At 41.1% G+C, this 121,896-nt stretch overlaps 1 protein-coding gene across 1 annotated transcript; it reads left to right on the top strand.

The window, feature by feature from the left end:
* The first annotated feature begins 465 nt into the window (after positions 1–465).
* Positions 466–111,446, top strand: UPF2 (UPF2 regulator of nonsense mediated mRNA decay). Its single transcript, XM_065404731.1, has 21 exons — positions 466–546; positions 6,213–6,592; positions 8,135–8,914; positions 18,849–19,009; positions 22,188–22,385; positions 25,127–25,276; positions 36,309–36,412; positions 37,471–37,556; positions 48,119–48,227; positions 49,627–49,740; positions 51,298–51,414; positions 64,235–64,420; positions 66,441–66,644; positions 67,359–67,634; positions 70,569–70,752; positions 82,530–82,669; positions 83,989–84,093; positions 85,753–85,851; positions 88,034–88,201; positions 105,175–105,316; positions 111,322–111,446. Exons 2-21 carry the CDS (start codon positions 6,231–6,233, stop codon positions 111,444–111,446), a joined length of 3,810 nt encoding a protein of 1,269 aa, XP_065260803.1. The 5' UTR covers positions 466–546; positions 6,213–6,230.
* Positions 111,447–121,896: the final 10,450 nt, after the last annotated feature.

Here is a 121,896-nt window from a genome sequence, read left to right as displayed (position 1 = left end):
ATTATAGGATGCAATGTGATGTCATCCCACAAAACAAGTCATGTGTCACGTCATAACATGGTGACATCACTGCTTAGAGCCACAGGTGGGCTGGTGTCCCTGGGCTACGGAGGAGCAGTGTTCCCTACTCTGCAGGATGGAGGCCGGATCCCAACACCTGTCCCCCACCCCCACTGGCTACTTCCGCCTTCACAACCTCCTGCTCCTAGTAACCAGACTCAGAGCAGCACGGGCTGGCTCGCTGCCTGACGTAAGGACCCCACACCAGCCCGGGGCTGCCCCCCGCGCTGCCTGATACGTACCTGTCTGCAGCCGCCACTCGCCAACGAAGCTGTTGGGGGCGCGACGGAGCGGCTAGATCGGAGCTCTACTCGCTTCCTCCCCCTGCAGCCAGGAGAGGGCTGAGCCGCCCCTCCTCGGCGGAGTGTTTCCAGGCAGGCGGCGCGACGGGCAGCCCGGGGTCCTCTGCGGGCAAGGGGAGGGGGCAGAAGCTGGTGGTGGAGTAGGGGCTAGAGGAGTCCGAGCCGATGTTTACACCGGGCAGAGGTAACCGCCCCCGCCGGCCTGAGGGCGGGGGAGAGGGGCCGTGGCGGGATGGAGGGGCGGAGCAGGCTTTTGGGGTGGGGGGCTCCTAGGAGTGGGGCCGGGGCAGAGAGAGGGCGGCCTGCAGGGACATCCGGGACGGGGCAGGGCTGGAGGGGAGCGGGGCTACCTGGAGTAGAGCGGCTAGGGGGGTCGGGTGGGGTCTGGGGAGGGGGCCGCGGGTGGGGAGGGTCCTGGGGGCGGGGCGGGGAGAGGAGAGGAGGTCGGGCTTCAGCGTGGGGAGAGTTGAGTGCGGGGAAGGGCCTGGTGGGCGTGGAGAGGTCACAGGGCAGAGAGGGGCCGTGAGCGGGGGGGAGCTCGCTGGGGGCGGCGGGACGTGCGAGGGGAAGTTGTCTTCCGGGGTTTCCCTGAGGGAAGGGAGGGGAGGGGGGAAATGTTGGGGAAGGGCTGGGTGGGTGGAGTGTGGGGCCGAGGAGAGTAAGATGAGGCCAGGGAGCAAAAGGGCTTGGCGTGCTAAGGGGGTGAGGAGGTGGAGGGAGAGAAGTGGTGAGGTGCCAGGCGGGCAAGTGGGGGGGGGGGGCTTGGTATTTGAAGGGGTAGACAAAGGAGGGGGCGCTCAGTTGAACAATGATGTTCGGTGGGGATTGATTTGTGTGTGACATTTAGAGCAGGTGAGAGGGTTGGTTGTTTACTTTTGAGTGAAAAGATGTTTTATTTCCACCTAGTGACTGTTTTTTAGGCCTTTTCTTTTTCGTTCACCCTAGCAAAGGAGGCCCATCTGTAGAGTTAGGACAGCAAAAACTTTTTTTAATAAGGTAGGCAGAATAGAAAGTAAAACTCAGTCACGAACGTTAGATCAAACCCACCTCTTTCGTGCTTGTGTTTAATTATGAATTTTTCCCTCCCTCCATCTCTTTTGGTTTGTTTTGTGGGTTTGAGTTTAGGTTTGACTGGGTGATTGTGGCGTTTCACTGATGCAGATCATTTGGATTATTCTTGAAACTTGTTTAATTCTGACGATTTGTACAGCTGTTATGGAATATTTGTCATATTTGTCAGAGTTTGCAGTTTGCATTTTTAAGTATCTTATCAAAATGGGACTAATTTATATAAATAATTCCTCAATTTGCTTAGCCAGCATTTTATAGAATACCTGGACAAGAACTTGCAATGGGAACCTTCATATGACTAATATGTAACTTCCCATACCAGCACAGAGAGATTTGGGAAAAAACTTTTTTTTCTAATCAAACACCAAATCTAGTCTTTAGTATTTTACATTTATATATTGACTTTCATCCCTGGATTTCATAGTGCTTACAAACATAAGTTAATGAAGCATCAAAACACCACTAATATTGTATACCCATTTTGCAGATGGAGAAAAACTAAGTACAGAAGGGTGGGTGCTGAGCTTTCTCCTTTCAACTTTTAAGGTGGCTGCATTAATTATGCTATATATATATATATATATATATATATATATATATATAGTATAACTCTTTGGGATCCTTCAAGATTATATTGCTTTTTATAAGTATTTTCTGCTAAGCATTGTCTGTGTACTATTTTAAAAAAAGCTGGGGCTGGACTCCTGTGTATCTTATAAGTTCCCCAGATGTCCTAGAACTGACAGTCTTTGTACTCTGAACTATTGTGAGTACAACTATATCAAGTTTTCACATATCAGGCTTGTTATAAAGAAATAAAAATTCAGAAACAAATCAAGAAAATTCCCAAACAAAACTTAAGATTGTGTTAAGGAAGGAAACAAATTAATTAAAAACATTAGAAAGTTGTACAATATTTAACCAAACCGAACATTTGGAAATAATCACAGTACAAGACTATAAGTTCAAAACCCCTATATGTCACTACAGAGCACCGCAGTAAAGTTTTCAACACCTTCCTTAACTCTGACCTTTCTCTTTACCCGCATCTTTTTGTATCCAACTTTTAGTTATGAGCCACAGGTTTCTACTATATACTGGGTTATAAACTGTTAATGCTTGTTTCCCCAATACACACTCAAATGAGTGGTTGGATATCAGTTTCTTTATCATTTACATAGTATGGTCAAAACCTCACATTTTTCATATAGCCCTCGTGATCCATACTAGACCTTCATCGGCATGCATCCGACGAAGTGGGCATTCACCCACGAAAGCTTATGCTCCAATACATCTGTTAGTCTTAAAGGTGCCACAGGACTCTCTGTTGCTTTATACTAGACCTTGTCTTTGTTCACCACATTATGAATTGTATACCTTTCCTTATCCTGTTCATTTATCCAGTGTTGGCCAGCTATAGATTAGAGATCAAAATTCTCAGTATGAGCCTTAATATACAGGCCGCATACCTGCAAAGATGAGACATTCCTTTGCAAAAGACAGTCCCTAATTTCTCCCTGATCTTGATGTAAGCTAGCAGGGTGGGTGCAAATTATGACTGTTCAGCAAATGACCATGCTACTGTAATTTATATGTGCAACAGGGGATGCTTAATTTTTTTTTCAAGCAGCAGCTAGTGGGCGAGCAAAGGTAATGGTCACAGTGTTAGAGTATTAACAAATATCTAGGGTCTTTCCAGCATTTATTTTTTTGACCTAACAGACTTTTAATTTCTTGTCTTTCAGATGTTTGTTTTTAACTTTAACTCCAGGTTTACTAACTTTCAGCAATCTTTTTTGTGCTAAAATTACAACATAAATTGCCTAGGGAGGTTGTGGAATCTCCATCATTGGAGATTTTTAAGAGCAGATTAGACAAATACCTGTCAGGGGTGGTGTAGATAATACTTAGTCCTGCCATGAATGCAGGGGACTGGACTAGATGACCTCTCAAAGTCTCTTCCAGTCCTATGATTCTATGATTTTAATAAAGGTCATTTTAAATTTATAGACATGTTTCCTTTAACTTTTTTCCAACAAAGCTTTTTATTTAGTGGTGTCATCAGGAAGAACACAACTTTATCAAGTACAATTGTTAAAGAGAATCCAGTGGAATATTAAAATGGACTGAATCTCATTGGTGGGGACATTAAGCTGACTTTAATATGGAAGAGCATTCAATTTTAAACCCCTTCTCTCTCCCCCCCCCCCCCCCAAAAAAAAAAAACAACAAAAAACTTGAGTAGCTTTCTTGGATTGATATGGCCTCCATTATATGCCATTTGTAAGCTTGGACCGCTAAATGTTACTTTTGAACTTGGGGCAAAATGTTTAGAGGAGCTGATCTTGCAACTGGATGCATCTAGACCCCAAATACCTACATATAACCTATCTCCATGGATTCAGTTGCAGGATCTGGCCTTTAGTATGTTGCTTTTTAAATGTACTGACTTAACAAAAAATCTATTTTAAGTCAATTCTAATTAAACCAAAAAGTCAAAATACAGTGGGGATTGGATGGCTGAAGGGATCAATGATGGGCTCTGGTCCTATGGAGTCTTTCAGCAGTAGCTAGCCAATATTTTCAATACTTATCAGGTCATTAGGGAGTCAAAGTTGTTACTGTCTGCCATCAGCTATGTAGCTTGTGTGAAATTAATTGTCCTCTGTCCTGTTCCCAATGAAAACAAATCAATACCCTCTCCCTCCAAACCTTCGCAGTTGGCACTCATTGGAACTTCTGTCAGCAGAGAGGCCAAGTATTGAATGGGCCATCCATGGTAACTGACCTCTCTCACCATTATTGGTATGTCTTCACTGGAAAAAAATAGAAAGAGGAAAAAAAAGTGTGGTTTTTATCTCGGGTTGGCTAAGTTAGGTTAAATTAGCAGTGAGGACATAGCAACTTGACTTTTGCCTCAAGTTAGCGCCACAAGTGGGAGCGGGAAATGAACTCAAGCTGCTAACCCGAGTTAAAAGTAAGTTGGTATTCACTGCTATTTTAAATCATATTACCATAGTTAACTTGAGTTAAGAAAGCACTTTTTCTTGCAGTGAAGACATACACTGCATGTAAGGAGCACAACGTGGAAAACCTTAAACTGTTGCTATACTTGGTGAATTTTCTGTTGCTATCCTTGGTGAAATTTTTTTGTTCTGTAGATAGATTGGTTTAAAACAATTATTTATAAGAATCAGACCAACATTTTAGGAAATTTTTAATGGAAAACTCCCTATGTTCAATACAGTATTAAGACTAACTATAATTGGGGAAAAATATTGAAGAATTTTTCCATATAATTAGGAGAAAATGGGAAAAGTACTTAATTAGAAATAGGGATTTTCTTCAATGTGGTGTTTTATTTTTAAATGTATACCTTTCAAATATGTATCATTGAGAACAGGTAAAACCCATGGATTAAAGGGCACTGTTAGATAGCGAAGGCCCACAATGTGGGTGTTGGATGTGTAAAATAAAGTTTTTCAATATTGGAAAACATTTTTCTTACTTTTTTATTTCTGTTGACATGCAAATATCCCATTGTTCTGTTTTTTACCCAAACATTTTAAGAAAATGAGAAACAAATTAATCTGACTAGTCGGTTTTCGTTGTCCAGCATGACTGAAGTGTAGAAAATACATGAAAAGAAATAACAAAAAGAAATTTCTTTTCAATACTTTTCATTCTAACAATTTAAGTAGATATTAGTAACATAGCAAAAGATGTCTCTCCTCCCTTCCCCTAGAAGATTTCAAATTCAGCAATGTCACTTCAAAAGTTTTTAAAATTTGCTCTGGGGAAAAAAAGAATGCATTTTAAAAGCATAACTTACTAGAAATGAGGGTATTAAAAAACCCTTTCCCTTCAGCCCTGATTCTGCAAATGTTTACGTATGTGCTTAACTTTAAGCACATGAATAATCACAATGGGACTAAGGCTCAGACTTTTAAAGGCTCTCATTTTCAAAAGGCTTTTAGGGACTTAGGAGCCTAAATCCCATTGACTGTCTATAGGTTTTAGGCTCCTAAATGCCTTTTGAAAATGAGATTTAGGTTCCCGAATCGGTTAGGTATTGCAACACTAAGCACAGCAATTCCTGAATACCTGTAAAAATCTGGATCTAAAGCTAAGCACGTACATAAATATTTGCTGAATTGGGGCTGTAGTTTTCGTCAGTCCATAAACATCCCACTATAGCCGTTTCGATACTTCAGGATCCAAAAGTGCATAACAGCAGCCTTAAGCTGAACTGCATGAACAGTAAATTTTTGCAGCTCATGGTGGAGGGAAAAAAGATTTCTGGGAAAGCCTTTCTTTGAGGGTTTTTTTGTTTTTGTTTTTGTTTTTTAATTAAAGCTTGTAGGTAGTTGGCTCTGGTCAGGAAACTTTTTTTTTTTAAATTGGAGTGTTCGCTTTGCTGCAAAGATTAGGTTTTGTCCAGGCTGTGGTAGTTTTGAACAGTCATCTGACTGCACAGCTCAGGTTGAAGAGAACGCCATAATATATGCTGAAAGCAATTACAGGCATTTGGGTTTTGTGCAGTCCTCACATTTTCTCCTTAATCATGATCTTAGTACCATGGGAACAGTGTGGAAGTGTAGTTCTTTTGACTATCATCCTCCAAGTTGCTTGCTTAGCTTCACGCAATTTTCTAATTGAATTTCATCCCCATGCAGATTTACCTCAACTATTCTAAGTGAATGTCAGGATACAGTGAAAACTAGTTTGTTCATGTATTGAGAATACAGTAATAATGGTGATATTCCTGTACTTCTGCAGATTTGCCTGGGTAACATAATGCCAGCTGAGCGCAAAAAGTCAGCCAGTATGGAAGAAAAAGAATCTTCATTAAATAACAAAGAAAAAGACTTCAGTGAAAGGCGATCAGTGAGCAGTAGAGAGAAACCAAAGGAGGATGTGAAGGTTGGCCTGAAGAGAGAGCCTCTCAAGACACCTGAAGATAAAAAGAAAAAACTGGAGGAGGATAAACGGAAAAAAGAAGACAAGGAGCGAAAGAAAAAAGAAGAGGACAAGATAAAAGCTGAAGAAGAGCAGAAGAGGAAAGAGGATGAAGAAAAAAAGAAATTTGAAGAGGAAGAGAAAAAGAAACAAGAAGAGGAAGTAAAACGTCAGCAAGAGGAGGCAGCTGCACAATTGAAGTAAGACTTATGTTTTAAGTTTTAACTGTGCCTAACAGTATAGTCCTTACTCAGGCAAAATTCCCATTGAAGTCAGTGGGAGTTTTGCCAAAGTGAGGACTGCAGTATTGGGTCACTCTTTTAATTTTATGAATAAGAAGGTAAAAATTTATATAATTGTTTAGTAAATATAGATCAGGGGTTCTCAAACTGGGGGTTGGGACCCCTCAGGGGATCGTGAGGTTATTACATGGGGGGTTGTGAGCTGTCAATCTCCACCCCAAATCCCGCTTTGCCTCCAGCATTTTTAATGGTGTTAAATTAAAAACACTTTTTTATATATTTATAAGGGGGGTCGCACTCAGAGGCTTGCTATGTGAAAGGGGTCACCAGTAAAAAAGTTTGAGAGCCACTGATCTAGATAGTGTCAAGTGATATGCTCAGTGCTATTTGTGAGAAGCTAAAAGTATGCAGTAGTTGTATGTATATACTAACCACTATCACTTTGGCTTATACATTGGATTTCGGTAATGTCATCTGTCTGGAGATCTCATGAGGTGTATAAATGTGCCTGAATTAAGCATCACAAAGTCTCATTGAGGTTCAGAAGTGTTATCCCCATTTTACAGATGGGAAAACAGAGGCACAAAGAAGCCAAGTGACTTGCCCGTGATCACAATGAAATCCATCCAGGAATAGGTGCTGGGCAGCTTGACTCTCAGTCTGGTACTTCAGTCACAAGACCAACCTTACTATAAACTGTTGCTGTAAAGTTTTAAGCACTGGAAATGGGCTGTGATCTCTAAAGCTGTCCAATAGTCAGCAGTCATGAATAATTGGTAGGATACAGCAGGAAGTGGTGTTAATTTAGTTTTCTCTCCAAGTCAGTATCCATAGCCTGGTATTAAGAGACACTATGGAGTTGGAGGTAAACAAAACCAAGATTCTGACCATTTGTATTCATTAAAGATACCATGACACTTTTTTAAAGAGTAAGGGTTTCAATGTGTCTGTCTTGGTCAGACTCCAGGCTGGGCGAATACATTTTATCTACTTAAATTGCCCTTGCAATTTCAGTTGGATTTGGAATTCTTCTTATCTAGAACACGTGTGTAGTGTTACTGTGTTCTGTTAACAGCTGCTGTGTTCTGTCCCAAAGTTGATTGTATTTCTTTCTTGAGTAAAAGGATTGTAGTATTTATGCTTTGTTAATGCTTTGTGATAAAAAAAATTCTGTATAGAGCCTTGCTAATATGTTTATTTTAATAAACACATAAATGGCACTTTCTTTGAAAAGGTTTAATAGAAGAGTGCTATTTAGTGAAGCCTTGGAGTTACTAGGACTTCCTTATTATCTGTAAAATATATTACAGAACATACTTTATATGTACTAATGAATCAGGAAAAATTTAAACTGCACTACAATTGAGATCAATTAGCTTGTGGTGCATTATCCTTGTTTTGAAATGGTTCATTTACCTGTCAGTTTACAAAATTCAGTAATCTATAATAGAAATTAGTGAGGTCTTACCAGGTTATAACTATCGGGGTTTTTTTCTTTAGAGAGAAAGAGGAAGCACATCAACTCCATCAGGAAGCTTGGGAGCGCCATCAAGCAAGAAAGGAACTCCGCAGCAAAAACCAGAATGCACCAGATAACCGCCCTGAGGAGAATTTCTTTAGCAGGCTGGACTCGAGTCTGAAGAAGAACACTGCTTTTGTTAAGAAGCTAAAAACTATCACAGAACAACAGAGGGACTCCTTGTCTCATGATTTTAATAGCCTCAATTTAAGCAAGTACATTGCAGAAGCTGTAGCTTCTATTGTTGAAGCAAAGCTGAAAATATCAGATGTGAACTGTGCCGTGCACTTGTGTTCTCTGTTTCACCAGCGCTATGCTGATTTTGCTCCATCACTTCTTCAGGTTTGGAAAAAGCATTTTGAAGCAAGGAAAGAAGAGAAAACTCCCAACATTACCAAACTAAGAACTGACTTGCGTTTCATTGCAGAATTGACAATAGTTGGGATTTTCACTGATAAAGAAGGTCTGTCTTTAATCTATGAACAGCTAAAAAACATTATTAACGCTGATCGAGAGACCCACGCTCATGTTTCTGTGGTAATAAGCTTTTGCCGGCACTGTGGAGATGATATTGCTGGTTTGGTACCAAGGAAGGTTAAAAATGCTGCAGAGAAGTTTAACTTGAGTTTTCCTCCTAGTGAGATAATCAGCCCAGAGAAGCAACAGCCCTTCCAGAATTTGTTGAAGGAATACTTTACATCTTTGACCAAACACCTGAAAAGGGACCACAGAGAGCTACAAAATATTGAGAGACAAAACAGGTGACATTTAAATACTGTACTTCATAAATTGATATAACAGTGCAGCTCATAGAATGCTTTAAGATTTAAGTGTTGCCACCAAAGTAAAATTATGTGGGAAGATGCGCTTTCTTGCAGAAGGTTCTCTGAAATAACGTGCTGAAAGATTTCCCAACTAGAAAAATCTTTTAGAGCCTGGAATGTTAAGTAATGGGGCATTAGGTTTTAAATAATTTTTAGAGGGAGACTGTTAAGTAAGTTTCTCTTGCTTTAATTTTTTTTTAACTCCTCCACTGGTTTTGTAACACTCCTCTAACAGCTTGAGACTAACATTTCTTTCCCAGCTGGTTTTGTCCTTTTCCAGTTGGCACCAAGTGGTTTTTTTTTTTTTTTTCCCCCCTTCCCACCCACATATTTCTTATGGACCATATGCTGACATGGATTTGTTTTGTTTATTTTTTTTTGTGTACCAACATTGTACATGGTGTCAGCATAGTTCTAAGTATAGGGGGGAAATCATTTGTCGAAGAAGTGTACTTTCCAAATTTCTTATATATTAAAATATAAAATCAAAATTTGGGCCTAAACTACTCAACCATGCCCTGTTAAACCTTGACTCAGAACATTAAATGCTTCAGGACCTCAGCTAACTATAAATGTCTTAGGCTGGAAAGAAACTTCCACCATAGGCGTGTTGTTGAATAAATATGCACTTTTCTCTGAAGCATCTAGTACTGGTCATTGTTGAAGCCAGAATGCTCTCCTAGGTGGACTGATGGTCTGATAAGGGCACAGGACTGGACAGGACTTCCTGGGTCATCAAGTCCAGTCGTCTTATATGACAGGCATTCTCATCATATGATCTCATTTGTATGATATGGTAATTCCTGTATTCCTAGAATATTTCCAATACACATAAGCAAAAGCACATGAATTGTGCAGTTATGGGTGATGGGCCTGAACCAAAATTCTGGATCTGAAATATGTATCCCAAGTCAAACTGCATATGTCTATAATGTTGAGTACAAAAAAAACCCCTCTGATCTGAACACTCCCAAACTTTGGGGTTTGAAATCTAGACTCAAATTTGAGCTTTCCCGAAGTGTGGGATGATCAGTTTTGGTATTGAACTTGGCCTATTATAAAGATTTAGGTGTGAGATACAAACTCAAGCATCTGTTGTAGTCTAGTCTCATCCCTATCAGTTGTTAAGTGACTGTATTTTGCTATGTAAGAAGTTGGAATGTGTAGTGACTTTTACTATAGTCCAATTCCTTATACTACTTGCTTGTTCAGAGAGAGTCAAAACACAAGTATAATTTTTTTTGCAACTTAATGAGTGTATACCTTCATCATTTAAACTAACACGGTTACAATTAAGTCTGGGATAAAGACAAAGGTAGCAGAAACAGCAGGAACAAGTAGATGAACTTCATTGCTGGCTGATTTGATTACATTTATCCTTCTCCTCCTTTTTGGCTGTTCGTTTAAGCAGCAGCTGTTCTGTGTGTTGAGAGGACTGGCATGTCCAACTAACCATTTAAGTCCACTGACCTTCATCTTTTCTCAATTACCAAGCAGTTAAAAACAGTTGTAAAGTTCTTTAGTTTATAAAATTTTCCAGGCGTATTAGTTTACTAAACTAAAAAGAGTTTTTAAACACCTGACTGGGTGTTTCAGTTACAGAGCTACCAGTATAGAGCTGGACAGGAAACTGTTTTCCTGTCTTTGAAACTCTTTTGGGACAAAACCAAGATCTTTAGACGTTTTTGTGTGTGGAAAAACCACAGGAAAAAAAGAGAGAGGCCCCAGAATAGCCAACAGGTGGTGAGGGCACTCACCTGAGGTATGGTATGGAAGACCCAGGCTCAAGTCCTTTGTCTGAATCAGGCATATCAGGGTCTCCCGTCCCCAGGCAAATGCCCTGGATGTCAGCCTATTAGCTATTCTTAAGTCTGTCTCTCAACCATAAATTCCATCCTGGACCTGAGAAACCTTTTCTGACAAAAGATATAGAACTTAAGATACAAAGTTTTGTTTTGGTGCATACGTGATAAAACAGTATCATTTAGGGTCATGTGGAGATGGTTGCATTGGTTATATGGATTTAAAAATGTTAGCCTTCTGCCTTAACAATTGGAGTGAGTGAGAGATTCTTCTCAATTTCTCAAAAATTCCCTTTTCTGCTTAATTTAATGTGATTAATTGTTCTCTTTCTCCATAGACATACCAAATACTTGCATACATTGGTCTTTCGCCTCATGCCATCCAAATCTAATGAGAAGTTTGGGTATGCAATTGAATTTCATTTAGAGAGTGCTTCTATTCTAAAAAGTGACTATAAAAATGCTAGCTCCCTCCTTATTCAACAGATCTATTGAAAGACAATCTGCTTTACTGACAAAAATAAGTTTACTGTTTTTTATTCCCATTAGTACTGCAGAACCAACTTGAAGAGGGAGAGAGCTAGAATAGGTTCCTCCTTATATATCAACTGAATTGTTTACTTAGGGCATATATTCACTGCAGAGTTAATTTGAGTTAGCCTAGTTCAGCTGAGAGTAGCCATGCTGCAAAATAACACTCAAGCTACCCAGAATGCAGTATAGTGGTTGTGTTAGCAGCTGACGAGTTGTATTAACTTGAGCTGTTGCCTATCCACCCCTCTGGGCCCACCAACTCAAGTAAAAGCACCATCATGCTCGAATGAAGGGTTTTGGCATGAGGATGAGACTCAAATTAGTAGTGACGCTCAAGTTATAACTCAGGTTAATACTGCAGTGAAGGCAAACCCTATGTTCCGACCAGTTGCCCCTGTATAAATCAACTGAAAGCAGTAGTAGTGTGCACAGTAGTGTTGTTGATAGCAAAACCTGAAGATGAAGTGTAACTAAGGACATATTCTGGCTTGTAGAATCTTTGTTACTAGTGATGATGGATCAGCAAGAAAAAAACATGCTTGACTCTCAGATCCCAGGCTGAGTTCTCAAAGCTAACTGCTGGGCAAGGAGGAACTATACATTTTCTTGTAAATTAAGCATGTTAAGATACAGTAAACATGGAACTCTACAATTTCATCTTTAAACACTTCAGATTAGTACTGAGTTTCAAAGTGTTATTGCATCTATAAACCTAGTGAATAACAGTATAAACAACTTAGTAGTGAGCTCTGATCCACAAGTTCATTTATAGAGGAGGCCAATAAATTTAAAAATCTTTGTCAACTAATTGATTTTCTCCTTTCAGAATGCTTATTTTAGAAGATGGAAACTATCCCTAATTCATGCCTTTACTGGCAAGGAAATACTGTTCATTGTTGCTTAGGTGTAAATAGCACCTTTTAAATGCAGTAAAAACATTTTTCATTGAAAAACTATGAAACCAGCAAAACTTATGTCACTTGTGTGTAGTAATGTCGAGGGGATGGTTTGATGGGACTGCCTACAATGGCATGTGGCCCATCTGCAACTGCCAGTAGCAACAATCCCCAATGGCTGGAGATGGGACTCTACATGGGGAAAGAATTTGAGTCACTACAGAGAATTCTTTCCCAGGTATCTGCCCGGTGGGTCTTGGTCACATGCTCAGGGTATAACTGATGGCTATATTTGGAGTTGAGAAGGATTTTTGCCCAGATTAGATTGGCAGAGACCCTGTGTTTTTTTTGGTCTTCCTCTGCAGTGTGGGGCATGGGTCTCTTGCAGGTTTAAATTAGGGCTGTATAGCAATTTTAAAAAAATAATTGCAATTAATCACACTGTTAAATAATAGAATACTATTTATTTAAATATTTTTGGATGTTTTCTACATTTTCAGATATATTAATTTCAATTACAACACAGAACACAGTGTACAGTGCTCACTTTATATTTCTTTTATTACAAATATTTGTGCTATAAAAAAGAAATAGTATTTTTCAATTCACCTCATACAAGTACTGTAATACAATCTCTTCATCATGAAAGTTGAACTTAAAAATGTAGACTTATGTACAAAAAAAACCTGCATTCAAAAATAAAACAATGTAAAACTTTAGAGCCTACAAGTCCACTCAGTCCTACTTTTTGTTCAGCCAATCACTAAGACAAACAAGTTTGTTTACATGTATGGGAGATAATGCTGCTGGCTTCTTATTTACAATGTCACCTGAAAGTGAGAACAGGTGTTCACATGGCACTGTTGTAGCCAGTGTCTCAAGATATTTGTGTCAGATGCGTTAAAGATTCATATGTCCCTTCATGCTTCAACCACCATTCCAGGGGACATGCATCCATGCTGATGACGGGTTCTGCTCTATAACAATCCCAAATAGCGCGGACTGATGTATGTTCATTTTCATTATTTGAGTCAGATGCCACCAGCAAAAGGTTAGTTTTCTTTTTTGGTGGTTCGGGTTCTGTAGTTTCCACAATGGAGTGTTGCTCATTTAAAACTTCTGAAAGCATGCTCCCTACCTCATCCCTCTCAGATTTTGGAAGGCACTTCAGATTCTTAAATCTTGGGTCGAGTGCTGTAGCTATCTTTAGAAATCTCACATTGGTACCTTCTTTGCATTTTGTGAAATCTGTAGTGAAAACATTCTTAAAATGAACAACATGTGCTTGGTCATCATCTGAGACTGCTATAACGTGAAATATGTGGCAGAGCAGGGGACATACAATTCTCCCCCAAGGAGTTCAGTCACAGATTTAATTAACGCTTTTTTTTTTTTTTTTTAATGAGCTTCATCAACATGGAAGCATGTCCCTTGGAATGGTGGCAAAGCATGAAGGGGCATACGAATGTTTAGCATATCTGGCACGTAAATGCCTTGCAATGCCGGCTACAAAAGTGCCATGCCAAATGCCTGTTCTCACTTTCTGGTGACATTGTAAATAAGAAGATGACAGCATTATCTCCCATAAATGTAAACAAACTTGTTTGTCTTAGCAATTGGCTGAAAAAGAAGTAGGACTGAGTGGATTTGTAGGCTCTGAAGTTTTCATTGTTTTGTTTTTGAGTGCAGTTATGTAACAAAAAAATCCTACGTTTGTAAGTTGTACTTTCACGACAAAGACATTGCACTACATTTCTTGTATGAGGTGAATTGAAAAATACTATTTCTTTTGTTTATCTTTTACAGTGCAAATATTTGTAATAAAAATAACAATACACTTTGATTTCAATTACAACATAGAATACAATATATATGAAAATGTAGAAAAACATCCAAAATATTTAATAAATTTCAATTTGTATTCTATTTAACAGTGCGATTAAAACTGCGATTAATCGCTATTAATTTTTTTATAGCGATTTTTTTTTGAGTTAATCACGTGAGTTAACTGCGATTAATCGACACCCCTAATTATTATTATTTTATTTTGTTTTACCATTGAAACTTACCAGGATCAGTTGAACACTGAAGCCGTTTGGGCATGCCTGGAAATTGTATGACATTTTTAACAACTAGAGATTCTCTGCACCTTGAAGTCTTTAAACCATGATTTGAGGACTTCAATGGCTCAGACACAGGTTTGATACAGGAGTGGGTGGGTGAGATTCTGTGGCCTGAATTGTGCAGGAGGTCAGACTAGATGATCATAATGGTCCCTTCTGACCAGGGCCGGCTCCAGGCACCAGCGAAGAAAGCAGGTGCTTGGGGCAGCCAATGGAAAGGGGCGGCACATCCGGGTCTTCGGCGGCAGGTCCCTCAGTGCCTCTCCGAGCGAAAGACCCGCCGCCGAAGAATGAAGCGGCGCGATAGAGCTGCTGCCAAAGTGCCGCCGATCGCGGTTATATCTCTCTCTTTCCCACTCCCCACCCTTCGCCGCTTGGGGCGGCAAAAAAGCTGGCGCCGGCCCTGCTTCTGACCTTAAAGTCTATGATTCTATATTGATTGAGTACCATGCTCTTGTGGTCAGCTCCCTTCTTTTTCTTCCTTTTAGTAGTCAAAAATTGATGATAAACATAGTAATGCAGCCTGTTCCCAGGAAGGTGGAGTTGACATTATATTCCAAGTTACTGGCTTCTCTGTTTTGAATTGCAGCATCAGGTTCAGACCAATTTTCGGTCATTGGTAACAACTGGTCAGTCAGATGCCACTAACACCACCATTCAAGCTACTATAAAACCAGTCAGAGAGGACAACTAGCTGGGAAAATACTGTCATCTTTCATTTGAAAGTGCATATTGGGCCCATTTCGCAGTAGTCTTGGAGCCCCTTAGCTATGTCTACACTGTAATTAAAAATCCCTGACTGGCCTGTGCTAGCTGACTCAGGCTCGTGGGGCTCATACTAAGGCACTGTTTAATTGCTGTGTGGATGTTCAGGCTCAGACAGGAGCCCATGCTCTAGGACCCTGCAAGATGGGAAGGTCCCAGAGCTCGGGCTGCAGCGTGAGCCCAAAAGTCTACACCACAATTAAACAGCCCCTTGGTCAGAGCACCATGAGCCCGAGTCAGCTGGCACAGGCCCATGGGTGTCTAATTGCAGTGTAGACATACTCTTAAGCAACGTCTACACTACCACTTACTTCAGCATAATTTACAGCACTCGGGTGTGAATAAACCACCCCTCCGAGGGCCGTAAGTTACATCGACATAAGCACTGGTGTGAATAGCGCTATATCAGCGGGAGAATATCTCTTGCTGACATAGCTAATGCTTCTCATGGAGGTGGAGTTATTATGCTGATGGGAGAGCTCTCTCCTGAGAGTGTCTTCACCAGATGTGCTATGGCAGCTTCACCAGTGTAGTGCTTCTAGTGTAGACTAGCCCTAGGTGTGAGCTTACGCTTGTGTGTAATGGTCCCTGAATCAGCTGAATAGGCCTCAAGGAGAATACCCTTGGCAAAGGAGACCAGCAGGTTCTTTCTGGGTATTTGGGTGGCCCATTCAATGAGGCAATCTACTTCTCTGGTGGAGTGTCCTTGTTTGGTGAAGATGGTTTTAAGTGTGTAAAGGTGTGTATCCTGGACTTTCTTCCCAGAGTATATTCTGTGGTGTCTGAGTCCCTGGCTCTAGATACTAGATTTTTTGGTGTGTTTTTGGTGGTTCCTGGATCTGTGATAGTGTTTGTGATCCATGGGTTTCTTGTATGTAGTTGTCTATAGGGTTCCATTGTTGAAGCTGATCCTGGTGTCCGGGAAGTTGATGCTGGTGCGGTAGTGTTCTAAAGAGAGTTTGATGGATGGGTGGTAGCTGTTGAAGTTTTGATGGAAACCTTTGAGGAAGTTTAGGTCGTCTGTCGAAAGGTAGAAAATATCATTAGAGTATCTCAGGTATATCATTGGTTTTGTGGTGCATTTGTCCAGAAATTCTTCCTCAAGATGGCCAATGAAAAGTTTGGCCTATTCGGGAGCCATCCTAGTGCCCATGGTGTGGGCAAAGTGTTTGTTGTTGAATGTAAAATTGTTATAGGTGGGGGTGAAATGGATGAGTGTTTGGGGTAGATATGTGAGTGTTGTCCATTGTCTTCTAGATATTAAGAAAAACAGAGCCAGCATCAAATTGATGATTTCTGTTCTTTTGGTTTTAAAAAAGCCCAAGAGGATTACTATTGTTACTTCTTGTTTGAATAGTGTGGTGCATGATTTACCACTTGATGTCTTGTAATGCCAAAGTCATAAACTGGCTTAAACTCCACCCTTTGGTCTTTACAAGGCCTGTTCTGCATTGTTTGATGCTTCTGTTACTTTAATTTCCAAGGAATCAAAGGTAAAAGAGACACAGACATGCAGCTGTATATAATAGACCAGCCTTTAATATTGGTGGTGGTTCTTTGCCATAAGCTGGAATTGCCAGAGATTGTTGTTTTCTTCAGTATGCAAGTTTAATAAATTAACAAATATCGTTGACACTAATTTATTAAAATGTTGATTTAGAATAGATGAGAGCAGCCAAATAAACTAAAGAATACAATACAAAATCCTTCACAGAATACTTGCGAGTTTGGGGGGAGATTTTGTTCAAGCCTAGAATGTATTTCTGATTTATGACATGGCTTACATCCATGTTATGTGGCTCTAGCCAAATACTGAAATGTGCTTAGAATGCATATGAATCAAAAATTGCACAGGGCTTGATATCTTTTTTTCCTTAACTAATGACAAGGAAGTGCTCCTATAGACCAGTCATGGTTTTAAGATATGAAATTTTATAAATCAATATTGCTAGAAACAAATAGTACATTATGAAAATCTGATATTTTCATTTTTATGGGTATATGTAATATTTATTTCTAGACCTAGCTACCAGATATTTCACCTTAATATCATGCCATTGTGATTAATCTTGCTTTTTTCCACTTGAATTCAGTATGCTTTTAACAGCTGCTGTCTGAATCTAAAAAACAATCTTGCCTTTCAAACTGTATAAAAGATTAATCAGAAACTGGAGTTGACTAGAAACTGACTTGAAAAGGAATAATTTCCATTGAGTACCTGGAATGAAATCCTGGCCCTATTGAAGTTGACAGGAGTTTTGTTATTGACTTCAGTGGACTACAATAGGGCCACAACTTTGCCCCTAATGTCCCAAATACATCTGGTAACTTTCATCTTAGTTGCCATTTCTGAGGTCTCTTAACTTGGGACAGTATTTGCTGAGGGCATGTCTACACTACAAAGGTAAGTCATCTTAATGTAACTCAATATCCAGCCACCACAGTAATTAAGTTGGTTGTGTGTGTCCACACCAAGATCATTGTCTCCTGGAGGCCAGTTCAGTCAATTTACACAACCCATAGCCCGAGCCCTGCTGCCTGGGGGGACTTGGGCTTCGACTTCAGCCTTGGGCTTCAGCAAGGCTAATGCTGGCTCTGGGGTCACAACCCACAGTTTGAGAACCGGTGGTGCAGAGTAACCTGATCTATTTTTTGTGGCTCATTATGACAGTGGCCTACAAGCCACTGATATACCACATATTTCCCGAGGAACATTACTTATTGTTTAACTACCGTGCGACAATATTTTAAGAAAGCAAGTTTCATGTATGTTTTACATGCCTACCCAGAAGAATAGAGAGGATGTGTAGAAATAACGGAGTAGAAAATATAAATGTGCACAGCATTTGTGCACATGCCTCTATTTTAAATGTGATTAATAGGGGAAATTTTTGACCCATCAGTCTCTCTGCTCTTCCTTTCATAGGAAAGGTATGATGGTGTTTCTAGCAGAGGCTCATAGAACTTTTAACCTGAGTCAGTTGTAATTAAATAGGTGAGACAAGAAAGCAGTAACCTTTTTTTGCTCACCACATCACCCTAAAGTTCCCATGATAAGAAGAGTGCTATACTATTTAGGACCTGTAAATGTATTTGAAAAGAGGTTTTGATTAAAAACAGCATTTAAAATTTTTCCTTGATTAAAAACTGTCAGGTATAGTACTGCAAAAGAAACCAAAATGTACATTCAGAACTAATTCTTTTAGACTTTATTTCAAGGATGTCAGCTCATGTTACTGGGCTAACTTGGAAATAAACGTCTCCTTCTTAAAACTGGCATTTCTGAGCCCCCTGGTGATGACCATCCCCTTCTGATACCAGCACAATGGAAGCCTATTGTCATAGACTGCAAAGCAGTCTTTATCCTGCTTTAATACTAGTCAAACATTTTACTTAAAATATTGCACATTAAAACTCTTGCATTACAGAATATTTAAGGGGAAAAAAGCTTCAGTTCTTTCAGTCTCCATAATCGGATTATTCTTAATGGCATTAAAGTTAAAATGGCTGTGGTTGTAGTACTTTTAAGTTTATCGAATTTGGTATTAAGTTGAATTTTGATAGTAGTGTTAGCCAGATTGTTGTCTCTCATTGCTACTATCTCATTTAGTGTGTGTGTATAATTCTGTGCCAGAGGGAAGACTGATGATGTTCAGTGGAAAACTTTGTCAATGGTTCAGTATAGGTCAAATATATCTTTAATAAGCGGACAGTGTCTGATTGTATTTTTTTTTAAATGTGCTCTTTATAGGCGTATTCTGCACTCTAAAGGAGAGTTGAGTGAAGATCGACACAAGCAGTATGAAGAATTTGCAATGTCCTATCAGAAGCTGTTGGCAAATTCTCAGTCTCTGGCTGATCTGTTGGATGAAAATATGCCGGATCTTCCCCAAGACAAACCAACTCCAGAGGGTAGGACATCTTTTAGGGTTGATAGGTTATACGATACTGAAAGCTTTCCTTTATGGGAAAAAAACAAAACCCTCCCATTGATCTGTGTTTTCAGTGCAAGTTTCCTTTTAAATGTTAATAGCTTAGCCTCTCACATTTTAAATATATGGAATAGGGCAAAGCATTCCAGGGTACGCCAATAAAGCTTCATTTTAAATTTATTAACCTCCAGTGAATTATTGAGCCTAAATAGGCCATCATAAGACCAAAATAAATGGTGGAAACTGGTGGGCGCCCTATGCACCCAAGGGCATGGGAGGTTAAAGAAAAAGATTGGACTATTATAAGTGTTAATTAATTTTGGCAATCTCTGGTACCTCTGTTAGGATGACTTTATTAAGGTGGTAAGGTAATGGGTGCCATGTAAAGAAAATCATATTTGTACCTTTAATCCTCCCCATCACTTTAAGAAAGTATATTTCATTTATTTTTATAAGAATTACTTGGTCAGATAACTAGTCATTCACAGGCTTTATTTTACATTAGAGAGACCATTTGAATCTGAAGATTATATGAGCTGCATTTAAAATGAAATTTTGAATGGATTACTAGAGAAATATGCAAACAAATACTATGAAATTTCAGTTAAATTCTCTTATTTCCTTACTAGTTGTGTTTCCTTGTTTCTCAAATCGCACAGAAGGCACTTTGTTTTAATTACTTCTTAATGTAGTTTGAATCTGCTTTAGAAGAGTTATCTGTTAATTGCATCTCAGAGCTTAGCAATTCAATATAGTTTTAAAATATACTAATTGCCCTTTAAAGTATTTCAAAATACAGCTAGGAAAATGTTGCACGACCTGTTAGATAAGCCACTAGATGGCTACCTGTGACCTTTGAATATGACGGAAAAATTTAATGTGCCACACTAGTCTTGATGGCTGTCAAATTTTAGTATTTACGTATTCAGATTCTTGAAATCATGGACCTCAGGTTTGTCCAAAAATGCTCAAGCTTAAAAAAAAAATTGCTAAATCTGTTTTGAAGAAGAAATGTGATTATCCCAACAGTTTCCTTACCATGATTGCCAGACCCAGATTAAGCAGCGTGTAGTTGCACAGGGCCCCCAGTCTCAGGGGGCCCCGACCACCTGGCTGTTTTTTAACCCTCTTGACCAGTTTTTTTTCCCTTTTGCTGGTTGCAATGTGCTGGGGCTTTTTTCCACTTCTAAGTTACAAGTTGGGGAGGAAAACCCCAGCACAATGCAACTGGCAACCCTTGCTGCATGCATGCATGCGCTGCAGCACCACAGCTGCTTCCACTACAGCATTCAGGTAATGTGCCTACTGGTGCCACACCCAGGTCCCACTCCACATGCCAGGCCCTCAATGAGCCCATGTGGTGGCTCCTGCTCCTTTCACTGCCAGAAAGCAGGGCAAACCTGAGGTTCAACAGCAGGGAGGAGTAAGAAGCGGGGTGAGGCAGGGATTCCTGGGAGCTTGGGAGGAAGTGGTAGGGGGCTTCCCTGGGCTAAGGCTCCCGAGAGGAGGTAGGTGTAGGGGCATATGGGCTAGCAGGCTTGTGGAGGGGTGGGGGTGCCTGAGAGAGGAACAGGAAGATCAGGCTTCTGTGGGTGGGTGGGGGTGCACTGAATGGGGTAGAGGAGGGTCAGGATGCTGTGGGGAGGGGCAATGGCTAGTTTTTCTGCTTCTTGGAGGTGGCAACCCTATGGGCCTCAACCAGATTGGCCCAACTGTTCCCCCCCAACCATGAGTCAAAATTCAGTGAGTGGCTTTGTACCCTGGCACAGTGTTGTAGCGTTACTCATGTTTGGTGTCCTATGCAATTGGGCCCCTTGGAGCTCTCTTGGATTATCACTGCAATCGGGCACATAAGTGTAGGGGGGCTTTTGAGAGAGGTCTGGTTTCTCAGATCCCTTTTTGGAGTTCAGCTCACCTCTGGCTCCTTCTGCTTCCTTGCCGGTGTTGGTATTATGAGCCATCAGAGCCAGTGTGTCCTCTTCAGGTCCTGGTAGCTCGCCATTGACACCCAAGACCATCTTTCTTCCCAGGGGAAAAGAACTACCTTTCCTGCTCATTCAGCTACTGAAGCCCAGTCCAACAATCAGTGTCTGAGTCAGTCCCTTATCGGTTTTGATTCGAATCAAACTTGTGCCCAGAGCCAACTGAGACTCAGTACCCCTTTTCCTTAGGAGCTGGTAAAATTCTTCTCTTAGCCTGTCTGTTTTTCAAAAGGCAGCAAAGCAACTCTCACGCAGGAGGCTCGGGTATCCAATGCACTAATGTACTTGCTGTTTTCTGATTTGTATGGTCTCTGGCAAGTTCTGCTTTTGTCAAAAATGTCTTTCCCCTATAACTGGGGAGTCAGCTAGGCATGGTCAAGCTACTTTCTAAGCCACGTTTCATAAATACTTCCAAGCGCTTAATCTACTTAGGAAATGTTTCCCCAAGCCAAGAAAAATTAAAAAAAAAAAAAAAATTGCAATATATATTTAAATGAAATATTCCTAGATGTATTATTATTAACATGTCATATTAGTTCTTTAAGTCTTTTCCAAACTACTAGTAATAAAATGAGATGTTCTCATATTTATAAACTATATATCATGTGCTCTGTCTAGTTTAAGGAATGTGAGGAGGGTCCAATTTCCATAGTGCACAGGGCCCCAACATTTTTTAATCCATCCTTGCTATTACCCCTGGACTGCAATATTCCAGATTTTGCAAGCATTTACTTATATCCTGAAAATAAAACATTTGTGGCAGTTGGTGTATGAACACCCCCAAAATGATGTATCTAAACACTTTCTGATGCTAATATGGATGAATTCTACTATAACTCCATTTAGCAATCTCGTTTAATATAATTGTGATAACTTTTTGATTGCACAATGTAGTTTTGTAATTTTATTGTTTTGATTTCTTCTTGAATGAGACTAGTCTGGTTGTACTTTGTTAAGATGCTGGGGATATGTGTTTAATAACTTTCAATTTTAGAAGCCAAGGTAGTGGCAGTAACAGAGAAACATTTTTTTAATGTTTAACCCAAAAGTCTGTCTTTTTAAAATGAGATGATCTGAAACTTGTGTATGTAGCTTTAACCCTTCGCTTAAAAGAAAATCTTTCTTTTAGTATGATTATATTGATGAATTAGTCACTTGTGCATTCTGTGATTCCAGAACATGGGCCTGGCATTGACATTTTTACCCCTGGCAAACCTGGAGAATATGACCTGGAAGGGGGCATCTGGGAAGATGAAGATGCTCGAAATTTCTATGAGAACCTTATTGATCTAAAAGCTTTTGTGCCAGCCATTTTGTTTAAAGATAATGAAAAATGTTCTCAGAACAAGGACTCCGGCAAGGATGAATCTAGAGGTAAAACAATTTGGAAGAAAATGTTCTAGATCTTTTAAAAAAATTTTATTGTGTCAACAGCCATGCAAGTTTGGCAAAAGTAATAAGTCTTTAGTTGAAATACACCTCTACCCCGATATAACGCGACCCGATATAACACGGGTTTGCATATAGCGCAGTAACCCCGGGGCTCCGGCAGCGGAGCTCTGGTGGCGATTTAAAGGGCCCGGGGCTCTGGCCGCTGTGGAGAGCCCAGGCCCTATAAATCACCGCTGGAGCCCTGCCGCTGCTACCCCCAGGGCTCCAGCAGCGGGGCTTGGGTGGCGAATAAAGGGCCCAGGGCTCTAGCTGCTGCGGGGAGCCCCGGGCCCTATAAATCACCGCTGGAGCCCTGCCGCTGCTACCCCCAGGGCTCCAGCAGCAGGGCTTGGGTGGCGATTTAAAGGGCCCAGGGCTCTAGCTGCTGCGGGGAGCCCCGGGCCCTATAAATCACCGCTGGAGCCCTGCCGCCGCTACCCCAGGGCTCCGGCAGCGGAGCTCTGGTGGCGATTTAAAGGGCCCAGGGCTCTGGCCGCTGTGGAGAGCCCAGGCCCTTTAAATCACCGCTGGAGCCCTGCCGCTGCTACCCCGATATAATGGGGTTTCACCTATAATGTGGTAGGGATTTTTGGGCTCCCGAGGGCCGCGTTATATTGGGGTAGAGGTGTAATCATTATTTGTATAGCAGTCAGAACACTCCACCAGGATGGATGATCTTGAGCACAGAAATGATGCTAGCTAGATAATCTGAACACAAAGTTATCTTATGAAAATAATAATAAATAAAAATGAGTACTGATAGCATTTTTCACCCAAATATATCAGTGTGTTTTTGGTGGGTAAGTATTAATATTTGTATCTTTATATATGAAAGAAACAAGGCTCTGCCTTCACTGTAAAGAAAGGTATGGGTTTTTTTTACATTGAGATATTAACTTGTTAGCTATCTTGATGCAAATTTCTAGTGCAGACAAGGCAGGAGTAGTTTTTACCTTGATGTAGCTAATCAAGGTCAGCCCTATCCCACTCGCACCCCCAACACACCTGGGATTGTCTAGGATTAGCTGCATTGAGGTAAAAACTACCTGTGCCTTAACTATCTCAGTGCAAAAATCCTAGTAGAGACATCTTGATGTAAAAACATACACACACACACACACACACACACCCCTCCCCCGTAAAGGGAAAACTTAAGTCACAAAGGTTAATGCCTGTCAGGAATAGAACTCAAATCATTTGTCTCTGAGGGCTTGTCTACACAGCAAGTTACTGTTTGGCAAGCCATGGTGTGAATCTATAGTGTACCAGCTGGTGTACTGTAGATTCACATTCTGGCTTGACGAGCAGTAACTTGCTGTGTAGACAAACCCTCAGTCCTGTGTACTAACCACTAAACATATTGCGTGCCCCAGTGAATACTATTTCCATATAAAGCACATGCTGCTTTAAAGTTTTATCAAATATTTTGTTAGTTTATGAAAACTAATAGATAAGTTATATCAAACTTTTTAAAAAGAGGGCTATATGTTTATAAAATGCAAACTAATTTAATTTAGAGATTATAGATACAGTATGCAGAAGAATAGTAAAACCAGGAAGAATACTTCTGGTTATGTTTAGGTTGTAGTCTTAGGCATACTAGGGGGTAAGAACTCTAGCTATGATGAATTAAGATGGTCATCTAAGAAAACAAAAATATATTTTAGTGTCAGATTCTTATCATAAGTTCACAGATTTTAAAACAAGAAGAGGGTATTAGATCATCTAGTCCAACCTCCTTTATAACACAAGCCAAAAAATGCCTGCTGTACAATGTTTTCTGATGGGAGCAAAAAGGAGATACTTAAAAGTTCATTGTAAATTTTTTGAAACTTGCAGTGTTTTGGGGACTGAGACTTGGCCTTGCATATCTCACATTTCAGGCAGATTTGGTGGGGATGTTGTAACTGTAAAATCTCCATGGAAGATACCACTGTTTTCCCTAGGTAGTCTCGCCTCTTAAGTGTTTGCACTCTCATCTTGGACTGTGCAGAACAGCTTCACAATCCTATTGTTCTCAAGTTGTACCACTTCTGGCATGACGTGATGTCATGGGTGCCACACATTAAAACAGAATAAAACTTCACTTTATGCACGATGGGCCAGCCTTTCAAAGTTTATCAGCAAACTCACGTATTCAAGTTCTTGGGTCCTCCCAGTTGTTTGGATTTTTCTCCCTGATTTGGACATGCAAATCCTTGGACATTCCAATTTAAAACTTTGAACTTCCACTGGGGATTTCAACAGATGCCACTTTTGCAATTTTGGGTTTATTATTTAATCATGATATTAAACATAGGCATTCTACACATAACCTATAGTGTCCTAACAAATAACATATCCCAGCCCAATGAAGACACAGCAAGTACAATTGGGAACAAACCAAAACACTCAAAAGGGGTGAGCACCTTTTAACAGAAGCACATCACACAAGGAAGTGAGTTAGGAAGACTGTTCCAGGCATGCATGGCGACATGAAAAATGGCACAAAGTCCAGAGTTGACAAATAAGACTAATGTATTGGTCAGAAGAGAAGTGTGCTTCTTCTCCTTACACATGAATAAGGGTGTGTAAGAGGTCAGACTAGAGATGCAGGGATGCACCAACATGTCTTACAATATTTTTAAGCCATGTCTACTTGTGTTAACATTGCATGTAAAATATTTCTGCTTTCTTTTAAACAGATTCAAAAGATGCCAAGGATAATAAGGATGTTGCTGGTAGTGAGGATTTGGAGTTGGATATGGAGAATTTGGACATTAATGATGATAACTTGGAGTTAGACTGTGGAGATGAAACAGAAGATCTCACAAAAAAGCTTCTTGATGAGCAAGGTAAAAGCAGAGCTGATAAACATTTTTAGGGCTACTGTATTGTTTTCTAACTGGGTCCTAGTATTTCTTCAATTCCTTGTATTAATGTGGAGGGATGCCTTTAATTCTTTTGGGCAACATCTGTAGTAGCTAGAAGCAATTTTGAGCAAGGTCATTCCTTCCTCCATCCTATTATGCTCAGCAGGCACTTCTAACAAAACCGTCAATAAAGAGCGATAAGAAATAAAAGTGCTCTGCAGAAAGAAAAGAAAACTGGTCCAAAACTGCTAAAGGATAAAAATAGAAATAACTTCTCCTATTCAGTAAAGACACTAAGATGGTTTAGTAACCACTATTTTGAGGTTTGTGTGGTGAAGGTTAATAGATACCTCTATTACTACTTTGGCATTTGATTGAATTGTGAAAAAGATTAAATGTAAAGGCAGTTCTACTCAGAAAAGTGACGGTAATAAATGGCATGTGAGACTTCATGTTTGTGTATCAATTATCTTATCAAATGTGTTCAGTTTACAAGTAAAAAGATGTTTTACTTTTAAGCCCAATGTGGACTCTAAAAGTCAAACAGGATTCTTTCTTTCTTGTGCATCATCATCAGTAATACAGATTTTCCTTTCAGTAACAACTATTGCCTTCTCTGATAGACACTTAGTAAACAGTCCTGCTAATGATGCACAAGAAGGAATAGAAACCAGCACATCCTCTCTCATGTAACAATGTTAGCATAGATAGCAGAGGTGAAAACTGGAAAAATCTAAGTTGGTTGTGGTGTACTCCCACCTGTGAGTTATGAGCTTCCTACTGCTGCTGAACTTTGGGAACCTTCTGAAAAGCAGCGCCAAATGTCAGGAGCCAAGGGCCATGTACTTCTCAATTACTTCCTTTCTGCAATTAGCTGCAGGCGAAGGGACTTTCTTTGTGTGCATTGTGTCTCTTGATTTTCCCAGAGGTGGATGCGAATGATGCTCTTCATTTTGCCTGGGGATATTTCTTCCCCAGATTTCTGCTTTGTGTATAAGGTCTTCACATTTGAGCCTGCATCAATGGTCAGTAGAGACTCTGTTGCCTCAAACCAGAAGCCTTATGAATCCCACCCCAAAATATGTTAAGTCATCCTTCTGCCCCCATGAAGGAATAGACTGCATTTGACTTCAAAGCCAAACAAAGCGGGGATGACTTTGGCAGTGAAGAAATTTGTGTCGGTTCCTAAGTCTTAAGTGGGCTCTGAAGCCTCATCAGTTCAAAGATGTGAGCCTTTAGGAGCAAGAACTTAACCAATTCTGAGGGTAATTTCTGCTTCTTAAGTACTTGCCACAGGATCTCTTTTATCAGGACCAGGAGCTTCCCATGTACCAAAGAGACCTAGTAGGCATGCTGGCGGATGGGTGGTTTTACCAGCCAAGGAATGGAAATAAAGTTCCAAACCTCAGTCCTGACCACTTGTGATGGTTCAGGTGTGTTGACTCATATGATGTCATCAGCTCTTTTGGAGTCAGTACTTCTGGCTTGAATCTTTGGGCCTTTTGTCTGAGGCTTAAATCTGTGTTGCAGACCACCTTTTCAAGGGGGAGGGTCTTTTCAGCTATAAGATGGATGACCTGATGAAGAAGGTGAAGGACACTGAGTTCAGTGCTAGGTCATAGTGCATCCTCAATGGGTGCTGTTTTTCAGAAGGTTTTTGAAGCTCAGTGGTGCTGAGGGTGCCTCCACAATGCAAAAGTATGCAGAGGCAACACTACCAAAAAAGTAGAGTTATGGTAAGTAACGAGCTTTATAACTCCAGTCATCAGATATGATTCTGATACACAGAGGGAGCAGATCCATTGACTAAGAATGTGCCATCTTTACATAGTCACTTTTCATAGTAGACCTACTTCAACTATATTTTTTTAAAGTACTGCTAAAATACAGTAACTCCTCACTTAGTCATCCCGATTAACATTGTTTTGTTGTTACGTTGCTGATCAATTAGGGAACACGCTCGTTTAAAGTTGCGCAATGCTCCCTTATAACGTTGTTTGGCAGCCGCCTGCTTTGTCCACTGCTTGCAGGAAGAGCAGCCCGTTGCAGCTAGCTGGTGGGGGTTTGTAACCAGGGTGGGGGTTTGTAACCAGCAGCCCCCCTATCAGCTCCCCGCTTCCCTAAGTTCCCTGTGCGGCAGCCACCCAGCAGGCTATCAATTGCCGGCAGTTCAGCTGTCCCTCCCCCCACTGCCATGTGCTGCTCCTGCCCTCTGCCTTGGAGCTGCTCCCCAGAGCCTCCTGCTTGCTGTGCGGGGAGGAGGGAGGCTAATGTCAGGGTGTCCCCCTCCCCCCTGCTCCCCGCTAACCCCTTCTCCATAGAGCGTGGGGGGGTCATGACAGGGCTCAGGACGGAGGGAGCTTGCTGGCCGCAGATGCTGTCTCAACTTCCTGATCTGTTTAAAAAGGCAATGTACTTAGAGTGGTGTCAGTGTACTTAAAGGGGCAATGCGCATCTCTCTCTCTCTCTCACACTCACACATGGTGTGTGTCTTTCTGCCATGCTGTCTCCCCTCCCTCCATTCATGCTGCCATGTAGAGTGTAAGGCTACATTAACAACAATGTGTTAGCCCTTGGGGGCTCAGCCGAATGCTAGTTCATCATTTTGCAGTAAGACATTCTCTGGGAAATATCCCACCCTCTTCCACCCTCTAACTTCACCACCTCAACCAAGCTTCACAATCATCATTGCTGTGTACGGTATTCAGTTGTTTGTTTAAAACTTATACTGTGTGTGTGTGTGTGTGTGTGTGTGTGTGTGTGTGTATGTATGTATATATAAGTTTTTTGTCTGGTGAAAAAAATTTCCCTGGAACCTAACCCCGCGGCGCGCCCCCCTCCCCCCCCCCATTTACATTTATTCTTGCGGGGGAATCTGATTCGCTTAACTTCGTTTCGCTTAAAGTCGCATTTTTCAGGAACATAACTACAACGTTAAGCGAGGAGTTACTGTAGGGTAATTGCTATAAATTGCATGTCTCTGTGAGCATCAAGATGTTCTCCATGCCCCAGAGAGCTTTCTAAATAGGACAGTGCAAACAAATGCAACACATTAAGGAAGGGAGCAAGTATTAATGAGAAGGAAGAAAGGATCCTCCCTCCATCCAGTCTCTCATTTTGGCTACTGATATTTCTTCTCAACTTCTCCTTTCTATGCTACTGTCATCAACACGAATGACCTTCTTGTCACTCAGTGCCACAATTTGGGGGTAATTTTTTGATTGCCCAGCTCCTCTTGCTGCAGGCATCCAGGCTTAATACAAATCCTTCTGTTCCTTCCTCCAAGGTATCCAAGATCCATCCTTTTCTTTCCATCCCTGAAACTAAATCTCACCTTCATGTCCTCATTACATCCTGCTTTGCCTGCTGTAGCATCCTGCCCAACACCCATGTTTCTTTTAATCTATATAAAATGTTGCAGCTTAAGTCATCTTCCTTGCCTGTCATTTTGATCATCTCACTCCTCCTTTGGAATTCCCTTTCATGACTCCACATCCCCTACGTTACCACAGACAAGCTTATGGCCATCAATTCAAAACCCTGCATAAATCATCCCTTCCTTACTTATCCTCCTTGTTCTTGCTTTGTCTTGTCAACCATCCAGCTGTCAGCTTCTTGCATAAATATATCCATGTCGTCTTCTTCTATGTGGTGGTCAATTTTCCTTTATCTGCACTTCCTGTACACTCTTGGTATTTAAGTCCCCCTTGAAGACCCACTTTTGCCATTCTGCTCACAGCATCTGTTTGACATGTATAGTTTAAAAAAAAAAAAAAAAAAACTGTTTACCTCTTCCTCCAACCTATGTCTACTTGTCTGTCTGTCCATCCCTTAGATTGTGATATCTTTGGGGCAAGGACCGTTCCTCCATGTCTGTCTTGAAAGCACATTGTGGGCACAACATTAAACACATAAAGTGATTATTTCTGAGAGATGTATCTTTTTTAGGTGAGAGGAGTGTAGGGGTTTTTGCAGAAAATGAGATCAGAAATGCAGGCAGGTGATGTCTTGACATACTCTCAGCTCACTGACACCCCAAAAAATTGGGAAACAGTGCCAGGTTACCAGACTAACATTCACAATTGAACAATGACAGTGCACAGATCCTAGCCAGTATGGTAGGGAGAGTATGTCTCAAACATGTCACAAAATACGAATGGACCAGTAATTACGTTAGCTCAGCATGGAAAGTTAAGATCCAGAGTCAGTGGTGGGGCATGGAGGGAGAAGGGACTCTTTCAAAATAGAATGAAAATTATTACGGCATAACAAAATATCAAATGTAAAAATTCGTTTGCTTGAAGCATATGGAGGAATCTATTGAATGCATTGTGAGTGCACTGCAAACCCTACATATTGTACACAAATTTAGGGAAGTGTGTTACAAAAATCTAAACTGAGACACTTTTATAAATTTGGTGTTTAATTTCCATTTGATAAGTTGATTGTTTTTTGAGCTTGATTCCTCCATAACCAAAATCTAGTGACAGTTTGGCAAGATGGCCTTACCTGGGGAAGCTGAGTGTCTTTCTCTTAACCACCAAATGCATCATTTGGTGACATTTTTTTCTTACATTGTGGAAGATTGTAAGATAACTGTAATTGAGACAATATATTATTACCATTATTAATCATGTTTATTATGGTAGTGCTTAAGGACCAACCAAGAATGGAGTCCCATTGTGCTAGGCACTGTACGCACAGAGTAGTTGACAATCGCTGTCCTGAAGAGCTTACAAACTAAATAGATAAGACAGATACTGGGTGGGAAAAGGGTAGAACACGCAAGTAGAGTGAACAAAGTGAAGGCAGGAAACGTCATGTTAGTGCCACAAAATTTTGGGGTGGTTTAGTTAGGAGGGGATAAGTTTAAATGAAAAGAAAAGTGAAGGGAGAGGGAATGTTGAAGGGAAGGGGGAGGTGATGGGGACAGAGTAAAAGAGAACAGGGGAAGAGGGCCATGTGTGGAGTGAAGCTGAGATGAAGAGACTAAGGGAGTGGGAGGGAGAAGGTTGGAACAAACAGCCAGTCAGCATGGAGTAAAGAATGTCACGTCAAAACTGTAGCAAGTTCTCTGAATGTCAGAAGCTGCTTCTGTAGCTGGTTCTACTGTCTGGCGTCTCTGACTGATTTCTCTCTGCAATTTTTCCCTAAGACCACATAACATGGGGAGGGAAGGCTCTAGTTTCTCTGAAGTGGTCTCCCCTGCACAGTTATGGGTCTGGAGCATGCTAGAGGGAGGGATGGCTCCATCTGGCTCCCATTTTACCTACTCCTCCCCACCCAGTGCAGCAGTCCCTGCTTTGCCTGCTTCTGCAGCTGCTCCTACCAGCTGAAGTCTAGTTTAGTCTAGTCAGCTAGAGTTAAAGTCACAGACTTGTCATTACTAGAAAAAATTAATAAGGGGTGTCTCCTGTGCTTAGTGCGCATGTATAAGTCTCACACAACAAATGTGCTTTGAGATCTTCCAAATAAACCACATAATAACCGCAAAATTATGTAAGCAATCCAGTCCTCTGCCAGCTATTTGAAATTTGCTAGTGAATATTTTTCACTATTAAAGACACGGGTATGCTTACTGAAATGTTTAACATTTTACTCCTGTACACCCTAGTGCTAAAACTATTAAAAAGCTTGCCATAGTTTAAAGTGTCTGGCATGGTGTGCATCCACATGTTTTATAACTTAGTTTAACAGAACTGTTTGTCATTGGGACAGTTGCAAATACAATGCTGATTAAGGACAGTTTAACACATCTGTTCTATAAACAGGTTTCTCACCACTTGTTAATCAAATAGAAGCACTAAATTAGCTTTGAGATTGCTTTAGTTAAACCATATTTGTGAAACCATATTCATTATTGTCTTTCCATCACACTATGTGAAAGGGATCTTTGAAATAGCAGTCTGAGGGTAAAGGACAGGGGAAACATAGGTGATAAAATTGAGAGAAATCTCTTTTCTCACCGCTTAGTCTGCATTTCTAACACGCTCATTACTGCATTATATAAGTGCTGATACATAACAATGATTCACAGAGAAAGGATACTACCCAAGTGTGACCAAAATCCTGTCTTTCCCACGTTGAAGTTTTGCTCCCCATTTTTTATATCATTTAACTAATTAAGGGAAAGAAATTGAATCAATCATTTTAAAGCACAAGGAGAGATTTTTCTTGCATGTTTGCAAAGTGTTCCCAATGCTGGTGTAGAAAACTTGGTGTTTTTGGTTTTGCTTCTTTGTGATTGGTGCTATATAGTTCTGAAACTGCCTTTTCTGTTGTTGTGGTGACAGTAACTATTTTCCTAAATTGTGAGAGTCCCAAGTTCCTTTAGCTATGTACACAAGTGTCTTTGATAAGTAATACCGCCCTCCGCCCCACCCCCAATAAAAAAAATGTTAAAATGACCACCAGTTGGCTGGCCTGATATTCCAATTGCTGCCAATGCAGAAGAGTCATTTCAGTTTCTGAGCTTTCCAGTCCATTAGGGAGTGGTAACAACACAGTGGAATCCACAGATTTTCACCTTACCCATAACCAGTTACTAGGAAATTACTTGAACTAGTTTTTACATGTCACCAGGCAGTGGATAGAATTGACATCTTTTGAAGATGTCCTCTTGGATTCTAAATTAAATTCCAAAATAAATTAACTTTGTCAGTTTGACTTTACACAAAGAAGACTATTACTATGTAGCATGGTATGTGTGGAGTTTTACTGATGAATAAGAAGAAACAGTCCCCACCCCAAGAAGCTTAAAATTTCTGTTGAATGTAACTATAATAAGTAATAAAACCATGAGGACGGAAAGGGAGGATATGATACTCAGAAGGAAAGTTGAAACTGCTCATTGAAAAGTATTATTTATAAGGGATTTGGATCAACTTATTTTACTTCTGTCATGTTTATTTTGGGTACATTTTAATTTTGTTTTATTTTTAGTATGCTCAGGCAGGAGAGAGGGAGCAGATAGCACCGGAGCTGAAAATAGTGACGGAAAACAAGCTGAAAGAAGTGAGTTTTGAGGTGCTGCTTGAAGGAGAGGAGGGTGCTTGGCATGTGGAAGGAATGAAGCTGTGTGGAGGGAGACAAAGGGGAGTATTAAGAAGAGAGGACTGGACATAGCGAAGGGCACAAAGGTGTTGGGAGTAGAAGGAAGTTAGTGTCGATACATAGCTAGGGTTTAAAATAGGCTTCTAATACCAAGTAGTCTACAACAGAGAGAACGTTCAGAAAATGAGTTTGAATATTATGCCTGTTACTCAATATCCTATTTAGAGGACTGGGAAAGCTGTTCTAGAAATAAAAAGAAAAAAACAAGATGTCGAGAAATATTTGCTGTGAATTATCCTGAGGGGTTGGATGGCTCAGGAAGCTGGTAATTATGATCTGGAATCTTTCTTCACTAAGAAGACTGTACTTCAGTAAAGCAGTTAAAAACTTGTGTAATGTTAAGCATGTGCTTAAGTGCGTTGCTGAATCAGGACCCAAGACACCAACTTGAATCCAGTCCTGGTTAGTAGCATCTGAAAGCTCTCACCATGTAATGGCTGCTCAGTTTGAAATTAATTTGATGATTTTAATACAGTGGACAGGTGACCACCTCACAAAAAACACTTCCATAATTGTTACTAACTTGTTCCTTTGTCAGCTGTCTAAACAGAGAGGCCAAAGACCAAAAGGACCTAGAGGCTGAAACATTCTCTGCTCCCTGGTAGGGTGGAGCTTCTAGGGGAGATAGAAGCTACTAGCCCAGCTGCTGATAAGCAGCTGTGGAGCCAGGGGAAGCAGTACCAGGAGCTTCTATAGAATTAGCTGGTGGAATGTAGTCATTGTTATATACTAATGGAAGAGGGGTTAGCAGGAGAGGAACCCATGCTTCCTGAGACAGTAGGGAGGGAAGAGGCAAATGTAGCTTCTACAGCGATAACAGTAGGTATTATGAATAATTCATGACCAAAAGGCTCCAGTCTCTTTCCCATCTCTATCAGCCTATTCCCCTGAAAATTATAAGACCCCATCAACTTGACTTGTAGTAAATTAAAAATATTAAAAATATTTTCAGATACTACAACAGTATTGGTATCCCCTGCCAATTTTTGTGGCTTTTCTTATTTAAAACATTTTTCTCTTTGTTGCTGTGAAAGACTCCTGGAATAAAAGGGGGAAACTGAGTGACTATACAGGAGAAACAATGAAATAATGTACTGTCAAGTGTACAAAATAAAAGTATTTTTCTTTTCTCTCTTCCATTTACAGTAATTCTAATTGTTACTTGTAAAAATAATACATTAAAAAAAAATTGAATTGTGGAGTAGATGGAGTATGAAATGATAGTGGGACCTCCCGGAAGGGTTGTCTGAGAGGTAATTGGAGAGAGGAGTGGAGCAAAGAGGCGTGTTTTGTTTTTGTTTTTTAAGACCCATCACCATAGAGATGGGAGCTGAGATAATGAGAACAGATGTGATCCCCTACAGAGAGTATAGAGGCTGTTTGGAGAGAGAACCATGAGGAATGCTAACAGATAGAAGGTAGAGGGAAGGATGAGAAGCTACCAAAGAAAATGCTGGAGATGAGCCAGGAGAGCATAGCTAGAGAAGCCTAAATAGGAGAAAATGGAGAGGGGGACATTTTAAATCCATTTCCATAGACATTTCTCCAAAAATGAAATGCCTCTGGTTTGGGAGCTGTTACATGCAGTCTGGTGAAATAGATTTCTCAGGGCCTCAATGTTTGAAGTTAAATTAAGTATTTAGAACTTTATTGGGCCTCTTTTCTCATCTCTCCCCTCCTCCCCCCCCCCCCCCCCCCATGATCTCGCTCTCTCAATAGCTCCTCCAACCTGCCAGTTGCCTTCAAAAGGCAGGAAGTGCCAGTGGCCTACTATGTTATCTGGCATCTTCAGTGGAGGATGGAAGTCTAAGTTCTCCTCTGTCTTCAGGAGGCATCTCTGTCACTCTTGTGCTTGTGCAAGCCCAGTCTTCTCACCTTTTTTTTTTTTCTTTCCTGGCAACGGAAAGAGGTTTGGTTGCACAAATTCTTTTCTATTCCCTGTTTTCTAAGTTTCCCTGTGTTCTCTATTCCTCTGCATCCCACTCTCACGCATGTGTCTCCCACTCAGCCCAAAGATGGTTAGGGGAAGGATTACGCAGTCTTCTCCCCCCTCTATACTTAAGAACCACGCTGAGTGTACTTTCTGCCTGTTTCCTGGACTCTCTTCCCTGTGACAGTTGTGCTGCCCTGCTCAGCTCTCAAGCTCCAGTAGACAGGAGAAGCTTAGAAGAGACCATGTCTCGGGCATCCTTCCCATATGTTCCCCCCCCTCCACAGAGACTCCAAGGTCAAAAGGCCAGCTTTTTAACTGCTCTACCAGCTGCCCAGGATTATAACTAGGACAGGGAGCACGAAGGACGGGTTTTAAATATCAGACAGTTGGCAAGTATGGAGGAGAGGTATTTCAAGAGCATATGGCTTCCATTTGCACATCCAGCACCTCTGCCTCTCAGGACTTTGACACCTTCGTTTGTAGTCTGTCTTGCCAGTCTGTGGAGCTCATGGGACTTTCTCACCGGATGCTGTTGGTTCCACCAGACCTTCTGCCCTGTGTGAATCATTTGAGCGATTGCCTGCATGGATTCCACTTCCGGTGCACATGTACCTGAGAGCAGTTTCTTTTGGTCTATAGTGTCATTGGGGCTGCACCTGTCCTTTCGATGCGCTCACACTCCCCCCACCTGAAGGCATAAAGGGCAGAATGGGCCCAATCATCTCTCAGTTCCTTCTTTCCACACAGGGTCTCGAGATGGAACCCCTGCAGTGTCCACTTTTCTGTGCACTGTGCAACTTCCATACCCATATGGGAGATTCAGGCCCACAGGGCTAGTCTACCTTGCATAGTGTCCCTCAAAGACTCTTAGGCTGTACCCTCCATTTTACCAGAAATTGTCTGATTTTCATTTAAATCTGGTGATTCACTTTCCATTTCCCCCCCCCAGGTCCTAGTCAAACCAAAGGAAAGCCAACCTGCACACCCTTGATGTGTACTGTGTTCTCTCATACTACTTACATCAAACAAGGCTCTTCAGGAGCGCTCACAGGCTATTTGTAATATTGCAGATAGGAGCTCTTTTAGGCTGTTAGTAGCATTGTAGATAGGGTTAAATGTCAAGTAGTAGTTATTCAAAGATTGTCTAGGCAGGTACAAAATTTTATTAAATCATACTATGAGATAGCTAGATTAGATCCATCCATATAGGCGAGACACCAGTCCATCTTCTGTGGCTTCTTTGAGAACCATCGCAATTTCTGAAATTTGCAAGGCATCTATGTTGGGATTAGCAGAAGAAAGGACAGTTACTTGCCTTACAGTAACTGTGGTTCTTTGAGATGTCTTGTTCACATGGATTCCATGACCTGCCCCTTTATTATGGAGTCCTATACCATCTGGATTCTGTATTGTCAAAGGAACTGAGGAATCAGGTGGGCCCACTCCACCTTTTATGCCCTTATGTGGGGAGGTGCCAGGGGATTCAGGGTGCAGGTGCAGCCCCAACGGATGCTGCTGGCCAAAAGTATCTGATCTCATGTGCATGCACACCAGAAGTGAAATCCATGTGGACAACACACCTTGAAGAACCACAGTTATTGTAAGGTAAGTAACTGTTCTTTCATTGCCCACCTCTCCTCATTCAGATCTTCTTGTGGCCCACATCATATGGTTGAAAGAACCTTTCGTGTCTTGGTAAGAATATGTAGTTGCTGATGCACCCACTGGGTGTAATTTAGCAGGTAGAAAATACTTACTTATTCATAGTCCATGAATAGGAAGATATCCAGCCAATAGCCCTTTAGATTAGTTAATAGTTAACTTCCTTGTCTCTTCCCCCTCCCCCACATGTGTCTATAGGTGAGTATTGTAAGCACTGAACAGATCCCTGTATCACATTTAGAGAATTAAATACAATGGTGGTTTATTGTGCACCATAAAATGTGGTGTTTGTTTGCTTTCTACTAGAACAAGAGGATGAAGAAGCCAGTACTGGGTCTCACTTAAAACTGATAGTAGATGCTTTCCTTCAGCAACTCCCAAACTGTGTCAACAGAGACCTCATAGACAAGGTAAAGTCACATTATTATATTATCGTCCCATAATCCCACAATAGTAAGTCTTGCATGTTAATTTGATCAAAAGTATACTTCAGGTGTTTACCAGTGTAATAGAAAGAGAAACTGTAAGCAACATTATAGGCTTCAGGGAGACGTTTTTAATGTTTTTACACAAGAATTTTCAGACTCTTCTGCTTTTTTTCCAGGCAGCTGACTTGGCTATTTCTTTTGTATTTTATGTAGCCATATCAGATCATAAGGTCCTGTGTACACCAAATCAACTACCTCTGCTGCTTGGTTGGAAAGACCTTCACGCTTTGGAGTCTAGCATGTGTAGAGTCTCTTCCTGATCTTGAGAGAGTACTTCCTCCTCTCTCCCTCACACAGGCAGCAGTTGGGTAATGACTTGCCTACCCAGAGAGTTAGAATCCAGAATCAGACCTTACTCTGGGTAAGGGGATGGTGATACTTAAGGCCTGTCTACACAAATGTTAATTCAAATTAAGGTAGAATGTGAGTTTCAAGTGCAACAGCTAGTCCTGATTAATTTCATGTGTGGATGATCTTATTCAGGAATAAGAGTGCTTTATCCCAAAATGGCTTAATCCATGTAGGAAGTGGGTTAAATTAATTCAGAATAAGGCATTCTTATTCTGGAATCATATCATCCACATCTGGAGTTAATCAGTAATAGCTATTGTACCTGCCATATGTGGCTGTTGGTCCTACAGAAAAGGCAAACTCCCCAGCCTCTGTCCATAGCTAGTGAACCTTGCAACTGTTTCCCTGACAGTTGACTGATTCTTTCTCTCCCTCCCCATCAGCCCAAAGTTTCCATTTTCCATCTAGTAGTCCAAAGGTTTAATCTGTACTCTAGTATAGATTTTAACATTCATGTCTTCTGAATGTGTAAATTCTAGCTAGAAAATGAAGATTATATTATTATTTTTTAAGCAATTGCATGTAGCAAAAGCTTGATTTAAGTAACAGACACTATTAATACGTAGGTTTTACTGCTTTATGTGTAGAAATTCCGGTTTAAAGGTGAAACATTGACTTTTCTCTTATAGGCAGCAATGGATTTTTGCATGAGTATGAACACAAAAGCCAATAGAAGAAAGTTAGTACGAGCTCTCTTCATAGTTCCTAGACAAAGGTAGGAAAAGGGGGGGGAAATGTAGAGTAACACTTTATTTAACTTTGCTTTAGTGATTTAAACAGACAAGAATGTACAGTGCAACTACGAAGTCACGTGTCTACTACGTTTACCATTGATGCACACTTCTCTGGTGGTATTTGCTTATTGATTAAGGATAAACTTAAAATCAGCAAGCAAACTAAGATTGTTGGTACTGGAAAAATTTTCAGTATGGATACTATTGCAACTTACCTTTTCTGGTGATAATTACGGTTATAATAAATATTTTGGTGGCTCATGTTTTGTTCAAACAGTGACATCAAAAATAAAGTTTTTCCAGGAAAAAGAAGTTCACGTGTCACTCAGAACTTCAATACTAGTAGCTGAAAGTCCATCCTGTTGCACAGGTATGGCATTTGGGCCAAGTAATCCATTATCTATGCAATCTCCCTCATACAGCCAATGAAATTGTTGCATGCAGTTCAGCTGTAGAGTATGGGTGGTGATTGGTTGAGTTACCTTTCATAGTGATATCAGAGGTAACTCAACCTCTGTGGTCTAGGACTCTTGGCATATATAAGGCATAGCTGCCTTACTGTATACCACACATATATAATTTATAGAGTCAAAATGGCAAGAACTTAAAAACTGGACAGTAGCAGACTGCAAATCCCAGTGATGATTGAACCTGGTGATATTCTAATAAAAAGGAGTTCTCAGCCATGCTTCCAGCTGTTTCCATTGCTTCACATTGATTCAAAAGACATTCATTCTAGGCTTCAGAGTGATATAGAATGATAATCCTCGAATCTTATTCTATGGATTGTCCTGGGAAGCATTGCAGTAAGATACAGTGGTGATGTATAGTAGTTAGTTTCTATGTGACATCTTGCTAATGTTATGAATAATCTCAAGATAATAGCTTTATCTCATTGAGCTGTCATGGGAGTTTTGTTGTACTGAAACCCTTTGTGCCCTCTTTCTGCCTCTCCTTATGGTCAGCCAGCTTTTCCCATCCCTTTACTGACCACATCTGTTATCTGAGTGGCACTTTGATGGGAATTCTATTAATTAAGAGCTCCAACGTTTTTTTCTTGACCGCCTGTTTTAAGAGGTCAGAGACTTTAACTGCAAACAGCCTAAGACTCAAATGGCATGTTTTAAAAAAAATCATTTTTTAAGAAAATATATAGATAGAGAAAGCAACAGAGGGTCCTGTGGCACCTTTAAGACTAACAGAAGTATTGGGAGCATAAGCTTTCGTGGGTAAGAACCTCACTTCTTCAGATGCAAGACAGAGAATATATATAATTTTCTCTCAAGATAGAGAGAAAATTATATTAAACCAAACTAGTTGATCTGTGTAATGTAACTAGCCTTACTCTCTGCCAAAGCTCATCTAGATAGGTGCACCTTATGTGCTTGACATGAAGAAAAAATCGTACCTTTCTAGAGTGTGCATTGCCAACATCTCATCTCATCGCATCTTTTGGCAGGCAGCTGTTAATGTTGCAGCCTTTGATTTTCAGATTTCATGTGTCATCTCTCTGTACCTTCCTGGAGTCCCTCCCTTGTAATTTTCATGTTCCTTTGACCTGACCCATAAAGGTAGTACTTTGTGGAAGAGAACAGTCTCTTAAAGAATGTCTTGTTTATGGTCCTAGTCCATTCAGAATTGTATTAATTGCTATGAATAAACAAGCTTTGGTTCTTGGGTCTCCTGTACCATTTTTTCCATTTAAACAGCTGTATACAGTAAAAGCTGTGTTATCCAGCACTTTAACAACTGGAGAGCTCTATAAACTGGCATTTCGGATCTTCATTGAAAATCCGGTTTATAGTCCAGTTGGCACGGGGCTGGCAGGCTCCCTACCTGGCTCTGGAAGTGGCGGCATGTCCTTGCTGCTCCTAGGCAGAGGAACGGCCACAAGGGGTTCAGAGTGCAGGAGGGGGTGCAGGGTGGGGGCGTGGGAGGGAGTTTGGGGCGTGGCCTTTGAGAGGGAGTTTGGGTGCGGGAGGGGGCTTGGAGCAGGCGGTTGGGGTATGGGGGAGGGTGTGCCAGATCCAGGCGGTGCTCACCTCGGGTGGCTCTGCGCGCTGCTTCCACTCTGCCCCGAGCCCTGGCTCCGCAGCGCCTATTGGCCAGGAATCGCGGCCAGTGGGAGATGTGGGGGCGGCACCTGTGGGTGGAGGCAGCGTGCAGAGCTGCCTAGCCATGCCTTCACCTAGGAGCAGCAGGGACATGTCATCGCTTGCAAGGAGCCCTCCGAGGTGACCACTGCCTGGATCCGGCACCCCTTCCTGCACCCCAACCCCCTGCTCTGAGCTCCCTCCCGCACCCAAACTCCCTCCCAGAGTCTGTGCCCCGTACCTCCTCCCGTGCACCAGCCCTGAGCCCCTCCCACACCCAAACTCCCTCCCTCTTAGTTAACTGGAATTTTTGACTTACCAGCATCCCCATTCCCCCAACATGCTGGATAACAAAGCTTTTACTGTACATGGTGAAATAACTATCTTCCAGCCCATCTTTGCATCCTATTAGTGTGTACTATTCGAAAGACCTTCTGTTCTTGTGTAATGACCATGCTTTTGCATACTGATTATCCTGGTGTTAACCTGAATGTCTGCTTTGCATCTGAGATTAGAAGGATGTGCTCATATAATTCTTTAGTGGTGGAGCTGTCAAAAGATGACAGTTGTTAGAGCTCATTGCCCTATTTGTGTTAGTGGGATGTGTCCTCACCAGCAATAAGCTGACCCTTTGTCCTTACAAGTTATCGGGGTAACTTAAATAGATTATCAGAAAGGCAACAAATTGATTGAACATGTTTGCATGTGGACGCAAGGTGCATTTCAGCTGATTGACAGACATGTAACCTGCTGTTCTCTCTAATGTAGACCAAGCTTAAAAAGCCTGTCCTTTTTTATAACACTACATTATACTGTGCTTAAATCAGTTTTCCTCTTTACCTTTACTGTAATACCTGCCAAATTATACTGAATTTACAAGATGTAATATTTAATAAATTATCATTATGCATAACAAAATAAGTCCTTTTTACATGGATTTTAGGTCATTATTATCCAGTACTCTTTAGAGGCTCGTTGAAAAAAGAACAAAATAAACAGCTTTTAACAGCCACAGCTAATGATTAATTTGAGCAGTCTAATCTCTACAGCATGTTGGAAGGATGCAAGCATGGGAAATGGAACAAGTGTTACTGTACGTTTCCAGAACCTCACTTGAAAAATGGAAATGGTATAATACTTTTATTACTGCAGAAAAACTTGTGCTGATTTCAATGGGGCTGAAGTCCAAATGCCTTACTGGTTTTATTAGTTTAATGTGAATCCAAGTTTTGAACAAATGCTCTTCTTTAATGATCCCTGAGCAGGTTTCAAGATTATCAAAGGCTGATCCATATACAGTTCTCTTTCTGAGCATCTTTCATTTATTCTGAAGAGTGCATTCTTTGTTCTAACATAGAACAAACACAATTACTGAAGTAATTCCTAGAAGAATTTGAAATGTGAATCTATTTAACAGATCAGCGTTAATCTGCCAATTACTAATATTCGATAACAAGTGCAATCAGTGTTGAGTGAGAACTAATAGTTAGTTTGTTGGCTAAGATCTTGTACAGCTCCCCCTTTGCCTATTATGACTCCCTTAGTATCCACTCTCCCACATGAATCATAGAATAGTAGGGTTGGAAGAGACCTCAGGAGGTGATCTAGTCCAACCCCCTGCTCAAAGCAGGACCAACACCAACTAAATCATCCCAGCCAGAGCTTTGTCAAGCCGGGCCTTAAAAGTCTCTAAGGATGGAGATTCCACCACCTCCCTAGGTAACCCATTCCGGTGCTTCTTCACCCTTCTAGTGAAATAGCGTTTCCTAATATCCAACTGAGACCTCCCCCACTGCAACTTCAGACCATTACTTCTTGTTCTGTCATCTGCCACCACAGAACAGCCTAGCTCCATCCTCTTTGGAACCCCCCTTCAGGTAGTTGAAGGCTGCTATCAAATCCCTCCCTCATGCTTCTCTTCTGCAGACTAAATAAGCCCAGTTCCCTCAGCCTCTCCTCATAAGTCATGTGCCGTTGCCCTCCGCTGGACTCTCTCCAGTTTGTCCACATCCCTTCTGTAGTGGGGGGCCCAAAACTGGGGACAGTACTCCAGATGAGGCCTCACCAATGCCGAATAGAGGGGAATGATCACATCCCTCAATCTGCTGGCAATGCCCCTACTTATACAGCCCAAAATGCCGTTGGCCTTCTTGGCAACAAGGGCACACTGTTGACTCATATCCAGCTTCTCATCCAGTGTAATCCCCAGGTCCTTTTCTGTAGAACTGCTGCTTAGCCAGTCGGTCCCCAGCCTGTCAGTGCATGGGATTCTTCCTTCCTATGTGCAGGACTCTGCACTTGTCCTTATGAAATATGAAATTAATGGAGATAGGATAGGATATCTCCTAGAACTGGAAGGGACCTTGAAAGGTCATCGAGTCCAGCCCCCTGCCTTCACTAGCAGGACCAAGTACTGATTTTGCCCCCGATCTCTAAGTGGCCCCCTTAAGGATTGAACTCACAACCCTGGGTTTAGCAGGCCAGTGCTCAAACCACTGAGCTATCCCTCCCCCCCTTGTTGAACCTCATCAAATTTCTTTTGGCCCACTCCTCCAATTTGTCTAGGTCACTCTGGACCCTATCCCTATCCTCCAGTTATCTACCTCTCCCCCCAGTTTAGTGTCATCTGCAAACTTGCAGAGGGTGCAATTAATCCCATCATCCAGATCATTGATAAAGATGTTGAACAAAACTGGCCCCAGGACTGACCCCTGGGGCACTCTGCTTGATACCGGCTGCCAACTAGACATCAAGCCTTTGATCACTACCCGTTGAGCCCGACAATCTAGCCAGCTTTCTATCCACCTTATAGACCATTCATCCAATCCATACTTTAGCTTGCTGGCAAGAATATTGTGGGAAACTGTATCAAAAGCTTTGCTAAAGTCAAGATATATCACATCCACCGCTTTCCCCATATCCACAGAGCCAGTTATCTCATCATAGAAAGCAATCAGGTGAGTCAGGCATGATTTGCCCTTGGTGAATCCATGTTGAATGTTCCTACCCCTTCCTCTCTTCCAAGTACTTCAAAATGCCCTTCCCATGTTTTCTCCTGGAAATGTCCCTCTCCTGCTCTGTGGGTCCTCAACTGGACAGTGATCCAGCTGTAGATTTCTGGCTTAGGCTGCATTCTGTTCACTGCCCCCTGTTCCCTTACCTTTTTCCAGTGATGCCTAACTCTGGTTATGCTACTCAGCTGGAGAACCACTGATGTATGTTGGTTGCTCTGTTTGCTCTGAACCACAGGTGTCTAGTCACAGTAAGAGTATCTGCCATGGAGCTACAGATGGAACACTGGCTAGGGCTGCAGTAGGAAGAGCCGAGCTGGTAGATATGCTGTTTGCAGCCCTTTGGGTACCAGCTCCTCAAGAAACTCACTTTTTTCTTTTATTTTTAAACCAGACTTTTAATATCTTTGTAAGAATTCTAAATGCTGTATTATGTACAGCATATAGTGCCAAGAATATATAATTATACAATAAAATATTAACGTGCTTTACAAAAGTAGATAGCACATTCCCTACCCTAAAAACTTACAAATTGTTCATTAACGGACTCTTCTCTGAGGGATACCATGTTACCCAGTATGCTAGTTGCCTTTTTCTAATGCTGCTACAAACTATACTTACCATTTCCAGGAGTTTCCAACATCCCTCCATAATGTCAGTGGAGAAACAAAATGTCAGAAGGCATTATGTGTCTGTCCTTGATTTAAAAGGTCTGAAGAACAGCATCCTTCTAGAAAGTAGAATAAACAGTGTATTTCAAATATATTTAGTCTTCATGGATAATTATACTCATTTCAAGTCATATAGTCTGAATTATTACATTGATATCCAAAACAGTAAGGTTAGACAAAGGTTGTTTTTTTATTTTAAAATTGGTTTTTGTTTTGTTTTGTTTTTCTGTTCAAATAGGTATCAACTGTTAAACAACCACTTCCCCCATGAACTCTTTGCTACTGCATGCAAAACACTGCATTTGTGCACTTACCGATTAATGTGAACAGTATCCCGCACCCATCATCAACTTTTTACATAAATTATTATTCAGTATTGCTCTTTGTAGGCTTTCTGACTCTCTCGTTAGGATAGAGTGTTTTGGCACAAAAATAAAAAGGCAGTTTGTTTTTCAACTGAATGAAAACTGGTGTCAGAATAGCACTGCATTGCACTGTGTGTTGCTTATGAATGGGGCACATTTAAATTCTTTAGCTTAAGTTTGAGCCTCTGACCCCAACAGTACAAAATGTCTTAGTTAACCAAGATTTTGCTTGCTAGCATTCAAGTAGCTTTCATACTTGTAATTAAAAAGTGCCCATTTAAAACTAAATATCAATAGATTAATCCAGGGTAATTTTATTTTTTACAAAGCAGCTATACAGTAGTTAAAACACTATTACCCTTGATTTCAAGACAGTTATGGATAATTTATTGTTAGCTAACTGGATTGTTACATCTGTCCAGTAAAACAGTTAATTTTGGTTTATTTGCATATTGCAATCCTATTGGTATTCTCCAACTTGCATGGCCTTCTAGGTTTTAAATTCTGGTAGACTTTGAATTCTAGAACAAGAGATGATGAAAGTTTCTGTTATGGGTTCTGAGTTCTCCCATTGTCTAATATTTCTTAATGTGTTAGGGTTAAAATGACATCCTGGATTGTGAAAACTATTGCCCATATGATATTGAAATTTTGAGCATTAGTTACTTTAAGTCAAGAAATATTCGTTTTCTACTCTAAGGTGAAAGCTCTGCATGTTTTATTTAAATTTAAACTTCTAAAAAAACCTTATATTTACTTTCTTTCAACTCCTTGGCTTGCCATTATCAGTAACAAGGTCAGTTTTGTTGAACTGAATGTTAGCATATCCCTGTTCCTGAGGACTTTACATTTCAGGATAAATCTGTCTGAGGGCTCTGCTTAGGTTATTGAGCCTTTTTTGCTAAGGCAAGAAAACCCTTGTTGAGAAGCATGAAAAGTCAGTGGCATAATTTGTTGTGATCATTCCCACTGTCTTGATTGATGGCAGTAAGAGAGGAGTTGACATCACCAGTCAATATTTTTGTGACTGTTGATCAGTGTATGGGTAAGAGCACTGAACTATTTAGATCCTATGAATATATTTTAGTTAATTGAATTATGATTTGAAGTACGAGGTGGGCATTTTGTATCTTGTGTTACCTAAATTTACACATCCTTAAGCTGCCCCTCTGGCAAAATCCTATTTTCCAAGTACCCAACATCTTTGGTTTTTTACATTGCAATTTTGAAGACACCTGATTTGCAGCAGCCACATGTATAGCTTTAATTGAGCTAGGTCTTTACATTGTAAGATCAGTATTTTAAAACCCCCCCAGGGGACTAAGATATCCCAGAAATATTTCTCAAAAAGTACAAATACAGGCCAGCTTAATGTTCTAATGGCAGTGTAACACAGGGATCCAAAATCAGGATATGATTCAGTCTGGAGTACCTGCACCAAGAAGGTGGAGAGATGAAACAACACGGTGTGTCTGATTAGTGATTTTGTTTGACCTTGCTCAAAGCACTGGGGATAGACTTCACAGAATGCTTCGCCCATGAGGCCAGAGCTTAGTGAGTGAAAGAGGAAATAGAGGACCAGTTCAATATGCTTCCCCTTCCTCAAAACAGGGAAGATATTATGTGAGACAGGGAAAATGATCAGATGAAAACAATTTGAATTAGAGCATGGATTTACAAAATATAGGTACCAGTAGATGGTGCTATTGCACACTGTAAACTTGTATTTGTGTGTGTGAGAAATAGAATAGACAAGATCTCTTGCTGGTTGCCAGTTTCACAGTAATTGACCTCAGGCTTTTCTTTACTATATTTCACTTATTTGGAAATACACACTCTCTTAGTATTTTCCCCTATAAAGAAGCCTTTTGTGTTCTCCAATGGAACAGCAGTAATGTGCTCTAAGGCAGGGGTCCCTTAGGGGGCCGCGGGCAGGTTTCAGGGGGACCGCCAAGCATGGCCAACATTAGACTCTAGGGCCCAGTGCAGAAAGTCAAAGCCCTGCAGCAAGGGACTGCAGCCCAGGACTCTGAGCCCCACCACCCAGGGCTGAAGCTGAAGCCTGAGCAACTTAGCTTTGTGGTGCCCCTGTGTTGTGGGGCCCAGAGCAACTGACCTGCTTGCTACCCCTTAATGCTACCCCTGGCTTTTATATGCAGAAAAAACAGCTGTTGTGGCACAGCTGGGCCATGGAGTTTTTATTGCATGGGGGGGGGTGAGGGGGGGACTCAGAAAGAAAAAGGTTGGGACCCCCTGCTCTAAGGCTTAATTTTCCTCAAGTATGTTGGGTTTAAGGAGATAAAATTAATTAATAGCTCTTAACATTCAAGTACTTTAGATCTAAACAAAACTTCATGTTTTTCCTTTTAAGAAAGAGGAATTGAGCAGCTAGGAAAAACAATAACCTCAAATAAAACAGAAACCAGCAAAAGCATTTCTTTTTTGGAGTATTTCAGACTTCACATGGAGTTAATGGATAATGTTGATAATATGGTATTAATTAGCTGTGCCTAGTATCCTTGACTACCTATCCCAGTAAGCTTTTAAAATGTAAATAGTAGTTAGGTTATTGGTTAACAAGAGGGAGAATAAAAGCCATTAAGCACTTAACTTAAGTATTTGTAATGTTTCACTGGGGTTTCTATGCATCATTTAGAGTCAGCTTGGCTTTCTGAGGTGTAGAGTGCTGTGTAACTTACTGTGCAGTTGAGCAGAAAATTTAAATGGGCAAGCTCCTGTCTCCTCTATGTGGATGTTAAAGATTTCATAACTCTTAAAGATTTTCCTGGGAGACATTGTGCATTGTTTCTCCTCCGCCCCTCGTTGTGCGACGTGTGCTATGTACCCTTGTTTTCTGTCTGGCTGCTGCCCCCTAATCCAGAAATAGTTGAACTTTAGTGGTGACATGATTCCTGTAGGTGTTTAATTTGTAAAGTACTTCCTTTGGGGGAGAGATGCTACATAAATGTAAATTAGTTTTAAATTACATAATTACCTTATTTTTTAAGGCCTCAGTACTTCAGTGTTCTGAGCACTCTGGCCACAGTTTAGTAAAACATATAAGCATGTGCTTAAAAGTTTTGCAGGATCAGGGCCAAAGTGATCAGCACCTTGCAGATTGAGCCTTCCATGTGTGTTGATTTTAAAAACACTTAAACTACTTAACATCTTAAAATAACACATTTTAAAACTTAATCTAATGACAGTGTTTCTCTTCAGTTCTAGTAGTATAGGAGAACCAGCCTTCTTAAAGTGCAGTGCTGAAAAACGATCAGTTTTGTGTTCACGATCGCTCACCTCTCTTGTCTGTAAATGATTTTAAGGCAGCTTCTCTTCTTTACTGCTACTCTATAGCACTGGACTTGTTCTAGAGGTTCAGCTCCTAATATATCTTAAAATTGTTTGGCATAAGGGGAAGATATTTTTTTGTTTTTTGAAGTTGCTCTTCATAGTTTTGTGATTCCCAGATTCTCTGGTTTCCAAAGCTTACCTTTGCAAGTGGGACTATATGACTGAATAGATCATCTATTTTTTCAAAAGGGTTTACAGGAACTTGTTAAACTTTTAGAAACAGATCAAGTGCTGAGCTTAGTGTTTCAAAGTGAAAGGAACAAGGAGAAAAGAAAGATCAATCAAAATATAAACAGTACACTAAAACAATTAAAAAGTGAAAAGATGGGGAGAAAATAGTGACAGCAACACATGAGAATGGTAATGAGGGGATGTAGTCAAGGAAAACTTACAGGGAAATAAGGTAGAGTTTTTAACAATTTGTAAAATAAATGCTTATATACTGAGACTGAAAAAAGGTGAATTTCTGCTACATTATTTTAGCTTGTTTTTTCCCCACAGCTGGTTACAGTATATGCATGACGGCCTTCTCTGGAGCTTTCTTTTAATTAGTAGCACTGTTACAGCTGTTCGGATGTTAGTTTGCTTAACAGTATAGGATTTTTTGCCTCTTAATGCATATTTCTGGTTATCTATGGGAGTTGTCTGCATTCCTGCAGGAAATGTTATCATTTAGAACACTGACAGGCTTCTTAATTGCCTTCTGAATTTCTCTTGCATATAGAAATTCATGAAGGATTGCAGTACATATTACTATAGAAGCTCTGCTCAGCGTTCCATAGTTAAGGTTGAGTTGAGTTTTGCACTTAAAGCAGGAATATCTAAAGGAAATCAAATATTGTAAAAGGAAGTAGCAATATAACTAGTAAAAGTATAACCAATACACTGTATATGTAACTATACATATATGCCCATAGTCATGCATTGTCCTTTCCACACACAAATTGGTAGTTGTATGTATATCTGTGGGCATAAATACATTTTTATATAACTTGAATTAGATCTGTGCTTTGTCCTCTCATCTTATACATGTGTGTAACTTTTGTTTACAGGTTGGATTTGCTACCATTTTATGCAAGGCTGGTTGCCACATTGCATCCCTGTATGTCTGATGTAGCAGAGGATCTTTGTTCCATGCTGAAAGGGGATTTCAGATTTCATGTATGTTTGGTTTGTTTTACTGCATACAGATTAAGAAATCTGATATACCATCTTTTGAAAAAAAAAAAAAATGCTTGTTATAAGTTATATTATTTTCACTAAAGCAAATGCTGACTCAAACATAACAGAATAGTCAGGTAGCTCAGAAGTCTTATTTTCTAATCATATTGCTTTGTTATAGTATGTTGGATTCATTTGTACATTGAATAACCTTTTTGTCAGACTGCATGTCATTTATTTATACACGTTCATATAGTGTCTTCTTCAAGCTCCAATGTTAAACCACAATTAAACTTAGTTCAGATGGTAGCATGACTTAGAAATTACATAAAAGCTAGGGCAGAAGCTGCAAAAACTAGAAATAATGTTATAGAATAGAATTTATAGTTCACAGTTAAAATTGACATTGACCTGTATTAATAGCAGTTTGTTTGTTTACAAAAAGATGTCTGCTATATATTGTGTTTTCAGTCCTACTACATCCATCTTGGAAAATGTCAAGAAAGATAAATATTGGAATGTAAGAAGGTTAGAAATCTGAGAACATAGTTCTTCACAGTTATTTTTCAGTCTTGTTTCCTGCACTATATTTAAATTTGATTATAAAATTATGATGGACAACTGCTATTTTTTCAATGTTTCCCCCTGAACTTTATTATGGATCTCTCAAAATCTTTCTAGTGGCATCAGTTAACAGAACAAATACATGGATTATTTAAATGTATAGTAGTTTTTTAAAATTAACTTAAGTTAATTATTGTTTATGCTAAAGCCAAAGCATCAGTTTGAGTGTAGGGAGAATTCCATTATTTGCATTTTATTAAATAATATTTTGATTAGTGTCCATCAGTACATTTTAAAAATTTCTTTTAATGAAACGGTCATCACTTTGGTTAAGACAGTCCTGTTAACTCTCCCAATTTGGTTTGAAGACTCCTGATTTTGGCTGCTCCCTTCAGAACACTAACTATAGACTCCACCTATAGCATGCTACAGTGATATTGGGCAGGGTGATGTAGAGTGTCACACTAGCCACGTTTCTAAGGCTATCAGTATTTTGGGGGACCATGTTCTAGGCAGGAAGAAAGTTCAGAGATGGAGACACTGAAGAGCCAGAGCAGAGATGATGGGAGGCGGGAAGAGGGGGAAGTTGTAGTGTTAGCCAAATCAGGGGAATGGAGGAAGTTTGAGTGGAGTAGCCAAATTAGAGGGGGAAGGTGGAGAGCAAGAGATAGGTGAAGACATAGTCGGGGGGGAATCAGACTGGAAATTTCCAACTTTCTGAACTCTCAGCCTTAACAAGTATGCTAAATGAATGGAAATATATTAGAAATACATAAAAGGTACATATTTCTGAGACCCTAAAATTAAATGCATTTATATTTCCCTCTTTATTTAGGTGAGAAAAAAGGACCAGATCAATATTGAAACAAAAAATAAAACTGTGAGATTTATTGGAGAGCTTGCCAAGTTTAAGATGTTCTCCAAAAATGACACCCTGCATTGTTTAAAGGTTAGTGTTGGTGAGACATGTAGTTAGAAAAGTACAATACTTGTTTGTAATGCATAAGATCATCTTCCCACTCCCATCTTTCTATTGTTAAAGATTTTGTTGTTGTTGCATAAAATATTGGAACCTTGATTTTCTTGTTACTTTTGGTTTAAAAAAAAAAAAAAAAAAAGGTTTGTTTTACAGTCACTTTAAAACACTCCAGGGATGTTTCTAATCTCCCATAGTAAAAAATCTATTACAATATACTTCCCTATTGGGATATGAGAAAATGACTTGCTGCTAATTGTTTTTCTCAGAAGGTAGTTGTAAGCAATCCCTAATCATCCATCCAAACTTCCTTGCAGAGCTGGAAATGAGCTTTTTGTTATTACTTTGTTTCTTATTACTTCTCCAATAAAAAGGAAACTTTTCAGTGACTATAAAAGAGAGTCCTGTGGCACCTTTAAGACTAACAGAAGTATTGGGAGCATAAGCTTTCGTGGGTAAGAACCTCACTTCTTCAGATGCAAGTAATGGAAATCTCCAGAGGCAGGTATAACCTGGCAATAATGGCCATAATATTATACCTGCCTCTGGAGATTTCCATTACTTGCATCTGAAGAAGTGAGGTTCTTACCCACGAAAGCTTATGCTCCCAATACTTCTGTTAGTCTTAAAGGTGCCACAGGACCCTCTGTTGCTTTTTACAGATTCAGACTAACACGGCTACCCCTCTGATACTATAAAAGAGAGGCTGCTATGCCACCTCAGTAGGCAGGCATGTACCATTTATTGAGGAAGAAGTAAATCATCTCAGAACATTGAGCTCCAGCTGATTAGTCCCAGATGCCTATGTGGTATTAAGGTTAAGTCTGACTGTTTATCTTTTCTTCACAATTGATTTTAACTCAGATTTTTAAAATAAAATAAGATGTTTATAATAGGACATTGTAGATAAATATGTTTTCAAGTAGCTTGTGGTGGTGGTGGTAATTTTTAGATTTAGTTAGTTACTAAAACTGAATTTTAAAAATCAGATAAACTAATCATTTATGCAGTTTCTCTAGTAGCTGGTGAGTATCTGGATAGCACTATAAAATGCGAAGTCCTATTCTTTGTATCTGTTGCTCAGCTTGAACAATAAAACTAGATTAGTTAATTTCACTTTTGGTTAATCATGTGCTTGTACAATATTAAGTGTTGGTTTTCCAATCTAGCAGAGCAAATTTTAAAGCAGGTATGAATTATTTTTAAAAAGTGTGCATTCTTTTTTTTTTTTAAAGTTGTGAGTTTTCTATAGTAGGTTTTGTAAACATCCTATTTTTTAAATGTACAAATCCTATAGAACCTAAACCACCACTTTACACAATATTACTTTCTTATTAAAAGGAAGTTTCATAATGAAATGGCATGAGAACCGTGCCAGTATCTTAGCACTCAAATTGAGATGAAATATCATTTCCGTTTTTTAAAACAGTTTTAATAATAACTATCTAGTTAATAAAATCATATTTATTAGTGTTCTTATGAGTGGAAAAAGAGGTTCAAAATGTGGTGACTGTGTGTATATTTACACAGATGCTTCTGTCAGACTTTTCTCATCACCATATTGAAATGGCATGTACTCTGCTGGAAACGTGTGGAAGATTCCTATTTAGATCACCAGAGTCTCACTTAAGAACAAGCGTTCTTTTGGTAAGATAAACTATAGCCGTTTTGTGGTAGAAAATCATGTACTGAATTCAACTGTCATCATTCTCTTTTCTTTGTTTTGCAGTTTTGTCATACAACCTGGCAATAATGGCCATAACGACCGTAACATCAACTAATGCAAACTTTAATTCGATTTTATCCCCTACTAAAATAACAGTTTATAAATAGTGTTTTTCATATAAAACACCACAAAAATCTTTAGAATTAATTTATTGTGATCTAAAGCAAAAAGGAAAGTTTTCCCATATGATATTGCTTCCACAAGCTCCTACTTTTAGAACTGAGTGCTGAGCTGTTCAGACCTTGGACTCTTAGGCCTGGTCTACACTGGGGGGAGGCGATCGACCTAAGATACGCAACTTCAGCAACGAGAATAGCGTAGCTGAAGTCGACGTATCTTAGGTCGACTTATCTCGCATCCTCACAGTGCGGGGTCGACTGCCGCTGCTCCCCGATCGACTCCGCTTCTGCCTTTTGCCGCGGTGGAGTACAGGAGTTGATGGCAGAGCGATCGGGGATCGATCACTACCTGCCAATCCGGTAGGTAGTGTAGACGTACCTTAAGAAGCAGTTAGAATCTTACCAAAGTCACTTGACTGAAGATCTCTAGGATGCAGAGATTGTATCTACAAAGTGAGAAATGCAGGCTCCATTTCCATTCTGTTTTTTTTCCTGTGTGTTTGCTGTAGTTCTTTGTTGAACTGCTGTTGAAACATGTTTTCTTGGATAATTTTGGTTTTATGTATAGCTTAAAATTTAATTGCTGTTTAGAGCAATTCTAGGGCCCTACAAATTTCTATGCATCAGAGCAGAGACTAACTTTTAAAAGTAGAGTTTAAGTACTGTCGAGAAATCTTTACAGCCCAGCACATGCTGTTTTTAGGACAGCACTTTTCTTTCAGAGATACTGGAATGTGTTTGTAGCTTACTCTTGAAGCCATAGTGGAGATAGACAAGTTTCTCAAACTTTAACACTGTTACATTAGTCTGACTCCTTTGGCACACAACAGTTCCACTTTAGTGTCTGTATCTTTTATGATGATGTGCTGACACAAACACTTAGCACTGCCCAGTGTTACAGTGTAGACCTCAATGCCTTTTTGACCTATACAACCTGTTCAGTGCTGGCTGTGTTTTCATATTTCACGTGCAAGGATGGTGGCTTTCTGAATATCATGTTTATTGGAGAACTCCAGTTTACTTATAAATATCCTTGTGATTTACAGGAAAGACTTACAGAGAATTTAGTTTATTGGAAGAAAAGGGGATTACATTTTAGTTAAAAGTGACAATACAGAGTCATGGGGAGAAGTCAGAGGATGAGACTGGAGGAATTAGAGTGAGTGGCCTGGGGAGCCAGTAGCTAGGAGTTGAGAAGTAGTTTGGAATAAGTTAGTTCAGAGTTCATTAACAAGGAGAGCAACTTGTTAATTGGAGTGGAAGAAGGTTGTGGAAGTGATAGTCTTATTTAATAGAGTAACAAAATCTGAACTCTTAAATTTAAGAGAAAAGGATTAATGAAGATTGTGAAAGAGGGAATTGCAGTTGTTGAAATGGATATACTTAAAGCATGAAAAGAGATGTCACCAGAGACAGTGTTGATGTGAGGACAAACGCTGGCAATGACCTAGAAATAGAGAGAGATTAACTTTTTTCTTCCATGTTTCTGGTCTGTAATTTTGAGTTCTAAGATGATGCCAAGATTTCAGGTCTGGAGAACAATTTTAAGGTCTGGTTAAAGAGACCAAATAACTAAGTTGAACATGATATAAAGAAAGATTCAATGACAAAAATAATCAGTAGGAGGAAATAAGATTGAAGGCAGGAGCTGGGCAAGCAGATAGAGGGCAGATAGAGCGAGTTGCGAGTTTGCCTTTGTTTATATAGGAGGTTAGACTACATGTTATAATGATTCCTTCTAGCCTTCAGATCTATGCATCTGAGTTATGGGAGAAGTAGATGTATTTCAGTTTAATTTTAATACAAGTGAAAGGTTTAAACCAATGGGTAACATAACTGCATGTTTTCAGACTGAAACTTTTATCTACTATTCTAAACTACAACAGATTTGTTTGTTCAGCATTAACTTATCAAAAAGACTGTTAAATTGTCCAGTGAATAGGCTAACAAAACATATTACTATCTCTAAAGAAGTTTAGTACTCTAAAGGCACTGTCTTTTCAGGGTTTTCAGTCCAGGGTTTTAGCTCCTTAGACCAAGGGGATAGTTCTCGATTTCTCCTGCACCTCTTATCCCATCTACTATTTTGCAGAGGAAAGCAGGGCCTTCTCCTTTTCCTGGCTGTCCATCCACTCAGTCGCCAGAGTTTAGGGTCGCTGGTGACTTTCTCCATTGAGTGCCCAACAATGAGAACTGGAGTCAAAGTGCTGCTGCCTGTTGAGCCTTTCATGCAGTTGCAGCTTTGAATTTGATGCCCCTTGTTGTAGGGATGCAGAAGTGAAAGGAAGGGGGTGTGAGTGAGTGAGTGCGATGTTTTGGGTATCGCCCAAACAGATAAGGAGTTCTGTCACTGCCTTCCCCATAACCTTGGGTGCCTTTATGCTGTGCAGATTTGTTTCAGATCCCTGACATCAGTAGCCTGCCCACAAGTACAAGGTCTCACCCTGGCTTCCACCAGCTTAGTTTCCTTGCAGGGTGACATCAACAGTCCTTCCAGGCTTGAGTCTCCTCACGTCCATCCTCCGAGTTCTTAACTATCAGACACTCTGACTTTTCCCTTCTGGTGCATAACTCCTGAAGGTGTGCAGTCAGCCCTCCAGTTACCAGCTCACTTTCGCACCCACACTGCACACAGTTAACACACCACAGACCTGCTTGGTAAAAATAAACAAGTTTATTTAATAGAAAACACACAGATTCAAAGATGAAATAGTAAGGGAAGTTATATACAAGTTACACAGAAAATAAACATAAAGAAGTAACTTCAGATTTACACATCTATGTTAGATAAAATCCCTTTTCTAATACAAGTTACCTATTGCCTTTGAACAGTTTTTCCCAGCGTACCCTCTAGACATAGTTGGGATCCATCCTTCACAGAGAGCCTCCTGCTTTCAAGACTGTCCCTCAGGTTCTGGATGCCAAATCTCAGACACAAATTTGCTTTTAAAATGCTTTTTTTTTTTTTTTTTTTTTCCCCCCCCTTAGTCCATGGTGACTCATGTGTATTCAGTGTGTGGAAATCCTCTGTTAATTTGAGAGCTGGGATGTCTCAATGTCTTTCCATTAACTTTCATGGTCCACCATTGTCTCTTCCTGGCTGGACCAGGATCATTACTTGGAACTGGTTTTGTGTAAACAACTGGAGGTGCCTCTCCTTGCTGTGAGGTATAGTTGAAATTGTAGTACAGATTACGAACAGTTTTCTGTATGCATAAATACATAGATTCATAACCACAGTGTGTGTATATATATATATATCTCATAATGACCATCAAGTTCAGAACATTACAAACTTTTGTAAAAGACCTTACTTGATACACTTTTATAGTATAATAATACAGTGTTACTGGTTGGTTCAGCTGTTCATTTCTAGGGTTTAAAACTTCTGTTCTCCCTTTGGGGTGTCTGTAGCAGATTATCACAGTGGGTAAACATAATTGTCAGTTGGAGTAAGCAGGTATTTGCTATAACCTGTATGTGATTCCAGTTCAAGCCCTGATCCATTAATTTAAAAAATAATGTATTTGCATAGTATGATTACTTTTCTGTATCTTATGCTCAGCAGTAAAATGTGTCCACTTGCCCAATCTGGTATATGTGCTTGGAAAACAAAATGGGTCTTTTATCCTTTTAAAGACATTTCTCTTGCTGTGTTGCATCACTTGTAGTTAGTACAAGTTTACAAGTCAAGATAAATAAAATACACCTTTTGCCCAAGGTTCTTTCTTGATTGCTCACCTTTGGTCTTGTCTGTGCTACAAAAATTCCCCATTGTTAGCTGTTCCCACTGGTAACACATGCTGTATCAGTACTAAATGTGGTTTCACTGTAAGCATTGCCAAGGACAACCCATGTTCACCATTTCAGAAACCGTGGTTAAAATCTGCTCAGAATTGCAGGTGAGTAATTTTCCCTTGTTATACACAGGGGGGCCTTGATGTGGGAAGTTGCAGATGGCAGAGAAGCATTTGAAACATCTCATGAATTGGAAATATAGCAGATTAAGTAGATGTAGCCACTACAAGCTCTAGTACTGTCTTACAGTAAAAACAAAAATCCAATTTTTTACTTAAATAGTATTATACAAATTGGATTGTAGGCTTATGTTAGCAATAAAGGTGAACTGTGAAAAGGATTACTATCAGAGCAAATAATTTGGGGCCACCCCAAGGGAAAATCTAATCAGGTTTAAAGCCTTTCTTAGCAGTATCGAATATGGAGAATTGTGGCCTCTTGAGTTCTGATGGATATTTTTTAGCCTTAAGCTTTTCCTGCTGAGCATAAATTTTGTAATAAGGTCTCCAACTAGCTGTGTCTTACAATAAGCTACTATACATTATTTTACAGATTGAGATGAGTTTTCATAGAGGAGGAAACTTTAAAAATGAGAACATTTTATATCACGCTATATGCTTGGGCTGGTATTTTCTGTGTTTTTTCTGTATTAGGGAGGATTATTTGTATAAAGCTTTCTTCTTCTCAGCATGGTATCTCCTTCTGATGTGGAGTGCAATACAGAATTTGTTGCTATGGAAATAACTTATGATTTAGTATTTTGGGCTGTGAAGAAAACAAACTCTTTTTATTAAATGCACACACTTCTGGTAATGAATAACATGCTAAGAAAAATAAATCCACATGTTGTACCTTTCTGATCTTGTTTTTCAGTAAGAAATATTAGAAATTTGTCTCCTGATAATCATGGTTTTGAAGAAAAGGTCTTTAGTTATTGTACAGTCATAATACTTTATCTTCTATGTCCCCTTCTAGCCTTAGTGATATCCAGGTGTTATAAAAACACCTATAAATTAAGCTATATAGTGCCTCTGGGAGGTGGGTGAGTCATAGTTACCTATTTACAGATAGGGAAACTGTCTGGCACAGAGGGGGAATTTTACTTGCAGTAATTCAGGAAGTCTGTGACAGAGCCAGGATTAGAACACAGATCTTCTAACTCCTCCTGTACTTTAGCAACTAGACTTGCTTCCTTTCTAATTGTTATTTATACAGCACCAAAAGCATGTTAGGCACTTTATTATACACAGTCCTTGATCGAAGAAGTTTGTAACTTAATTTTAAATGTGATACAAAAAGTGAGTGCAACAAAGTGGGGTGGAGATGGTGAAGGAAAGAAGAAAGGAAAGATCATGGCTATAATATTATTACATGATTTCATAGGCTTATTATGATGCTGATCCAGCAAAGGACTTAAACGTATGCTTAATTTTAAGCACATGAATAGTCCCAGAGAGGTCAATGGGATTAATCACGTGTTCAGTGTTTAACATGTGCTTACATGCTTTTCTTGCCCTTTATTACTCCTGGTCAGGAGCGCTGTCAGCTTTTCTGCCGCCCTAGGCGGCGGAAAGTCCCGCCCCGAAATGCCGCCCCCCCACAGAGGCGGCGGAAGGTCCTGCCGCCAAAATACCGTCGCGGTCGCCGCCCCCCAAATTGTAGCGCCCTAGGCGACTGCCTAGGTCGCCTAATGGGTTGCACTGGCCCTGCTTCTGGGGAAATTCTGTGCCACTGCGCAATGCAGAATTTTGCAGAAATTAACGCGCACACAAAATTTCATTTCCCCCACTAAAATGGGCTGCAGTGCTGCTAGCCACCACTAGGGGCCACTGGACTCGGCAGAGCCCAGCTTGCACATAGAAGACACTGCTGGGGAGAGGGAGAGGGTTCCTGGCAGCTGCAGTTTCCAGCGTGCCCTGAGGGAAGGAGAGGGCGGCATGCAGGAAACTCTTTGCAAGCCTGGGACAGAGCATCAGGCTGTTTTTCCCTCTTGGATCCCTGGGCTCTGGGAGGGAAGGGGGACGGGCGTCTGGGCAAGGGGGGGCCCGCAGCTGGGCTCTGAGGAGGAGGGGGTTCGGGTGTATTGGCTGAGGTGGGGCCGCAGGTGGGCTCTGGGGGGGGACGGGTTGTGGGTGTCTGGTCCCCCGGCTGGGCTCTGGGGGAGAGAGGAGGGGACAGAGAAATAGGAACTAGGTTATCATAGTAGTTTCTTTAACTCTCTACACCCAGGGGAATTTTTGTGTGTGTCTTTATTGTTAGACATACTTGCTGACAGGTATTTTGAAATAAATTACCAAAATAATTGACACTGGCATGATTATATAGTGCTATTTTGACAAATAAAAATGTCAGAATTTTAAGATATTGTGTGCAGAATTTTTAATTTTTTGGTGCAGAATGCCCCCAGGAGTACTTTATGCACATCCTGTGATGGTACCACTGTTCTATTTTTTAAATTTAGTTGGCGCTTTAGGTTTTTCATTTTGAAGGCTCCTTTGTAACATTAATTCTTATTTTACTCCTCCATTGTAAGTAGGCATTGTCAGCATTTTACTCTTGGAAAAACAGACAGGGATGTCCACAGAGGAAGTGTCAGAGCTGAAATCAGAGTTCAGGAGTTCCTGGTTCCCAGATCTGTGCTCTTATCTTACTCCTCTCTAAAAATGGATCTATATCGTGCATATATGTAAAGAGACTTCTCAGCTGATATAAAATACTCCTATAGCTCTAGCACAGACACCAATATTCCTGTTCTTTGGTATCTGTCTTATTGTTGGTATGTTTTGAAATTAGGTAGTTTTTCCCATCGTCCCTTCTAAAATAACCCCCAAATCTATAACATCAGGACCCATTGAGAATTTCAAAAAATTATAGCTCAGTGAGCTAGTACTAAACCATTTTAAAAGGACTACAGGACTTGCTGTATTAATTCAAAAAGGAACAGTCTTTTTAGTCTTTGCAGTGCAGCAGTGAACTTTCTACTTCCATTGATACTGACGATGATGAGTATTTTTAAGTCGCCGACATGTTTGTTTTTCTGTACTGCTGCCTATCTTAGGTTTTGCTATGTAAAAAGAGAGAGATTGAAACAAAGGCATTTACAGAAAGGAATATATTTAATAAGTCTGAGAGCACCAAGGGGTCTGAAAACCACCTTCTTCTTCGAGTAGTGGGTGTTCGTGCTCCCTGCACCTCAGATCAGAGATTTTAGGTAGTAGGGTCTGTTTGGCCTGCATGTGCTTTCCCCATCTCACACCCTGCATTGGGGCTAGATAGTGCTGGGTGAGCAAACCACCCCCTCAGTTCCTTCTCAACCACCTCAGCCTGCGATGGAGCCTCAGCAGCATCCACATTGATAATATCTCAATTACATCTTACTTTCTGGTTCGAGTTAGTGTTAGTTCATAGAGTTTCCATTAGTTAGTGTTACTACTCCCCCTTTTTTTTTCTGAACCTCCTCCCCCCATACACAACCTCTTTTTTTCTCCCTCTTGTTATTAGAATAGCTAACTCACTGTCCTTAGTTATTTTTCCTTGTCTCTTCCCTTTGGGGAAGTGAAACCCGGACAGAGCATGCCTGGCTCTCCCAGGTTTAAATGTTGCCTCTCCTGCTGTGAAGCAATCCTGGTCAGTGATGGGCATTCCCACCACATTCACTGCTTCGGGGAGTCACACATGCCTCAGAGGTGTACTTTCTGCCAAAATTAAAATCAAGAGCCGGAAAGAACCTTGAGCTAAAACTCCGGCTACTAATGGTGGAAAGTTCACTCTGACCAGCCTCTGATCCTGGCCCAGGAACCCGCCATACAATGGTCCCTGATTAGGCTGAGTCTATTGACTTCCTTGGCTCAACACTCTCCGGCGGCTTCGAAGATTAAATCTTTGAATTCCTCTCAAAAAGTGGTCTACAAATCCCTTGGGTAGAGAATCTGCTACAAAGAGACAATCCCTGACAAGGGGCACCAACTGATCTCCGACTCGGCACCCACAAGGCTGCTGGGTCCTCAGGTACAGGTATGGCCAGCAAACCTAAAGACCCCAAAGGTTCAGGCTCCAGAAGATTGGTACCATTGAGTGAATGGAGTGGTAGAGAGAAAACTAGTTCCTCTAAATCGGTAACGACAGAGTACTGTAGGGCTCGGGTACCGAGTATTTCGGCTCTGCAAAAGACCAGATCAACACCTTCTAGTCATTCATCGGAGCACAGGAGACCTCCAGTACCATTGGCTCCTTCTATATTGGCTACTTCCGCTCATCTTACCTCAACGGTACTGCCCACCGTTCCGGTACAGCAGGAATTTTGATTTCCTTGGGACTTGCTGGTTTAAGAAACGCCTGAATAGCCCTTGCTTGTCACCGACAGGTTCTAAGTACCAATCACATCTCACTTTCCTGGCATGCGTGCTGTACTGATGGAGTCTCCCTCAGCATCCATAACTGCTCCACCTCTGCCAGAGGAGGAGGAGGAGGAGGAGGACAGTTTCTCTTCAGTCTCTGTTGAAGGCTCTCCATTCTATTACCAGGGACCAAACCAACCAGAGACCTCTGCAGAACCAGCTTACTGCAACTAGAGACACGGCCCACCTTGTTGGTATGGTTTATTTTGCATCCCTGCCCATCCTGGTTAATAGCCATTGATGGACCTATCCTCCATGAACTTATCTAGTTCTTTTTTTAACCCTGTTATAGTCTTGGGCTTCACAACATCCTCTCGCAAAGAGTTTCACAGGTTGACTCTGCGTTGTATGAAGAAATACTTCCTTTTGTTTGTTTTAAACCTGCTGCGTATGAATTTCATTTGGTGACCCCTAATTCTTGTGTAATAACACTTCCTTATTTACTTTCTCCACACCAGTCATGATTTTATAGACCTTTATCATATCGCCCCTTAGTTGTCTCTTTTCCAAGCTGAAAAGTCCCAGTCTCATTAATCTCTCCTCATACAGAAGCTGTTCCATACCCCTCATCATTTTTGTTGCCCTTTTCTGAACCCTTTCCAATTCCAATATATCTTTTTTGAGATGGGATGACCACATCTGCACACAGTAATCAAGATGTGAGCATACCATGGATTTATATAGAGGCAATATAATATTTTTTTGTCTTATTATCTATCCCTTTCCTTGCACATTGAGTGGATGTTTCCAGAGAACTATCCACAATGACTCCAAAATATTTCTTGAGTGGTAACAGCTAATTAGACCCCATCATTTTATATGTATAGTTGAGATTGTTTTCCAATGTGCATTACTTTGCATTTCTCAACATTGAATTTCGTCTGCCATTTTGTTGCCCAGTCACCCAGTTTAGTGAGATCCCTTTGTGACTCTTTGCAGTCTGATTTGGACTTAACTATCTTGAGTAGTTTTGTATCCTCTGCAAATTTTGCCACTTCACTGTTTCACCCTTTTTCCAAATCATTTATGAATATGTTGAACAGTACAGACCCCTGAGGACACCACTATTTACTTCTCTCCATTCTGAAAACTGACCATTTATTCCTACCATTTGTTTCCTATCTTTTAACCAGTTACTGATCCATGAGAGGATCTTCCCTCTTATCCCATAACCGCTTACTTTGCTTAAGAACCTTTGGTGAGGGACCTTGTCAAAGGCTTTCTGAAAGTCTAAGCTCAGTATATCCACTGGTTCACCCCGTCCACATGCTTGTTGACCCCCTCAAAGATTTCTAGTAGATTGGTGAGGCATGATTTCCTTTTACAACAACCATGTTAGCTCTTCCCCAACAAATTATGTTCATCTGTGTGTCTGATAATTCTGTTCTAAGTAGTTTCAACCAGTTTGCCTGGTACTGAAGTTAGGTTTACTGGCCTGTGCCAGGATTCCTCTGGAGCCTTTTTTTAAAATTAGCATCACATTAGCTATTCTCTAGTCTTCTGGCACAGAAGCTGATTTAAATGATAGGTTACATACCACAGTTAGTAGTTCTGCAATTTCACATTTGAGTTCCTTCAGAACTCTTGGGTGAATACCATCTGGCCCTGGAATTCATAGGAGCCTATCTAGATGCAGTAGAGGCTAAAGCTTTCCTTCCCTCACACAGGTTCAACACCTTAGTCAACTTAATCTCAATAGTCCAGGCCATCCCTGAGACTTCTGCCAGCAACGCCCTTGACTGGTGGAAAGACAGTCACAATCACCCCTAATTTTAATAATCACAACAGACGCATCCCTATTGGGATGAGGAGCCCACCTGGACACCCACACTATTCAAGCCAAATGGTCCCCACTCAAGTTCACACTACATATCAACTTACTAAAACTCAGAGCAGTCAGGAATGCCTGTACATATTTCCTACCACTGATCAGGGAAAGCATATAAAGATTGACAGACAACATCTCATGTATGTTTTACATAAACTGCCAGGGAGGAGCAAGATCCTTTGTACCGAAGCAGTGAAACTCTCGAATTGGTGCATTTGCCTCCAAATCAACATCTCAACAGCTTACCTCCCAGGCATACAAAACACTACAGTGGACACTCTCAGTAGGAATTTCTCCCAGGATCATGAATGGGAAGTAAATCCCTCCATTCTCCACAGCATATTTCTACATTGGGCAGTCCCAAAGATAGCCTTATTTGCCACAGCCAGAAACAAAACAGTTTGCTCCAGGGCCGGCCTGGGTCATCACTTTCTCAGAGATGCCTTTCTCCTACAGTGGAACACAGATCTCTTGTATGCCTTTCCACCGATTCCTCTAATATCCAAGGTCCTGCTCAAGATTTAAAAAAAAGAAAAAAGAGAGAGCCACAGTTATACTCAGAGTTCCCATGTGGCCAAGTCAGATGTGGTTTCCACACCTTATTCTACTGGCGATTTGCTCTTGAGCCTATTCATCATCTCCTCTCTCAGAACGCTGGCCAGGTCCATCAGCCCAATCTGCAGGTTCTCTGGCTCAAGGCATGGCTCCTCGATGGTTCAAAGGCTTGGAAATGACCTGCTCCAAGGATTGAAAGGTGGAGCTGTTACATAGAAGGAAGGAAGCTATTTGTCTCTCTCACAGTCAAAAGTGGAAGAGATTCCAACTCTGGTGTGACTTGAGGCACATGACTCCTATATTCTCTCCACTATCGCTTGTGCTGAAACTAAAAAAATCAGGATTCTCGCTAAGATCTGTAAAGGTGCATCTTGCAGCCATCACTGCCTTCCGTCATAAGATAGACTGTTCTGTTTTCGTTCATCTTACAACAAGAAGGTTTCTCAAGGGCACAGGTAACCTCTTCCCACAAATCAGATGACCTGTACTGACATGGGACCTCAACTTTGTCCTCAGGTGTCTAACCAGACCTCCCCTTTGAACCCATTACCACCACCTCACTTCTACACCTCGCTAGGAAAACTACATTTCTAGTAGCCATTACTTCTGCTCGAAGTGTGGGAGAGATAGGGGCTCTAATGAGTTATCCTCATCCCTTACAGTCTTTTTCAAAGACAAGGTTACACTATGACCACACCCAAGGTGTAAGGGTGTGGACTCACCTCTGCGGCACCTCCTGCTGGTCGTCCTCGGGAATTAGCTCATCCCAGTTCCGGAGCGCCCTCTGCAGGCCGGTGATCTGCTTTACCTCACTCTGGCCCCTGAGTCCCTCCCAGGACCCAGTGCCCCATTATCTGGGGTGCTGCCCCCTGGCAGTAACCCCACAGTTCTGGGTCTCCCCTTCCCAGGGGAACCCCCACCCACTATCCCCACTTCGTCTCAGTCTTGGCTACTGCCAGTCATCACTTAGCCCCCGTTCACTGGGGCAGACTGCAGTGTATCAGCCACTCATCACAGGCAAAGGTGTTTGGACCTGCTGCCTCTGCCTACCTGTGGGCTGCCCCCTGCAACCCAGTACCTAATAGGCCTTACTAGGCCTGCAGTCTGGGGCTTTCCTAGGCCAGAGCTCCCCAGCTCCCTTGGCCTTTCCCCCAGCCCTGCTCTACCTTAGGTACCCAGGTACGCTCCCTAGCAGCCAGGCCCTTTTCCCTCTAAAGGCAGAGAGAGAGTGCTGAGCTCCTGGCTCCCAGCCTTTTTGTCATAGTCATAGAGTTTTAAGGGACCACTGATCATCTAGTCTGACCTCCAGTATATCATAGGCCACCAACATCACCCAGGACCTGCACACTAAACCCAATAATGGAAATGAGTCCAAAGTAAATGAGGCCCACAGGAAACTAGACTTACGTGCGACTAGGAGGGACTGAGGTTCACCAGTGCTTGAGGGCCCTCCAATGGCAGGGAAATGATTGAATTAGAAATACTCAGATAGTCCTGGCATGTGACCCATGCCCACATGCTACATAGGAAGGTGAAAAACCCCCAAGATCATTGCCAGTCTGACCTAGGAGCAAATTCCTTTTTGACCCCATGTATGGCGATGAGCTAGACCCTGAGAGTGTGAGCAAGAACCAGCCAGCCAAGCACCTGAGAGTGCGAGAATGCTCGGTGCCACCTCAGAGCCCTAGCCCACCCAGTCCCATGTCCCATCTCCAGTTTTGGCCATCCCTGATGCTTCTGAGGCAGGAGATTTTTAAAACCTCCCAGAATACATCGCGGGGAAAATAATCTCTTCCTGACCTCTCCCAGTTGCCAGCCGAAACCCTGAAGCATGAGCTTTAGGAACATAAGACATAAACTGGAAATTAGCCCTAGGGCTGTTGAGTTCTGCCCCCAACCATCACAAGCAACATACTTGTAATTTATTTCTCTGCACTCTGCCTCCAGCCACCCATCAGTTACACTATGAAGACTTTTGGCGTGAGGGAAATTTAATAGCTTAATGAGAAACATTTTTCACATGATATGTTTTATTTGTTTCTAGGAACAAATGATGAGAAAGAAACAAGCAATGCATCTCGACGCACGGTATGTCACAATGGTGGAGAATGCATACTACTACTGTAATCCCCCTCCTGCTGAAAAAACTGTGAGGAAGAAACGCCCACCTCTGCAGGAGTATATTCGTAAGCTTCTTTACAAGGATCTCTCCAAGGTCACCACTGAGAAGGTGAATCCATGTGAAATCTTGATGTGGTAGATGGCAGTACTTGTGACATGACACAACTCTTCCTCTTAAATTATTTATTACAAGAACAATAATTATAGGTACTCATTTAGAACCTGAGAGTGAAAGGATGAGTCATTAGTTAACTAAAGAAGGCTTCTGCTTGACCCATGTAAACGATTGAGGTTGAAAAGATGGGAAGAGGTTTTGAATTATCCAGATCTGACATGTTTTGAAGGATCCAAGAAAGTTGGAACACAGCAAGTGTCTGAGGGCAGGGTTGAGATTAATGTTTAATACTCCCAGGAGAGGAGAAACTGCTTCTGGTTCAGGATTATATTAGAGACAGGCACACTGTTTGAGCTATTAAAATCAGAGGCCATGTGCATGCTAACAAGGCAAGATATTTTAAGGTGAGTCAATGGGGATGTCCAGGTAGAGCTCCAGCCATGATTTTAGTCTTCCAGGAAGAGAAGAGGAGTAGGTCTGAGAATATACAAGTCCCAGAAAAGAACACTGTGGTTTCTCAAGAAGTCACACTGGGTGGTGAGGCTCTCAAACTCTAAAGGTACACCAGTCTTATTCTAAGACGTATGCAGGGAGAGTCTACAGTATCTCTGGGGTATAACTTTGGATGTCTGTTAGACCAGTGGTTCTCAACCTTTCCAGACTACTGTACCCCTTTCAGGAGTCTGATTTAACTTGCGTACCCCCAAATTTCACCTCACTTAAAAACTGCTTACAAAATCAGACATAAAAATACAAGTGTCACAGCACACTGTTACTGAACGGTTGCTTACTTTCTCATTTTTACCATATCATTATAAAATCAGCTGGAATATACATATTGTACTTCCATTTCAGTGTATAGTATATAGAGCCATATAAATAAGTCATTGTCTGTCTGTATGAAATTTTAGTTTGTATGGATTTTGCTAGTGCTTTTTATGTAGCCTGTTGTAAAACTAGGCAAATATCTAAATGAGTTGATGTACCCCCTGGAAGACCTCTGCGTACCCCAAGGGGTACATGTACCCCTGGTTAAACATCCAGTGCTGAGTGAATACGGTAAGCATCTGGGAGAAGTGTTTCCATCCTGCACAGTGTTTGCATTAGGTCAGACCAAATGTATTCCAAACCTTTTTATAAGTGGTCTGGGTTTCTGTCTCCCTTTATGCTTTTAATAGTACAAGGCAAAATAAATAACACATGTATATAAATTAAGGATCAGATCCTTCGTTGGTGTAAATTGGTGGAGCTTCGTTAGCAGCAATGGAACTCCACCAGTTTATGCCAGTTGAGAATCTAACCCTAAAAGTTCAGGGTATATTAGACTCCTTGTTTTTATTCTGTAGTCTTCACTTTCCACATTAAAACAATTTCTATGCGTAGCTTAGATGTTAAGGTTCATGTTTGGTTTCAGATCAACTTTACTTAAGTTGTGACTCTGTTTACTTTGTTCAAGAGAAGTGTAGAATTTTGTTTTAATCTTAGGTTTTTTTCAGTGCCGTTCCAATATTATAGTTCTACTCTTCTGAGTCCCGTTACAAGTATCAGCTAATTTCCTTGGATTTTAGGAAAAAGGGGATAAAGTGCCAGCTTCACTGATGAAGTGGTGCTTCCTGCTATCTGAGCCTTTCAGAAGAAGATGGTCTTGGGGTTTGTAGTGAGGTGGTAGTTCTAGATCTTTCTACTCCCGGTAACATGATTTCTTACTGGCTTCCTGAATGATTGAGAGCGCCTCGATAAATGACAAGCTGGAGAGGACCACCAGTCTTCTCATGGAGTAGGGTTTAGATTAGGTACCCATGGCTTGGGATATATATCCATTAGATTTACTTCATTTGGGTAACACACGAATCCACTTCTGAATAGGTGGGGGTATTTCTTTAGAAAGAGGCCACAAATATTATTTGGGGGTGGCATTTGTAATGACTATAAGATAGAACAGGTTCCATTTACACATAAATCCACCCAGCTTTGCCTACTGAATTGTTAATTGTGTTTTACAAATCTTGTTTAGGTCCTGAGACAGATGCGCAAATTGCCTTGGCAGGATCCTGAAGTGAAAGATTATGTTATATGTTGTATGATCAACATCTGGAATGTGAAATACAATAGTATTCACTGTGTAGCTAACCTCTTAGCAGGGTTGGTACTTTACCAAGAGGATGTTGGAATTCATGTTGTGGATGGAGTGCTAGAGGATATTCGCCTAGGCATGGAGGTAAAATATATACATATATATTATAAGTTCATTCACTTGTTTAACAGAAACATTACAATAAAACCTTTCTAAATATAATTTAAAAATAGAAATAGAGATTATGGAAAATGTTTTTCATTGCTTGATTGATTACTTTTCTACCTACCTGCCAGCTGCTTTCTTTAAGGTCAATCATAAAGTCAGAATAAAAATGAGAGAGGGTTATTAGGGTAGTTACTTCATTCCCTTGCCATAGTAAGATTGTTCCCTATGCACTATTTATAATGCTTTTCTAGTCTAGTATTTAAATGTCTGAAGCCATGGATTTAAATATCATTTTCTTTGGAAGTCCATAATTTGATAGAGCTCACAGTTATCGAAAGCTTTTTCTAGATATGTTAAAAAAAAAAAAAAAAAAAAAAAGCCAAATTCCAGAAACATTCTTTTAAATAATACAGGACTGGGCTTCATTCAAACCTTTATGATATCTATTGATTGGCCAGGTTATATGGCTATCTGCAATACGTAGATAGAACATAGAGTTACTTTGGGCTCTATTGTAACAAATTATATCAAGGAGTGACAATATTATTTAAAGCAAAAATGTACTTTTTTTAGTTTACATTTCTGTAATGGAGACTGTAAGGCTCCTTATAGTAATTCCTATTGTGTCCACCTGTATAAAAGTAAATGTGTGTTTTGCACTAAACTAGTAAATGTTGGGTTTTGTTCAAGGTTAACCAGCCAAAGTTTAATCAGCGACGGATCAGCAGTGCCAAGTTCTTGGGAGAACTTTACAATTACCGAATGGTCGAGTCAGCTGTAATATTTCGAACTCTATATTCATTTACATCATTTGGTGTGAACCCTGACGGTACTGCTAGTCCACTGGACCCTCCAGAACATCTTTTTCGAATTCGACTGGTCTGCACCATCCTTGATACCTGTGGGCAATATTTTGACAGAGGTTCCAGCAAACGGAAGCTTGATTGCTTCCTTGTGTACTTTCAGGTATTAATAAACTTTGTGTTTAAAATTAACTTTGGGTGATGGGTGTATCTTCGCATGGTCCTAAAGATTTATCTATACAGTATCTAGAATCTGTACACTTCGATTTTTATCATTTGGGCTCCAGTTCAGCAAGGGATTTAAATGTGTTTAAATTTAAGCACATGAGCAGTCCTGTAGATTTCCCTGGGACTATTCACATGCTTAAGTTGAGCACATGCTTAAATACTCTGCTGAGTTGAGGCCTGACTGTGAACTCTACAAGCTCTGTAATGATTTTTTTAAATCCCTTCTGATGTTCATAGTTTTAATGAGAGATTTTTGAAATGGCATTAAAATGTCAAATGTAACTGGATGATGCCATGGTAACTCCATGGAATATTCTGAAACATTCATGGACTTTCGAGTGCTTGTGTTAATCTCTTTTAACTTAATTTAGAAGGACAAAAGAAAAATAGGGAATTTAAAAGATAACTGCAGTGGAGGAGTATTGGCATTAGGGCTGTCAACTGATTAAAAAAATTAATCATGATCTACATTTTCAAATATATTGATTTCAATTAAAACAGAATACAAAGTGCACAATGCTCACTTTATATTTATTTTTGATTACAAGTATTTGCACTGTAAAAATACAAAAGAAATAGTATTTTTCAATTCACCTAATACAAGTACTGTAGTGCAATCTCTTTATCATGAAAGTTGAACGTACAAATGTAGAATTATATACCAAAAAACTGCATTCAAAAATAAAACAATGTAAAATTTTAGAGCCTGCAAGTCCACTCAGTCCTACTTCTTGTTCAGCCAATCGTTCAGACAAAGAAGTTCGTTTACATTTGCAGGAGATAATGCTGCCTACTTCTTGTTTACAATGTCACCTGAAAGTGAGAACAGGCATTCTCATGGCACTGTTGTAGCCCGCGTCACAAGATATTTACGTGCCAGATGCGCTAAAGATTCATCTGTCCCTTCATGCTTCAACCACCATTCCAGAGGACATGCGTCCATGCTGATGACGGGTTCTGCTCGATAACAGTCCAAAGCAGTGCGGACGGACGCATGTTCATTTTCATCATCTGAGTCACATGCCACCAGCAGAAGGTTGACTTTCTTTTTTTGGTGGTTCGGGTTCTGTAGTTTCCGCGTTGGAGTGTTGCTCTTTTAAGACTTCTGAAAGCATGCTCCACACCTCCTCCTTCTCAGAGTTTGGAAGGCACTTCAGATTCTTAAACCTTGGGTCGAGTGATGTAGCTATCTTTAGAAATCTCACATTGATACCTTCTTTGCATTTTGTCAAATCTGTAGTGAATGTTCTTAAAATGAGCAACGTGTGCTGGGTCATCATCTGAGACTGCTATAACATGAAATATATGGGAGAATGCAGGTAAAGCAGAGCAGGGGACTTACAATTCTCCCCCAAGGAGTTGAGTCACAAATTTAATTAACGCATCATTTTTTTTAACGAGCGTCGTCAGCATGGAAGCATGTCCTCTGGAATGGTGGCCGAAGCACGAAGGGGCATACAAATGTTTAGCATATCTGGCATGTAAATACCTTGCAATGCCGGCTACAAAAGTGCCATGCAAATGCCTGTTCTCACTTTCTGGTGACATTGTAAGTAAGAAGAGGGCAGCATTATCTCCTGTAAATGTAAACAAACTAGTTTGTCTTAGCGATTGGCTAAACAAGAAGTAGGACTGAGTGGACTTGTAGGCTCTAAAGTTTTACATTGTTTTATTTTTGAGTGCAGTTATGTAACAAAAAAAGACTATATTTGTAAGTTGCACTTTCATGATAAAGAGATTGCACGACAGTACTTGTATGAGGGGAATTGAAAAATACTATTTCTTTGGTTTGTCATTTTTACAGTGAAAATATTTGTAATAAAAATAATATACTTTGATTTCAATTACAACACAGAATACAATATATATGAAAATGTACAAAACCATCCAAAATATTTAATAAATTTCAGTTGGTATTCTATTGTTTAACAGTGCGATTAAAACTGCGATTAATCGTGATTAATTTTTTTGTTTGTCACGTGAGTTAACTGCGATAAATCGACAGCCCTAATTAGCATATATAGTAATTCAGTTCCTTTGTGGTTAAACTAAAGAAGTGATTATTTAAAATATTATGGGGTTCCATGTTTCTGTCTCAGTAAATACATATCAAATTTGATCAGTCTAAAAATTAAAAAGATGTTTTTCCCTAATTGCTGTTAGTCCTGAAAATCTGAAAGTCAGACTGAGTTGTTTCTGGCTTGAACATCACCACCATTAATAAAGGTTCTGCTGATCATACTCTACGTTCAGATGCACCTGCGCAACCTCATTGTTCTCTCATTTTGCCCTTAAATACACTTTTGTATATATAAGGGTAGAATTTACTTTGCATCTTACAGATGAATATAGTGCTGGTTTGCTATAAAGATGTTCATACTTTCGATAGAAGCATCACCCACTGATACCTGAAGTTTTAACGTTCTCATGTTTGTGAAAAATGTCTTCCCTTTTAAAAAAGAATGATTTGTATGGCTGCATTTGTACAAGAATTAAAGAGGGATTTTGAAATGCACAAAGGGCAGGTAGGTGCCCATTTCCCATTGAAAAATCTGCCCCTAAAAAGGGTATTTTCATTCTGTTCCTATTTTTTGTAATATTTTCAGTTGCCATAGATGATTTATTTAGTTATGTAATTTAAAATCTGGATTGTCACTTTAAAATTCCGTATGGATTTTTTTATTTTAGGGATTTTCTTTGAATTGTTTCAAACTGTTTTAGCAGGATACATGCATTTAGTATGTTTTTAGTGACTTGTATGCATCTACATTTTCTTTAATGTTTTGGTAATGTCTTTTTTCTTGGTAAAATAGCTTCAGTCAACATGAAGTACAGTACATACAAAACATCCTCATGTTATATATTTCAGAGGTATGTTTGGTGGAAGAAGAATTTGGAAGTTTGGACAAAAGACCATCCATTTCCTATTGACATTGACTATATGATCAGTGATACGCTAGAACTGCTGAGACCAAAGATAAAACTCTGCAATTCTTTGGAAGAATCTGTCAGGCAGGTACAAGATTTGGAACGAGAATTCTTAATAAAACTAGGTAAGAAATAATACATCATCAAAGCCAGTTGTTCATGTCTTTTACGCTGTCATTATTATTATTATTACTACGACTACTATCACTATCCCTCAGTGATGGATCACTACAAAAACTAATTTCCCCCCTGCTGTTACTCACACCTTCTTGTCAACTGTTTGAAATGGGCCACCTTGATTACATTGAACTCATTAGCACTAGAAAAGTGATTTTCCTCCCTTATTGTCAACTTTGAGAATAGCCCACTTGCACCTTAATTGAAGTGGCTCGTTAGCACTGACCCCCCCCCCCCCCCCGACTTGGTAAGGCAACTCGCATCTTTTCATGTGCTGTGTATTTATACCTGCCTCTGTATTTTCCACTCCATGTATCTGATGAAGTGGGTTTTAGCCCACAAAAGCTTATGCCCAAATAAATTTGGTTAGTCTCTAAGGTGCCACAAGGACTCCTCGTTGTTTTTGCTGATACAGACTAAGAGCTACCACTCTGAAAACTATCCTTCGGGTGTTTTTTAACCTTTTTCTGCATTTCCTGACCTGTTCTGAATCTGGGTAACATATTAATTTGATGTATCTAAAGAAACACTAAACATGAAGGTGACTATGTTTTTTATTTATGATGACTGGTATAAAAGGAAAAGGAAAACCACCAACTCTAACTTTGTTAGTACACAAGAGCTTTTGGCTGCTTTGGTACAGTATTTAGTGCATCCAGCAGTCCTGGTGGCTGAGTAGCTCATCACACACAAGCATATCCATTGGTTCTATTACCTGGACTCCTTTAAGGTATATGGGACCATTACAGTCAAACACTGGACTTGTAGAACAAGTAGGGTGGCCTGATGTCCAGTTTTTGACTGGAAAGTCCGGTTGAAAAGGGGTCCTGACAATGTCTGGTTACTACGAGCGGGAGAGGCGCCAAGTCATCACCCGCTCCAGCCTCCTCCTCAGCCGGGGCCACCTCCTACCTTCGTTGGGTCCCAGCTCCGCAGGAAAATCCCTCCTGACCCGGGAGGTGGGGATGGGAGGGGAAGAGCAGCGAGTGATGCAGGGGAGGGGGCCTATGGGGAAGAGGCAGGGCAGGGGTGGGACCTCGGGGGAAGAGGCAGGACAGGGGAGATTCCGGCACTCCTGTTGGAGTGTCCGGTTTTTAAATATTACCAAGTCGGCAAACCTAAGGACAAGGCATTCAAATAAGCATGAAAATGTGTATTGTAATATCGAGTCATTGAAATGAACAATTGTGCCTACTAATGTGGTCTAGTGTATATTATGTGAAACTGGGGGTCATTTGAGTTCTGTTCCTCAGTCTTGACATGTGACCTTAGACAACTCCCTTGACCCCTTTCATTCAGTTTTCCTTCTGCATTACCTGCCTCATAGCAGTTGAAGCTTAAATTGATTGAAAACCATCTTGATAGTCTTCAAGGAAAGACAATGGAGAGTGTTAGTGTATTTGTTGTTTGTATCTCCATAGGCACACTCAAGAATGCATATAGAGGGGCAGCTGGGCTCCAGTGGACTAAGCATAAGGATGGGTGTCAAGATCTGTGTAACATCCCTGACTTTGCTACGCCACCTTCGGCATTTCACGAAATCTCTCTGACCCTCATTTACACCATTCCATAAAATGGAGATCAAATTATTTACTAAACCACCTATTGGAAGAGCTTTGAAATATACAGTTCTTTTCATCCATAGAAGTGTGATGTTAGCCTGTCTCCAGTGAATACTTAAATAGATGAGGAAAATGGTGCTTTGGGCATCTTTTTCAGCACTCTAGGAAGGGTAAACTTGACCATGTAGTATCTTTCTCTTTAAGGCTAGGCCTACAAAATGTCATGAGTGTTCCAATGTTTGCTATGTAGAGAGATTAACAGTGGTCTTTAACAATGATGTATTACAGAAATAAAGTAGAAGAAATACTATTGCTTGAACTTTTGGAATATTTAGCAAGTAGCAAGCAGATCTGGAGACAAACTAAGTCACTCTTTAAGAGACTTTAATGAGTCAAGGAGACTTTAGGAAGTGGTTGACAGAATGGCTTTCTGGAAGAAATTCCTTCCCTTCAGGATGCATAAAAGTTCTGCTGGATAAAAGTCATCAAGGAACTGCTACTGGTGGTCTGCATAAGAGGAAGAAATGACAGTTGTGTCATGTGGAGTTACAGTATTCTTTATTCACTGGATTGAAAAGGTTCAGTATAATCCTGTATTTTCCAAGACACATGTTGGCTTACTCTTATGTTAGGCATGGCAATAGCAGTTCTTGTCAAACTGGAATAGTCTGGAACTACAATAAAACAAGGGAACCTGTTTGCTATTCTGTTTACTGACCACAGCTCTATTTCTAGAAAGCTGACTGTCAGACATTTTGAATCTTTTATATTTTCCTTGGAATGCTCATAAATAGGCTCACAGTTTTCAGTGGAGGAAATTACTCGATGAGAATGTGACTCCCTTACTTATGCTAAATATAAACACTACTTCTGTTCTCTTTATGCTTCTATTAAACTGGATTCATAGACTGCTTTCTTTAAAGAGCATATGGAAACTAGTGCTGCATTTGTGAGTTACTAAAAGGTAAACCTGTTCTTGTTCCAACTACAGTGGTGTAAATTTATGAAACACTCCAAAGTTATCTGTGTTGAAATTAGTTAGCATCAGGAGCAAACACCAGGCCATGGGGACCCCACAGCTCAATTGACCAAACACTCCCTAATGTTTATATCTGGAAACACTAGGGCAGTGATGCATTAAAAAAAAAAAAATCTTTATGCAGTGCCATTGGCTGTTGATGTATTCAGTCGTTGAACGGATTTATTTTATAATTTTTAATTTCTAATTGGAAGCCCTGTTTTACTAGAGGCTTTTTTGTGGATTTTTTCACTTACAAGTGTTAATTTATAGGCAAAAACTTGATCCACGCTACTTCTAGTTAAATCAGTTCAGTTCTCAAAGTAATCCCTTAATTTAAGGGTCAATATATGGAGAAATTATGCATTGATTTTTATTTTTAAGAGGAATTTGCATTTGGTTCACTGTGCTATTCATTTAATTAAAATTCTTCAAATATAATTTAGTATTAATATCAGACTTTGACTTCCTTATATGTTATGATGATCAGAAAGAAAAAAACAAATTTGGAATGGAAACCATTTTAGGTGAAATTTTTTCCCTTCCTTATGGCATGATCTAAACTACTGCTTTTATGATCTCTAACTCCACCCCAAAGGCAAATTATGACTATATGCATTTTAATATATTCCTTTCAAAGATGCCCAGCAGTTTCTGCTGCAAGTCAAAGTAATTTCCACCCTCTGAACCATTTTTTGTAGACCAGTTGCATCCAGTACAGTAGTGGGATCTCCTCATTCCTGGAGCATGAATGAGCCAGTTTTGGGGAATGGCATTCCATTGTGTTTCATTGTGGCACCAGACAGGCAGATCACCGTTGTTATTTTTAAAGGTGCTATTGAATGAGCAACTATTGAGTTTCCAATATCTTTTTCTCCTAGTTAGATACACATATGGTAGGATAGTCACTAATCCTTTGCTGTTATGACTATACATAGAATAGGGTCCAGAAGATTCTTATCTGTATTTCTCTGTTCAGATCTTTGAAAGCTATTATGATAGGTGCAAATGTTTTCAGTGGAAAAGATTTTGTTGGAATAGTTTTAATGAGGGATCTGACCAAACTCCAAACCATAATCTATTCCTACATGATTTTAGTAATTTTGTCAGATTAGTATTTCTATGGATTTATTTCTGAGATTCGGGAAACATTCCGGATAATTAAAATGGGTATATGACCAAAAAAAAAATTTATACTATTTACTTGACACTGTTCTAGCCTGTGTTAATATTTTGTATTTTGACACATACGCCTATCTATCGCTAGATATGTGGCATAAATATAAGAATAAGACATCCTGAAGAACTTTACAAATTATTTACATGTACATACGAGAGGAGCCAATACACGGTTGGAAATGAACGTGTAACAATTTGGTGCAGCAGCTTGACATGTAGTGAGGAGGAATATAGTGTCCAGTTGAAATTACTGTGTAGGAAAGACACTCTGCTTGCCTAAATTTATGGTAACTGTCAAAATGGAAATTTAATCAAGACTAAAAGGTTAATAGTCCTACTCTAGCAAAAACGGCTTGTGATTTGTAGTGATCACAAGTGGCTAGGATTATTATTATATTTCTTGTTCGTATGATAGCAAGTCGAGCAAGCATAGTGCTCCTCAACATCTTTGCTTGGCATTTAATCAGTATGATAGAGGGAAGATTGCTGCTACCTGCTCTCACCATTATTAACAGTTGTTGTTTTTTTATGTGGTGGAGATGCTAGTTAAAAGGATTTCACTAGTCTGATGGGTTGGCTGCATGCTCTCTAAATAGGCTGGCATGGAAGCAAAAACTAGTAGTACTCTTTTCTCTCATCACCCTTTCTCCCATTCTAGTCACATTCCCTTTACCTCTGCCAATACCTTCGTTAGGCTCTAAGAAAAAAGAACAGGAGTACTTGTGGCACCTTAGAGACTAACAAATTTATTAGAGCATAAGCTTTCGTGGGCTACAACCCACTTCTTCGGATGCATATAGAGTGAAACATATATTGAGGAGATATATATACACACATACAGAGAGCATGAACAGGTGGGAGTTGTCTTACCAACTCTGAGAGGCCAATTAAGTAAGAGAAAAAAAACTTTTGAAGTGATAATCAAGATAGCTCAGTACAGACAGTTTGATAAGAAGCAAGTGTGAAAATACTTACAAGGGGAGATAGATTCAATGTTTGTAATGGCTCAGCCATTCCCAGTCTTTATTTAATCCTGAGTTGATTGTGTCTAGTTTGCATATCAATTCCAGCTCAGCAGTCTCTCGTTGGAGTCTGTTTTTGAAGTTTTTCTGTTTTAAGATAGCCACCCGCAGGTCTGTCATAGAATGGCCAGACAGGTTAAAGTGTTCTCCCACTGGTTTTTGAGTATTATGATTCCTGATGTCAGATTTGTGTCCATTAATTCTTTTGCGTAGAGACTGTCCGGTTTGGCCAATGTACATGGCAGAGGGGCATTGCTGGCACATGATGGCATATATCACATTGGTAGATGTGCAGGTGAACGAGCCCCTGATGGTATGGCTGATGTGATTAGGCCCTATGATGATGTCACTTGAATAGATATGTGGACAGAGTTGGCATCGGGCTTTGTTACAAGGATAGGTTCCTGGGTCAGTGTTTTTGTTCAGTGATGTGTGGTTGCTGGTGAGTATTTGCTTTAGGTTGGGGGGTTGTCTGTAAGCGAGGACAGGTCTGTCTCCCAAGATCTGTGAGAGTATAGGATCATCTTTCAGGATAGGTTGTAGATCTCTGATGATGCGCTGGAGAGGTTTTAGTTGGGGGCTGAAGGTGACAGCTAGTGGTGTTCTGTTATTTTCTTTGTTGGCCCTGTCTTGTAGGAGGTGACTTCTGGGTACTCGTCTAGCTCTGTCAATCTGTTTTTTCACTTCAGCAGGTGGGTATTGTAGTTTTAAGAATGCTTGATAGAGATCTTGTAGGTGCTTGTCTCTATCTGAGGGATTGGAGCAAATGCGGTTATATCTTAGAGCTTCTGAAGTGAAAAAACAGATTGACAGAGCTAGACGAGTACCCAGAAGTCACCTCCTACAAGACAGGGCCAACAAAGAAAATAACAGAACACCACTAGCTGTCACCTTCAGCCCCCAACTAAAACCTCTCCAGCGCATCATCAGAGATCTACAACCTATCCTGAAAGATGATCCTTTACTCTCACAGATCTTGGGAGACAGACCTGTCCTCGCTTACAGACAACCCCCCAACCTAAAGCAAATACTCACCAGCAACCACACATCACTGAACAAAAACACTGACCCAGGAACCTATCCTTGTAACAAAGCCCGATGCCAACTCTGTCCACATATCTATTCAAGTGACATCATCATAGGGCCTAATCACATCAGCCATACCATCAGGGGCTCGTTCACCTGCACATCTACCAATGTGATATATGCCATCATGTGCCAGCAATGCCCCTCTGCCATGTACATTGGCCAAACCGGACAGTCTCTACGCAAAAGAATTAATGGACACAAATCTGACATCAGGAATCATAATACTCAAAAACCAGTGGGAGAACACTTTAACCTGTCTGGCCATTGTATGACAGACCTGCGGGTGGCTATCTTAAAACAGAAAAACTTCAAAAACAGACTCCAACGAGAGACTGCTGAGCTGGAATTGATATGCAAACTAGACACAATCAACACAGGATTAAATAAAGACTGGGAATGGCTGAGCCATTACAAACATTGAATCTATCTCCCCTTGTAAGTATTTTCACACTTGCTTCTTATCAAACTGTCTGTACTGAGCTATCTTGATTATCACTTCAAAAGTTTTTTTTTCTCTTACTTAATTGGCCTCTCAGAGTTGGTAAGACAACTCCCACCTGTTCATGCTCTCTGTATGTGTGTATATATATCTCCTCAATATATGTTTCACTCTATATGCATCCGAAGAAGTGGCTTGTAGCCCACGAAAGCTTATGCTCTAATAAATTTGTTAGTCTCTAAGGTGCCACAAGTACTCCTGTTCTTTTTGCGGATACAGACTAACACGGCTGCTACTCTGAAACCTTTCGTTAGGCTCTGTATTCCCTACACAGTTCCCTTCTCTCTGAAGATTGCTTTTCTGGTGCTCACTCCTCAGTAGCAACTCTTGCTCTCCTTGATTTTTAACTCATCCAGTGTAAGTGGATGTTGGGGGGTGAAACTGGAACAGCTTTAAATATATTTCTTATCATTAAATTTCAGGTGCTGTTTAAAAGTGTTACAGTTCTTGATAGTAATCTGTCCATGGAAACCCAAGTTTGCATACTTGCTCCTTCAGCCAGTACAGTAACTCCTCGCTTAACGTTATAGTTACGTTCCCAAAAAATGCGACTTTAAGCAAAACGATGTTAAGCAAATCCAATTTCCCCATAAGAATTAATGTAAATGGGGGGGTTAGGTTCTAGGAAAAAAATTTTCACCAGACAAAAGACTATATTTTATTATATGTGTATGTATATACATAATATGTGCACAGTATAAGTTTTAAACAAACAGTTTTTAATATTGTACACAGCAATGATGATTGTGAAGCTTGGTTGAGGTGGTGGAGTCAGGGGGTGGGATATTTCCCAGGGAATGCCTTACTGCTAAATGATGAATTAGTACTCGGCTGAGCCCTCAGGGGTTAACACATGGTTAATTTAGCCTCACGCTCTACAAGGCAGCACAAATAGAGGGGAGGGAGACAGCATGGCAGACAGACACACACACACCCTGTAGAGTAACTCCTCACTTAAAGTCATCCTGGTTAACGTTGTTTCGTTGTTACATTGCTGATCAATTAGGGAACACGCTCGTTTAAAGTTGTGTAATGGTCCCTTATAACGTTGTTTGGCAGCTGCCTGCTTTGTCCACTGCTTGCAGGAAGAGCAGCCCGTTGGAGCTAGCTGGTGAGGGCTTGGAACCAGGGTGGACCAGCAGCCCCCCGTCAGCTTCCCGCTCCCCTAAGTTCCTTGTGCAGCAGCCACCCAGCAGGCTGCCAGTTGCTGGCAGTTCAGCTGTCCCTCTCCCCACTGCCATCTGCTGCTCCTGCCCTCTGCCTTGGAGCTGCTCCCGGGAGCCTCCTGCTTGCTGTGCAGGGGAGGGGGAAGAGGAGGGCTAATGTCAGGGTGTCCCCCTCCCCCCTACTCCTACCCCCCCGCTTGCCCCTTCTCCATATAGAGCAGGGTGGGGACAGGACAGGGCTCAGGACGGAGAGAGCTTGCTGGCCGCAGCTGCTGTCTCAACTTCCTGATTTTTTTTAAAGGCATTGTACTTAGTGCGGTCAGCATACTTAAAGGGGGCATTGCGCCTCTCTCTCCCCCCCCGCACACACACACACAAGGTGTGTCTCTGTCTGCCATGCTGTCTCCCATCCCTCCATTTGTGCTGCCTTGTAGAGTGTGAGGCTACGTTAACAACAATGTGTTAACCCTTGAGGGCTCAGCCGAATGCTAGTTCATCATTTAGCAGTAAGGCATTCCCTGGGAAATATCCCATCCAATTCCACCCTCTAACTTCACCACCTCAACCAAGCTTCACAATCATCATTGCTGTGTACAATATTAAATTGTTTGTTTAAAACTTATACTCTGTGTGTGTGTGTGTGTGTGTATGTATGTGTGTATGTATATATATGTGTGTGTGTGTGTGTGTGTATATATATGTGTGTGTGTGTGTGTGTGTATATATGTGTATATATATTAGTTTTTTGTCTGGTGAAAAAAATTTCCCTGGAAGCTAACCCCCCCACCCCCATTTACATTCATTCATAGCTCAGTGGTTTAAGCATTGGCCTGCTAAACCCAGGGTTGTGAGTTCAATCCTTGAGGGGGCCATTTAGGGATCTGGGGCAACAATTGGGGATTGGTCCTGCTTTGAGCAGGGGGTTGGACTAGATGACCTCCTGAGGTCCCTTCCAACCCTGATATTCCATGATCATTAGCGAGGAAGATTGATAGCTTGGAGCCTCTGAAATTGGGGGGAAGGGAGTGTGTATGCGTGAGCAGAACTTGAGTCAAACTCCACTAAGTACAAAACAATATCCTACCATTAATAGTATTACCGAGATTTGGCTAATTTAAAAGTCTTATTAAGGACATAGGTCCAGATTTTTCTAAAGTGACTTATGATATTGGGTGCCCTGTCTGAGACCCGTTAAAAGGCCCTGGCTGATTGTGGGTGCTCAGCACTTTCTGAAACTCAGGTCCTTTTAAAGTCTACAATTGGGTACCAAAAAAACCCACGGGGTTCCCAAAATCACTATTCATTTAGAAAATCTTAATAGATAAGAATTGTATACATCAGCATTGCCAAGTTTGAGCTAAGTACCTCACATGGCCCCCATTAAGGCTGTATCTGAGCACCTCGTCTAAGAATGGTTTGAAAGTAGCAGACATGTTAGTCTGTATCTGCACAAAAAAACAACAACAAACAAACCAGGAGTACTTGTGGCTGAAGAAGTGGGCTGTAGCCCACGAAAGCTTATGCTCAAATAAATTTGTTAGTCGTCTAAGAATGTGTTTTGTTTTTTAATTCAAGGGAGTACTGGATCCTCTTGTATGAAATATTGCATTGTTTAATATAAGCATTTGAGTAGAGATGTGCTGTGAAGCCCCAGTATTTTGTTGTCATGCTTCTGGTATAGATTTATATTATTAAACTGGTGTGTCTATAAAATTGCAAAAGTTACTGCATGACCTGTTTTAGGACACTTTAAAATAAATCTGTTATCAGTGAAGTGTCTAACAGCCAACCAGCAAATTGATGTTATACAATAAACTAGAGTAGGTTAAAATTTGTCTACTTTAAGTCATGGAACTGAAACAAGGAAAAGGCACTGCCCTTGTTTTCTAGCGATCTATAGATTTGAACGCTACACAGACTTTTCTGACAAAGCCTGGCCAGCATATTTTCAAAATGCTTCCTTGTCGCTTTTCATGACTTATAGCGCAAATCATGGATAGGGATTAAAGAAGCAATGTGAATAAGGCCAGGTCTACACTACCGCGGTAGTTCGACGGCTGGCGATCGAACTTCCGGGTTCGATTTATCGCGTCTGGTCTGGACGCGATAAATCGATCCCGGAAGTGCTCGCCGTCGACTACGGTACTCCAGCTTGGCGAGAGGAGTACCGCGGAGTCGACGGGGAGCCTGCCTGCCACGTGTGGACCGCGTCTGAACCGCGGTAAGTTCGAACTAAGGTATGTCGACTTCAGCTACGTTATTCACGTAGCTGAAGTTGCGTACCTTAGTTCGAATTTGGGGGTTAGTGTAGACCAGGCCTAAGATTTCTGCAGTGGATTCATGGACATAGCCAATACAGTTGTATTTGGGGTAGTCTGTACTGAGCTGATCATTGTTGGTTTGTGTTGAAGCCCCAATTTAATGCACTCATGATGGCCCATAGAACCAAAAATCTCTCTTGCTACAAAAATTTGTCCCCAGCTCAGGTTTCCACAGTTATGAAACTTGCTGGAGTAGATTGAAGTATTGCTTGCTGCAATAAGAAACAAAACTAGCTACTCAAAGTTCTAGGAGAATGGAAATGAGTTCTTTCTTTGCGCTCCAAAATAACTAACCTAACTACAGATCCTAAGTGTATGGGTCGTATAGTTTAAACTATGAATAAGGTACTGTGTACTGACTACATCAGTTTTGAAGGGTATCTTCGAAAAATCATTGGCTGAAATCTTCTGTGTTGGGCAAGACTAGCATCAATATCATTCTCTGCTAGCTCAAACCACAATCCCCATGAGTATAAAATGGCTTTGTGGATTAATGAAAAAATTTAAAGAATGTATGAAAGAGTACTGTGTGCTAGAAGCTTGTCCATTTTTGTAGTGGATAGCTTAGCTTTAGCAAGAGGTTTTTTTCAAAAATAAAAATAAATGACCTTGTTTTTCCATATTTCAGAGCCATATTAAATTCTCATATGACTTTTATGAATAGTTTAACTATTTCTAAGACTAAATTGTAAGCTGAAATATACCAACTGCATTTTCTGATCTGATAATGTGTAATGGGGTCCAATTCCATAAAGGAGAATTGAAATTATATCACAGAATATTTAGTGAAGTAATAGCAAGGTCTGGGATAATCCAAAATTATCCAAACCAAAATTAAAATACACTTGTAATTATTTAAAGGAGACAATATAGCTAAGAGAACAGACCAGGTTGAAGGATAATTTTATGAAGAAATCAGAGCATTAGTGAGTGGGTTGTCTAGTCAAAATAATACAAAACAAAAACCAGAAGACAAAGTAGACTTAACAGGGATGGAGACAATGAGTCTGTCAATGGCGAAGATGGTAAGATGAACTGGGACCCTTTGAAGGATCCCTCTCTAATGTAGGATAGGGACATTAGGTTACTGCTTTGCGAGGTGTGCAGGATTTGCACATACATACTCACTGCAGGATCTCAGGGCCTTAGTAGGGAAACAAAAATCAGTTTCAGTTTTACAAGAATCTATCATAAACAGGCTAAATGTTTTTTCCAGAGTTATGAACTGTACTGTGAGAGTTTCATTTTATAATAAATCACAGTAACAACAACAATTTTTACTGTGGTTTTGTTTGATGTAATGCTATGAGCTGAGAATTGAGAGTTCCTAACACAGGTTGTAGGAATTTTCACTATATGCTCTGAAGTGTTTCTTAAACAGTCTGTACAGTTCTTGATAAATCTCCAAGAATACTGAAAGTCTCACTGCAGAGATCCAATAACTTCTAGCATCTGGCATTTTATGTACAGCATCTAAGATGTTTGTGTCGTTTTAATGTAGCCTTAAAAATGTAGTACAGGGGAGTTGAAGAAATTTCAAAGATATTTTGAGATGTAACACTTGGTTACTTGATCGGTGCTCTGTGGAAATTCCTAAATATTCCCAGTAAAAATCCTTTCTTGAGTTGTTTTGAAACCATTTTCTCTTATGATTTTACTCAGAAAGAAATACCTTATACAATTATAAATACACATATCATTCAAGACTTAATCACTAGTACTGCATAATACTTTAGTCAGCATTTTCTAGGAGTGGGTTTCTCAAACTGTCATACATCAGTACAGTATTTTTATGTGATGCCACAGCAAAACATTGCTTCCTGTCTAACACATTCTATTTCTAATCCCTTCCTATTTTTCATTTCTCAGGCCTTGTGAATGACAAAGATTCAAAAGATTCTATGACGGAAGGAGAGAATCTGGAAGAAGAGGAAGAGGAGGAGGAAGGTGGAGCAGAGACAGAAGAACAGTCTGGAAATGAAAGTGAAGTAAATGAGCCAGAGGAAGAGGTGATCACATTCATTTACCTTATTTTGCACTGTCCTTACATAGAAGGAAATAATACTTAGCACTTGCAAATCATAAAGGCCTAAACCCTGTGGTGGGCCTGCACAAAGCCTCAAAGTCAGTGGATGCAGCATGGCTGTGCTGTGCACAGGGCCCTAGTTGCAGAGAGAATGTTTAGGTGGGACTCTACACCCTATGTGCTGTGGAGTCACCATTTCTGCTTGTGCTTCATGGAGGGAAGGATTCTACCTCCTAGCTGCTATGGAGAGTCCCTGTACAAAAATCCATTTGCTCAGATTATGCAAAAAGGGCCCTTAATGCCTGGCCCTTAGTAATCGCTCTCAACACCCCTGGGAAGGTAGGCAATAATATCCCCATTTTACATATGTGGAAAAGTGAACACAGAGCATTCAAGAGACTTGCCCAAAGAAATAGTAGCAGAGGGAGGGTTAGGACTCAATGCTGCCCTCAGTCCACAACCCTGTGCTCAGCCCAACAGAGTATGCCACCTCCCGGCATAGCTATTAATTTGTAAATATAAAGCTATTTTTGTGCCATCTCCTATACCAGTTTTTGGAGCAGATGCATTAACTATCATATAAAGGACCAAAACTAAAGGAAACAAGAGGCACCTTGTGCTGTTCATCATTTTTCCTATGTAATAGGGATAATAAGGCGCATTTGAATCACGTCAGTCTTCATTACTACTTCAGACTGCTTCAGTAATCTTTTGAATCAAATTGATATAGCCAATAAAAAAGCAAGTGTGCAATACACTAATATATGTGATCTTGAAAATTCTAACTTCTGTGGCTTATTGTAGCTCAAAAGTTGGTCTCTCTCACTAAGTTTTTCTCTTTTTTTGGTCTAATAAAAGATATTACCTCACCCACCTTGTCTGTCTAATATCCTGGGACCAGCACAGCTTCAACAACACTGCATAAAACAGCTTGTCAGTTTAATCTTTGATAAAAAATTAGTCTGCTTTCAGATCAGTTTCAGTGGGGAAAATATAACTTGTTCAATAAAGAACAAGTTTTGGAAACAAGATGAGGACCCGTGCATAGCGCAGATCAAGGGTTAGTGTGACAGTAAGATGAGTATTCAAAAACTGATCAGCAAATGTTGCTAGATGGCATGGCATTATCATTGGAAGCAGACTACATTGCATGTTGTGATCAAAGATCAATCAATCGATTATACAGCATTTCATGGCAGTGAGGAGGGCTGCAAACAGTGAATGCACTTAATGTTTCTCTCATTAAATTATGTTAAAATGTAGCATGTCATTAAAATTTAAACTTTAAATATACTATTTCAGGAGTGCTCAGACAACGATGATGAGGAGGGTGAGGAAGAAGAGGAAGAGAATACCGATTACCTCACAGACTCCAATAAGGAGAATGAAACTGATGAAGAGAACACAGTACGTGCCGCTGCTTTTGAATAATGAGACCGGTTTTACATGCTCAGTATTCTTGACTGAATATTTTTAGCAGATAATGCTCATTAGAGATTAGGGGACATACACTAAAAATATTCACAAATGTTCTTTCAAATAAAAACCAAGTTCACTTTGACATTTGCAACTCCTTAATGTTTGATTTTCACAGACATTCGTACAAACGCTTTTGCTTACAAGACTCTTTTAGGAAAGTGAAAGTGTCACAAGTAGTCATGAAAATGTTCATTCACATTGGAAGAGATTTCATAGCCATTGTGAAAACACTGAGTGGACTGCTAAAAAAGAGGGAAAGTTTTGACATGCTATTGAGGTAACGAATATTTCCAGCAAATTGACATGGTAAAGTAGATTAGATTCTCCTTTGAGTCACAGAATTATAATAAGGAGGCAGGACAAACAAACAAAAAGCAGCAGTGAAGAAATGATGGGGGGGTGTTGTTATCTCACCATCAAAAGCAACCACATCAAACCTGGTCATCCAGCTGTGTGCCTGGGAGTGTGGTCTAATAGTAAGATGGTGAATGATCACCCCAAATGTTACCACAGATGTGCTGTGGTAACATCTGAGAAAGTAGCATATTGAGGTATTTGCTGTGTTATATTCTGATTACCTCCATTCAGATCAAAAAGACACACCAAATGACAGTCACTTGGATCATGGAAACAAGCAGCACCATTGCCAGGGGCAGAAACAGGTGTGATGGAGAATGAGGGCCTATTTATACAGCCTTTGATGCCACGGTCTCTTGGGTGATGGCATTTGCTTAGTACTACTCAGCTATTCTGACGTTAATGAAATGGAGCCTTTAGCCCAGAGAGGGCACCCAAGGAGGTCATTCAGCTGTTGGAGAGTGGAAAGGAGGATGTTGTGCAAGAGATTCAGGAGAGACTGCTGAGGTTGTTGGTCTTGAAACATTCTGCTGCTGCCTCACTGGATGGTGGTGCAGAGGCAGAACCAATTGGCCCCCCACTGAGCTGAGTGTCTTATTTAATATTGTTAGGTCTACAGTTTTGTTCCACTTAAAAAGAATAAAAATTATCATAGACTAAAATGTGTTCTCAAGAACAATATGCCAAACAACCACAAAGCCTCTCTGTAGATAACTAACTAGGGTCTCATTGCATCAGTGTGCCCTTACATCAGCTGTCCCATGAATGGATGATGATTACTATTGATAGTAGTACCTGCTATATGTGTGTGCTTTACAAATATTTAAGGGCAGTCCCCTCTGAATAAGCATTCTAATTCTCCAATCTAAGAAATACAGCCAAATCAATCAGTTGCAGATGGGGAGAGAATATTATTTTGTATATATTGTAGGCATGATGTCTAAAATAAATACAAATCAATGTGCCAACTGTATTGCAACATATTGCAAATCATCACAGTTTTTAGGCAGTGATCAATGTTAGTAAACATTAGAGCAGTAAACACCAAAATTCCTAAACTGGGCAAATCCATTTTAACATTTTTTTTCCTTCAACAATTTTTTTTTAAACTAAAGCCATGACAAATTTTGTCAGAGATACAAGCAGAGTAATTTTCTTAGTAATTCAGATCCATCCTGAACTTCACTGCTGCTGAAATTAATGTAACAGAATATTTGTCTTCTATACCAGGAAGTAATGATTAAAGGAGGAGGACTTAAACATGTTCCTTGTGTAGAGGATGAGGACTTCATTCAAGCATTGGATAAAATGATGCTGGAGAATCTTCAGGTATTAGTCCTTGTTATTGTCTTGGATTAAATAAGTCCCTTTACTGCATAGTTGATTCTGAAATAAGTGGTTAACGTGGAGCTGCTTGCACCATGGGATGTGGTTGGGTTTTTTTCATACTCTGTTTTTGGCTGCCTTCCTCCAGTGCTAGGCTTTCTTAATTCTGCACAACTGCTATGAGGCTTTTTTGAGATACCAGGCCTTCTGCCCACCTTCTTAGGTAGGGGCCTTTTGAGGTGGGAAGAACAGTCATGAAAATCAGTCTTGGATGCTGAGGTGGTTTGGCTCAATCCTGTGCTTTCACGAAAGCCTCCCTTTCCCCCCTTAATCTTTACTCCCTCTCCTGTCATTACAAATATCCTGCAGCTCCGAATGCTAAATGGAGCTCTATTAATCCTGTGCTTTACTGACCAGCAGGTGTGCTTTTGAGATGCACCCATCCTGCCAGCTCCGGAAGGGAGAGAGAATCCAAGATTCAGTCTTGGGTCTGCTGTTTGATAATATCCTGATTATTAATTGTGACGCTTAGATAAAAAGGCAATATTAAATTGCTTCTGCTCTTCCAGTAGTACTGCCAGGCACCACAGAGATGAATTGGCCTTTGGATGGTGCCATCCTAATTGACTGAAAAGATATACAAAGAAATTCTCATGTCTTCTTGATGAGCCTAGTGATGTTGCTGGAGTGGCGGGAGTTATAGTTTTTACTTGTTTGTTTGAATGCTAGTGATATTTTGGGGAGGTATTTTATTATACAGACTAATTCAAACATGCTGCTAGGGAGTACGTTTTCACTCTTGTAATATTCAGTGGGACATAATTAATTCTTTGCTGATGGTGCATCTTCTAAAACAGGCAATGTAAGTGGCCTTTTAACAAGAGTCAGATCTGTTCACCCACTTTAGTAAAGTAGACTCAATACAAAAAATTTTTCCTGAACTTAATACAACCTTGTCAAATGCTGTAAAACTGCTAAATTATAGTATTTCTATCAGAACACTCAATTCCAGATGCTTTCAATATGGCTTGTGACTGGAGATGTGTTCTGAGTGCAAATAGATCCTTTTTCTTACTTATGTAGAAGTCATATCAAGAGGAAACGTTTTGAGCTGGTTATTTTTTAAAGCTCAGAAATGAGATATTTGTATTTCTGGAAGGTGACTATGCAGAAAATGTTTGCAGTCCCACATTGGCTATTTAATGTGGCATACTTAATTGATGTATCTGATCAATTAAATATGTTGAATCTGTTAGTAGAGGGATGCAATACAAACATTTTTAAAATTACAGATAAGGCAGTGGCCATTTTGAGAAAACAGAGCCTGGCCAGGGGAACAGAATAGAAAATAATGCCTTAACCTCATTTGAATTTCTTAGTGACTTCTGTGGAAGGATGGAAATTTCCGAGGACAGTGTGGAAGGAGCAGTTAGTGATCATATAGGAACTCTATAAAATGAGCTCAAGTACTGTTTCAAGAATCAGTGATTAAGGAATGGAAGTAGTATGACTGGAGGAGAATTGCTTTTAGTAAAGCAGCTGTAAATTGTTTTCTTCTGCCCAATAAATATATGGAGATGCTAATTGATTCTTTCAACTGACTGCTCAATAAAGATAAAGCCTATTACACAGATACTCTGCCATTTTTGGCTTTATGCATCACGTGATTATCCATACATAGGATGTTAAGCATTATAAATGTTGCTGCCATTTGAATTTACATAGCATATCAATGGCTAAAATAAAAACAAAACAGATGACATCTGGAGAATAATTTGCTACTCTGTTGCAAGCACTGTATCAATAATAGAGTAACTGGAATATTACAAAAAATCTGAATCCAGAATTACTGATCTTAATATTATATCCAATTTTAATTGAATTGTTTCTTTAATTTTAAAAATCATTCACAAATCCCTTTAAAATTGAGTATATTTTCTCATTGTCTTCTAAAATAGCATTCTGCAATGTTCTCAATTCTACGTAATGAATATAAGAGGGTAAGAAATGTAGGAACTCAGAGGAAACAAAATACATTTTAATGAGACTGTACGCATGTGTATAGCTCTGTTATTTTAGAAGGTAATTGACATTTTTTTATTAAAAATGAATTGTGAAAACAACAAAGCTTTCATATTTTTAGCATGTGATTGCCTCGAGCATTTTGCATCCCCTTTCTCTTTAGCAACGGAGTGGAGAATCTGTGAAAGTACATCAGCTGGATGTTGCTATTCCCCTGCATCTCAAGAGTCAGCTAAAGAAGGGTCCACCCTTGGGTGGTGGGGAAGGAGAATCTGAGTCGGGAGACACAATGCCATTTGTCATGTTAACTCGAAAAGGCAACAAGCAGCAGGTAAGGGGTTATTTGGATGTAAGTAAACGTTTTCCTTTGTCACAACACAAAGGGTGTGGTTTCTTCATCTTTATTTCTTAGAATGGGATGCAATCCTCTGTTCTGTTAATGGGAACTCCCTGGAATTCTAAATTCTTACTAGGAGTTGTGTAGAGGACCACTTTATACCATTATTTGTTTTTATATTAAGTTCTCTAATTAGACCAAAGAGAGATGCTGAGCAGTGTTTGTTATGTATACAAAGTACAGGCGCAGTTTAACTGGCAGCTAGGAATTTGAATCCATGCTGTTATAAGATGCCACTGGAACTTGGAAAGCCAGCATGATTAACATCAGCAATAAGAGTAATATACTCAAGGGAGTGTCACAGATCTAGTCGAGCTCCCACTCTTGCACCCTCAGCAGACTGCTGATGAGATCCATCTCATTAGACCCCAGGTGCTTTAAGCCTCCAGAATCTAAACATAAATCCAGGCACTGCCCCGGCTTGGCATTTCTGAGCATGCTTTCAGGGTTTAAATCCTCTGTCTAGCACCCCCTTCTGAGCGCTGAGACACTGCAGTTCAACTGCCTAATCACTGGGGACCAGTGCTGACCTTTTAAGCTTCCCAGGAGCTTAAACATGTCCTCCCAGAATTCCAGCCATGTGGGCACTTTTACCATTTTCTTCTTCAGGGGCATGTTGATCGTATAAGCCAAAAGACATGGCACAAGATTCTAAGACACCATTACTCTTTATTTAATAGTACAAGAAACACACAAATGTAGACAAAATAATAAACCCACCTATATGCACTTCTTTGAATAATGTCACTATGGCTGCTCCACTTGAGGTGCGCATGCATCTTATGCACCTTCGATCAGAGATTTTCTTCAGCAGTAGGTATGCACCCTAGGTATCCTCATGCCCCATACCAAGGATGTATAGGGCTATGGCAGACAAACCACACTCCATTTCTTCTCAACTTCCTTGGCGTCAGGCGGAGTATCTAGTGGTGCCCACTTGTGCAGCCACTTACCTCACTTGCTCTTGGTAGTTAGTTTACCTATATTAGTTTAGGTTTTTATAGGTTTTATATTGGTTTAGTTTTTTTTTTTTTCTATAAACTTAGGCTTTTAGCCTCTCCCCTTCCCCACACCCCCTTCAGGTGAGAACCCACCTTCTCTGAAGGAGCTTTCTTTTCCTTTTCCTTTGGGCGTACCTAAATCCCCAGGTTTCAAACATTGCCTCACTTGCTGGGAGTCCTTCCCCGTTAGTGATGGCCACTCGCACTGTATCCACTGTTTAGGGGGTACTCAAATGCAATCGAAGTGTAAGGTTTGCTCAGGATTCAAGAGATGTTTCAGGAAAGACAGGGAGATAAAGTTTTGTCTCCTCATGATGGAATGCTCTCTCCATCCTACATCATAATAGCGATCCTCTACCCTCTGACCCTCCGACCGCAGTTTTGAAGTGACCACAGTCCCCCACCAACCTCTGCACCTTTATTACCTTCCAGACCTGTGGGGGAGAGATCTGCAGTGCTGACAATGTGAAGTCTCCAGCCAAAAGGCTATCTAAATCTCCTCAAAAAGAACCTGGCCCTAAGAGACCTGCTGTACCAAAAACCTCCAAGTGAAGGTTCCAAGTGGTCTCAGTACCAGGGGTCCCTCTACTCTGAAATTCTCAAGTACCTCTAAAACCCACGGTACCCATCACCTGGTACCAAAACATACCTTGATATAACTGAAGCATGATTGAGGTGTCTGAGACTCTAAAAATTCTGCGCTGAGGAAGATGATACTATCTGAGACCTGTTACCAGATTTCCCCGTTACTTTGGGGTACGCTCATTTATTAGGGTTACTCTTTGGGGGGGGGGGTTCTGTAATTCTATTAATGTACTGCCTTTGTCACTTGTGTTTTCATATGGAGCTCTACTTCTCCCTTCTGCAAGTCCCCTCCCAATGGAGCTATCCTGCAGGACCGAGGTTCCCCAGGGCTGGGTTGCCCCAGCATCCCCCCCCCCCCCACACACACACACACTCGCTCTCTGAGTGGGCTGCCAAGCAGCACTTTCAAGCTGCAACCCTTATATGCCGCAGGTACCGCATTGGAATAGAGTATGCCTGAGCAGGCTGGGTTGAACACTTTCAGGCTGCCACCCTTCTATGCCCCCGGACTCCGCAGACTGGGTCAAGCAGCACATTCAGGCTGCCACCCTTATATGCCCCTCGACTCAGTAGTCTGGGTCAAGCAGCACTTCCAAGCTGTCACCCTCGTATATCACAGGTTAAGCACGTCCCTATCCCCACTTTCATGTTACAATTGTACTGGTAGTAACCCACTTGATGAGCAAACCCCACAGTATTTTTGGGCGCTACAGAGATCTTTAGCTTAGGTAAGAGAAGCGTTGCTGCAGAGTAAATGGGGAAGTTAAAAACACAAAAGAGTAAAGTTCAGAGAGAGAGAGGGAAGCAACTAGCTTAACCAGACAAGTTATTTATTGAATAATAGTGATAACTACACAAGAAGAGCCTAAACCAACATAACAGTTACATTATTAAAGGTTACAAAAGTCATATATAGAAAACAAGTCAAGGTTAGAAAGTTATACCTGAGGTAGAAAAGAAAACAGAGAAAGAGAGAGAGCTGCATCTCACCCATTCTCTGAAGCTTGAATTGTTCAGGGTTCCCAGGTGATGGTGGTAGCTCAGGATCCTGAGTGCTGGAGACAGGCAGAGCCCCCAGCATGATCAGACAGGAGAAGATGAAATCCCCAGTGGAACTAATGCAGAGTTTGGATCCATGCATCAGAACACTTACTGGAGTGTGGGTAGGTTTTTTTGTAGGGAAACCACAATGGTTCAAGGGAGAACACTAGATTTGTTTATGGGTAAACTGATGACTCAAGGGTTTTCTTTAGGCTAGATGCGGCAGGTAAACAAACTGGCCTGACCCGCCAGGGGGCTGACCCTGGCGAACCACGTGCCAGAGGTTGCCGACCCCTGGGCTAGACAATAGGGGCTGATCACTCCTAGCTATGCGTGTTTTTTCTTCCAGGGAGCTCACAATGCAGTTAGGCTGCTTTGGTATTTTGGATATCAATCAAAGATTCATTACTAGAATTGGTCTGATAACTGCTGAGTGGGTGTGGGCAGGCGTAGGTTCATTAACATCTGGAGCAGAGATTCCCAGTGATGCAGTGATTCCCTGCTTTTCTGGTCTCAGAGTTCAGTGCGGTTCTTGCCTTGGAATCTCTGTTCTCCATTCGGTATGCTAATGGAGATGCCTCCTTGTCCCATCTTTGATGCCAATGAGGCTAGGGGAGTTGCCTTCATTCTGTCACCTTGTCAGGAGGGGTTTAGGTGTGTCTCCCACTGCCCTTCACTGCTCTCTGCAAGTCTTTTCTCTGATCGGTTTTGGTTCAAGCAGAGGCTGGGGGTGGGGGGGAATGTGCTTTCATGAGTCAGACAGGCTGGATACTGCGCCCTGGTTCCCCAAGGACACAGAGCTGACTGGTATCAGACCTCTGCTGCTGCTTCAGTACCCAGATCAGTCGTTCAGCTGACATTAGTGCACTCTGCACCAGAGCCTCCTACATCTGAGACTCGTCTAGTTTCTGCACAGATTCACTCAGTACTGAAGCAGTTTTGATTCTCCAGAAGCTTATTAATCTCTGATGAACCTGAGTGCCCTCTTGTTGAGTTCAGCAAGACTTCCAGTATCACAACCAGAATTATCTCCAGTACATTATCTATCGTTCAATCAATCAACAATTGATACCAGTTATTATCAATAACAATTGCTAGTGTTTCCCTGGTACCCATGTGGACAGACAGACACTTCCTAGTACTCCACCATTGTCTGCCCCCATTCTGGACTATGCAGAAGACAGCTCTTCTGACTCACAAATTTCCATACAAGGCTCCTTTGATTATCAACCCAGGTCTGATTCCCATGAATCTGTCTCCTTGAGGAACACTTCAAAACACAGGCAGTCTCAAACTGTTCCTCATCTTTCTTGGTATCTCTGGCCTTCCCAAATGGCCATATTGAGATCCTTGAGCAGCCTACTGCCAGCAGTTCTCCAAGGCACTGAACTCTCGGAATCCCACAGACAGCACTCTCCTGTTTCCTCCTCCCCCCCCCTCCACCTACTATAGATGATTTCAAAGTTTCAGAACTTGATGAAGAGAGTGACTGATACTCTGCAAATACCATTAGAAGAAATCCAGGAGACCCAACATAGGTTGTTGGATATTCTTCATACACAAAATTCCACGAGTGGCTTTACCTACAAATGAGGCATTATTGGAGTTTCGAAGACAATTTGGCAAACCCTGGCCACTGCTCCTCTGATTCTGTAAGAGAGCAGATGGCAAATACTGTGTTCTGGCTAGGCGTTCAGAGTTTTTGTTTTCACACGCTGCCCCATCTCTTTGGTTGTAGATGTGGTGAATGAATGCAACAGGCAACATCGTTTGAAAACGGCCCTCATAACAAAGACTAAAAGTGCTTGGACATTTTTGGTCACAAGAGCTACTCCTCTGCTACTCTGAAATTCTGAAATTACCAGGGGATTCTTGCTAAATACAACCATGTCACCTGTAGCAAGTTCAATTATTTTATTGAACGTCTCCCACAGGAACAAAGGGAACATTTTCAATCCATCATTATGATCCATCATTATTAGCATCACATTAATTTCCACTTATTTAGCATTACTAAACTGTGGTAATTATATTGTGTGTGTGTGTGTGTGTGTGTGTGTGTGTATGTGTATACATTCCATACATTGTTAATCATGTTCTAGTATACTGTGCAGCAGTGGTTCCCTCTGATACCACTCAGCAGCAAAGTCCTAGAGAAAATCAATAGAGACAAGGCTCAGGTTATCATGATCATCCCGGTGTGGCCTTGCCAGCACTGGTTTGGGACACTATCAAGCCTGTCGGCGATCTCTCAGTGGCCCCTGTCGAACTGACTGGACCTGCTGTCACAGGATCATGGTCGACTCTTGCACCCCAACCTTGCGTCTCTCCACCTTACGGTTTGGATGTTGTGTGGCTGAACTCTGAGCAACAGGCCTGTTTGAAAGGGGTCCAGAAGGTCCTACTCGAGAGTAGAAAGCCCTTAACTAGACTGACTTACCTGGCAAAGTGGACAAGGTTCTCCTGCTGGGCGGCCAAACGGGGCATCTCCCCTTCACATTCTTCGGTGCAGTCGATTTTAAACTACCTGCTTCATTTGAGGAACCAGGGCCTGGCACACTCCTCTATCAGGGTGCATTTGGTGGCCATTTCTGCCTTTCATCCATCAATCCAGGGGCAGACTGTGTTCTCCCATGATATAACATGTCAGGACCTCAGGTTCCTCAGAGGTCTTGCGAGATTTTTTCCACAAGTTCGGTCCCAGGTCCCTCAGTGGGATCTCACCTTGCCTCTGTCCAGGCTCACGGGCCCGCCCTTTGAGCCTTTGGCCTCGTGCTCCCTGTCTCATCTATCGTGGAAGGTTGCTTTCCTGGTGGCGGTGACGTCGGTGAGGCGAGTCTCCGAGCTGAGAGCCCTGACCTCAGAACCGCCGTACACGGTCTTCTATAAGGACATGGTCCAGCTCCGGCCCCACCTGGCCTTCTTTCCCAAGGTAGTGTCTACTTTCCACATGAGCCAGAACATCTTCCTTCCAGTCTTCTGCCCTGAGTCCCATGAGACTGGTGAAGAGAGGCGCCTTCACGCTTTGGACATAAGAAGGGTCCTGGCTTTCTACGTAGATTGGACAAAGCCTTTCCGTAAGTCGATTTAGCTTTTCATCTCTGCAGCTGATAGAATGAAGGGCCTCCCGGTGTCCACGCAGAGGATTTCTAACTGGATCACCTCTTGCATTCCTCCCTGCTATGAGTTGGCAAGAGTCCCTCCACTGCCGATCATCAGAGCCCACTCGACCAGCATGCAAGCATCTTCGGCGGCCTTCCTGGCACACTTCCCAATCCAGGACATCTGTCTAGCCGTGACATGATCCTTGGTGCACATGTTCACGGCCCACTATGCCATCACTCAGCAGGCCAGAGGCGATGCTGGGTTCGGCAGAGCTGTGTTGCAATCTACATGTCTGTGAACTCCTACCCAACTCCAAGGGGTACTGCTTGGGAGTCACCTAACTTGAATGGACATGAGCAAGCACTTGAAGAAAAGATAGTTACCTTTTTCCGTAACTTGTTTTCTTCAAGATGTGTTGCTCATGTCCATTCCACAACCTGCCCTCCTTCCCCACTGTTGGAGTTTCCGGCAAGAAGGAACTGAGGGTGGGGGGAGCTGGTGGCGCCCTATATATTGCGGCATATGCGTGCCACTCCAGGGGGCGCCGGAGCTGGTCCCCTATGGATACTATTGAGGGAAAAAACTTCCGGCACCAGTGCATGTGGCAAGCACACGCACACCCTAAGCTGAATGGACATGAGCAACACATCTCGAAGAACACCAGTTACGGAAAAAGGTAACTGTCTTTTCTGAGTTGTCTTCCCATCAGCCGTTGTGCTGAACTATATCCAATAGCTGCTTTTGGTGTTGATCTATAATGCAGAAGAGCAAGGAACAGATCTTCCTGCTATAGGATTTTTCTTGGTTGTCTGTACAGCTCTCAGCCTATCCACTCTCTTGTGGGTAATGTGGGTTGCTAGTAATATGACCAAAAAACATATTTCATTTGGAATGACTTTAATTCTGTTGCTGTGAACTGTGGTCTGTTGTCTGTCACTAGTTGTTCTGGAATACCGAAGTGAGCAAAAGTGCACTTCAGTTTATTGATAACACTGTGACATGTTGTGTCTTTCAAGTACATTATTTCTATATACCTGGAACCGTAGTCCACAACAGATAATTATGCCCTCTGAATCTGCATAAATCTGCAGGTTGTCTATTCAAAAGGTCCCTCTGGTAGAGGTGTTTGTACCTTCTATGGGTCAGCATTTTCTTAAGTTGATTTGTACTGGATCTCCTTTCAAAAGTCCAATATCAAATCCTCCATCAAATTCCTCCATCTTTCTCAGTTGGCCCATCCTGACTGCCACACTGCAGCTGAGATGGTTGTTCGTCTTTTATCACATGTACTCGGCATGCATAGCTTTTGTCTTCGTAAGTTTTCTGTGGTAAACAGGCCCATTTAGTTCAGAACACTTTCAGGGCTAGTCAGAGCTCTGTTAGGTGACTTCAGCTCTGGGAGGGATTGATGGCAATTATAAGGCTTTGTCTACACCAGGGATCGGCAACCTTTGGCCCGCGGCCCACCAGGGTAAGCACCATGGCGGGCCGGGCCAGTTTGTTTACCTGCAGCGTCCGCAGGTTCGGCCGATCGCGGCTCCCACTGGCCGCGGTTCACCATCCCAGGCCAATGGGGGCTGCGGGAAGTGGCGCGGGGCGAGAGATGTGCTGGCCACCGCTTCCCGCAGCCCCCATTGGCCTGGGATGGTGAGCCGCGGCCAGTGGGAGCCGCGATCGGCCGAACCTGCGGACGCAGCAGGTAAACAAACCGGCTGCGTGCCAAAGATTGCCAATCCCTGGTCTACACTATGTACCTTTTAGCAGCACAGCTGTGCCACTACAGCCGTGCTGCTAAAAGGTGCACAGTATGTGTAGCTTTTGTTTGTCGGCAGGAGAGAGCTCTCCTGCTGACAAAAAAACGTCCACCTCCAACGAGCAGCAGCAACTTTGTCGGCAGGAGAGTGCCCCTGCCGACAAAGCACTGTTCACACCAGTGCTTTTTGTCGGTAAAACTTTTGTCGTTCAAGGGTGTGGTTTTTTTAACACCTCTGAACAACAAAAGCTTTGCCAACGAAGTTCCAGTGTAGACAAAGCCTCAGTCCCTTCTGAGATGACTGACTTTTAGTTCCTGTGTCAGTTTTAAAGACAGTCATGCCATGAATATTCAGTTTCATTCTCCAGTCAGGCTCTATGACCTCACAAGCGATAGATCCCAGAAACAATGGGTCTTAATTGTCTGTAATATGAGTCAACTCCCTGAATCCTTTGGTGTGGCAGAGAGCTGCAAAATCCATATTTCATGGATGTAATATTACAATATGAGCCTCTGGCTGGACATGCATCATCTCTTGGGATATGACTGTTTCCACACTTTGTGCATGTAGGCTGGAATTTGTTCCTCCTGATAGTTCTTACTCTCTTTGCTTCAAGAGTTTTATAATAATGACTTTTAACACTCAAGTGTCTATCAAGCTTCTAAGCTAGCTTCAGGTTTTTCAAGTTGCTCCTGCCCATCTGTTCAGTTTGACTGATTGTGACTGCTTTGTATCTGTATAGCTGTGGCTAGGGTTAAATCTCTCCAACTTTAGCTGCTGTGAAAGGTTTTTATCTGTTACCCCAATAACCAGACTGTCTCTGATACTGCATTCCCAAAATCGCAGTTTTCAGCCAGTGTATGCAGAACTCTTCTAAAACATTCACCTTTTTTTTTCCTGTTTTTTTTTTTTTTTTTAATTTTTTGATGAAAACATGCTCTTTCATAAACCATATTTCTCTGGGATAGAAAGTATCCATCAAACATATCCAGAACCCTTTCATAGTCATCTTTGTGACTGTCTTCAGGAAAGTCAAAGGATTTAAAAATATTCTCTGCTTTCTTCCCCATAGCATGAATTAGAGAAGATACAGGTATATCTCCAGTTTCTTTGTGGAGTTTGTTTGCAATTTGAAATCTTGTAAAATACTTCCAGTCTGTCTATTCTGAAGATTTGTCAAAGCTGAAATTCTCTGGGGCTTTGAAGAATGACATGAGATCCTTCAACCTTTGTTGTTGTTCTCCTTCTGATTCTTTTCTTAATTTATTCCGGACACCATGTATCAGAGATGGACTGGCTACACAGCTTGTTTATACGCACTCGATGTGTTTATCATAAGATCCTTTAATGCACTGCCAGATATGGCAGCGTTTAGCTTAAATAAGGTATTTTACACACAGCACCACCTATTGACTGAAAAATATGATACAGTTTAGTATTCATTACACATTCTACACAGACTGAGGTTTTCGTGGTTTGGGAAATATGGTCTTAGAGAAAAATACTTTAATTGAAACAATTGAGTCCCAGTTATTTAGGGGACAGAAAAGTGGTTCAGGCAAATACTGAGAAACATTTTAACTTGTATAGACTTGGAGACACATTGCAAATTACTGAATCTTATGATTTATTAAGTGAAGACACACAATAAAAGGAAAACGCATAATAAAATACACTATGTTCCTTAAAGTCCTGATCTGACTAATGTATAGGTGTTTTTGTAGAAATAAGGAGATATTTGTCGTATGAGACGTCACTTTTAGCATCTGTTAAAACTTTTCTGAGAGGTGAGAGAGGCAACAATTTTGTGTGTAGATTAACAAAATTGCATTTACCACTTCTTCCCCTTTGTTCCCCTTTACAGTAGTTTGGGACCTCTTTTCTTGAACAAGTTATGTTGCTTGGAATGGTAGTAATATATTTTTATAGTGCTATTAGAGGGGGGGAAACAGATACTTGTATATTAACATTACTTTTTTGTGTGTACATTCATGCAGGATCTTATCATGGTGTCTGTTTTATTTAAACAAACATTTAACTCCCAAATATATACATCATAGAATGTGTGCTATTGAGTATGAAAAGTGATAAATAAAATTCTATCTGTTAACTGGTAAAAGGTTTTATATACCAACTTCTGTGATCACAAGTCTAATTCCAAACTTGAGAATTCTGTTTTCATGTCAGTGGGTTGACTTGTGATTTACATTTTGAATTACTTTTAGTAAAGAATAAGAGTTATTTTTGTGTGCATGTACGTATCTGGGTTTCGTAGTAACAGTTTACTATTTTTTTTCCCTTTGGCATTCATAGAATCATAGAATATCAGGGTTGGAAGGGACCTCAGGAGGTCATCTAGTCCAACCCCCTGCTCAAACCAGGACCAATCCCCAACTAAATCATCCCAGCCAGGGCTTTCTCAAGCCAGGCCTTAAAAACCTCTAAGGAAGGAGATTCCACCACCTCCCTAGGTAACCCATTCAGGTGCTTCACCACCCTCCTAGTGAAAAAGTTTTTCCTAATATCCAACCTAAACCTCCCCCACTGCAACCTGAGACCATTACTCCTTGTTCTGTCATCTGCTACCACTGAGAACAGCCTAGCTCCATCCTCTTTGGAACCCCCTTTCGGGTAGTTGAAAACAGCTATCAAATCCCCCCCTCATTTCTTCTCTTCTGCAGACTAAATAATCCCAGTTCCCTCAGCCTCTCCTCATAAGTCATGTGCTCCAGTCCCCTAATCATTTTTGTTGCCCTCCGCTGGACTCTTTCCAATTTTTCCACATACTACTTGTAGTGTGGGACCCAAAACAGGACACAGTACTCCAGATGAGGCCTCACCAATGTCGAATAGAGGGGAATGATCACATCCCTCGATCTGCTGGCAATGCCCCTACTTATACAGCCCCAAATGCCGTTGACCTTCTTGGCAACAAGGGCACACTGTTGACTCATATCCAGCTTCTCATCCACTGTAACCCCTAGGTCCTTTTCTGCAGAACTGCTGCCTAGCCACTTGGTCCCTAGTCTGTATTAGTGCATGGGATTCTTCCGTCCTAAGTGCAGGACTCTGCACTTGTCCTTGTTGAACCTCATCAGATTTCTTTTGGCCCAATCCTCTAATTTGTCTAGGTCCCTCTGTATCCTGTCCCTACTCTCCAGTGTATCTACCACTCCTCCCAGTTTAGTGTCATCTTCAAACTTACGGAGGGTGCAATCCACGCCATCCTTCAGATCATTAATGAAGATATTGAAGAAAACTGGCCCCAAGACTGACCCTTGGGGCACTCCGCTTGATACCAGCTGCCAACTAGACATGGAGCCATTGATCACTACCTGTTGAGCCCGATGATTTAGCCAGCTTTCTCTCCAGCTTATAGTCCATTCATCCAGCCCATACTTCTTTAACTTGCTAGCAAGAATACTGTGGGAGACCATATCAAAAGTTTTGCTAAAGACAAGGAATAACACGTCCACTGCTTTCCCCTCATCCACGGAGACAGTTATCTTGTCATAGAAGGCAATTAGGTTAGTCAGGCATGACTTGCTCTTGGTGAATCCATGCTGACTGTTCCTGATCACTTTCCACTCTTTTAAGTGCTTCAGAATTGATTCCTTGAGGACCTGCTCCATTATTTTTCCAGGCACTGAGGTTTAACTGGGAATTTTGTAAAATATTAAGTTTTTTGGGAGCATCATAGTATGTGTGAGAGGAAAATGGTGCTGGCATTTTGTGGTTTGAAAAAGAAAGCTGATCTTGTTCTGAATCTTCCCTACCACCACCCTCAATATTTGCTTTTGGGAGTAGGCTCTTCCTGGCAAAACTCCTTTTGGTGGTTCTAGAAATGTAAAATGTGTTGCCTTATAGAATATTTTGGTCATTGAGTCAATGAAAGACTTCTTTGTCTCCAAATTTGTGTTCAGAAAAAACATACCCTAGTAGTCAGTTTTAAAAGAAAAATAAGAGGAGGAGAGGTGGAGTTGAAAAGAAAATAATTGTGTTCCTTCATACAGTACTAAGTGAATTTTAAACCTGTGTGAGTAGAATATACACTGATTTTTGAAGTGAGGGAAGTCTTTAATAGATATCAAAACTGCTATCAAAATATTACTGTATGTATTTTATGCCTTTTGACACAAGTAATGTATATTATATACATATTCTTTTAAAATAGGCTTTTTTAGTAGATTAATGCAGTTGGTCAGCCCTGACACAGACAAATGTGGCTGTCCAGTAAATTAGGTTCCCGCCTGCCAAACGTAACAATCAGCATTAGCCATTACAGAGTAAGTATAGAGTCCAATTCTAGCATAGAAACTGTTTACCCATTGTGTTTCCACCGAGGGAAACAATCTGGGGTTATGCAATTACATATGATTAATGAGGACAACAATTTGCTAAAAAAATTGTACGGTTTTTCCTTCAGTTTTATTTAAGATTATTTTAAGTAAATTGTAGTAGTAATGTCCCACCATCTCATCACCATGTGAGCCTAATCTCTGTCTTGCTGTAGATCTGGTTTGAACTCTGTTTATTTTATCTGAGCTGCAGAAGAGACTAGTCTTGGTAACTGGAATTTTATTTTTTCTATATAACAAAGCACTCTTTGACGATGATAGTACGTGTTGTTCCTCCTTCCAGTGGAGGGATTAATACTGGATTATTAAAATGCAGACCATCTCTAAATGCTGGGTCCAGATCCCAGTGTCCGGGAAAACTTAGCCATTAGTGTACCATAAGAGCAGAAGCGTAACAGTATGCAGCATGGCTGGGCTGGGAGGGTGCATGTTAGTCTTTTGGGGGAGATATGCGACCTAGAAGGAGGTGGCTGTCTGAAGGGCCTTGAAGTTTTGATGAATCAGGGCTCTGGTTGGTCAATGTGCCTGCCTACCTCTGAGTTTAACTTTTGTCTCATCAGTTGTTCATCACCACTTTACAGCCTTCCAGAACCCTTCTTGCTTCATTTCACCATCTAAATTTCATATTCCCTTCCCATTTATTCTGAGCATCCTGCCTCACAGAATCCTACTAGCCTGATTTAACTCAGAGAATGGGGCAAGAAGTAAAACCCAGATTTCCTGTGTATTAAGACTGTGCCTCCATTAGGCCCTTGCGTTAGTCAGTGATTTGTAGCCTTAGACACTGCCAATAAGTTGACTAGTTAACTATCTGGGTAGTACTCATTACTGATATCTGTGAATCTGTTTATTTCGTTTGAAGCTGACAAGGCTCAAGTCTATATTTATTTTTCCTCTGGGTGTCTATAAAGATTTCATCTTCTTTTCTGTTTTCCTTGGTTGCTTTTCTCTTATATCTGTTAACTTAAAAGGCTCTTAAAATTCGAACTTGTCATCCAGAATTCTTGGTAATCCCTACACTGTTTTCTTGTTTTATTCAAAAAACACTTTTTTTTGCCCCCCTCCCCCATCTAAATGAGCTTATAGTTGACAGTGTCACACACAGATGTTGCAGTTCTTTCCCAGGTCTCTGTAATAGCCAATCTTAACTGTTGCAACCAACAGTTGGTTGAGTTTTCCTCCATAAATTAACTGTTTTTCAAATGTAGCTGCCTGAGTATTCATTGGCAACAGAATGATTTCGCGCACACAACACTGACCTGCAGCCAGAACAGAGTTGCTGTGTGATAGGTACTATGAGATTTCACAGTAATTCTGTTTAGTGCATTAAATACATTGGATTTACTATAAGAATTTTGCTTTTACAGTGAATCTCCTTTTTGCATTGCAAGTTTTGTCAATGTAAGTGACAAGAAATCTTGCAGCTTGGCTGCCATTCATTTCCATTCCCATGAAAACACACCTCAGATTGGCAAAAGCAAGCAAAAGACTTTAAAATAATTCCTATTCAATTCCAATTGATTATCTTAACACATTTTTCTAACAGTCAATTATCCATTTTCCTTGGGGTGGACATGGGGATGCTTTTAGAAGGGCAAGTGACATTTTGCAAGGTGTGCTCACAGACTTTAGGATCAACAGGCTTTTCTGAAGGCTAGTGTTTCCACTTTGAATGAAAAAGTTTAAATATTATTTCTGTTTGGTTTTTAAAGTTTCCATAATATTTTTCCCTCTGGGCATAATGGCTGGGATTTTGAAAGAATCTTAGGGGAGTTATGACATCTGATTCCCTTAGGCTCCTTTGGAAATCACAGCCATTATACCTTGGGGGAGAGGAGCTTGGATACAAGGGACAAGGTTCATCTCTGGTTTACACCAGGTTCTGCAGGCATAAACCAGCATGCAAGGTCCCAAGTGGCAGAAAGTTCACTGGGGAAAAGATAGCAGCTGCATATGTTGATGTAATCTTCTCTCCAACAAGGGGGGCAGTACGGGGCCAGCAATGTTCATAAAATGGAAAGTGCAGACCATGAGGATACTTGCGCATTGATTTAGTGAGTCCCTCTGCTGGAAGGATTTTCTGTGTAATCTTGGTGGGATATACAAACTGTCCTTCCCCTGTGTAACAACCAAGGACTATTAGTGGTGGAAACTATTAGTGGTTTAATCCCTTTGAAGGGCAGAAAGTCTTGATGTCACTGGGAGGTGCAGCTTTCACCTTCCTGTGCCAACCACAGTGAATCTGAATCTAGCACGAGACCTATATGATTTTACCAGATACCCACACAGTGGAAACCTTTATTGCCAGTCAGATGCCACCTTTTCATAGTATTGATTTTATGTATTTTCACAGTACTGATATTCTGCTGAGAAATAAAACATTGAACAGTCCAGTTTGTACCAGGAGAATGTCCAAATGTGCCTTGGTTCCTATACAAATTGTGATTTATTAAATGTTTTCAATACATTTTTGCTCTTGCGATGTACATATGTACGTATATTGATTTAACAAATTGGATAATGGATTGAATACAATAGTGAATAACAAAACTTTACCTTTTGTCAGCTACCCAGAGAAAATGCAAAGATTTTATTTACAAGGATAAACTTACTGAGAGAGTTTACTTAATTACACTAAATATATCTGTTTCGCAGATGGAGAATTCTACTTGTATCTAATAGGCTTTAAAATTTAGCAGTCATGTAGATTCCAGTGTTGCATTTGTGTGTGTAAACACAGAATCATAGAATATCAGGGTTGGAAGGGACCTCAGGAGGTCATCTAGTCCACCTCCCTGCTCAAACCAGGACCAATCCCCAACTAAATCATCCCAGCCAGAGCTTTCTCAAGCTGGGCCTTAAAAACCTCTAAGGAAGGAGATTCCACCACCTCCCTAGGTAACCCATTCCAGTGCTTCACCACCCTCCTAGTGAAAAAGTTTTTCCTAATATCCAACCTAAACCTCCCCCACTGCAACTTGAGACCATTACTCCTTGTTCTGTCATCTGCTACCACTGAGAACAGCCTAGCTCCATCCTCTTTGGAACCCCCTTTTGGGTAGTTGAAAGCAGCTATCAAATCCCCCCTCATTCTTCTCTTCCTCAGACTAAATAATCCCAGTTCCCTCAGTGTCTCCTCATAAGTCATGTGCTCCAGTCCCCTAATCATTTTTGTTGCCCTCCGCTGGACTCTTTCCAATTTTTCCACATACTTCTTGTAGTGTGGGGCCCAAAACAGGACACAATACTTCAGATGAGGCCTCACCAATGCCGAATAGAGGGGAATGATCACATCCCTCAATCTGCTGGCAATGCTCCTACTTATACAGCCCAAAATGCTGTTGGCCTTCTTGGCAATAAGGGCACACTGTTGACTCATATCCAGCTTCTCATCCACTGTAACCCCTAGGTCCTTTTCTGCAGAACTGCTGCCTAGCCACTCGGTCCCTAGTCTGTAGCAGTGCATGGGATTCTTCCGTCCTAAGTGCAGGACTCTGCACTTGTCCTTGTTGAACCTCATCAGATTTCTTTTGGCCTAATCCTCTAATTTGTCTAGGTCCCTCTGTATCCTATCCCTACTATCCAGTGTATCTACCACTCCTCCCATTTTAGTGTCATCTTCAAACTTGCTGAGGGTGCAATCCACGCCATCCTCCAGATCATTAATGAAGATATTGAAGAAAAGCGGCCCCAGGACCAACCCTTGGGGCACTCTGCTTGATACCGGCTGCCAACTAGACATGGAGCCATTGATCACTACCTGTTGAGCCTGATGATCTAGCCAGCTTTCTATCCATCTTATAGTCCATTCATCCAATCCATACGTCTTTAACTTGCTGGCAAGAATACTGTGGGAGACCGTATCAAAAGCTTTGTTAAAGTCAAGGAATAACACGTCCACTGTTTTCCCCTCATCCACAGAGTAATTTATGTCATCATGGAAGGCAATTAGGTTAGTCAGGCATGACTTTCCTCTCCTCTATGTGCTTCAGAATTGATTCCTTGAGGACCTGCTCCATGATTTTTCCAGGGACTGAGGTGAGACTGACTGGCCTGTAGTTCCCCGGATCCTCCTCCTTCCCTTTTTTAAAGATGGACACTACATTAGCCTTTTTCCCGTCATCCGGGACCTCCCCCAATCGCCATGAGTTTTCAAAGATAATAGCCAATGGCTCTGCAAACACATCACCAACTCCTTTAGCACCCTGGGATGCAGTGCATCCCGCCCCATGGTCTTGTGCTCGTCCAGCTTTTCTAAATAGTCCTGAACCACTTCTTTCTCCACAGAGGGCTGGTCACCTCCTCCCCATACTGTGCTGCCCAGTGCAGTAGTCTGGGAGCTGACCTTGTTCGTGAACACGGAAGCAAAAAAAGCAGTGAGTACATTAGCTTTTTCCACATCCTCTCTCACTAGGTTGCCTCTCCCATTCAGTAAGGGGCCCACACTTTCCTTGACCACCTTCTTGTTGCTAACATACCTGTAGAAACCTTTCTTGTTACTCTTAACATTCCCTTGCTAGGTGCATCTCCAGTTGTGATTTGGCCTTCCTGATTTCTCTCCTGCGTGCCTGAGCAATATTTTTATACTCCTCCCTGGTCATTTGTCCAAGGTTCCACTTCTTGTAAGCTTCTTTTTTGTGTTTAAGATCAGCAAGGATTTCACTGTTAAGCCAAGGTGGTCGCCTGCCATATTTACTATTCTTTCTGCACATCGGGATGGTTTGTTCCTGCAACCTCAATAAGGATTCTTTAAAATACAGCCAGCTCTCCTGGACTCCTTTCCCCCTCGTGTTATTCTCGCAGGGGATCCTGCCCATCAGTTCCCTCAGGGAGTCAAAGTCTGCTTTTCTGAAGTCCAGGGTCCGTATTCTTCTGCTCTCCTTTCTAGATGAAAGTACGGAACATACTTTTCCCCCCAGAAACCTGTTCAATAATGTCTATTTTCAGGGTTGTTCAGAAATAATAAAATTCAACTTAAGACATTTCTTCTCATATAATCAGTCTCTTCTTCTTGTTCTTTGTAAAGTATGATATGTACTTGAAGAGATTATTTTTTCTTTCAGTTTAAGATCCTAAATGTGCCAATGTCTTCCCAACTTGCTGCCAACCACTGGAATCAACAACAAGCTGAGCAAGAGGAGAGAATGAGAATGAAAAAGCTCACTCTGGATATTAATGAACGGCAAGAACAAGAGGACTATCAGGGTATGAAATTATCTTTCAAAATAAAAGGGTTTTATTCCTAGAGAAATTAATCTATAAAAATTCAGTCCCAAGACATGTGTCCGTGCTGCAACCAACTCCACTCTGCTGTATGCCTCAGCATGCACAATGCTGGTTGTCAGAACCCCTAGGCATCCCAGTGGAATGTGAAACGAGTACATACAGGTTAGGTTAACATGGGGGGTGGGGGGAGAGGGTAATTATATTGCATTGAGTTTTGAGTTCTTTTTATACACCTTGAGATATAAAATTTACATTTAGGGAAATCATACCAAAAAAAGCAGTTTATCTGATGCTCTGTAGCCCAGCAACATGCTTCATTAGAGTTCCATGATGTCTGTACTGTCACCTGCAATGCAGTAGGAACAGGAACCAGTCAGGTGCAAAGAAAATGGATTGTGTGCAATTTGAGTGAAGGTGTGTTATTAGATATTACAGTATACATATCTAAATGACTGCCTTGGCCTGGCTAATAGCGGAGGTTGGTTCATACTGACATTGTTGAAGTTGCAGGAGAAATTATGAAATTTACATCATTTCAGCATTCTAAAGGAGGGTGTTTGAATATATTGACAGGATAAATATTTTATACTAATTATGTATCTTTTAAAAATCAATTCATATTTAATTCAAGTGTTTATTGAATAGACAAAATGAGGCCTACGAAGCAATAAGCAAATCAGATATAGCCCATATCCTAGTGAATTCAATGTGTTATGTCAGATTCCATTTTCCTTGGCATACTCTGATCATAACCAAGGCCAAACCTAATAAAGCGGATGATATTCTTAGTCCTTAAATCACTTCTTTCCATTTAATGCCTCCACAATTCTTCCTCTGTCATTAATAGAGGTGATTTCCATTTTAAAACTGAAACATAATATAATCTGTTAGTAATAAAGCAGTCACATTTCTGTATTTGATAAATAATAGTGAACTGTAGTTTTGTAAAATTGAAATTTTAAATTCAAAACAACCCTATTAATCCGATAAAAGCCATGGAATACAAAACATGTTTCAGAAGTCTGTGACATAAGAACCAAATTCAGTGAGCCTCTGTATCATATTTTTTCAGAAGCATAATAGCTGTGGAGCTCTGAAATTGTAAATAGAATACAGATTTTGTACAAACCATTTTAAACCTCCCAAACCGTTTAAAACTTCCTTTTGCCAGGTACCTCCTTGTTTCAAAGCCCAGGTTGAAAATGAAAAAAGGCTTTTCATATTTTGGCACCTTGAGTGCTGTGGTCACATTTTACACTACAACTCTTAACAAATTCTATATTGTGATGCTGTTTTTTTCCCATTATGTAGAGTTCCTAGTATTTTTTTAAGGTCAATACACACATGGTTTTGTCATGAGCAGTTTGTTGATTTGTATGGAGAATCTTTATAAATGTAATTCATTTTGGATAGGATTCTGTTGTGAGCTGTTAAGAATTGCACTTCTCATACAGTAAAACAATAAGGGACCTCAATTTTGAGGTGGATGAATGAAACTGGTTACTGGTGCCAGTTGTTAATAAAGAGTGATCATTTTTTTCATTTTCTCATGAATATTCCCATTTGGCATATTTAAGAAGGCAAGCAGCAATAATAGATTTACAATAGCAAGTGAATATGGCAAATGTCTCTGGTTCTTTTTTGTGTTGATTTTTCTACTACTGCTTTATACTAGGATTATGTTCATAACAAAGACAGATAAAAGGATGTCAGTTTTGTAGGCCCAAAATTTGACCTGTTTAATCTGTTTGCAAAGTCCATATTACTCAATCTTTTCTCTCATATTTTTATAAACTAATGCATTAGCTTACTATTCTTCATGAGTTAACCCTAGAATAACAATCTTGGGCGCGCGTGTGTGTGTGCGTGTGTGTGTGTGTGTGTAGTGGAAGGGAGTATAGCAGATTTCAATTTCAAGCTTCTAAAGGATTACTAGAATCAGTAAGGGGAGAGAAATTTTTAAATGTTACCCCCAAAATCTCAACGTTGTCTAAAGTCTATATGTACGTTTTTCTAATAGGAATAGGCTAGCTAATAACCCAAATCTGCTAAATAAATTAACAAATGAAGCCTGTTAAACTGCCTACTTTAATTAAAAAAAAAATCCATTTAGTTTTTAAAATGTCAAAGTAGTAATTTAGAATTGATGATTCTCTAATATAGATTAGAGTCTTTTTGTTTGTGTTCCTAGAATTCTCATCTGAAAAACAAGGTAGGGTAACACTCAAAATAGCTGGTGCCATGTGGTGAACCCATTAAAATTTGTCCTTATTCCCCACCTGCTCTCTCCCAGTACCCAGTCTGCCTTCATTATTTTTCCTTATCTCAGTGCTGGGTGTACTCCACAACACCTGCACCCTTTTAACACCTGGGCTGAGAGATGCATACACAATATTTCTAGTTGCTGGCTGCTTGCCTTTCGTTCCCTCTCCTCAATTCATATTATGCCACAATGTGTCCATCCTGATAGCCAGAACTGTGCTTTGTATCTGAGGGATATGGAACGTGGGGGAACAAGGTCATTGTGGAGACACTAAATCAGGGGTCCCCAACGCAGCGCCCGCCGGGGCATCCATGTGCGCCCGCCTACTGGCCGCCGGACAAGCAGCCGCTGAAATGCCGCCAAGAAGCGGCAATGTCAAGAAGCGCTACTGCCGAAATGCCACCGATTTTCGGCGGTATTTTGGCGGCGACAGCTCTTGATGACGCTGCTTCTCGGCGGCGACACCTCTTGACGTTGCCGCTTCTTGGCGGCATTTCGGCGGCTGCTTGTCCGGCGGCCACAGTCCTCGGCGGCTAGTCGTCCGGTGCCCACCCCACGGAAAAGGTTGGGAACCACTGCACTAAATGAATTCTTTGCATCTGTCTTCATTGCAAATGACATGAGGGAGATTCCCACACCTGAGCCATCCTTTTTAAGTCACAGATCTGAGGAACTGTCCCAGATTCAGGTGTCAATAGAGGAAGTTTTGGAACAAATTGATGAACAGTAATAAGTCACCCGGACCAGATGGTATTCACCCATGAGTTCTGAAGGAACTCAAATATGAAATTGCAGAACTAGTAGCTGTGGTCTGTAACCCATCGCTTAAATCAGCTTCTGTATCAGATGACTGGAGGATAACTAATGTAATGCTGACTTTTTTTTTTTAAAAGGATCCTGAGGTAATCCTGGCAATTAAAGGCCAGTAAACATAACTTCAGTACCAGGCAAATTGGTTGAAACTATAGCAAAGAACAGAATGATCAGACATACAGATGAACACAATATATTGGGGAAGAGTCTACATGGCTTTTGTAAATGGAAATCATACCTCACCAATCTATTAGAATTCTTAGAGAATGTCAGCAAGTGTGTGGACAAGGATGATCTAGGTAATACAGTGTACTTGTACTTTCAGAAAGCCTTTGACAAGGTCCCTCACCAAAGGCTCTTAAGGAAACTAGGCAATCACGGGATAAGAGGCAAGATCCTCGTGGATCAGTAACTAGTTAAAAGATAGGAAACAACGGGTAGGAATAAATGGTCAGTTTTCAGAATGGAGAGAGATAAATAGTGGGTTCTCACAAGGATCTGGACTGGGACCTGTTCTGTTCAACATATTCATAAATGATCTGGAAAAGGAGGTGAACAGTGAGGTGGTGAAATTTGAAGACAATACAAAATTACTCAAATAGTTAAGTCCAAAGCTGACTGAAAAGTTACAAAGAGATCTCGCTAACTTGGTGACTGGGAAACAAAATGTCAGATGAAATGCAGTGTTAATGGTGAAGTAATAAATACATAATTTTTTTTTTTTTTTAATTAATGAAGATGTCCTATCTCCTAGAACTAGAAGGGACCTTGAAAGGTCATCGAGTCCAGCCCCCTGCCTTCACTAGCAGGACCAAGTACTGTCCCTGATAGATTTTTGCCCCAGATCCCTAAATGACATTCTCAAGGATTGAACTCACAACTTTGGGTTTAGTAGGCCATGCTCAAACCACTGAGCTATCCCTCCCCCCCAATGCCTTTTGGAAAGTATAATCCCAACTATACATACAAAATGATGGGGTCCAAATTACTTGTTTTCATTCAAGATAGAGATAGTTGGATCGTTCTCTGAAAACATGTGCTCAGTGTGCAGCGGCAGTCTCAGAATGTTGTAAACCATTAGGAAAGGGATAGATGAGAAGACAGAAGATATCGTAATGCCACTGTATAAATCCATGGTACACCCACACCTTGAATACTACATATAGTTCTGGTCACTCCATCTCAAAAAAGTTATATTAGAATTGGAAAAAGTATAGAGAAGGGCAACACAAAATTATTAGGGTTATGGAACAGCTTCCACGCGAAGCAAGATTAAAAAGACGACGAACTGTTCAGCTTAGAAAAGAGATGATTAAGGGCCGATATGATAGAGGTCTATGAAATGAAAAGTGCAGAGAAAGTGAATAAGGAAGTGTCATTTACCCCTTCACATAATACAGGAACCGGGGGGGGGTCTCACAATGAAATTAATAGGCAGCGGGTTTAAAACAGACATAAGGAAGAACTTCTTCACACAATCCACAGTCAACTCGTGGAACTTTTTGCCTGGGGATGTTGTGAAGTCCAAAAGTATAACTGGGTTTTAAAAATAATTAGATGAGTTTATGGCCTCTAGGTACATCAATGGCTATTAGCCAAGATGATCAGGATACAACACCATGCTCTGGGTGTCCCAAACGTCTCACTTCCAGAAGCTGAGACTGGACAAGTGACATGGATCACTCAATAATTGCCCTATTCTGTTTATTCCCTCTGAAGCATCTGGCACTGGCTGCTGTTAGAAGACAGGATACTGGTCTAGATAGACCATTGGTTTGGCACAGTATGGCCATTCTTATGTTCTTATGGATACCATGGTTTAATAACCAGTAGCTACCAAATCCCTCCCAAAGTTGGATGTTTCACATATTAATTGTATCTTTGATAAAACATTTAAAATAATAATTTCATAGTAAATTGGCAAGGTGGAGCATCCATTGTATTCTCTGAACTTCCCTCTTTTGTAAACATGATGAAATCTCATTAATTGACTTCAGTTTTCATTACTATAACCAGTGCAAAACTCTACCAGTACACTACAAAGTAGTTTCTAGCAGATGCTGGACATGTCTTGAATGAGATTACCAGAGATTAGAGAACCAGACAGAGCAGACTTTCAAGAGTAATCTCATTAACAGCTTAGTCCACTTTTCCCCTTTGTTTATTCCATCTGTTCATGTTTGCTGAGCAATGCATATCCTTGCACAGGTGGACTGTCAGAAGTGCTTTCAGTTAAACATGTTCACGTACCACTAACTCATGGTCTATGAAGGTAGACTCACCATGGTATGCTAATAAAGACACAGGTTATCAAATTAAATAGCCATTTACTTTAGCTGCTCAGAAGTCTACTCTAGTCATGTTAATTATTTCTCTCTCCTTGTACAAAGAAAGTTTAGCTGAATTATTTTTTAAGTGTTTAAGTGGCAGCTGCCTTTTGCACTTGTTGTTACTTCTGGATAGTTTTTAGGAGTATCCCCTTATAGCACTGCAGTGGTCCAATATCAAGTGACATAGAAGTGAATGACCAAGGCAGGTTCCAGTATCAGAAAGAAAAGGTCAGAGCTTTCTTACCAAGTACGAATGATGAAAAGCACTGCTGGCAAGTGCTCTTATCTGAACATCCAGCAGCAGCTGGAAATCAGAGTACACATCACAGCATAGCTTGGAAATATCAAAACTGTCTATGCAATTTCAAAAGTGTTTTAAAAAGAATCTGGTATGGACGTGAGTTGGCTGCCCTGAGGAAAGTTTTGCCCACAAATATATGAAAGTATGAATCAAAGCATTTTTTAATAATTGGTTTATAAGCATTTCAGAAGTGCGTTACTATACTATTTAGTCTGTGTAAATTCCACTTAATAAAAAAGAGACAAAAACTGTTTAACCTTTTTATATGAAATTACAGAGATGTTACAGTCTCTGGCACAGCGTCCAGCTCCAGCAAATACTAATCGTGAACGGCGGCCTCGTTACCAGCATCCGAAGGGAGCACCTAATGCAGATCTAATCTTTAAAACTGGTGGGAGGTAAGACAACCTTTCTTTAAAGTTGTTAATTCTGTTTCTAAGTAAGTTCCAGCATAACAAAAAGTTAATGATCTATGCACTGAAATGAAGCTGTTTCCATTTAAAGTAATGTTATTCTACCAACTATTAAAATACTCGGCAGGTTAGTTTTATGTGTTGGTTGTCCAATGACCATAGTACATGCCAGGGAAGAGTTGGGAGAGTGCCAAGGCATCCTGATTTAATTGTTACATTGTAATCAAAGCTTGTACCATTGTCTTCAGAAGAAAAGGGCGTAGTTCTTTATTTTCACACAGAAAGTGGGCAGGAAGGAAGTTGAAAACTTCTTTAAGAATTCTAATGTAACTGTGGCTCTTTCAACTCTGTAAGCTTGAAACACTCAATTTTGTATGGTCATAAATGGAAGGAAAACAGAGGGACAGAGATTCCACTGTAAACTCATTTGATTTGCACCATGGTGGACACATACTGAAAAGCAATATTGGAATGAAAAGAGCTATTCCAGATTATCATTTCAGGGTCTAGAATCTAGATGAGTTAGAGGCTAATTGACATATTCTTAAACATTATAATAAGGCAGAGAGTTTCTGATCTTGATGTCATAGGAGAAAAACAATATATTTATGAATTCTTTCATCTCAAAAGCAGGGCTTTGGAGCGGAGCCCAGAGCTGGAGCGCGGAGCAGCTCCGGAGCAGTGGAGCTGCAGGTTTTTGCCTGGAGCGGAGCCAGAGCACAGCTCCAAAGCCCTGCTCAAAAGAGTACAATGGAGATGATCCCAAGAAGGGTAGCAAAAAATGGTTAGAGACATGATGTGGTGGGCTTTCATATGCCAAAAAGCTTCTAAAACCTGGGATGAGCTAATCTGGCAATAAGAGTAAATGCTGAATTACATAAAACATTTTAATTAAAACCAAATGGGAGCTACTGTTAATCTTCTGTAATAGGAGAACAAGAGGGCACAAAAGTTGAGGTAAAAAAAATTTTTTTTTTTTTGAGGCGGGGAAGTAAATAAGTCTTTCTCCATTTTGTAAAATACTGTCTGTTTCCAGTGCAGTATGAATTATGATTATTCAGTGCTGCAGGAAGAGGTTGAAGCAAGTTGTTTAGTTCAATTTAAAAACTGATTATATATATATTTAAGTGTGAGTAACATTTACAGTTTTGTAAAATGGAGGAAAAAGGTACAGAGCAAATTGAATTTCATGATGAGAAGGAAGGAAGGAAGGAATTTCCCCCGTGGTTTATGAAGATCCGCAATTGGCCAGGTGAATTATGGGATGGGTTTGATCTTCTCTGAAGCATCCAAACCTGGCCCAGTCAAAGGCAAGGGTCCTGGACTAGACACACCAGTGATCAGGCACAATAAGTCAGAGCTGTTCCAACACATCTTGTTGAGTAGAAATTGAAGCTCTTGAAACTCCAGAGGCTGGTGACAAATTTTCCAGAGAATGAATCTGCAGTTTGTTTGAGTAGGTTCATTAAAAAAACAAAAAACAAAACCTCCTTTTTACTTAGAATTTCAGACTCCTATCAGTGGTTTGAGCATTGGCCTGCTAAACCCAGGGTTGTGAGTTCAATCCATGAGGGGGCCATTTAGGGATCTGGGGCAAAAATCTGTCTGGGGATTGGTCCTGCTTTGAGCAGGGGGTTGGACTAGATGACCTCCTGAGGTCCCTTCCAACCATGATATTCTATGAAATTCAATGAAATCTCCTACCAAAAAAGGTGTAAATGGCTTTTATAATTAATTAACAAATAAAAAGGGCATGGTAAAACTTCGTTGTGTGGAAGCAGCCATGCTCCTGTGAGGTGGAAGGAGTTTTTTTCTCACTGAAACCAACATGAGATAAGACAGTTTAGCACCCCTTCCTGAGGCAAGTTTCAACATATATCTGCAATTTGTGTTGGCAGAGAATAAACATAGTTTGTTTTTCAATTACCTTGTTTTTGCCTCCCTCATACCGGCTTGTCTTCATTGCAGAGTTAACTCGAGTGTTTCTCCAAAACCAAGTCCTGCCCCACACACACATTTTAAAGTCAAATGTGGTGATGCTTTTAACTTGACTTGGCTGTCCTCTCAGGGTACAGCTCAGGTTAGATCATCTCATCATAATACAATCACCTGTAATTGACTGTAAATTAAATTGCTATGTGCAGCTTGAGTGTTAATTCAGTGTGGCCACTCTCAATCTGGAATGTAACTTGAGTTAACTCTGTAGTGAAGACATAAACTGGTAGTTTTTCTCCATGCACGTAGAAAACACACCATCTGTACACACAGACTGCCCTGCCTGGTGTGTACTTCGTTGATCTGCTTCCTCCTTTTTTCACACACTGATTAATTTGGTGGTGGATAGAGGGGAGCATTAGGAGGATAGAAACTTCCCTTTATTAACTTAAAAAAAGCTCATGTCTTGTGTTCCAGTCCTATAGTCCAATAATCTCACCAGCTTCATTTTGGTAGCACTTTTGGATTGGAAGTTTTAGGTTTCCCCTGTGTTCCTTCTCCCTTCCTTGGGCCCTTAGAGACAAAGTGTCTAAAGTCCCCCCCGCCCCTCCTCCAAAATAGTGTAGTTTGGTTTTAAACTTGATCTCCATAAACTTTTAAAATATACTCTGACACTTTCCAAAGAAACAACAATCAGCTAACTCTTACTCACTGAGGGAAAGCCTACACTACAAAGTTAAGTCAACTTAATTTAAATCGGCATGTGTCTGCTTCAGTAATTGTCGGTCAGGCATGTTCACACCACGCTCGCTGTCTCGGTGGGGTGTGTCTTCACTAGCAGCGCTTGCATCAATGCACAGAGCAGTACATTGTGGGTAGCTATCCCACAGTGCAACTAGCCGCAGGGGCTTTTGGGAAGGGCTTGCAATGCCTCATGGGACCAAAACATTGTCGCAGGGTGGAATGGGAACATGGCTTTGACCTCCCATAATGCAAGTTCCTCCCTCCCCTACTCTGATATCAATGGCAAACAACTCATACTTTTTCATGCCTATTTTCGAGAAGCATGGACTCCGCTCAGCTGTGCACTCTTGTTGTGAGTATTACAAAGACCTCTCGCCTTATCCTGCGGTATTTCCAGAGCTGAGACAGGAGCCACCACGTGAAACATTTTGATGTCCTTCAAGCAGCCCTGCTGCAAGTCATAGAATGAAACAATTCCCGATTGTTGCTGGCAGTTGCGCAGCAGCTGAACACGGTGGAGCTCTGGTTCTGTTCCCAGGAAACAAGCACTGACTGGTGGGATCGCATTGTTATGTAGTTATGGGATGATGAGCCAGGGGCTGCAGAACTTTAGAATGCGGAAGGCCACTTTCCAGGAACTTTGTGAAGAGCTTCCCCCAGCCCTGAAATGCAGCAACACTAAAATGAGACCTGCTCTGACAGTGGAGAAGCGAGTGGCGATCACTCTGTGGAAACTTGCAACGCCAGACTGCTTTACCGATCTGTGGGGAATCAATTCAGAGTTGGTAACTCCACCGTGGGAGGAGTTGTGATCCAAGTTTGCAGGGCCATTAATCGACTTCTGCTAAAAAGGGTAGTGACTCTGGGAAATGTGCAGGATATAGTGGATGGTTTTGCTGCAGTGGGGTTCTTTAATTGCAGTGGGATGATAGATGGCATGCATATCCCTATCTTGGCACCAGACCACCTCGCCAAAGAGAACATAAACCGTAAGAGATACTTTTCAAATGGTGTTGCAAGTGCTGGTGGATTACGGGGCATTTCACTGACATCCATGTGGGATGGTCAGGAAAGGTGCATGATGTGCACAGGTCTGTTCTGAAAGTTGCGATCAGGGACTTCCTTTCCGGATTGCAAAACAGCCATTGAGGACATAGAAATGCCAATAGTGATTCTGAGAGAGACAGCCTACCCCTTGCTCCCTTGGCTCCTGAAGCCATACACCAGCCACCTGGACAGCAGTAAGGAGTGGTTCAACAATAGGCTGAGCAAGGACAGAATGGTGGTGGCATGTGCCTTTGGCATGTGTAAAGGGTCGTTTGCGCAGTTTGCATACTGGGTTAGATCTCAGTGAAAGCAGTATCTCCATTGTTATCACTGCATGCCCTGTGCTCCACAATATCTGTGAGGCAAAGAGAGAGAAGTTTCCGCATGAGTGCGGCGTGGAGGCGGATAGGCTGGCAGGTAATTTTGAGCAGCCAGCTACCAGGGCAATAAGAAGAGCCTGCAACTCCAGGAGGCTTTGAAAACCTGTTTCAGTAATGAGCCACAGTAATGTGTGTTGCTTATTTGTGTTGTGCCTTTCCATACCAATCCCCTCCATTGCATCAGTTTCCCTGTACCTCTCCCTCCCCCCCTCGCCTCCAGACTTGGAATAAATAGAGTATTTCATTCTCGACTTTTATTTCACAAACATAAAGAAACTGAAAGACCAGAAAAATAATTTACCGGTAACCTTGGGCAAACGGTGTGATAAAATTGAGAGGGGAGAAACCAAGTCAACTTGTTCTGTGTAAGCACAGAAGTCTTGCCTATCAAAGGTCTTTGAATGGCCGCCTTTTGTTCTTAGTACCGTCCCCAGTATTGAGTGGCAGGGATACTGCGCCTTCTTCCCCACCCAGGCCCCACATCCTGGAACCTTTCGGGGAGGGGGATTGGGAATAGGGTGATGTTTGCAGGCTGTTCTGCAGAGGGAGTCTAGCCTCAAGCCATTTTTCTTGTAGCTCAACCAGATCCCTCAACATTGCTGATTGGTCTTTCATAATCCGCAGCATCTCATCCTTTGTGGCATGCTCATGCTCCTGGGATGCTCTCTCTGTCCATGTCCAGTTTTTCAGACACTGAAATTCTCCATGCTCTTAGCTCAGTGTCAGCTGTCCCAGAGGCATTCGTTATCTCACTGAATATGTCGTCATGCGTTCTCTTTTTCCATCTTCTAATTTGCAAAAGCCTCTCTGTCTGTGTGGAGGCTGTGCTGAAGGCCGAGCTTTCCATTGTAAGGCATGCAAAGCACCAGGTAACTCTTGTCAGTGCATACACTGGGTCTAGTACAAAGTAGATATTTTAAAATAATTTCCCTTATTACACTGAAGTGCAAGCCAGAACATAATCAGTATCCCTAGCTATTCAGTGAACCGGTTTGCTGTTCCAGCCATGGTGAGTATGGGCCAGCGGCATGGGCAACGGGCCTTGTGCTACAACTTATGGGCACGTCAGGAGCACAGATGGGCAGGTGGACAATGCCCCTTTCCCATAGCACCATGGTCAGTGTTTGGAGACCAGGGACCAGTGTTAAGCCTCCCAACCTGTGGTCTTTGTCCACAGCAGCTCCGGTGGAGGTTGCAGCCACAAGAGAACACAAGAAACCCACCCCACCCGTCTCCCCCCAGTGCTGTAGCAGTCACCCTGGGCTTGCAGATTCTGAGGTCAACGCCAATCCCAGCCACTCAGACTACAGGCATGTTAGGGAAACTCTGGATGAGGGACTCGGAAATCACCATGGGTGGGGGATCACATGATCTATTGCTTGCGTACAACCTCTTGTAATGAAAACTTCTCCCCGTTTTTCCTAGGTGACCCTATGATATCCGTCTCCTCAGGGTAACAGAGGCAGCAAGGGAGCAGATTCTGCAAGCCTCAGGGTACAGACCTGGTCCTTATGTTGCTATGCTGTGTACCGCAATGTTACCAGCAGAATTAATACTGGAGTGGCGTGGGAAAGTGTCCTACCATGGTGGAAGAAGTAAGGTAGCCCTTCCCAGAAACCTCCTGCAAATGATTGCAGAGTACCTCCATGAAAGTTTCCTAGAGATCTCCATAGAGGATTCCCAGTCCATCCCTGTGCATATAAATAATCTTTTCCCGGGGGGGGGGCACTCTGTGCATAGCTGGAACAGACCCTGGGAAACAGATACCCACCGCACCTCACTTTTTCTTCAGATGAAACATAAGATATAAGAGCATGTAACCCCTACAATTTGATTGGAATTGCATACCCACCGGAGGTGCCTTCCCATCATGCTCGGACACGGTGCAACCGGCTGGACTGCTCTGGGGTTAAAAATAGCTCCTGGCTCTCGGGGAGAATGGATCCCCTGCTTTCCTGTCTCCCATTCTCTTCCTCATCCACAGTGTCCTCCTCATTGTTGCCTGAGCTGGCCTGGGACTCAGACTCCTGGGAGGTATCCACGCTACATTTGGTGGTTGTGCTGGGATCACCGCTGAGAATCGCATGCAGCTCATTGTAGAAACAACATGTCTGTGGCACAAAACCAACACGACTGTTCACCTCCCTTGTCTTCTGGTATGCCTGCCGAAGTTCTTTGATATTCATGTGGCACTTACGCATGTCCCTGGTGCATCGCTTCTTCACCATACCCCACACGATCTTTTCGTAGATGTCAATGTTTCTACAGCTGAATTGGAGCTGTGCCTGCACAGACTCTTCTCCCCACAAACCAATAAGGTCCCACCACCTCGTGTGTACTCCAGGCTGGACAACGTTTAGGGCATTGAGTCACCATGATCAGCTGGGCTGCCAAGCTCTCCATGCTGATCAAACTGGAAATGGGGGGAGAGATAGCTCAGTGGTTTGAGCATTGGCCTGCTAAACCCAGGATTGTGAGTTCAATCCTTGAGGGGGCCATTTAGGGATCTGGGGCAAAAATCTGTCTGGGGATTGGTCCTGCTTTGAGCAGGGGCTTGGACTAGATGACCTCCTGAGGTCCCTTCCAGTGCTGAGATTCTATCATTCTAAAAGTTCCTGGGGCTTCAGGAGGGGAGAAGCTGCTTCCTGTGTACCTGGCTGCTGGGCAGCAGAGTTGAAGACGATCTCTAGAGCAGTCACAGCAGACATGGCTGGCCCTAGGCCAAATGGCCCCAGGCGAGGAGCATCTTTGGCAGCCCCCCCTTCATTTGTTAAACTTTTGAATACCTTATATTTTTTGCATTTGTAGCCCATTTCACAACTTTGATGCACAATTTGCATATATGATTTATCCCTGTCATATAAGATGATAAATTTGCACGCTAGAAACTGTAAATCTGTTTTTATTCATGCCATATATAAGCAAACTAAAAGACATTTATTTCCTCTAAGCTTACAGAAACTTTTTAATTTTAAGAATAACTGAAATATACTAACGTCAAGAAATTGAACTGTGCACCAACATTGGGTGGACCAGTATTAAATAGTGTTACAATAGGTGACAACCTTAGAAAGTTAACCTTAGTCCTTTTATTCAAAAGTTCGCTTTTCTCACCTTTGCCTTCGCGAACTGAAGCACGGTGTCAGCGAGATCCAAAGACTGGCCAACGGCATTTTCAAGCAATAAAATAGCAAGCAATGTCAGTCTCGTCAGCCATGGTTGATCAAAGATGTGTTTTAATGAGCCTGAGATTCGAAAAGCTGCGCTCAGCATTCTCAACTGTGACCAGCAGTGTGAACAGAATCCTCAAAGCTATCCACACATTAGGAAAAGTATCCTTCAGTTCTTTCATGAATTAATTGGAAACTTGGAGTGGAGAGTGCTTCCCATGTTGCAAACTGTGACAGATGATGTCTATTCGACATAGAGGTCTTTATCATTGACGTCAGAACATTCCCCATGTATCAGCATCTGGTGAAGGTCCGTAGAATTGTTCGAGCATTTTCCTGTACACCGGCAGCTTACTAAGGTCATTCAAAAAACCCCAGGTCTTTTCGTGGTGCTTCATTTGTCCAAACCTTTCTTCAGTGGACACTCAAACAGTTTCAATGAGCAAGCAAAAAAACTTCATCTTGAATTTTTCTTCCGAGCTTCCCATCACCTCATCTGTGCTCTCATAACCAAACTGTCTCTTCTTCCAGTGAATACAAGTTTCCTTGAAGACAGGCTCCACTCCTAAGTTTTCCGCCATTTCTTTGGTAGCAGTGATGGCATCTTCAAATCCATTGTCTTTGTAGGACACAATGAAATCAAGACAGTTTCTCATCAAAGTAGTAGCAGTTGCGATGTCCATCGACTGAGTTTGTAATGCCTTGCTTACAACATTTACTTGGAACAGGATATTGTGCCAAACCACAATTGAGATCAGAAATTTGAAGTCAGTGATCTAGTTTGCCTGGCTTTGCGCCTTGTGTTGGATTCTGGCTTCGGCTTTACTCGACTGCGCCAGTTCCATCAGGGCATCATAAACCTCAATCACTTGGTACCTCACTGGCCTTATGTTGTCAATGAGGCTCTCCCCAGCGAGTGTCACTTAATGGCTTCACAGTCAGATTTGTGTCAGTCCATAAGGATCTTCCACCTGATAGCTGATGCTGAAAACAGGACATATATCATTTGCAGTACTCCAAAGAGAGAGACTGAATCTAAAGAAGATGCTGCTGCATCTGACATAACCAGGTTGAGAATGGCTGCCACAAAGCATGAAGAAAGCTCTTGGATTCAGTGCAAGGATCCTTGCCTGGACACCGCTGTTTCTTCCCTTCATGTTCATGCTGTTGTCGTAGCGTTGGCCGCTGCAGTCCTGAAGCTTTATTTTATTCTCATTTAAAATGTTCTTAAACAGTTCTGTTAGGCCTTTCCAGTAGAGTCGTCCTCTGACTGAAAACAGATAAAGTGTTCCTTTACTTGAATACAACCATCCTTGTCATCAACAAATCTTACTGTAAATGACATTTTTTCACTGATGTGAAGTACTACACCGTAACAGTGGACTGCACACTTTACTGAACCGCATCAATGTTATTAAGCACCTTCCTTGCCATAAGGTCAATCAGTTGGTTTTTCTATTCTATTTTCCCTTTTGTCGCTAACAACAAAAACAGCACACCAACCCCGGCGCCCCACAAGCCCAGCACCCCAGGCGGTTACCTAAGTTGCCTGCCCCTACATCCGGCCCTGACAGCGGAGCATTGTGGGGCATCTCCTGGAGGTCAATTCAGTTAATTTACACAATGCTACATCTACGCTGCCTCTCTATCGACCCATCAACATCAAATTAAGCGCTATGCCTCTCACGGAAGTGGAGTAATTAAGTCAACAGGCGAGTTAGGTTGGCAGAAAGGACCTGGTAATGTAGCTGCATACATTATTATGTCAACATAAGGCGGCTTCTGTCGACCTAAGTTGTAGACCAGGCCTGAGGTCACTGGGAAAAACTTCGCATCTCAGCTCAGCCTTCCTACAGGAACGCAGCTGAGCCTGTGGTGTGTGCAAGCTCAGGCCTGGACTACATTACAGATTTTTGCTGGCATAGCTGTGTCAGCTGAGAGTGTGAAGAAAAAAATCACATCCCCATAACCAACATAGCTATGCTAGCAGAACCCCTAGTGTAGATGCAACTGCATAGGGTGTTTCAGTTGGCATAGGTAATGCCATTTGGGGAGGCGGTGTAGCTATGCTGGCAGAACCATTCCATCTGCTGGTTTATATTGCGTCTCCACTAGAGGGTTCTGCCGACGTAGCTATACTGGCTATGGAGTGTAGACAAGGCTTCTGAACCACTCACATCCACTGAATTATTGTAACCTCTGCAGGCCTTTGTTTAATACATATTTATATACTAATCTCTTACAAATATCTATCTCAACAACATGTATTAGAAAAGCAGTAGAGTTTTCCTTTAAATGCAGCTGCCAGACCAGCAGACACACAATTTAAGCCTTTTTATAAAGTCTGAGTTTTTTGCAGATTAGTAGCTACTTCTAGATACCATTCTGAAATACTTCTATTTTAAAATCATCTAAAAAGACATCATTTTAGGCTTTCACAATGAGGTAGGTATCTTCAGAGTGAGCTAAGCCAGATTTTTGGAGTAAAGAGCTTTAAATGGTTCCTCTTTTGCAAGCTATAGAATGGGTGCTTACCATTCTGCCTGTATTGTATATTATGCTGTAATATATCTACTGTGCCTTTTAGTCAGTAACCTCTGTAGGGCAAGAGCCAGAGACTTCTTCTGTGTTTGGCAAATGTATCCGTTATACATGTTGATTGCATGTTTATCTACATGTTGATTACACTGTATAAATAAGCAATATTTAAAGCAGTCTGAAAAAAGTGGGGGGGGAGCGTATCAGAACCCCAGCCAAAGTAAATTTTCATGCACTTGATTCAGACAGTTCACAATTTCTAGTGTGTGTGTGTGTGTGTGTGTGTGTGTATATTTCCATAATTGCACGCCATTTTTAGCTTATTACGCTATTTATACTTACTAGGTTGTTTTTTTAATGAGGCAACAAGCCTCATATTAGAACAAAATACATACTGGAGTTTGGCAGGATGGATTGGGGGTTTAACTGAGATTCAGGTTGGGGGATCTCTGGTAATAGCAGGCTGCAGGGTGCAGTGACATTCATTGGGTTGGGGTGTCTCTGGGGATACAGGGCTGGGAATGCAGTGACATTCAGTGCAGTCGGAGGGTCTCAGTGGTGAAAGTGCTCTGACAGTCACTGGGGATGGGAGTGAGTCCTGGGAACCTATTCTGGGGCTGCTGCT

Source organism: Emys orbicularis, chromosome 1, assembly GCF_028017835.1.
Source record: "Emys orbicularis isolate rEmyOrb1 chromosome 1, rEmyOrb1.hap1, whole genome shotgun sequence".
In the NCBI taxonomy this organism is placed as follows: Eukaryota; Metazoa; Chordata; order Testudines; family Emydidae; genus Emys; species Emys orbicularis.
The sequence above is the reverse complement of the archived record's forward strand: the minus strand, read 5'-3'. Positions and strand labels throughout refer to the sequence as shown.

Bases quoted from the DNA above. Each gene is read 5' to 3' on its own strand.
- UPF2 (XM_065404731.1), top strand. From the start codon at position 6,231: ATGCCAGCTGAGCGCAAAAAGTCAGCCAGTATGGAAGAAAAAGAATCT. The intron at 8,915-18,848 runs GTGACATTTAAA...TGCTCTTTATAG, and splicing joins AATATTGAGAGACAAAACAG to GCGTATTCTGCACTCTAAAG. The intron at 84,094-85,752 runs GTACGTGCCGCT...CTTCTATACCAG, and splicing joins AAACTGATGAAGAGAACACA to GAAGTAATGATTAAAGGAGG.